General features: G+C 43.6%; 3 protein-coding genes across 4 annotated transcripts; all 3 read right to left on the reverse strand.

The window, feature by feature from the left end:
• Positions 1-6,880: 6,880 nt before the first annotated feature.
• Positions 6,881-42,756, reverse strand: LOC144598684 (uncharacterized). The gene is made up of 3 exons (XM_078408953.1): positions 42,504-42,756; positions 13,209-13,373; positions 6,881-8,871 (listed from the first exon to the last, which is right to left on the reverse strand). Exons 1-3 carry the CDS (start codon positions 42,721-42,723, stop codon positions 8,594-8,596), a joined length of 663 nt encoding a protein of 220 aa, XP_078265079.1. The 5' UTR covers positions 42,724-42,756; the 3' UTR covers positions 6,881-8,593.
• A 5,188-nt stretch (positions 42,757-47,944) lies between these two features.
• Positions 47,945-118,249, reverse strand: ddrgk1 (DDRGK domain containing 1). 2 transcript variants are annotated; one of them, XM_078408978.1, is made up of 9 exons: positions 118,114-118,217; positions 86,148-86,297; positions 81,182-81,294; positions 73,564-73,665; positions 56,945-57,067; positions 53,401-53,439; positions 49,384-49,440; positions 48,373-48,421; positions 47,945-48,155 (listed from the first exon to the last, which is right to left on the reverse strand). In XM_078408978.1, the coding sequence occupies exons 1-9, from the start codon at positions 118,199-118,201 to the stop codon at positions 47,983-47,985; spliced, it is 894 nt and encodes a 297-aa protein (XP_078265104.1). In that variant the 5' UTR covers positions 118,202-118,217; the 3' UTR covers positions 47,945-47,982. The 2 variants fall into 2 exon arrangements, with proteins under 2 accessions (XP_078265104.1, XP_078265095.1); XM_078408969.1 differs by having other exon boundaries at positions 47,946-48,155; positions 86,148-86,300; positions 118,114-118,249.
• A 19,393-nt stretch (positions 118,250-137,642) lies between these two features.
• On the reverse strand, positions 137,643-139,422 carry LOC144598694 (uncharacterized). The gene has a single exon (XM_078408993.1). It carries the CDS (start codon positions 139,360-139,362, stop codon positions 138,391-138,393), a length of 972 nt encoding a protein of 323 aa, XP_078265119.1. The 5' UTR covers positions 139,363-139,422; the 3' UTR covers positions 137,643-138,390.
• Positions 139,423-144,179: the final 4,757 nt, after the last annotated feature.

The raw sequence follows: 144,179 nt of genomic DNA on the forward strand, positions 1-144,179 counted from the left end.
CCATCAGTTTCTATATACTAAAACTCTAGTTTGTTTGTTTGTTTGTTCCTGAACAACAGCCAAAACGGTACACCTTACTCACCGTCGTCCCTTTGGTGCTAATGGAAGAAGTTTCATTGAAATCGGTGTTATATTTTTAACGTTATTCACATTTTAAAGTTTAAATCTATCTCCTCAGGAGGGAGAGGGGAAGGGAAGGGAGGGGGGAGGAGGGGGGATAATGGGGAGTTGTGGGGATGGGGCGTGGGGGAGGGGAAGGGGAGGGGAGGTGAGTGGGAGGGGAAGGGGGGGAAGGGGTGGAGGGAGGGAGGGGAGGGAGTGGGGGAGGGGGAGGGGAGAGGGGAGAGGAGGGAGAGGGGAGGGAGGAGGGCGAGGGAGGGGGGAATGGAGAGAGGGAGGATTTTGTTTTTAGATTTAGAGATACAGCGCGGAAACAGGCCCTTCGGCCCACCGAGTCCGCGCCGCCCAACGATCCCCGCACACTAACATTAGGGACAATTTTTACATATTACCCAGTCAATTAACCTACATACCTGTACGTCTTTGGAGTGTGGGAGGAAACCGAAGATCTCGGAGAAAACCCACGCAGGTCACGGGGAGAACGTACAAACTCCATACAGACGGCATCCGTAGTCAGGATCGAACCTGAGTCTCCGGCGCTGCATTCGCTGTAAGGCTGCAATTCTACCGCTGTGCCACCGTTCCGCTCTGAGTGGAGGGAGGGGGGAGGGGGGAGGGGGGGAGGGAGGGAGGGGGAGGGGGGGGAGGGAGGGAGGGGGGGAGAGGGGAGTGGGGGGGAGAGGGGAGGGGGGAGGGGAGGGGGGAGGGGTAGTGTGGGAGGAGAGGGTGCTGCACCAATGCAGGAGAGGTTTGGGCCCAACGGGTCCACTTGGTCTAGTATGAATTAAAATTCTCAAAGTGTTCTTTCTAAATAGATGTATCATCTCTTGCTCAATGGCCATCATCCTTCATTAGGAGAGAATAGAACCTCCCAGAGATGGGACTTTCATTTAGTTTCGTTTTTACATATACATGGAAACAGGCCCTTCGGCCCACTGTCCTCACCAACCATTGATCACCTGTTCACACAAGTTCCCATGTCAGCCCACTTTCTCATCCACTCCCTACCCACTAGGATCAATTTGCAGAGGCCAATTAACCTACAAACCCGTACATCTTTAGGATATGCAAGGAAATCGGAGCACTCAGAAAACCCATGGGAGAACGTGCAAACTCCACACAGAGTGCACCCAAGGTTAGGATCGAATCCAGGCAGTAACTCTACCAGCTGCGCCAATGGAATGGAATGGAATGGAATACTTTAATGTCACATGTGACAAGGAACAGTGAAATTCTCTGCTTGCGTACTCAAGGTCACCTATGGCTCTGACAAAGTTACAAAGTACGCCGGCTCCTCCATTGCTTTCCCCCTCAGCACCCCCCCCCCCCCCCCCCCCCCCCCCCACACGGCAGTCCCCCCACACCAGGTCCTCCATTGTCCATTTTTCTTCCCTCTCCCTCATGGCGATCGCCCCAAGCTGGGTCCTTTGTTCTTCCCCTCCCCCCCCCTACCCCATGCAGGGTCCTGTGTGCCTCCCTGAAGGGGAATGGGGATCTATCAGACCATTGACACAACGTGCGGTTCATAGAAACGTAGAAAATAGGTGCAGGCGTAGGCCATTCGGCCCTTCGAGCCAGCACCACCATTCAATGGGATCGTGGCTGATCATCCAAAATCAGTGCCCAGTTCCTTCTTTCTCCCCATATCCTTTGATTCCGTTGGCCCTAACGGATACTGCCGTACAGGGTGATCTTTGTCACTTTCACTCTCTTTCCCGTTCACCTTGAATGTGCCTTCCAAATTTCTCCATTCCCTCAGCTGGAGTGAGCAGAGAAACCAAACCAAAAGCAATCTGTCCTCTGTCGCCCTCTCCTGGGATGACCAGGAGTAAACGTGACTGATCGCTGCATGGAGACTGTACTTGGAAGGTTCAGATCCAACTCTTAATTCACTGTAAGCCCTCGTGCTGAGAGCAAGGTGCACCATTTTGTCCAGAAAATGTATTAAAAACTGCACTAAGCACTTCAACGCCAAGCCATTAATCGGCATTAGATTTTCACTGTGCTCTTGGCCCTGTGCTCAGCTCATTTTGCATCGCGTTTTTACCACAGATGGTGTATGAAGCTTAAGTGATGTCAACCTGTCTGCCACAGATGGTCCAACATCTCTCGAGAAGGTGAGGATTGAGTGACCGTGAAGTCAAGTGAAGTGATGTAGTCTCTACATCTATCTCTGTGACCTCTTCCTGTCCGACAAATCATACGATCATTAGAGGTAGAAGAATTAGGCCATTCGGCCCATCAAGTCTACTCCACCATTCAATCATGGCTGATCTATCTCTCCCTCCTAACCCCATTCTCCTGCCTTCTCCCCATAACCTCTGACACCTGTACTAATCAAAAATCTATCCATCTCTGCCTTAAAAATATCAACTGACTTGGCCTCTACAGCCTTCTGTGGCAAAGGATTCCACAGATTCACCACAGAAATTAAAGAAATTCCTCCTTGTTTCCTTCGTAAAGGAAAGTCCTTTAGTTCCAAGGCTGTGACCTCTGGTCCTAGACTCTCCCACTATCCTCCATTATCTACTCTCTTGGAATTCAAGTACAGCACAGGAACGGGCCCCTCAGCCCGCAATGTTTGTACCAAACACAATGCCAAGTTAAATTGATTTCATCTGCATGCACATGATCCATATCCTCCTATTCCCTGCACTTCCATGTCCCTATTTAAAAGCAAAGGGCACATGGATAGGACAGGTTTGGAGGGACATGGGCCAAAGCAGGTGGTGGGACTAGTGACTAGACTTTGGGCAGGCAGCGCAGCAGTGGTTTGTGGGCACATGATCTGTGTCTCCCTTTCTCTCTCCGCAATCCATCATTTGGCCTTGGTATTGGTTTATTATTGTAACGTACCGAGATACGGTTAAAATCTTTGTTTTGAGTGCTACCCTAGGAAATTATTTCATACACAAGTACAATCATACACAAGGGCGGCACGGTGGCGCAGCGGTAGAGTTGCTGCCTTACAGCGAATGCAGCGCCGGAGACTCAGGTTCGATCCCGACTACGGGCGCCGTCTGTACGGAGTTTGTACGTTCTCCCCGTGACCTGCGTGGGTTTTCTCCAAGATCTTCGGTTTCCTCCCACACTCCAAAGACCTACAGGTATGTAGGTTAATTGACTGGGTAAATGTAAAAATTGTCCCTAGTGTGTGTAGGATAGTGTTAATGTGCGGGGATCGCTGGGCGGCGCGGACTCAGTGGGCCGAAGGGCCTGTTTCCGCGCTGTATCTCTAAATCTAAATCTAAATCAAAATCTAAAAATCAAACTGTATACGAGTACATCAAGTTGTGCAGAGGGAAAATAAACCGAGTGCAGAATATAGTGTTATAGCCACAGAGAGACTTCGACCTGGGATGGAGATTGTAAAGAGTGGAACGATTGTAGTGAATGATCCAGGATCCAGCCTGTGGAGAGCTGCCACGCTCTGGTGCCATCTTGCTACAGATGTCATCTTCCAACACCAGGGGAATTCTAGACGATGACCTGCTCCATCCCCATCACTGCAGACAATCGGGCAGCACGGTGGCGCAGCAGTAGAGTTGCTGCCTTACAGCGCCAGAGACCCAGGTTCGATCCTGATTACGGGTGCTATCTGAATGGAGTTTGCACGTTCTCCTTGTGACCACGTGGATTTTCTCCGGGTGCTCTGATTTCCTCCCACACTCCAAAGAAGTACAGGTTTGAAACATATAAGGTTATTAAGGGATTGGACACGTTAGAGGCAGGAAACATGTTCCCAAAGTTGGGGGAGTCCAGAACCAGGGGCCACAGTTTAAGAATAAGGGGTAAGGCCATTTAGAACGGAGATGAGGAAAAACTTTTTCAGTCAGAGAGTTGTGAATCTGTGGAATTCTCTGCCTCAGAAGGCAGTGGAGGCCAATTCTCTGGATGCTTTCATGGGAGAGCTAGATAGAGCTCTTAAAGATAGCGGAGTCAGGGGGTATGGGGAGAAGGCAGGAACGGGGTACTGATTGTGAATGATCAGCCATGATCACATTGAATGGCGGTGCTGGCTTGAAGGGCCGAATGGCCTACTCCTGCCCCTGTTGTCTATAGTCTATTGTTAATTTGCTTCGGTAAAATTGTAAATTGTCTCTAGTGTATGTAGGGTGGTGTTAGTGCACATGGTGATCGCTGGTCGGCACGGACACGGTGGGTCGAAGGGCCTGTTTCCGTGCTGCATTTCTAAAACCTAAAGATTCCAAGTAGAAAGTAGCCCAATATCATTGAGTAATTTAATAATCCTAGCTGAGACTGCAGTAAGCGTCTTGGGGCTGGAAATGGGGTGAAAATCAACTAAGGCCTTGTGCAGGAGTGGGCCATTCAGCCCCTTGAGTCCACCCAGACATTCCAATCCTAACCCCTGGCATCCAGGAATTTCTCCAAGACGATCGTTCTGCACTCACTACCTGCAAGACAAGTACTTCTGTACAGGAAGGAACTACAGATGTTGATTTCAACTAGACAGACACAAAAAGCTGGACAGACAGCAAGTCAGACAGCTTCTCTGGAGAAAAGGAAACGGTCACGTTTCAGGTCGAGACCAGTCTTCAGTGCTTCTGTTAGTCCAAACATACATAAGGCTGCCACTGCTTGTGGCCTGAGTGAGATATCAGAGAGCATTGAACTGGGGTGAGATGGTGGGATTGAGACTCAGCAGATCATAAGGCCATCAATTCTACTCCGCCATGCAATCATGGCTGATCTCCGTCTCCCTCCTAACCCCATTCTCCTGCCTTCTCCCCGTAACCCCTGACAACCATACAGGTCAGCGGAGTGTAATTTCTTTAAATGGTGAATTTAACCCTGATCTTTTAAAATCCTATCTTCTGACGAGACATTGAACACTTGCCCGAAACTCACATTTACAATCCTTGTTTTAATTTTATTAAATAAAAAGAATGCAGTCTGAAAAACATTTACATGCAAACAATCCAAAGTGTGCACTATTGATGGTGGAAAGGCTGTTTGAGATAAGAACATTAAACAGATGGCTGCTAATCCCATCATATCCTTTACTGCAGAAAATGCAATTATATCCCAAAGCAATTTGCATATTCACGTTCCAGCACAGCGCGATGTTTTCTCATTAATCCAGCAATGAAGCCTCTTTCATTAGTTAGATCCCAGCAGGATGCTGCTGCTGGATGTCTCCTGGGTCCACCGAGGATCAGAGCAGTGGACTCCTTGCTGTGCACAATAACCCTGCCTCTGCAAAGCCAACCAGCCGGTCATTAACACCAACGACCTGAACGTTGTTCCCTCCCCTCCCAGATCTCCCCCCCCCTGCGTCAATCTGCCCATTTCCTCCCTCTGTCTCTCCGATGTTTTACCAGAAACAGTTCACCGACATCAACCTCTCATGTCTCCCCACCTTCCCTACCAAACCAGATAATAGACAATAGACAATAGGTGCAGGAGGAGGCCATTCAGCCCTTCGAGCCAGCACCGCCATTCAATGTGATCATGGCTGATGAAATTTATTTCAACACATTTGGTGTTCTTTGCAACTGCTTGGTTAATGCTTCTAGCCAATAGACAATAGACAATAGGTGCAGGAGGAGGCCATTCAGCCCTTCGAGCCAGCACCGCCATTCAATGTGATCATCGCTGATCATTCTCAATCAGTACCCTGTTCCTGCCTTCTCCCCATACCCCCTGACTCCGCTATCCTTAAGAGCTCTATCTAGCTCTCTCTTGAATGCATTCAGAGAATTGGCCTCCACTGCCTTCTGAGGCAGAGAATTCCACAGATTCACAATTCTCTGACTGAAAAAGTTTTTCCTCATCTCAGTTCTAAATGGCCTACCCCTTATTCTTAAACTGTGGCCCCTTGTTCTGGACTCCCCCAACATTGGGAACATGTTTCCTGCCTCTAACATATCCAACCCCTTAATAATCTTATACGTTTCGATAAGATCTCCTCTCATCCTTCTAAATTCCAATGTATCTCTGTTGATCATTTTCCTACTTTCCAGTTACATCGCATAGCACCCTCTTTTCCCGGGGATCAATATTAGTTTATGTTATTTTAGTTTAGTACTAGTTTATTGTCACATCACCTCGGTACAGTGAAAAGCTTTTGTTGCGTGCTAACCTGTCAATACATGGTTACAATGGAGCCATCCACAGTGTACAGATGCGTGATGAAGGGAATAACGAGAGTAATGTTTTGTGGAAGATAAAGTCCCAACTCGCCCATACCAACCAACATGCCACAACTACCCTCGTCCAACCTGCCTCCGTTTGGCCCATATCCCTCTAAACCAACCCTATCCATGTACCTGTCCAACAAATATTTTTTAAACGTGATAGTACCAACCTCAACTACCTCATTCCATACATCCACCACCCTTTGTGTACAAACGTTGCCCCTCAGGTTCCTAGTAAATCTCCCCTCCCCCCCCCCCACCTTAAGCCTGTCCTCTAGTTCTTGATTCTTCTAATCTGGGTAAAAGACTTTCCTCCATTTCAGTTACAGAACCCCTCTTTTCTCGGGGATCAACGTTATTGAGCACATATTATCAACCGCGATAATATGTCATAGTTTACCTAGGTGAGAATAGTGCAATCTCAATCTCTATTACGTTAAACAATAGGCACTGTATAGTCAATTCAGGTGCATTGTATGGTCAATTCACACACAGAATGTATCAGTTCATATATAGAAAGTAACCCTTTCCACTGAGGTATCCACAGCCTTGCACCACCAACGCAAGGGTTGCATTTATTGGTTAACTATGTTATAATAATCCCAATCTAATTCTTAAGTGAGTCAGAAGTATAAAAGGAGACTATGTCACGAGGGCAGCTGTCACAACTGACCTGGAGTGAGCTACAATTTCACACGAAAGAGATCGAGGTTGTGCATTTCAACCCTCCCACTGATTCCATCCCCTCACCCCTGGCACATGAAACACAAAGGGCTGAAGTGCAGGTACAAAAGATACTATAATGAGGAAGCGTTACAGAATGATAGGTTTTATTGCACAGATTGGAGTGAAAAGCACAGGATGTTGGTGAGATCTTGAATAGTGCATACATTTTTTTGGTCTCCATTTTAAAGAATGTAAAATAATTTGGTAGAATTTTAAAGAGGTAATGCAGGGAACATTGATTCCTGAGATATAGATCATAGAGTCATACAGTGTGGAACCAGGCCCTTCAGTGTGGACCGGGGGTCTTGCCTTCCGCTCCCACAAGATCGGCTGTGGGAGGTGCTCCCGGGGCACAAAGGCTGAAGGTGGCCGGGCGAGGAGATGCGGGTGGAGGCGACGGCTGCATACCTGGCGACTCTCGTATACAGACTCAGTGAGCTGCTTCTATACGTTCTGTATCTAATTGGCGATTGTACTTGTGTACAATCGCTCCTAATTTGTCAGGAGTGGATATGAAAGTGGGATAACATAGAACTTTATAAGACTATTAAGGGATTGGACACGCTAGATGCAGGAAACATGTTCCTCATGTTGGGGGAGTCCAGAACCAGGGGCCACAGTTTAAGAATAAGGGGCAGGCCCTTTTGACCTGAGATGAGGAATAATGTTTTCACCCAGAGAGTTGTAAATTTGTGGAATTCTCTGCCTATTCACTGGATGCATTCAAGAGAGAGCTAGATGGAGCTCTTATGGCCAGCGGAATCATGGGATACGGGGAGAAGGCAGGAATGGGGTACTGATTGTGGATGATCAGCCATGATCACATTGAATGGCGGTGCTGGTTTAAAGGGCAGAATGTCCTACTCCTGCACCTATTTTCTACATATCTGTGTAACTGTTGAGAGTGGGTGATCAATGGTCAGTCTGGAGTCAAGGGCCTCTTTCCATGCTGTAGCTCTAAACTGAACTGCATCAATAGTGGTTACACTCAGGCCATCGTGAGACAGACAATTGGAATGTGTCACAGGGAACCTTGTAGGTGAGGTTCAGATATTCTCCATCCGCCACTGCCCCGACATTGGGAAATTCTACGGTTCATGTTCAAAAGTTCGAGGAGCAGAATTAGTCCATTTGGCCCATCAAATCTACTCCACCATTCAATCATGTCTGATCTATCTTTCCCTCTCAACCCCATTCCCCTGCCTTCTCCCCATAACCCCTTGACACCTGTACTAATCAAGATTCATACCTGGTGAGTCAAACTCAGTGAGGTTTATTGATTATAAATCACCATTGTCAGAGCAGCTACTTCAGAAAATCTACACCACAAAATCTTACTACTTCAAGTGGTGGCGAATGTACAAAAAGTAAAAATATACATTGAAAAAATATATAAGGCAAACATTAAAGCATTTCCCCCTCACGCAGCCCAACATGTTGTTCCTGCTGCTCTGCAGCGAGCTGTCCATTGCAAACTGGGCTGCATTCTGACCCGGTGCTTTGACCCCATCCGTTAGCACCGCTGCACACAGGGCACTGGGTCAAACGCACAACTCCAAGGGAGTCCAGAGGGTTGTAGTGCAGAGAGTTTAGCCGCTCTCTTCATTGTTTTCACAGGGCAGTGGAGCCACCAGGGGCGACTGCTCTTCTGTCCTCCCGTCTGGCACGCTCACGTCCTTCAGAAGGATCTTGTGCAGACTCAAGGCCGAGGCGGTTACTGCAAACATGAGAGCAAACACGGCAATCACGTAGCTCTCTCCCAGGGTAGTCTGCAGGGTTATCTTCGCAAATGTCTTCCTCCTCAGCCTCGTCTTCACCTGGAAGAACAGGTAGGAGCACAGCGACAGTGACCCAATGTCCAGAATGGCTGAAAAACACAAGGACAAAACCATCCAAGGTGAGTTTAGTTTAGAGTTTAGTTTATAGTTTAGCTTAGCTTGAAGAAGGGTCTCGACCCAAAACGTCACCCATTCCTTCTCTCCAGAGATGCTGCCTGACCCGCTGAGTTACTCCAGCATTTTGTGATACTTTTGATTTGTACCAGCATCTGCAGTTATTTTCCTACATATCTTAGTCTGGCTTATAGTCTACATTAGTTTAGCTTATTGTCTACCTTAGTCGCACTTATAGTCTAGCTTAAGTCCTAGCTTACAGCCTAGCCTGAGTCATCGTCACCATCCAGTACAGCGAGCGATTTTGAGGGGCAAGCTATTGGTGTTGGTTTGTTAATCTCATGTGTACCAATGGCGCCCAAGCCAGGCGACTCTGTGTGCTGGTCACAGAGGTGGATCGGCAATCACGCAAAGGGCGGCACGGTGGCGCAGCGGTAGAGTTGCTGCCTTACAGCGAATGCAACGCCGGAGACGCAGGTTCGATCCTGACTACGGGTGCCGTCTGTACGGAGTTTGTACGTTCTCCCCGTGACCTGCGTGGGTTTTCTCCGAGATCTTCGGTTTCCTCCCACACTCCAAAGACTTACAGGTATGTAGGTTAATTGTCTGGGCAAATGTAAAAAAAAATTTTTTTAATTGTCCCTAGTGTGTGTAGGATAGTGTTAATGTGCGGGGATCGCTGGGCGGCGCGGACCCGGTGGGCCGAAGGGCCTGTTTCCGCGCTGTATCTCTAAATCTAAATCTAAAAATCACAATCGCTCTGCTTTTTAAAATCTCTACTCCAATAGCAGCATATCTGACTTTAACGATGCTTACTAAACGTATTCCTTTATCCTGTATTTGTACACTGTGAATGGCTCAATTGTAATCAAATATTGTCTTTCCGCTGTCTTTTAGATTGTAAAAAAAGCTTTTTGCTGTACCTTCTTCCCAGCTAACCCATTTGACCAAGATGCTCCATTCAACCTAGATCTATTTGTCTGCATTTGGCCGATATCCCTCTAAACATTTCCTATCCAAGAACCTGTCCAAGTGTCTTTTGAATGCTGTTATAGTACTGCACTAAAAGTTATTCGCGTTACTCCATCTGTACACTTTGGATGGCTCCATCGTTGTCATGTATTGTCTTACCACTGACTGGTCAGCACGCAACAAAAGCTTTTCACTGTACCTCGGTACACACGACAATAAACTCAACTCAACTCTGTGTGGAAAAAGTTGCCCCTCAGGTTCCTATTAAATCTTTACCTCTCATCTTAAACCTATGTCCCCTGGTTCTTGATTGTCCAAATGTCGGTGAGGGACTGTGCATTCACGCTCTCTATTCCCCTCATGATACCCTGCTGCTTCAGATGCTGAAAATTTGAAAGAAGAAATAGCAAATAGGTAATCAGGAGGTCAGGCAGCATGTGTGCAGAACGAGAAAGATTTACACCTTCAACTTTTTTAGTCAGAGGGTGGTGAATCTGTGGAATCCTTTGCCACAGAAGGCGGTGGAGGCCAAGGCAATGGATGTATTTAAGGCAAAGATAGATGGATTCTTGATCAGTACGGGTGTCAGAGTTTATGGGGAGAAGGCAGGAGAATGGGGTTAGGAGGGAAAGATAGATCAGCCATGATTGAATGGTGGAGTAGACTTGATGGGCCGAATGGCCTAATTCTGCTCCTATCACTTATGATCTTATGGTCAACTTGATGAACATTCATTAGATATTGGTTCGATGATGGAATAGACAAAAAGAAATCATGGCTAGGAATCAAAGGGAAGGTGTTGGTTAATAAATAATTATGCAGTTTATCTGTGTCCACTGTGAGATCTGCCTGCAACGTTTGATTATTTTGCTCTACACTGACGCAAAGCTAACTGCTATTATTATTTCTCAATACTTCCATTGACTGACTGACACCTGGTTCTGGATACACTGCTGCTGTGTTACAGAGATCCTCGAAACATTAATCTAAGCATGTTTCTTCCTCTCCCACTTCCCTGAGAACATTAAGCAAATGTTCCATCTGGCTGGGATATTCTGCAGACACTTGGGGAGTTCATTTGTTAAACGCATTGTTAAATATATTTGCATTAAGGATTCAAGTGTCATTTTGACGAGGTATTTCAAATGCTTAAAATAAGCGGCAAAATAGCATTTAAATGGTATTTTCATCAAGATAGCGACAAATGAAAATTAAGCCTGATTGTCTCAATTCTCTTGAGGTGTACATGAGTTAATTATTTTGAGACAGCATTGCCAAGTCTAGTCTGAAGATCAGTACAACACTTTGCAATCTCCCTGAATTAAATCCTAAAGGAAATATTTAGTCAGTAGTCACCTACTTCAGTTGACAGCAGAACTCTTGGTATGTATACTGAAGATTACATTCACTTGCTCCTTGTGTTCTCTCCTTCACCATATTTGACGCTGAAGTCACTTTTAGTTCCTTCCTACACATTTCGTCCGCTCCACGGCAAAATCTCCTCAAGGTATGTCTACTTTGAAGAAGTCCTCCTCCTCTCTCTGACGAGAGTTCTGCATCATCCTCTCTTGCTGCTCCCCCTCTGTGATTCCTCCTGCTCTGCAACCATATTTTAACCCAGACTCACTATCACGGGCTTTTTTTGCATATCTGTCCTTTATTTGTTCTACATCTCTCCACATCACTGTCTGTCTCACTCGTTCCCCCCTCCCCTGACTCTCAGTCAGAAGAAGGGTCTCAACCCGAAACATCACCTATTCCTTTTCTCCAGAGATTCTACCCGACCTGCTGAGTTACTCCAACTTTTTGTGTCTATCTTTGGTTTAAACCAGCTTCTGCAGTTCCATCCTACTCACTTTTAGTTTAGTTTAGTTACAGCATGGAAACAGGCCCTTTGGCCCACTGATTCCACGCCGACCAGCGATCACCCGGTATGCTAGCACTATCCCACACAGCAGGGACAATTTACAATATTTTGCCGAAGCCAATTAACCTACAAACCTGAACGTCTTTGGAGTGTGGGAGGAAACCAAAGCACCCGGCGAAAGCCCATGCAGGTCACGGGGAGAACATTCAAATTCCGCACAAATAGCATCCATAGTCAGAGACCTGGGATCCAAGGGAATACTGGGCAATGGAGACCTGGGTCTCTGGAGCTGTGAGGCAGCAACTCTACCGCTGCGCCACCGTGCCACTTTACTGCCTCCCTCACCATGATATTTATTCTTCACATTTTATAATGAATGAATAGTTATTCTTTATACTTTTTCATCACAGTCTTCCACGTGAATGACCACCACTCACCAGATTTCATTTTTATTTAGAAACAAAGAATTACAGATGCTGGTATAGACGCAAAGTGTTGGAGTCACTCAGCGGGTCAGGCAACCACATTTTCTGCAAATGGAGATGCTGCCAGACCCGCTGAGTTACTCTAGCACTGTGTGTCTATCTTTATTTTTATCAATCCTGTCACACCCATAGAATCACCAGCAATGGCTTCACTTTCCATTCCTTCAGTAACCTGCGATGTAGACAATAGACAATAGGTGCAGGAGTAGGCCATTCGGCCCTTCGAGCCAGCACCGCCATTCAATGTGATCATGGCTGGTCATTCTCAATCAGTACCCCGTTCCTGCTTTCTCCCCATACCCCCTGACTCCGCTATCCTTATAAGCTCTTACATGTGGCCCTCTTTATTTCTGTTCCAGATGCTGCCCAGGATGACATGGGTGATACGGTGGTGCAACCGTGGAGTTGTTGCCTTACAGCACCAGAGAACAGGGTTCGATCCTGACTGCGGGTGCTGTCAGTACGGAGATTGTACATTCTCCCCGTGACCGGAGGGTTTTCTCCGGGTGCTCCGGTTTCCTTCCACACTCCGAAGACGTTCAGGTTTCTGGGTTAATTGGCGTTCGTAAAAATTGTAAATTGTCCCTGGTGGGTAAGATAGTGCTAATGTACGGGCATCGCTGGTTGGCACGGACTCAATGGGCCAAATGGCCCAGTTTCCACGCTCTATCTATAAACTAAAGTGTTCAGATCAGGTATTCAAGCTTTCGAAATGGGACTCAAAAACATTTTGACTTTGAGATGAGTGTCAGAGTTAAACATTCCGCATGCCTACTTTAACAACCTATGCTACTTAGATGCTAGATGCTAATTTCAGAGATCTTTGGACTCGTATACCAACGTGCCTCCATTGCCCAGTATTCCCTTGGATCCCACTAATTAACAGTGCAAAAAACTCAGCTGCAACCAATGTCCCAAGACAAGGGGAGGATTGGAAGAAAAACAAAGGCAACTGAGACAATTAGAAGAAAAAGGAAGAGATGGTTACCCGTTATAAAATGTAACATAATTGGTATGTTAAACAACAGAGGATGCCTTGATCCCAAGAAGCTCATAATGAAGGCCCCAAAGCCAGTCAGTATTCCGATGTAGCTACAGGTGGCCATCACTATCAGGAGAGCGATTCCTTCATAATTCATGACAGTATTCGGATCTGCAGAAGACAGTGGAAGAAAAGAGGGTTAGTTTTATTCGATAATCAAAGAAAATTCTTTATTGAAGACAAAACAATGCACTACTTTTCACAATCTCCTGTTCCTCTTTGAATCAAGCGGTTAAGACTTCCATTGAGATCTTTGCAACATTTTGCATGGCGGCACAGTGGTGCAGCGGCAGAGTTGCTGCCTTACAGCGCTAGACTCCCAAGTTCAATCCTGACTATGGGTGCTGGCTGTACGGAGTTTGTGCGTTCTCCCTGGGACCTGAGTGGGTTTTCTCCAGGAGCTCCAGTTTCCTCCCACACTCCAAAGACATACAGATTTTTGGCTTTGGTAAAAATTGTAAATGATCCCAAGTGTACGTAGAACAGTGCTAGTGTGCAAGGATCGCTGTTCAGCGCGGACTCAGTGGGTCTATGCTGCATCTCTAAACTAAACTAAAACCACTCTTGGATTCTGCAATACCAGTCATTCACATGGTGGCCCTTGTGTTCACTATGGCGAGTCCACCTTTAATTACGAATACCTGGGAAACAACAGTAATGATAACATGCAATGGGGAAGCGGGAAAAATTCCAGGCAATTAACTAGACCATCAGTTTGCACCCTGTGAAGGGTGAATTTCCTCGGCTTCCAACCATTCCTCGAGTTTGAAGTCAGGTTATTCCAAAACTAAATTGATCCAACCTTTCTGTTGCTGCTGGCTGGGATTCCCATTCTCCGCTACCCCACTGAGGACATTAGACATTGTCTATGAAACTGATGCACTACAATGTTGAAAATGACATCCTACACTCTATCAGTCTGAAGAAGGGTCTCGGCCAAAAATGTCACCCATTCCTTCTCTCCAGAGATGCTGCCTGTCCCGCTGATTACTCCAGCATTTTGTGTCTACTCTCTGTCATCTGTTTGTTTTGCTCTTTCTCCGGTGCTTGAGTTTGGACTGATAGTGTCTATGGTCATACAGTACAGAAATAAGCTCTTCGTACTCACTTGCCCATGCCAACAAAGACGCCCTATCTACATTAATCCCACCCTCCCACGTTTGGCCCATATCCCTCTAAATCGTTTCTATTCATATAGAACTGTCCAAATGTCTTTTGAATGTTGTTATAGTACCTGCCTCAAACCCTCCCCTGGCAGCTCGTTCCATACACCCACCATCATCTGTGTGGAAAAGTTGCCCCTCAGGTTCCTATTAGATCTTTCCCCTCTCACCTTAAACCTGTGTCCTCTGGCTCTTGATTCCCCGACTGTGGGTAAAAGTGTGCATTCACCCTATTTATCTCCCCTTCCTCCCCCCCTCATGGTTTTAGACACTGTTTGTATTTAGAGAGACAGCATGGAATCCCGCCCTTTGACCCACAGAATCCACACCGACCATCGATCACCCGTTCACACTAGTTTTATGTTAATCCACTTTCTCATCTACTCCCTGCACAAAAGGGGCAATTAACCTACAAACCCGCATGTCTTTGGAATGTTAGAGCAAACCAGAGCACCTGGAGGAAACCCACACAGTCACAGGGAGAATGCGCAAACTCCACACAGACATCATCCGAGGTCAGGATTGAACCCAGGTCTCTGGAGTTATGAGGCAACAGCTTTCCCACTGCACCAGTGTGCCGATTTGATCTGATGTGTTTGGACAGCATGCACTGTACCTCAGTACACGTGACAATAATAAACCTAAACCTCTCTCATTATCTCAGGAGTGTGTTTATTCACAAAATGCTGGAGTAACTCAGCAGGTCAGGCAGCATCTCAGGAGAGAAGGAATGGGTGACGTTTCGGGTCGAGACCCTTCTTCAGACTGATGTCAGGGGGGCGGGACAAAGGAAGGACATAGGTGGAGACAGGAAGACAGTGGGAGATCTGGGCACCATTCCTTCTCTCCTGAGATACTGCCTGACCTGCTGAGTTACTCCAGCATTTTGTGAATAAATATCTTTGATTTGTACCAGCATCTGCAGTTATTTTCTTATTATATCTCAGGAGTGTGAGTCTGTAAGATGGTGGGAGCCCGGTAGATCACATTGCACCCCAAAAAGCTAAAAACAACCAAGACATCCGGACAGTCCATGGAAATGCAACATACCTCATGCACTGTATGGCAATAATCCTACTCAACCAGTGAGATTGAAGGCATTCACTGTTGATCAGATTGGGATATCAGAAAATGACTGCACGGATTTCCCATTTGGCAGAGTTATGGGAACATGCAGAATTACGTACAACGTATTAATAACTGACCAGCTTTGATTCCATCTGAACGACGAATTATCACCTCAAATTAGTTTCAGTTTAGTTAGTTTCAGTTTAATTTATTGTCACGTGTACCGAGGTACAGTGAAAAGCTTTTTGTTGCGCGCTAACCAGTCAGCTGAAAGACAATACATGATTACAATCGATCAATTTCCAACGAACATTATGTTGATTTAGACATTGGATTCTGATTTGGTTAAATCTCATGATAAAAAATTTTTTTAAACAACAGGTGCTGAAAATCTAACGTAAAATCAGAACAATCCGGAAATGCATAAGATCTGAGGCAGCATCTGTGGAGAGAGAGAGGAAGCAACTTCATCTTTCAGGTAAATGTTTTCTCACCAAAATATCCAGAATTGACCAGAAATTTGGTCTAAGCACAATGTCACACCATCCATTTTAGTCCTAATGAAGGGACTATTATTAGTTCATTAGTTTAGTTTATTGTCACACGTACCGAGGTACAGTGCTAACCAGTCAGCAGAAAGACAATACATGTTTACAATCGAGATATCCACAGTGTACAGATACATGATATAGGGAATAATGTGAAGAATGTTCAGTGCAGGATGGTTCAGTTTTAGATTTAGATTTTTGTTTTAGATTTAGAGATACAGCGCGGAAACAGGCCCTTCGGCCCACCGAGTCCGCGCCGCCCAGCGATCCCCGCACATTAACACTATCCTACACACACTAGGGACAATTTTTACATTTACCCAGTCAATTAACCTACATACCTGTACGTCTTTGGAGTGTGGGAGGAAACCAAAGATCTCGGAGAAAACCCACGCAGGTCACGGGGAGAATGTACAAACTCCGTACAGACGGCGCCCGAAGTCAGGATCGAACCTGAGTCTCCGGCGCTGCAGCATTCGCTGTAAGGCAGCAACTCTACCGCTGCGCTACCGTGCCGCCCGTTGCCTGATAAGAGGTGGGAAGAAACTGTCCCTGAATCTGGAGTTGTGTGTTTTCACACTTCTTGCCTAATGGGAGAATACCTCTTGCCCTATGGTTGGTTACTTCGTATAACAGATAATTTATTGTATATTTATTTATCGTGTTATTAGTTTAATGTGCCTGTAAAGCTACAACAAGAGTGTGGACAAGAAATAATTTCATTGTTCGGGTGCCAGGCCATTTTACAATTGACACTGACTCTTAGCTTTTGAAATATTAATTGCTTATGACTTTAGCATCTCACTCTGCCAGAAGTTTGTTGGCCAACAGAAAAAAAAGTACTATGTTTTGTTTACGGTTATTAAAACGTAATACTTAATTAGTTCAAAATGTCTCCATTTCTCATTTGCGGACTTGCACAAATTGCAAGGCTGTAGAACGTAGCCCAGTCCGTCAGAGAGACCAAACTCCCCACCACTGGCTCCATCTATACTTCATGCTGCCGCGGGAAAGCACCCAACATTTTAAACCCAACAACATTATCGACTTTCCCACCCCAAACATCCCTTCTCCTCTCCACTCATAGAAACATAGACAATAGGTGCAGGAGTAGGCCATTCGGCCCCTCGAGCCAACGCCGCCATTCAATATGATCATGGTTGATCATCCAAAATCAGTACCCCGTTCCTGCTTTTTTCCCATATCCCTTGATTCCGTTAGCCCTAAGAGCTAAATCTAACTCTCTTTCACAAACATTCAGTGAATTGGCCTCCACTGCCTTCTGTGGCAGAGAATTCCACAGATTCGCCACTCTCTGGGTGAAAAGGTTTTTCCTCATCTCAGTCCTAAATGGCCTACCCCTTATTCGTAAACTGTGACCCCTGGTTCCGGACTCCCCCAACATCGGGAACATTTTTCCTGCCTGTCCAATCCCTTAAGAATTTTATATGTTTCTATAAGATCCCCCCTCATCCTTCTAAATTCCAGTGAATATGTCCAGTCAACTCATTCTTTCATCATGTCATCCTGCCCGGGTGGTGAACTTATGCTGCACACCCTCAATAGCAAGAATGTCCTTCCTCAAATTAGGAAACCAAAAGTGCACACGAACTGTACTCCCACTGGGAAAGGATACAAAACACTTAAAAGCACGTGCACCAGACTCAGGATAGCCTCTTCCTCTCTGTTACCTGACTTCCGAGGACCTTCCATAAGCTAGGATACAACTTTCCGACCTACCTCATTGCAAACACTGGACTTTTTCTCTGGAACTGTTATGCTACAACGCTAAGAAACTATTTTCTGAACACTGATACTTTTCCCTTTGCTCTAGCTGTTGTACTTACAGCAGCACAGTGGCGCAGCAGGTAGAGTTGCTGCTTTACAGCTCCAGAGACCCGAGTTCAATCCTGATTATGGGTGCTGTGTGTACGGAGATTGTACGTTCTCCCTGTGACCGCCTGGGTTTTCTCCGCGTGCTCCGGTTTCCTCCCACACTCCACAATGCCGTACAGGTTTGCAGGTTAATTGGCTTTGGTAAAATTGTAAATAGTCCCTAGTGTGTAGGATAGTGTTAGTGTGTGGGGATCATTGGTCGGCGCGTGCTCGGTGGGCCGAAGGGCTTGTTCCACACAGTACCTCTAAAGTAAAGCCTAAAGTTGTTTAGTGAATGGCTTGATTGCACTCATGTATAGTATTATCCAACTCGATTGCATAGCACACAAACAAAAACTTTTGACTGTATCACAGTACAAGTGACAATAATAATAAACCAAACCAAAAGTTGCAAAATCTGGCTAGTTTCTCCCCGAAGGAAATGAGTTTGGACCAGTGAACAAGAATGAGCTTGTACATGATATCAGACAACACACTGTCTTGTATGAAGATACAAGGAAATACAGATGCTGGAACACAAAGTGCTGGAGAAACTCAATGGGTCAGTCAGCATCTGTGGAGGGATTGGATAGGCATGGTGGCGTAGCAGTAGAGTTGCTGCCTTACAGCGACAGAGACCTGGGTTCAAACTATGGGTGCAGTCTGTATGGAGTTCGTACGTTCTCCCACCTTCTCCCCCATTGCCTCCCACACTCCAGGTGACTTACAGGTTTACAGGTTTGTAGGTTAATTGGCTTTGGTAAAATTGTAAATTGTCCCTAGTGCGTGTGTAGGATATTGTTAGCGTACGGTATTGCTGGTCGGCACGGATTCGTTGGGCCGAAGGGCCTGCTACCATGTATCCCATATACCCACCACCCTTTGTGTGAAAAAGTTTTCCCTCAGGTTCTTATTAATTGTTTCCTCTCTCGCCCTAAACTTTTGTCCTCCGGCTCCTGATTCCCCTACGCTGGGTAAAAGTCTTTGTGCATTCATCTAAGTTGGCTCCTCAAATTAGTCCATGTGGTAAGAAATTTGTAAGGGAAAAGGGTGTAGCTGCTTTGATGGGTGTGTATTACAGACCTCCCAGCTGTCAGGAGGAGATAGTCACAGATATGTAGGCGGATATTAGGGAGATGTAAAACAAAATAGTGTGATTGTACTGAGGAATTTCAATTCCCCAAATACTAGCAGATTGAGTTATCATTAAAGGCTCAGAGGGGTGGATTTTTTTAGTTGTGTCTAGGAGAGCCTTTTCATGCAGTTTGTAGATAGGCCAACAAGGGAAAGAGCACTACGTGCGGCACGGTGGCGCAGCGGTAGAGTTGCTGCCTTACAGCAAATGCAGCGCCGGAGACCTGGGTTCGATCCCGACTACGGGTGCTGTCTGCACGGAGTTTGTACGTTCTCCCCGTGACCTGCGTGAGTTTTCACCGAGATAGACAATAGACAATAGGTGCAGGAGTAGGCCATTCGGCCCTTCGAGCCAGCACCGCCATTCACCGTGATCATGGCTGATCATCCACAATCAGTACCCCGTTCCTCTCTTCTCCCCATACCCCTTGACTCCGCTATCATTAAGAGCTCTATCTAACTCTCTCTTTAAAGCATCCAGAGAATTTGCCTCCACTGCCTTCTGAGGCAGAGAATTCCACAGCTCTGAGTGAGAAAAATTTTCCTCATCTCCAATCTAAATGACCCACCCCTTATTCTTAAACTGTGACCCCGGTTCGGGACTCCCCCAACATTGGGAACATGTTTCCTGCCTCTAGCGTGTCTATTCCCTTAATAATCTTATATGTTTCAATAAGATCCCCTCTCATCCTTCTAAATTCCAGAGTATACAAGCCCAGTCGCTCCAGTCTTTCAACGTAAGACAGTCCCGCCATTCCGGGAATTAACCTCATGAACCTACGCTGCACTCCCTCAATAGAAAGAATTTCCTTCCTCAAATTTGGAGACCAAAACTGCACACAGAGATCTTCAGTTTCCTCCCACACTCCAAAGATGTACAGGTATGTAGGTTAATTGGCTTGGTAAATGTAAAAATTGTCCCTAGTGGGTGTAGGATAGGTTAATGTGCAGGGATCGCTGGTCGGTGCGGACCCGGTGGGCCGCGCTGTATCTCTAAACTAAACTAAACTAAACTACTGGACTTAATCTTGGGGGTGTAGAGAGAGTAAACATGAAGACATTTGCCTCCATTTCGGAAGAGGATAAAAACTAGAGACAAAGGTTTAGGTAAAGGGGAATATGAGGAAATCCTTCTTCACCCAGAGAGTACCTGGAATACACAGCTGATAGAGTGCATGAAGCAGGTTTGTAGAGAGCATTTAAGAATTGTCTAGATGAGCACATTTAACCTACAGAAACCTATCTCCGTAGAATGCATTTTATCGGGATGTTTCACAGCATGGTTTGGGAACAGCTCCATCCAAGACCACAAGAAATCGTAGGGAATTGTGGACGCAGCCCAGACCATCACACAAACCAACCTCCCTTCCATTGACTCCATTTACACCTCACATTGCCTCGGCAAGGCCACCAACATAATCGAGGATGAGTCGATTATCCTGGCCACTCACATTTCTCCCCTCTCCCATCAGGCAAAAGGTATCGAAGTATGAAAACACACACCTCCAGATTCAGGGACAGTTTCTTCACAGCTGTAATCGGGCAACCGAATCATCCTACCACAACCAGAGAGCAGTGCTGAACTACTATCTACCTCTTTGGTGACCCTCGGATTATCCTTGATCAGACTTTGTTGGCTTTACCTTCTACTAAACATTATTCCCTTACCATGTATCTATATGCTGTAAATGGCCTGATTGTGTATTGTCTTTCTGCTGGCTGGATAGCAAGCAGAAAGACAACAAAAGCTTTTCACTGTATCTCGGGTACACGTGACAATAAACTAAACTGAAACTGAAAAAAGCGCCCACTTCCAGATTCAGGGACAGTTTTTTCCCAGCTGTTTTCAGGCAACTGAACGATCCGACCAACAACTAGAGAGCAGTCCTCAGCTACTATCTACCTCATTGGTGACCCTCCGACTATCTTTGATCGGACTTTACCTTGCACTATACGTTATTCATGTTACTCCCTTCATCATGTATCTGAATACTGTTGGCGGCTCAATTATAATCATGTATTATTTTTCCGCTGACTGGTCAGCACGCAACACAACTGTACCTTGGCACACGTGACAATAAACTAAGCTAAACAGAGAAGACGATGGACCAAGTGCTTAATATGTGTAGGAAAGAACTGCAGATGCTGATTTAAACTGAAGATAGACACAAAAAGCTGGAGTAACTCAGCGGGACAGGCAGCATCCCTGGAGAGAAGGAATGCGTGACGTTTTGGGTCGAGACCCTTCTTCCGACCTGAAACGTCTCGACCCAAAACGTCACCAATTCCTTCTCTCCATAAGTGCTTAATATGGATGGGTGACCACTGGTTGGTGTGGACATGTTGACTGGAATGGCCCGTTTCCATGCTGATTGATTCTATGATCTACTGACCGCTGATGACGCATCATCACAGTTGCCGGTTAGCCCACTCTTATCACAAATGAACCAAATGGGCTTTCTGAATATATCTATAACTCACCCCTTACAATCTAGACCAACGTACATAGGAATAGGAAAGAATGACTTTGAAACAAACCAAGCCGTATCAGCCTCATGCCCACAATAGGTGTTCCCGTGACAGATTTAGCAACACATTTTACACGTAGCTCATTTGACCCAGGATAAAAGGTGACGAGGAGCATCAAAGTACATTACATCGTATCCATCTCAGCTAAACTCACTTTTACTTTCACACCATCCTACTCAGCAGTGTTCATGGCTCCCTCTGATGTATGGTTAACCCAAGTGACCTTCCAGTTTCAGAGACTGAAATTTGATCTCAGAAGATCTTTGGAAAGTCCCTCCACACATTTCCAACCTAAAGCAAAGGGTTTGCAAATTAATGGAGACCCTGCTTAATTTATTGTGAAGATAGACACAAAATGCTGGAGTAAATTCTTAAGGGGTTGGACAGGCTAGATGCAGGAAGATTGTTCCCGATGTTGGGGAAGTCCAGAACAAGGGGTCACAGTTTAAGGATAAGGGGGAAGTCTTTTAGGACCGAGATGAGAAAGTTTTTTTTCACACAGAGTGGTGAATCTGTGGAATTCTCTGCCACAGAGGGTAGTTGAGGCCAGTTCATTGGCTATATTTAAGAGGGAGTTAGGTATGGCCCTTATGGCTAAAGGGAACAGGGGTATGGAAAGAAGGCAGGTACAGGATACTGAGTTGGATGATCAGCCATGATCATATTGAATGGCGGTGCAGGCTCGAAGGGCCGAATGGCCTACCCCTGCATCTATTTTCTATGTTTCTTTGTTTCTATGTAACTCGGCGGGACAGGCAATATCTCAGGGGAGAAGGAATGGGTGAAGTTTCTGGTCGAGACCCTTCTTCAGAATGATCTGGGTGACGTTTCGGGTCGAGACCCTTCTTCAGACTGATCTGGGTGGTGTTTCAGGTCGAAACCCTTCTTCAGACAGATCTGGGTGGTGTTTTGGGTCGAAACCCTTCTTCAGACTGATCTGGGTGGTGTTTTGGGTCGAGACCCTTCTTCAGACTGATAAATGTGATGAGTGAATTTAATGTGACTGAAGGCAGGAGAAGAATATGGTGATAGGCAGTGGCAAGACTTTGTTATTAGCGCAGTGGAACAGCGGTAGAGTTGCTGCCTTACAGAACCAGAGACCCGGGTTCAATCTAGATGTACTAGGGGACAGAGGACCTAGGGTGACGGAGGAACTGAAGGAAATTCACATTACTCAGGAAATGGTGTTGGGTAGACTGATGGGACTGAAGGCTGATAAATCCCCAGGGCCTGATGGTCTGCATCCCTGGGAACTCAGGCAAGTGCCTCTAGAAATCGTGGATGCATTGGTGATCATTTTCCAATGTTCTAGATCCAATGATCTAGATTTTGGATCAGTTCCTGTGGATTGGATGGTAGCTAATGTTATCCCACTTTTCATGAAAGAAGGGAGAGAATGTAGGGAATTATAGACCAGTTAGCCTGACATCAGTGGTGGGGAAGATGCTGGAGTCGATTATCAAAGATGTAATAGTGGCGCATTTGGATAGCAGTAACAGGATTAGTCCAAGTCAGCATGGATTTATGGATGGGAAATCATGCTTGACAAATTTTCTGGATTTTTTTTTGAGGATGTAACAAGTAAAATGGACAAGGGAGAGCCAGTGGACGTAGTGTACCAGGACATTCAGAAAGCCTTTGATCAGGTCCCACACAGGAGATTAGTGGGTAAAATTAGAGCACATGGTATTGGTAGGGTACTGACATGGATAGAGAATTGGTTGGCAGAAAGGAAACAAAGAGTAGGGATTAAAGGGTCACTTACAGAATGGCAGGCAGTGACTAATGGGGTACCGCAAAGCTCGGTGCTGGGACCGCAGCTATTTACAATATACATTAATGATTTAGATGAAGGAATTAAAAGTAACATTGGCAGATTTGCAGATGACACAGAGCTGGGTGGCAGTGTGAACTGTGAAGAGGATGCAATGAGGATGCAGATTGGACATGTTGGGTGAGTGGGCAGATGCATGGCAGATGCAGTATAATGTGGATAAATGTGAGGTTATCCACTTTGGAGGCAAGAATGGGAAAGCAGATTATTAACTGAATGGTGTCAAGTTAGGAAAAGGGGATAGACAATAGACAATAGGTGCAGGAGTAGGCCATTCGGCCCTTCGAGCCAGCACCGCCATTCAATGTACAACGAGACCTGAATGTCCTAGTCAATGAAAGTAAGCATGCAGGTACAGCAGGCAGTGAAGAAAGCTAATGGCATGTCGGCCTTCATAACGAGAGGAGTTGAGTATAGGAGCAAAGAGGTCCTTCTGCAGTTGTACAGGGTACTGGTGAGACCACACCTGGTGTATTGTGTGCAGTTTTGGTCTCCTAATTTGAGGAAGGACATTCTTGCTCTTGAATGAGTGCAGCGTAGGTCCACTAAGTTAATTCCCAGGATGGCGGGACTGTCATATGATGAAATAATGGAGCGACTGTGCTGGTATTCACTGGAATTTAAAAGGATGAGAGGGGATCTTATAGAAACATATATAAATATTAAGGGATTAGACACGCTAGATGCAGGAAACATGTTCCCGATGTTGGGGAAGTCCAGAACCAGGGGTCACAGTTTAAGAATAAGGGGTAGACCATTTAGAACTGAGATGAGGAAAAACTTTTTCACACAGAGTTGTGAATTTGTGGAATTCTCTGCCTCAGAAGGCAGTGGAGGCCAATTCGCTGGATGCATTCAAAAGAGAGCTCTTAGGGCTAGTGGAAACAAGGGATATGGGGAGAAGGCAGGAACGGGGTACTGATTGTGGATGATCAGCCATGATCACATTGAATGGCGGTGCTGGCTCGAAGGGCCGAATGGCCTACTCCTGCACATATTGTCTATGTATCTATGATCCTGACTGCGGGTGCTGTCTGTACGGAGTTTGTGTGTTCTTCCTGTGACCGCGTGGGTTTTCTCCGGTTTCATCCCACATTCCAAAGATGTGCAGGTTTGTAGGTTAATTAGCTTCTGTAACTTGTAAATTGTCCCTAGTGTGTAAGAGAGTGCTGGTTTATGGGATGATGGTCAGTTGGCAGAGACTAGGTGGGCCAAAGGGCCTGTTTCCACGCTGTATCTCTAAAAGTTAAATGCAGTGGAATATTCAAGCCCGGATACACAAGTTTGCAACGGGTGAGTGGGAACGCCCTTCCTCCGGAAGGAATGATTGATTTACTGAATGAGATTGTGTTTTATTCGACAGGTGCAATCTACAATGTTCGGAACAATCCGAATGGGAAAGAAAAGTTCCAAAGACTCTTAAACAGTCTAAGGAAACAACCTTTGCTTCATTTCTGTCTTAAATGAGTGACTTCATATGATCTTCTTTTAATTTCCCAACTCACTATTGTAAGGGTTAACATTAGGTATGCAGCTATGTGGGTGCTATTGCAGGAGTGTAAAAGATTCCAGCTTGGTTATATTGCTGAGGCCTCCTGTTTGTCAGCATGCCGCACAGTTTATGGCTAAGTGCATCCTTTGATAACAGCAACCTGCGTTTAATGCTTTGAAGTGTTAAGAAGAACATCTTGCCACATGGACTGCCCTTTGTTCCCACACGGAGGTCCCGAAGGAAACATAAAGATTTATAGGACATCGTAAACTTGCCATATAAGGCAGCAATGGAAAAGTACTGGCACATGTATTACGGGTATAAAATGTGTGTGAATCTGAGTTTTCTGAGAGGGAGAGGCTACACTGGCTGCCTGAGCGTTTCTGAACGCTCCAGTGTCTCGGCTCTCTCCCACCTGAGTGAGTAGAATAAAGAGGTTAAACGAATTCGGTTGTCTGACTGTTTCTGTTAATAGGTCACGAACTACAACACTATCTATAAATCAGCCAATTTAATGTTTCTTTAAAATATCTGTAGAGAAACTCCACTGTCACTTATTACATTTCTGGCCAGCTTTGCTTTGTACTCTAATGCTTCCTTCCTCATTCATCTTTTAGTCATTCTCTGCTCTTTTTATATCCTACCACGTTCTTTCCGCAATTCTTTGTGCGTTTTCTGTAAGACTGATATCGTCTTTAACTCATTTTGTAAATTACAAATAAGGGGTCCACCCCTTGGAATTTGCATTCTGCATTTTGAAAGACGCCCTTCGTTCAGTTTAGTTTATTGTCACGTGTACCACCGAGGTACAGTGAAAAGCTTTTGTTCCGTGCTATCCAGTCAGTGGAAAGACAATACATCATACACAATACATCGTGCCACCAAGCACGACATCCGGAGGCTGCAACGGATCGTTCGCACAGCTGAGAAGGTAGTTGGCTGCAACCTTCCCCCGCATTGACGAACTGTACACTGCAAGGGCCAGGAAGCGAGCGGGCAAGATCATCTCTGACACCTCTCACCCTGGCCATAAACTCTTTGAAGCACTTCCCTCTGGAAGGTGACTCCGGACTGTCAAAGCAGTCACAGCCAGACATAAAAACAGCTTTTTTTTCACAAGTGGTAGTTCTACTCAATAACCAAAGTCTGTAGTCTCTTTTTTGCTCTGGTTTATTTGCACCCACATGTTTAGACCGTAATGGTGTATCCTTATTGTTTTGATGTGTTTATGCTTTATTCTTAATTGTTAACTGTATGTTTGTGTTGTCATTTGTGAGCGGAGCACCAAGGCACATTCCTTGTATATGCATACTTGGCCAATAAACTTATTCATTCATTCATGATTACAATCGAGCCACTTACAGTGTCTAGATACATAAGGGAATAAATGACGTTTAGTGCAAGGTAAAGCCAGCAAAGTGCGATCAAGGATAGTCCAACGGTCATCAATGAGGTCGATAATAGTTCAGCACTGCTCTCTGGTTACAAAATGTGTTGACTGATCCCTAAAAAATAACTGCGTTTTCACACCTTACCCTTCCATATCCCTATGTCACCTTCTCCCCTGACTTTCAGTCTGAACCCGGTCTTAACCCGAAACGTCATCCATTCCTTTTCTCCAGAGATGCTGCCTGTCCCACTGAGTTACTCCAGCATTTTTGGTCTATCCCTAAAAATAACTGGCCAGTTCACTCAATCCACCTCTGCTTTCATGTCCTCATCATAAATTATAGGAGCAGAATTAGGCCATTCGGCCCATCAGGTCTGCTCTGCCATTCATTCAGGCTGATCTATCTTTTCCTATCAACCCCATTCTCCTGCCTTCTCCCCTGACACCCGTACTAATCAAGAATCTGTCAATCTCCGCCTTAAAAATATCCATTGACTTGGCCTCCACAGCCGACTGTGGCAATGAATTCAACAGATTTACCACACTCTGACAGAAGAAATTTCTCTTAAGGATAGCGGAGTCAGGGGGTATGGGGAGAAGGCAGGAACGGGGTACTGATTGAGAATGATCAGCCATGATCACATTGCTGGCTCGAAGGGCCGAATGGCCTCCTCCTGCACCTATTGTCTATTGTCCTCATATCCTTCCTAAATTATTATTCTTGATTTAAGTTTAAAATACTTGCCTCCCTCCCGCCCATTCTCTCAATTTGAGTTTAAAATTCAATTGTCTTATCATTGTCATCAACTACGGTTGCTTGCCAGATGAGGTCATTAATTAATTTAAGAAACTCAAAACATTTTTTAACCGATGCTGGTAATCTGAAATAAAAAATAGCAAGTGCTGGAAACGCAGCCGATGAGACGGCAGATGTGGAAATCAACAAAATAATTCACATTTCAGGTCGAAGGTCTTTAATCAGACATTATTGGACTTCAAATTTTATATCTTTGCAATAAAATGTTCAACCCTTTATCTTTATCTGTATCTGTGCATTGTGGATGGCTTGATTGTATTCATGTATAGTATTTCCTTTGACGCGATAAAAGCTTTTTTTCACTGTATCTCGGTATATGTGACTATAATAAACTAAACTACGAGGACCTGTATTCACTCACATCTCCAGTTTATGTCAAGCATTGAGTGTTGTGGAAGTCCACTCAACCCGTCAAGAGGTGGTGTCTCCTGAAGACCTCCTCCCCAGTTTACGAACACCACACTTATGGACATCCCTACATATGAACGAGCTCCTATAATGTCATTCAAATCTAATGTCCAACGAGGGTTCACGTTTGTTTGGCAGAACTAGTGTCCTCTCTCCCCTCTCTCCACTTTAAGTAATTGTGCGGTCTCGTTAGTCCTATGTACCTTTGATGCCATTTACTACAACACTGTGGTATATTAAGTGATTTTTGCGTATTTTCCAACCTACGGACAAAATCAACAGAGTCATTGAGTCACAGTCTGACAGCATGGAAACAGGCCCTTCAGCCCAACTTGCCCACACTGACCAACATGTTCCATCTACACTAGGCCTGCCTGTGATTGGCCCATATCCCTCGCATCCTGTCCTTTCCATGTACCTGTCTAAATGTTTCTTAAAAGTTGCGATAACGTAACATTTGTACGTGGAATCCTTTTTTCACGAGGACCTTCGGGAAACGTCTGTCCACAGCACAGGCTATGCTGGAGAAGGTTAAACACCAATGGATACACCCTTTAAACAGATACAAACCAAACTCTTGCAGTACCCCATCACGCTCTTGGGTATCTCACATCGTTCATTTTCAATAAAGAGGTTTCTTGGCAAGTATAGCACAACGCCTTTGAAATATTTCATAATGTCACTCAGGAAACAAAACTGCAGTTTCAGTTTCCTCTCATTGTGCTCAGAAATCCAGCTGGTAGATTTTTCCATTCTCAATTACTGTAACATTCAACCCTGGTGTCAGACTTCTGAAGTAAGTAGTTTCGCTGGCATGAAACGAGGTGGCTTTGGTTTAATTTAGAGATACAGCGCGGAAACAGACCCTTTCGGTCCACCGGGCCCATTCCGACCAGCAATCCCCGCACATCAACACTACCCTATACCCACTAGGGCCAATCTTTACATTTACCCAGCCAATTAACCTACAAACCTGTACGTCTTTGGAGTGTGGGAGGAAACCGAAGATCTCGGAGAAAACCCACGCAGGTCACGGGGAGAACGTACAAACTCCATACAGACAGCGCCCGTAGTCGGGATCGAACCCGGGTCTCCGGCGCTGCATTCGCTGTAAGGCAGCAACTCTACCGCTGCGCCACCGTGCCGTTCATGAATTACAACAGAATCTTTGGGTCAAGCCATCAATGCTGAAGAAGTCACATTGCTTCCCCTTTTATTTAAGGCAAGGAGGCTTTGGCTTCTGTTCAGGGCCCCCAAACATTATTCCCTTATCATGTATCTGTACACTGTGAATGGTTCGATTGTTATCATGTATTGTCTTTCAGCTGGCTGCCGAGCACGCAACAAAGGTTTTTCACTGTACCTCGGTACCATGCGACAATACAATGAACTAAGCAATGTACATATCAGTTCTGCTGGCCTTGACAGGTCCCTGTGTTTAGACAATAGACAATAGGTGCAGGAGAAGGCCATTAGGCCCTTCGAGCCAGCACCGCCATTCAATGTGATCATGGCTGATCATTCTCAATCAGTATCCCGTTCCTGCCTTCTCCTCATACCCCCTAACTCCGCTATCCTTAAGAGCTCTATCTAGCACTCTCTTGAATGCATTCAGAGAATTGACCTCCACTGCCTTCTGTGGCAGAGAATTCCACAGATTCACCACTCTCTGACTGAAAAAGTTTTTCCTCATCTCAGTTCTAAATGGCCTACCCCTTATTCTTAAACTGTGGCCCCTTGTTCTGGACTCCCCCAACATTGGGAACATGTTTCCTGCCTCTAACGTGTCCAACCCCTTAATAATCTTATACGTTTCGATAAGATCTCCTCTCATCCTTCTAAATTCCAGTGCTTACAAGCCTAGTCGCTCCAGTCTTTCAACATATGACAGCCCCGCCATTCCGGGAATTAACCTAGTAAACCTACGCTGCACGCCCTCAATAGCAAGAATATCCTTCCTCAAATTTGGAGACCAAAACTGCACGCAGTACTCCAGGTGCGGTCTCACTAGGGCCCTGTACAACTGCAGAAGGACCTCTTTGCTCCTATACTCAACTCCTCTTGTTATGAAGGCCAACATTCCATTGGCTTTCTTCACTGCCTGCTGTACCTGCATGCATGTTTAATAGGAGTCTGGAGTTATTTGTGGCTTCTTCCAAAATATTCCCTCTTCAACCATTCTAAACAGAGTAACTGCACGGAAACAGAACCAGAAGAGAAGCAGTCACTCGGGATCCCCAGAGACAGCCTCAGAAGAGCTGCTCATTGGTGCCTTAGGGACTGATACCAATATGGAGTCAACATTGATACCAATGTGGAGCCACGTCTGCCTCACCAGCCGTCACCTCATTCAACAACAAATCTCAGTGGGGAAACAAAGTGCTGGAGAAACTCAGTGGGTCAGGCAGCACCTCTGGAGGAAAAGGGCTGGTAACGCATCAGGTCGGGACCCTTCTTCAAACCGAAGAAGTCTCAAGAAGGGTCCCCAACTGAAAGGTGGTCAGTCTCAGCGGTGCAGTGGTAGAGTTGCAGCCTTATAGCACCAGAAACCTGGGCTTGATCCTGATACCGGGTGCTGTCTGTAGGGAGTTTGCACGTTCTCTCTGTGACCGCATGGGTTTTCGCCTGGTGCTCCGGTTTCCACCCACATTCCAAATATGTGCACATTGTAGGTTAATTGGCTTCTGTAAATTCTCCTTAGTAGGATAGAACTGGTGTCCGGGTGATGAATGGTCGGCGCGGACTCAGTGGGCCGAAGGGCCTGTTTCCACGACATATCTCTAAACTAAACTAAACTCAAGAAAGGTCCCGACCAGAAATATCGCAAGTCCATTTCCCTCCACAGATGCTGCCTGGCCTGCTGAGTTACTCTGGCACTTTCTTTGCTCAAGTTTCCAGCACCTGCACTTCCTTGTGTCCACAAACATTTATCACCCAGTCTGTAAACTTCCTTCTTTTTCTCAAAGCACCACCTCTTGGTGGTTTGGGGAGTCAGTGTCACTGGCAGAGTGCACTGGAGTCTAGTGACCTCTTGCTGACGTTGGCCGGTGCAGCGGGAGTCAGCAGGCAGTCATCCGCGAGAGATTGCACAGTTTACACACAGATTAGATCCTTTCCTTCGCTCCACCATTGTGAACTAAGTACACTGTGTACTCGCTGAAGTTTAGAAGAATGAGGGAGGACCTCATTGAAACATACAGAATAGTGAAAGGCTTGGATAGAGTGGATGTGGAGAGGATGTTTCCACTAGTGGGAGAGTCTAGGACTAGAGGCCATAGCCTCAGAATTAAAGGACATTCTTTTAGGAAGGAATGAATGAATGAATGAATGAATGAATGAATGAATGAATGAATGAATGAATGAATGAATGAATAAGTTTATTGGCCAAGTATGTGCATATACAAGGAATGTGCCTTGGTGCTCCGCTCACAAATGACAACACAAACGTACAGTTAACAATTAAGAATAAAGCATAAACACATCAAAACAATAAGGATACAACATTGCGGTGTAAAGGGGAAGAGGAAATCAGAGAGTGGTGAATCTGTGGAATTCTTTGCCACAGAAGGCTGTGGAGGCCAAGCCAGTGGATATTTTTAAGGCAGAGATAGATAGATTCTTGATTAGAACAGGTGTCAGAGGTTATACAAAGCTAGGTGGCAGTGTGAACTGTGAGGAAGATGCTGTGAGGTTGCAGGGTGACTTGGACAGGTTGTGTGAGTGGGCGGATGCATGGCAGATGCAGTTTAATGTGGATCAGTGTGAGGTTATCCACTTTGGTGGTAAGAATAGGAAGGCATATTATTATTTGAATGGTGTCAAGTTAGGAAAAGGGGACGTACAACGTGATCTGGGTGTCTTAGTGCATCAGTCACTGAAAGGAAGCATGCAGGTACAGCAGGCAGTGAAGAAAGCTAATGGAATGTTGGCATTTATAACAAGAGGAGTTGAGTATATGAGCAAAGAGGTCCTTCTGCAGTTGTACAGGGCCCTAGTGAGACCGCACCTGGAGTACTGTGTGCAGTTTTGGTCTCCAAATTTGAGGAAGGATATTCTTGCTATTGAGGCCGTGCAGCGTAGGTTTACTAGGTTAATTCCCGGAATGGCGGGACTGTCCTATGTTGAAAGACTGGAGCGACTAGGCTTGTATACACTGGAATTTAGAAGGATGAGAGGGGATCTTATCGAAACGTATAAGATTATTCAGGGGTTGGACATGTTAGAGGCAGGAAACATGTCCCCAATGTTGGGGGAGTCCAGAACCAGGGGCCACAGTTTAAGAATAAGGGGTAGGCCATTTAGAACAGAGATGAGGAAAAACTTTTTTAGTCAGAGAGTTGTGAATCTGTGGAATTCTCTGCCTCAGAGGGCAGTGGAGGCCAATTCTCTGAATACATTCAAGAGAGAGCTAGATAGAGCTCTTAAGGATAGCGGAGTCAGGGGGTATGGGGAGAAAGCAGGAACGGGGTACTGATTGAGAATGATCAGCCATGATCACATTGAATGGCGGTGCTGGCTCGAAGGGCCGAATGGCCTACTCCTGCACCTATTGTCTATTGTTATGGGGAGAAGGTGGGAGAATGGGGTTTGGAGGGAGAGAAATCAGCCATGATTGAATGGCGGAGTATACTTGATAGGCCAAATGGCCTAATTCTACTCCTATTCGTTATGACCTTATGAACTGGCTTCAAACACAAAGGAATGGATAAAGGTTTGAAGAAAGGTCTCAACTCGAAACTTCACCCATTTGTTCTATGCAGAGATGCTATTTGTTCCGCTGAGTTACTCCAGCATGTCTATCTTCGGAATGGATAAACATCAGGCTTGGGAAGCCTGGATGATTTACTTGTTACTTTAGACTTTAGAGGCACAAGCGTGGAATCAGGCCCTTTGGCCCACCGAGTCTGTGCCAACCAGCAAGCACCCCATACATTAGCACTATCCTACACACTATGGACAATTTTACAACTTACCAAAGCCAAGTAACCTACAAACCTGTACGCATTGGAGTGTGGGAGGAAACTAGAGCACCCAGAGAAAACCCACGCGGTCACAGGAACAACATAGAGCTAGCACCCGTAGTCAGGATCGAACCCGGGTTTCTGGCGCTGTAAGGCAGCAACTCTACCGCTGCGCCACCATGCCACCCTAAGCAGCCAAATCTTGTTCAGGGCCCCCCATTCCTTCATTTTTGTAAAATGTGAAATCTTAATACCAGAAGGACACAAAGCACAGGTCAGGCTGCATGTCTGGAAAACATCGATAGGTGACATTTCGAGGTGGGACCCTTCTTCAGAACGATTCATACTGAATGGTTCCGAATCCAACTGAATCCACTATCGCCTTGAGTACCGGCACACCACAGGGCTGTGTTTTGAGCCCCATGCTCTACTCCCTATTCACACACGACTGTGTTCCTGCATTCGACACCAACACCATTGTCAAGTTTGCAGACGGCACAACGGTGATCAGGCTGATCACCAAAGGTGATGAATCACACTACAGAGCGGAGGTGCAGAACCTGGCGGGCTGGTGCTCAGATAACAACCTGTCCCCAAACACCTCCAAGACCAAGGAGCTGATCATCAACTTCTGAAGGTCACATAATGGGGAATTCGCTCCGATCTTTATCAACGGGGACAGTGTGGAGAGAGTGTCCAGCTTCAAGGTTCTGGGCACTCACATTTCAGAGAACCTAACATGGTCCAATAACACTGCTGCGCTGGTCAAGAAGGCGCAGCGACTGTTCTACCTGAGAACACTGAAAAAGACTGGTCTGCCCCAACAGCTGCTGATGACCTTCTACCGCTGCATCATAGAGAGCATCCTAACGCATGGCATCCTTGTATGGTATTTCAGCTGCACGGAGGCAGAGAGGAGAGCTCTTCAGCAGGTAGTCCATAGAGCTCAGAAGATTATCGGAACACAGCTACCAGCCTTGGAGGGCATCTACAACACAAGATGTCTCAGGAAAGCCACCAGCATTCATAAAGACTCTTCACAACCCTGCAACAGTCTGTTCGAACTTCTACCATCTGGCAGACGCTACAAGGCCTTCTACGCCCGCACCTCCAGACTCAGGAACAGCTTCATCCCCAGGGCCACAGCTGCTATGAACCGGTCCTGCTGAGTCGGAGGTCATGTTGCACAGCGACCCGGCACAGACCTATTTGCACTTTATTCTGTTTTAAAACTGTTTCTAATTTTGTTTCTCTGGGTTGTCTAAATTTATGTTGATTAGCTGATTAATTTAGTGCATCGTATGGAAGTCGCATTCCCAATTTCGTTGTACCGCTGTACAATGACAATAAAGATATATTGTATTGTATTGTATTGTATTGAATCTTCATCCCATGCTGGTTTTATGAGACAATTCACTTCTGATTACCTTTTAGGGCGTGTGGTCCAAACCTATCTCATATTATTTTCGTTTGTTCTCAGGATGTGGTCGGCACACATTTATTTCCCATCCCCACTGCCCGAGAGAGCAGCAGAGAGACAAACACAGCCATGCAATTGAATAATTGGTGGCCGAACAATCCGCACCAAACAATTAACTACCACACGAAGCTGCAAGGCATCAACTGCCCAAGAAACACTCCGCAAGCAAGCCACAGTCCCACTGCAACCCTCCAACTGGAACCCTCCAACTGGCCTCCCAACATAGTCATAGAGTCATAAACCATAGAAACAGGCCCTTCAGCCCGCGCCAACCAACATGCCCCATCTACACTAGTCCCACCAAGTCCCTCCGAAGCTAAACAAGAACCCACTAAACCCTCCAAGCCCAGAACAAGATATGGCTGCTTAACAAAATGAATCAGAATTGTTGCTTTTAACTTTAAATAGACAATAGACAATAGACAATAGGTGCAGGAGTAGGCCATTCAGCCCTTCGAGCCAGCACCGCCATTCAATGCGATCATGGCTGATCACTCTCAATCAGTACCCCGTTCCTGCCTTCTCCCCATACCCCCTCACTCCGCTATCCTTAAGAGCTCTATCCAGCTCTCTCTTGAAAGCATCCAACGAACTGGCCTCCACTGCCTTCTGAGGCAGAGAATTCCACACCTTCACCACTCTCTGACTGAAAAAGTTCTTCCTCATCTCCGTTCTAAATGGCCTACCCCTTATTCTTAAACTGTGGCCCCTTGTTCTGGACTCCCCCAACATTGGGAACATGTTTCCTGCCTCTAATGTGTCCAATCCCCTAATTATCTTATATGTTTCAATAAGATCCCCCCTCATCCTTCTAAATTCCAGTGTATACAAGCCCAATCGCTCCAGCCTTTCAACATACGACAGTCCCGCCATTCCGGGAATTAACCTAGTGAACCTACGCTGCACGCCCTCCATAGCAAGAATATCCTTCCTCAAATTTGGAGACCAAAACTGCACACAGTACTCCAGGTGCGGTCTCACCAGGGCCCGGTACAACTGTAGAAGGACCTCTTTGCTCCTATACTCAACTCCTCTTGTTACGAAGGCCAACATTCCATTGGCTTTCTTCACTGCCTGCTGTACCTGCATGCTTCCTTTCATTGACTGATGCACTAGGACACCCAGATCTCGTTGAACTCCCCCTCCTCCTAACTTGACACCATTCAGATAATAATCTGCCTTTCTATTCTTACTTCCAAAGTGAATAACCTCACACTTATCTACATTAAACTGCATCTGCCATGTATCCGCCCACTCACACAACCTGTCCAAGTCACCCTGCAGCCTTATTGCATCTTCCTCACAATTCACACTACCCCCCAGCTTAGTATCATCTGCAAATTTGCTAATGGTACTTTTAATCCCTTCGTCTAAGTCATTAATGTATATCGTAAATAGCTGGGGTCCCACCACTGGTCACTGCCTCCCATTCCGAAATGGACCCATTTATCCCCACTCTTTGCTTTCTGTCTGTCAACCAATTTTCTATCCATGTCAGTACCCTACCCCCAATACCATGTGCCCTAATTTTGCCCACTAATCTCCTGTGTGGGACCTTGTCGAAGGCTTTCTGAAAGTCGAGGTACACCACATCCACTGACTCTCCCTTGTCAATTTTCCTAGTTACATCCTCAAAAAATTCCAGTAGATTTGTCAAGCATGGTTTCCCCTTCGTAAATCCATGCTGACTTGGAATGATCCCGTTACTGCTATCCAAATGCTCAGCAATTTCGTCTTTTATAATTGACTCCAGCATCTTCCCCACCACTGATGTCAGACTAACTGGTCTATAATTACCCGTTTTCTCTCTCCCTCCTTTCTTAAAAAGTGGGGTAACATTTGCTATCCTCCAATCCACCGGAACTGATCCTGAATCTATAGAACATTGAAAAATGATCTCCAATGCTTCCACTATTTCTAGAGCCACCTCCTTAAGTACCCTGGGATGCAGACCATCAGGCCCTGGGGATTTATTAGCCTTCAGTCCCATCAGTCTACCCAAAACCATTTCCTGCCTAATGTGGATTTCCTTCAGTTCCTCCATCACCCTAGGTTCTCCGACCCCTAGAACATTTGGGAGATTGTGTGTATCTTCCTCAGTGAAGACAGATCCAAAGTAACGGTTTAACTCGTCTGCCATTTCTTTGTTCCCCATAATAAATTCCCCTGTTTCTGTCTTCAAGGGACCCACATTTGCCTTGACTATTTTTTTCCTCTTCACGTACCTAAAAAAACTTTTGCTATCCTCCTTTATATTATTGGCTAGTTTACCCTCGTACCTCATCTTTTCTCCCCGTATTGCCTTTTTAGTTAACTTTTGTTGCTCTTTAAAAGAGTCCCAATCCTCTGTCTTCCCACTCTTCTTTGCCATGTTATACTTCCTCTCCTTAATTTTTATGCTGTCCCTGACTTCCCTCGTCAGCCACAGGTGTCTCTTACTCCCCTTAGAGTCTTTCCGCCTCTTTGGAATAAATTGATCCTGCAACCTCTGCATTATTCCCAGGAATACCTGCCATTGCTGTTCTACCGTCTTCCCTGCTAGGGCCTCCTTCCAGTCAATTTTGGCCAGCTCCTGCCTCATGCCTCCGTAATCCCCTTTGCTATACTGTAATACCGACACTTCCGATTTTCCCTTCTGCCTTTCCATTTGCAGAGTAAAACTTATCATGTTGTGATCACTGCCTCCTAATGGCTCTTTTACCTCTAGTCCCCTTATCAGATCAGGATCATTACACAACACTAAATCCAGAATTGCCTTCTCCCTGGTAGGCTCCAGTACAAGCTGTTCTAAGAATCCATCTCGAAGGCACTCTACAAACTCTCTTTCCTGGGGTCCATTTCCAACCTGATTTTCCCAGTCTACCTGCATGTTGAAATCTCCCATAACCACCGTAGCATTACATTTTTGACACGCCAATTTTATCTCCTGATTCAACTTGCACCCTATGTCGAGGCTACTGTTTGGGGGCCTATAGATAACTCCCATTAGGGTCTTTTTACCCTTACAATTTCTCATTTCTATCCATACTGATTCAACATCTCCTGATTCTATGTCACCCCTTGCTGCTGTTCTCAGGGTGGGAAAGGTTGCTAACTTTAGTGAGATTCAAAATCAAAGCAGTGGCTAAAAAGACAAAGGGAGAAGACAGAACATAGAACAGTACAGCACAGGAACAGGCTCTTCAGCTCACAATGTCTACACCAACCATGAGGCCAAATTAAAGTAAATCACTTCTGCCTTCCTGATAATTCATATCCCTCCATTTCCTGTCTATGTAAAAGCCTCTTAAATGCCACTATCGTATCGGACTCCAATAGACAATAGACAATAGGTGCAGGAGGAGGCCATTCGGCCCTTCGAGCCAGCACCACCATTCAATGTGATCATGGCTGATCATTCTGAATCCGCTATCCTTAAGAGCTGTATCTAGCTCTCTCTTGAATGCATTCAGAGAATTGGCCTCCACTGCCTTCTGAGGCAGAGAATTCCACCGCCACCCTGGGTGAAAAAGTGCAACATTTTGTTTTAAATGTTTTAATTGCTAATGGAAATTCATTGGAAGTGTTTAAATCTTGAGAGTCGAGTAAAATGTTTTAGAAAAATAGATTTTGATTTCTGAATTTTTTGCTCACGAAAGTGGCCACTAAGCAAAGAACACTGTCATAAACACATTGCAAGTACTTATATCTTACATAGATAGATAATAGATACAGGCGTAGGCCATTCAGCCCTTCGAGCCAGCACCGCGATTCACTGCGATCATGGCTGATCATCTTGCCTTCTCCCTATACCCCTTGATTCCGCTAGCCGAAGAGATCTATCTAACTCTCTTTTGAATGCATCCAGTGAATCGACCTCCACTGCCTTCTGAGGCAGATTATTCCACAAATTCACAACTCTCTGTGTGAAAAAGTTTCTCCTCATCTCAGTTCTAAATGGCCTACCCCTTATTCTTAAACTGCGGCCGCTGGTTTTGGACTCCCCCAACATCGGGAACATGTTTCCTGCATCTAGCCTGTCCAATCCCGTAATAATTTGATGTTTCTACAAGATCGCCTCTCATCCTTCTAAATTCCAGTGACTACAAGCCCAGTCGCCCCATTCTTTCATCATATGACAGTTCCGGCATCCTGTGAATTAACCTCGTGAACTTACGCTGCACTCCCTCAATAGCAAGAATGTCCTTCCTCAAATTAGGAGACCAAAACTGCACACAATACTCCAGGTGTGGTCTCACCAGGGCCCTGTACAACTGCAGAAGGACCTCTTTGCTCCTATACTCAACTCCTCTCGTTATGAAGGCCGTCATGCCATTAGCTTTCTTCACTGCCTGCTGTACCTGCATGCTTACTTTCATTGACTAGGACAACCAGGTCTCGTTGTACATTGAATGGCGGTGCTGGCTCGAAGGGCCGAATGGCCTACTCCTGCACCTATTGTCTATCCCCTTTTCCTAACTTGACACCATTCAGTTAATAATCTGCTTTCCCATTCTTGCCTCCAAAGTGGATAACCTCACATTTATCCACATTATACTGCATCTGCCATGCATCTGACCACTCACCCAACATGTCCAATCTGCATCCTCATTGCATCCTCTTCACAGTTCACACTGCCACCCAGCTCTGTGTCATCTGCAAATCTGCCAATGTTACTTTTAATTCCTTCATCTAAATCATTAATGTATATTGTAAATAGCTGCGGTCCCAGCACTGAGCTTTGCGGTACCCCATTAGTTCCGCTAGCCGAAGAGATCTATCTAACTCTCTTTTGAATGCATCCAGTGAATCGACCTCCACTGCCTTCTGAGGCAGATTATTCCACAAATTCACAACTCTCTGTGTGAAAAAGTTTCTCCTCATCTCAGTTCTAAATGGCCTACCCCTTATTCTTAAACTGTGGCCGCTGGTTTTGGACTCCCCCAACATCGGGAACATGTTTCCTGCATCTAGCCTGTCCAATCCCGTAATAATTTGATGTTTCTACAAGATCGCCTCTCATCCTTCTAAATTCCAGTGACTACAAGCCCAGTCGCCCCATTCTTTCATCATATGACAGTTCCGGCATCCTGTGAATTAACCTCGTGAACTTACGCTGCACTCCCTCAATAGCAAAACTGCACACAATACACCAGGTGTGGTCTCACCAGGGCCGTGTAAAACTGCAGAAGGACCTCTTTGCTCCTATACTCAACTCCTCTCGTTATGAAGGCCAACATGCCATTAGCTTTCTTCACTGCCAGTTGTACCTGTATGCTTACTTTCATCGACTGATGTACTAGGACACCCAGGCCTCATTGTACTTCCCCATTTCCTAAACTGACACCATTCAGATAATAATTTGCCTTCCCGTTCTTGCCTCCAAAGTGGATAACCTCACATTTATCCACATTATACTCCATCTGCCATGCATCTGCCCACTCACACAACCTGTCCAAGTCACCCTGCATCCTCATAGCATCTTCTTCACAGTTCACACTGCCACCCAGCTTTGTTGCATCTGCAAATTTGCTAATGTTACTTTTAATTCCTTCATCTAAATCATTAATGTATATTGTAAATAGCTGCGATCCCAGCACCGAGCGATCCTTGCGGCACCGCACTAGTCACTGCCTGCCATTCTGAAAGTGACCCGTTAATCCCTACTCTTTGCTTCCTGTCTGCCAATCAATTTTCTATCCATGTCAATACCCTACCCCCAATACAATGTGCTCTAATTTTGCCCACTAATCTCCTGTGTGGGACCTTATCAAAGGCTTTCTGATAGTCCAGGTACAGTACATCCACTGACTCTCCCTTGTCCATTTTACATGTTACATCCTCAAAGCGTTTGAATTCGATTCTGATTATGGGTCCCCCTGTACGGAGTTTGTACGTTTTGAATGTAACTGCACGGGGTTTTTTCACATTCTAAACACATGTGGGTTTGTAGGTTAATTGGCTTCTGTCCCGAGTGCGTAGGAAAGGACTAGTGTCGCCGGTCGACATAGACTCGGTGGGCCGAAGGGCCTGTTTCCACTCTGGATCTCTAAACATTTAAAAGATATCTGGAAGAGTATTTGTAGAGCAATGGCCTGACAATGGACAATAGGTGCAGGAGTAGGCCATTCGGCCCTTCGAGCCAGCACCACCATTCAATGTGATCATGGCTGATCACTCTCAATCAGTACCCCATTCCTGCCTTCTCCCCATACCCCCTGACTCCGCTATCCTTAAGAGCTCTATCTAGCTCTCTCTTGAATGCATTCAGAGAATTGGCCTCCACTGCCTTCTGAGGCAGAGAATTCCACAGATTCACAACTCTCTAACTGAAAACGTTTTTCCTCATCTCTGTTCTAAGTGGCCTACCTCTTATTCTTAAACTGTGGCCCCTTGTTCTGGACTCCCCCAACATTGGGAACATGTTTCCTGCCTCTAACGTGTCCAACCCCTTAATAATCTTACATGTTTCGATAAGATCCCCTCTCCTCCTTCTAAATTCCAGTGTATACAAGCCTAGTTGCTTCAGTCTTTCAACATATGACAGTCCCGCCATTCTGGGAATTAACCTAGTAAACCTACGCTGCACGCCCTCAATAGCAAGAATATCCTTCCTCAAATTTGGAGACTAAAACTGCACACAGTACTCCAGGTGCGGTCTCACTGGGGCCCTGTACAACTGCAGAAGGACCTCTTTGCTCCTATACTCAACTCCTCTTGTTATGAAGGCCAACATTCCATTGCCTGCAAGGCTAACAACCAAGAGCCGGGAAGGATGAGCTAAAGATTTGGTGACCTATTGAAAAAAGGAAGTGATTTGGGTTGGTCTCCAAGATTAGGCTGATGACTAAGACGCAAATACATACCACAAGGCCCAGCTACACTTTTCCAGTAACTTCCATAACATTTTACAATTATTAATTTAGTTTTTTAACAGCCGTAATGTAGCACATGCTTACACGAGTTTTATATTCGCAAAATCAGATTACATTCCATCTGTATCAGAATTCTGAAGAGTCCTTGTTTTGCAACACAAGCGACTGTTATGTTTAACAGTTGCATGTGACACAGAAAAGTCACAAGGGAGCATCATGACTTGTGAATAATTACTGGAAGACCAGATATTTTAAAACCAAAGTTCTTTTTTTCCCTTTTCTCCCATCTGTCCTGAGATTTCTGTTGGGCTGGCGCCAGTAAGAATTTCCTTGTTCCGTTTCGGGACATATGACAATAAATCATTCCTGGGTCCTGATCTGAGGATGATGAACAACGTCAGGTTCCAAGTGCGGCCATTTATGGTCATGCAACAAACCAGCCCTCAGTGTCATAGGTGTGTTTAAGGGGGTCTGGTCCCCCTCTGTATTACGGAGTGGTTTTGTTTCTAGTTAGGACAGAGAGAGAATCGCGAGCACTGTCCTGGTCACCACAATACAGAAAGAATATGCAGAGGAGAATGTGACCAGGACCCAAGATTTAGTTATGGGCTAGGCTGACATGGTCTTCTTTCAGACATAGGAGACCAAGTGAGGTGTGTGTGTTCACTGAGATAATAGAATTATGGTTTAAGTTTATGTTTATTAGTTTCACGTATACCGAGGTATAGTGAAAAGTTTAGTTTTGCATGTTATCCAAGCAGATCAGATAATACAACATCATTTTTTCCATTGGAAAGAAGATGAGGAGGAATTTCTTTAGTCAGAGGGTGGTGAATCTGTGGAATTCATTGCCCCAGATGGCGGTGGAGGCCAAGTCATTGGGTATTTTTAAGGTGGAGATTTTTGTTTGGTAAAGGTGTCAGTAAATGGAGAGAAGGCAGGAGAATGGGGTTGAGAGGGAAAGAAAGATCAGCCGTGATTGAATGGCAGAGTCGACTTGATGGGCCGAATGGCCTAATTCTGCTCCTACAACTTATGAACTAATCACCCTGTTATTTATCGACGTCCGACACGAGGTTCATTGCCGCACTCCCCAACCAGGAAACTGCACTTCAAAAAAAACTTTTCACTGGCGTGAACACGCTTTGGAACATCTTGAGATGTCCTGCAGAGAATTATATAAACAAGTCGGCAATTCTGGTGTGGAAGACTCAGCCTCGACAACATTGACGTCCTCAGTGTTGCAATGGAACCAGGAGTTATACGTTTTGCGTAGGAAAGAACTGCAGATGCTGGTTTAAATCGAAAATGGACACAAAATGCTGGAGTAACTCAGCGGGTCAGGCGGCATCTCTGGAGAGAAGGAATGGGTGACGCTTCGAGCTACACCAGCATTTTGTGTCTTTCTTCGTTATATATCTTGCTTTCTGCTCTGGAGGCAGCAGCGTGTGTGGGCGGTTGCAGAGAGAGAGAGAGAGAGAGAGTTTCAGAAGGAGTTGGGTTTCATTTGGTTTACAAGTGTTTGCAAGTCCCACACAGAGTTGGACCCAGTGCACCCAGAGGGGTGACCTGTGAATCAGCAAGGCGCCGCTACCTGGATGCAGAGAGAAGCAGGTGAAGGGCGGGTCATGTCACCTTGCACCAGACCTCAAGCACCCCCCCCCCCCCCCTCTCCCCCACCCCGTTACCTGCCGTGATGTTTCCCTGCAGCCGTACCACGTACGCCACCCCGTAGATCTGCGGGGAGGTGCCGTTCGGGACGACCTGGAACCAGTTGGGATCGGCCACCGCCGTGCACAGGGCGACCACCGAGAAGCACTGGGTGACAGCGGCGGGCAGGTTGCGATTGACCCGCAGCCTGCTTGCCATCGCCACTGCCACTGGCGGCGGGCGGGCTGTCCCCTGCATTCGGCCTGGGACACGGACACCGCCTGACGCCACGTCTGACGACACACAGAGCACTGTTAACCCCCTCCCTGCCTCCCTGACTGCATGCAAAGCCCAGCGCCGGCTGCATCCTCCCCACAGAACATCAATAGACAATAGGTGCAGGAGGAGGCCATTCGGCCCTTCGAGCCAGCACCGCCATTCAATGTGATCACGGCTGATCATTCTCAATCAGTACCCCGTTCCTGCCTTCTCCCCATACCCCCTGACTCCGCTATCCTTAAGAGCTCTATCCAGCTCTCTCTTCAACGCATTCAGAGAATTGGCCTCCACTGCCTTCTGAGGCAGAGAATTCCACAGATTCACAACTCTCTGACTGAAAAAGTTTTTCCTCATCTCAGTTCTAAATGGCCTACCCCTTATTCTTAAACTGTGGCCCCTGGTTCTGGACTCCCCCAACATTGGGAACATGTTTCCTGCCTCTAACGTGTCCAACCCCTTCAGAAGGCAGTGGAGGCCAATTCTCTGAATGCATTCAAGAGAGAGCTAGATAGAGCTCTTAAGGATAGCGGAGTCAGGGGGTATGGGGAGAAGGCAGGAACGGGGTACTGATTGAGAATGATCAGCCATGATCACATTGAATGGCGGTGCTGGCTCGAAAGGCTGAATGGCCTACTTCTGCACCTATTGTCTATTAAATATATCCACTGACTTTGCTTCCACTGCCTTCTGTGGCAAAGAATTCCACAGATTCACCTCCCTCTGACTAAAGAAATTCCTCCTCATCTTCTTCCTAAAAGAACGTCCTATATTTCTGGTGCTATGACCTCCAGTCCTAGACTCTCCCACTGGTGGAAACATCCTCTCCACATCCACTCTATCCAAACCTTTCACTATTCTGCACCTTTCAATGAGGTCCCCCTCTCATTCTTCTAAACATCCTCAAAGCGAAAGTATTGCTCCAGTTTGACAGGGTACTGTCCGATACAGTTATAGTGCACAGAAACAGACCTTTAGGCCCACCTTGTCTGTCCAAACCAATTTGCCTACCCGTGTTGGTCCAAGAGATGGTCCCTAGTGTCCTGTTGCCTGGTTAGGATTAGGGTTGTGTGTCGGTTCAAGAATCCAAGATCTGCAGGAAAGTAGCTGTTCCTGAACCTGGTGGTGTGCAACTTTGGGCTTCTGATGGGCAATGAGAAGAGGGCCTTATCCTGATGGCAGGGATCCTTGATGACTTTCTGGAAGCAGCCCCTCGTGTAGATGTTTTCGACGGTGGGGATTCCTGTGACCATCCATGGACCAGGCTGTCCACCACTCTCTACGGCCTTTTGCGTTCCAGTGTGTTGGATTTGCCACACCAGGCCGTGATGCAGTCAGGATATTTTCCACAGTGCATTTGTTGAAATTTGTTAGTGTTGGCGATCCAAGTCAGGATGGTGGCACCCTGACCACTCCCTTTTCTCCTCTCCGATCGGGCAAAACGTATAGAAGTGTGAAAACGCACACCTCCAGATTCAGGGAGTTTCTTCCCAGCTGTTATCAGGCAACTGAACCATCCTACCAACAGTTAGAGAGCAGTCCTGAACTACTATCTACCTCATTGGAGACCCTCATACTATCTTTGATCGAACTTTACTGGCTTTATCTTGTACTAAATGTTATTCACGCTATTCCCTTTATCATGTATCTGTGTACTATGAATGGCTCAATTGTAATCATGTATTGTATTTCTGCTGACTGGTTAGCACGCAACAAAAGCTTTTCACTGTACCTTGGTATATATGACAATAAACTAAACTGGAGGATGATTTCTAGGTTGTGCTATTCCTATGCCTTTGCTGCCCTTGTCCTTCTAGATAACACTCTTGGGATTGGAAGGTGCTGTAGAAAGTCTTGGTGAGTTGCTGCAGTGCATCCAGTCCATGGTACCAACTGTTGTCACTGTGCGTTGGTGCTACTATGTCCTGCAGCAGGTGTAAGCTTTTTGAGTGTTATTGAAGCTGCACTCATCTAAGCAAGTGGAGAGTATTCCATCACATTCCTGACTTGAAGCTTGCAGATGGTGGACAGGCTTCGAGGAGTTCGGAGGTGAGTTACTTACTGCAGGATTCCTAGCCTCTGTATACATGGCTACTAGTTGCTGGTCAATAGTAACCATCAGGAAATTGAGTGTTCAGTTTCTGGTCAATAGTAACCATCAGGAAATTGACAATGGGGAAATCCATAGATGGTACTGCCGTTGATGTCAGGGGTGATGTTGGATTGATATCATCATTGCCTGGAACTTAGGTGACAAGCAACATTCACACCACACATCAACCCAGGCCTAGATATTTTTCAGGTCTTGCTGCATTTGGTGGTGGATTGCTTCATTATCTGAGGAAATATGAATAGTGCAGAAGATTGTGCAATCATCAGTGAACAGCTTGCTCCCATCAACTGTCAGCCTCTTGCACAACCCTACCTCAGCACCAAACTTCTACGAACCTTGTACAAGATTGCACTATGTATTTTGGCATGCTCTGTCGTATTCTGGTTACCTAGTATAACATATAATTTATTGCATATTTATTTGTTACGTTGCTGCGCTTCATGTGGCTGTAAAGCTGAAGGTAAGAATTTCATTATTCTGGTCCTGGTACAAATGAAAATTCAACTCTTGATTCTTTCAACTTCCATCTAAAATATCCACCTCCACAAATTTCTGGAGTGTTCTCTCAAATCCATTTTAAATAGGTGACTTATTACCAAATCACACTCCTTCATTCCACATACCGCACCAGTGAAAAATTTGGGTATCCTTGTGTACGTTTCAATGAGATCCACTTCCATTCTTCCAAATCCCAATGCCTATAAGCCCAATCTGCTCAGCATTTCTTCATACCCAAAACTCTTCAAATGTCATTAAGCTAGAAGGAGTGGAGAGAAGATTTACAAGTAGGTTGCCAGAACTCAAGGGCCTGTGCTGTAGCAGTAGGTAGGCATGCTGGAACTTTATTCTTTGGTTCATATGAGGGGTGATCTTACAAAGGTGTATAAAATCATGAGGGGAATAGATAAGGTGAATGCACAGAATCTTTTATGAGCTGCCAGAGGAGATAATTGAAGCAGATACCGTAACAGCATTTAAAAGATATTTGGACAGGCACATGGATAAGAAAGGTTTAGAGTGATATATGGACCAAATGTGAACAAATGAGACGAAATTAGTTGGGGCATGATGGTCAGCATGGACGAGATGGCAGAAGGGTCCATTTCCATGTTCTATAACTCTACAGTCTTGTGAACCGAAGTTGGCAGAGCTTGATCTGATGCATTGGTTGCGGAATCACATCAATATTTTATGATAAGTTTACTGATATCATGCGTATAGTTTTGTGCAGTAGCTTAACCGAGTTAGCAAATTTTATTTTAAAGACTGAAACAGGGTACAGACCCAAAATGTTGTCTATCCATTCCTCTCCACTATGATGGGTTGTGCTTGATAGCACAGAATGTCAGCTGCAGTGGATTGAGAAGAGAAATTCTTTGGACTGTATGAATCTGATCTGTTGTCTCAACAATGTTTTAATGTTTTGCCAGTAGTAGTGTTTCTAGTTTGCATATGTTATATATGGGATATATTTTGTAACCAGTAAAGATTCTTCTAAGTAACTAGCAACAATAAAGCCATTTAGTTTAGCTTAGAGTGCAGCATGGAAACACATCCTTTCACACTAGTTCTGTTGTGCCAAGTTCTCATCCACTAGGGGCAATTTACACAGGCCAATTAACCTAGAAACCCGCACGTCTTTGTAATGTGGGAGGAAACCGGAGCGCTCAGAGGAAACCCACGTGATCACAGGGAGAACGTGCAAACTCCACATAGACAACACACGAGGTCAGGACCGAACCTGGGTCCCTGGCACTGTGAGGCAGCAGCCCTACCAGCTGCACCACTACAAATGGCAATTGATACATTTTTAATTATTTTGTAGCTCCAGCTAGCTTTTCAAAATAAACTTTGATAACTATTCATAATCAAATGTCATGAATGGTGTTCACTGTCCTTCAGAAGGTTAATCTTACTTTTCATATTAGTTGATATTTGGTGTAAAATATACTTTTGATACAAATATGGCCTGTATAGCTGAAAAGAATGCAAATTAAGATCCATAAGCTATAGATTGGCTATCCCAAAAATATATATATGCACTAGTGAAAGGTCACCATTTTATGCATAGCAATTTCAGATATTCAACCCACATCCCAGTTTCTCTGCAGAGCAGCGCTGTTATATCCCTGCAGTCAATTAAAACCATTAACTTCACGAAAACTCACAAATGTATATGACTACAGGTAAGAACAATAAGTCAAATTCCAAGAATTGTGGCACACAGTGGCTGATCATTTTAGAAGCAGCCTTCCATTCCTAAATGTTGCCAACCTGTTAGAGAATTCAAGTTTTGATCAGCCATTTACTTCTGGGAATGATAGTTTTCTGAGTTTTGTTAACACTGCAACGCTAATTTTAACAATCACTCTGAAGAAGAGTCCCGACCCGAACATCACCTGCCCATTCCCTCTCCAGATGCTGCCTGACCTGACGAGGCCCTCCAGCTCTTTGCATTTTGCTTTACTTTTAACAAGTCCACAATGGCCTGCCAGTTGCTGCTAAAAAAAATCACTACTTAGAATCATATACAGATTTGTAATAGCAAAAAAATCGCATGTGGTTAAAGTGCACATTGTCAGATTTTATTAAAGGCCATTTTTATACATTTTTGTTTCACTGCTGTAATTTCTACATGGTGAAACCAAAATGTATAAAATGGCCTTTATTAAAATCTGACAATGTGCACTTTAACCACATGTGATTTTCTTTCTATTACAAATCTCAAATTGTGGAGTACAGAGGCAAAGAAATAAATGACGGGTCTTTGTCCCAAACATTATGGAGGGCACTGTATCTAGGATCAGTTCTCAACAGCTTGTTTATCTATGCATGTAATGAATTGGCAGTTCTCATTTGTGGAGCAATGTTTCATGTAAAGTAAGAATGGTAAACGGATATTAAGTTAAGCTACAGGTCAGCAAAAGTAAATAAATGACACTGGAAAACCCCCCCTGCCCATTATCTAGAGAACAAATGACAGGCTTCTCTGAGACAGAGCTTGGACATGTAGCAAAATTGTTGCCTTGTAAACAAATAGGGAAGATACTAGTGAAAAATATTTGAACACAAAATTTGCAATAATTAAAAATATGTATTTTGCAACTTTATTTTTGCTTAAATAAGTGCTAGGCCACAGATTCAGGAATAGTTCTCGAGTCTGGATTAAGGTTAATGAGAGAGTTGCTGGCCTGTGCCAGGTCCACAATGGAAACACGGCCCTGCTGCTTAATAAATTGAGCCACAGCGGCAAGTTCCTGTTCAGTGATGTAGATGAACTTCCCACGATCATCGAGGACACCTAGAAGAAAAATAATCTGGCATGAGGCAAATAATGAATAACTCATTCTCAATATTACAGGCAGTTTACTTAGAGGAAAAAATTAACACCAGTGAACAATGAACGGTTGTTACTAAATGCCATGATCCCACTTGAGCCATGTACATGGGAGCATAATTGAAAATTAAATTGCAGGAATTTATCAGTAAGTTACATCTCAGTTGCACCAGCTGCTTACCTGTTAGAGATCCTTCGGCAATTAACTCTTGGAGCCTGCTAATAGCATCCTGAAAAGAAATTACAAATTAATAATCTGAAAATCTGTCTGAATAATGAACTGAATCGTAATGTAACCCTATAAATTCAGAATGTGTTATAATTAAGAATATTGGCAACAACGTAATCCCAGGAATGAGTGGGTTAGCATATGATGAGCATTTGACTGCACTTGGCCTATACATGCTGGAGTTTAAAAAGATAAAGGGGGACCTCATTGAAACTTACCGAATAGTGAAAGGCCTAGATAGAGTGGATGTGGAGAGGATGGTTTCACTAGTGGGAGTGTCTGCGACCAGAGAACATAGCCTCAGAATAAAGGAATGTACTTTTAGAAAGATGAGGAGGAATTTCGTCAGTCAGAGGGTGGTGAACCTATGGAATTCAGTGTCACAGAAGGCTGTGGAGGCCGACAATGAATATCTTTAAGGTGGAGATTGATAGATTCTTGATTAGTACGGGTATCAGGCATTATGGGGAGAAGGCAGGAGAATGGGGTTGAAAGGGAAAGATAGATCAGCCATGATTGAATGGTGGAGTCAACTTAATAGACCGAATGGCCTAATTCTGCTCTCTCACTTATGAATCTTTTGAAGGCATCACAGATGAACATAATCCTGTCTAATCATGAACAAAGAAGCCAATTTAAAGCAAAGCTCAGCATGTAGTGATTGGGACATAAAACAATATTCCCTTATCATGCATCTATACACTATAATGACTAAATTGTAAAAATGTATTGTCTTTCTGCTGACCGGACAACAAAAACTTTTCACTGTACGTTGGTACACGTGACAATAAACTAAACTGAACTACACTGAGGAAGATATGCAAAATGTCTGATCTACTGTTCATGTAATTGTGTTTACAGTTCAAAGTCCAGAACTAAACAATTTTGTATTAATTTGAGACCATGTTAGAAGCACTTTCCTTTAAATTCACTTCCAGAAAAGGAAACTATTAATCCACTTACCTGTGTCCTCAAGCCAAACTGAGAGGCGAGATCTTCCAAAAAAATGACTTTATTTTTCTGGGGAAAGGGGTAAGATAACTGTCATTCAGCATCACAATAATTACAATTCCAGACATTTAAAAAACTCTTTTAGAAAAGTCAATATGGAAGAAAATTCTACAGTGCTTACTCAAAAATGTAGCTTTAGAAAAAATAATCCCAAGGTGCTAACATTGAACTAACCTCCACATGTTGCCAAAATACAAACAAATATTTAATGATAAAGTTTCAAGGTGACTAAAATGGAATGACCCATTTTGAATGAAATACAACCTGTAACATGTGATAGAACTAGTGTTAATTTTTGGGAGAAAATTTATTAATTTTCTTGCTCGATTTTTATTCATTTCCATTGAAATTAATTTTATGTAAAAAGTACCATCTAACTGTATTAACACCACCTGGTGACAGTGGGTTTTTTAACCAATTAATAATCAGGTTATCACCAGTACTTCGGTTAGTGCTCAGGAAGTCGATCTGCGAAGAGTGTATTTGTGGAATTAGCACTAAAAGACATCGCTAGATGCATGAGAGATGCATGACTGATAGGCTGTAGAAACAAAGAACTGCAGATGATGGTTTACACCAAAGATAGACACAAAGTGTTGGAGTAACTTAGCAGGTCAGGCAGCATTTCTGGAGAAAAAGAGTGGGTGATGCTTCGGGTCGGGACCCTTCTTCAGACTGAATGTAGGGGGTGTGGGGGGGTGTGAAGAGGTGGAGGCGAGAAAAGACTAAGCTGCTTGTCTGTACGGAGTTTGTACGTTCTCCCCGTGACCTGCGTGGATTTTCCCCGGGAGCTCCAGTTTCTTCCCACACTGCAAAGACGTACAGGTTTGTACGCTAATCGGCTTGGTTTAATTGTAAATTGTCTCTAGTGTGTGTAGGATAGTGTTACTGTGTGGGGATCACTGATCAGTGCGGACTTGGTGGGCTGACGGACCTGTTTCTGTGCTGCATCTCTAAACTAAACTTTCCTATTGAATGCAATGGAAACTGTTGTTTCATCCTCTCTTTATTTGGCTGCACAACTCTCCTTAGCAGAGAGATTTCTCAATGACAATACATAAAGGCGGGCACTGGCCATTATGTTTGCATGCTGGATTCCATAATCAAAAGCACCGTAATAAATTAGCAGGGTTTTGAGTAAAGAGAGTACCAATGTCCAAGACTGAAAAACAATGCTGACTATACAAAATTCAATTTAAACATGAAAGAGTAAAAATCTTCAAAAAAGTCATGCAAAGAGGTAGAAATTCATTCCATTTAATTAAGGCCAAAGAAATGCTGAAGGACAAAGCAGCCAAGCCGGAGAACTGCTACTATGGACTGAGAAATAATGGAAACAACCAGCCCATGGAATTCAGTTCTCAGAGCCAGGAACTGCCAACATATCTCTTCTGTTCTTCTCTGGGGATGTGGAGAAAGGGTGGTTATTAGACAAATACATAGCAATACCATCCTCAAATGACCTAATTAATAGGTGACAGAAGAGACATAGGGGTCAACTTTTCAAAATTATAAAAATCAAAGATTGTAAAATTACAAGCATGAATACCTAGGGTAATTAAAAATATATATTTACATTCTTACTTGGTTTTACTTAGAAATTAGCATCTTTAACCTCCTTCGATATGCACATTTATTGTAGACATTAACTAATCTGATTTGATTGGATGGCATGCACACAAAGTCTTTGACTGTATCTCGGTACACGTGGCAATAATAAACCTAAACCTAAAAGCATATATTTGTTTTATATGCTTAATTTAAAAACAAACGTTTATCCAAAAAATCTTTATTTGTCTTGTATTCGACAAAATTATGGCTTCCTAAGATAACTGTTCAGTATTTTGTTACACAAACGAGTGGCTGCCTCACAGACTGTTGGCGAGGCAGCCACTGTGGTGGAGCTACCCTTCCAACAGTCTGTTTGTCCTTTCTACTGTTTTTATTATTTTAAGTATGTGTTAAAAGTATGTTTTAGTGTTCCTTGGTTTGTTTTATGTGGGGGCTGCTGAGGGGGGCATTGGGAGAATTTTTTCTTCAATTTCTTACTTTGACGGAGGTGCGATTTTTCTCCGTATCGTATCTCCGTCCCCTCTGTGGCCTAACATCAATGAGTTGGCGGCCTTTCCTGGAGACCGGCCCGGCGCTTCAAGCCGCGGGCGCGGTGCGGACTTTAACATCCTTTGCCGAGGATCCTTTGCCGAGGATCGACTGTGGAGAGCTCCAACTGCGGGGCCTGTGGACTTTAACATCGTGAAGCCCGCGGTCTCTGGTAAGAAGAGGCCGACTCGGCAGCTCCATGCTGCGGAGTGTTTCAACCGCCCCGACGCGGGGAGTTTCGATCATCCCAACGCGAGGGCTTCGGACATTGGACAGTCGGCTGCGGCGACTGCGGGCGGTTCAACAGCCCCGACCGCAGGTGAACAAAGAGGAAGATGCTTGAACTTTATTACCTTCCATCACAGTGAGGATTGATCCGCTGTGGTGGATGTTTATGTTAAATTTTACTTTATGTGGCTGTGTGTCTTGTTGCTTTTCTCTTAGTATGGCTGTATGGTAACTCAAATATCACTGTACCTTAATTGGTACATGTGACAATAAAATGATCTTAAAATCTCTTGAAATCTTGAAACAGTAAATTTGGTAAATTACAATATTTGCTCTAGTATATCACTCATTTGGAATCCAGTGATATCGCTGTAATATTAGAATCACAGATCATTTACTGCTTATTGGGTCCAATTGTGCCATGGAGTCCCTTGAATAATTATGTGGTGTGGATAAATAGGAATCAGGGGATGTACTAAATTTACATTTCTGCAAGACCTCAGATTAGTTGTTGAAAATAAAAGCTCACGGTGTAGGAGGGAACATATGTGGTTGAAAGAGGACAAGATGTAGATAAGTTGTGAATGGACAAAGATCTGGGAAGTTGTAAAGAACATTGATGAGGTCAAAATGTTGAAACACGGAACTGCAGATGTTGGTTCATACCAAAGATTTACACAAAGTCCTGGAGTAACTTAGCAGGTTAACCAGCATCTCAGGAGAAAAAGGATGGGTGACATTTCGGGCCTGAAGAAGGGTCCCGCCCCAAAATGTCACCCATCCTTTTTCTCCAAAGATGCTGCCTGACCCGCTGAGTTACTTCAGCATTTTGTCATGGCATCATATTCGGCACAGACATTTGGGCTGAAGGGCCTGTTCTTGTGCTGTACTGTTCAATGTTCCAAGACTCCACTCAACCCATCATGTCTAAGTGAGAACAATCCAGCTAGTCCCACTACCGCATCCTCTCACCATGGCTCAGCATATTTTTTTCTTTTCAAATACTTATTCTTTTCCTCTTTTAAATACCACACTTGAACCTGTCTCTCTACCTAACAATACTACATTCCAGATCTATTTAATTCCCTGTGCATAAAAAGGTTTCTTTCTCATTTATTTAAAACTTAAAACATTGTGTTTCAAAACATTTAAATTAACTATTTTCCTCAAAGGCGGAACACTGGCACAGTGGTAGAGCTGCTGCCTCACAGCCCCAGAGACACGGGTTCCATCCTGACCACGGGTGCCATCTATGTGGAGTTTGCTGAGTTCTCTCTCTGACTGCGTGGGTTCTCTCTGGGTGCTCTGGTTTCCTCCCACATCCCAAAGATGTGCAGGTTTGTAGGTTACTTGGCTTCTATAAATTGCCCCTAGTGTGTAGGATGTGAAAGTCGGATAACATAGAACTAGTGTACAGGTTTCACATCCTACACACTAGGGGCAATTTATAGAAGCGGTCAGACCAGGTCAGCGTGGACTCGGTGGGCCAAAGGGCCTGTTTCCACATGCTTCTCTAAACTGTACAAAAATAGTCCCAATAAAGCCAAAATATGACAGCAAAATAAGGATATATATATATTGGTACGCCTGCCTTTGTAACTTCACACTTATTTGTAAAATGAAACAAAATATAATCATTACCTTGATGTAGTTGATGAACAATTCCAAAAGGTTTTCAGACTAGGAAAGATAACAAGAACAATTAAATAAACAAAAAGAAAAATGAGAAACATCACTAACTAATACAATTTTGCAAGGGTAGTCTATTTTGGATGCTCTTCTTATATTAATGTATATCAATTTTGAAAAATAGCAATTAGTCTTAAGAGTCCTGACCCGAAACGCTGTCTGTCTATTTCCTCCACAGATGCTACCTAGCTCATTGGGTTCCTAGCTGCTTGGTCGAAAAATAGCTGATTCTCTTTAAGTGTAAGAAACAGCTTAAACTGCATATGAACTGCAAAAGCATTTTTTTATCCTTTAAAAAAATTATATTTAAATCATGCTGTTGAATCGTGTATGGAGTATTTTATCTTTGTAGCTATTATTTTTGTTCAATAAGCATTCATGGGTGCATTGCTCCAATCTTGAACCAATTTAGTTTGCAGAGCCCGCTGCAGAAACATTGCAGGTTTGGTTGTGAGACAGAATGGACAAACAAAAAGCTCTGGGATTATTGAGAAAGAGAGTTTATTGCAACGTCTAAGAAACAATTAGACGTTAATGGCTAGGACAGGTTTAGGGGGATGAATGAATGAATAAGTTTATTGGCCAAGTATGCATATACAAGGAATGTGCCTTGGTGCTCCGCTCACAAATGACAACACGAACATACAGTAAACAATTAAGAATAAAGCATAAACACATCAAAACAATAAGGATACAACATTACGGTCTAAACATGTGGGTGAAAATAAATCAGAGCAAACAAGAGACTTTGGTTATTGAGTAGAACTATCACTCGTGGAAAAAAAGCTGTTTTTATGTCTGGCTGTGGCTGCTTTGACAGTCTGGAGTCGCCTTCCAGAGGGAAGTGCTTCGAAGAGTTTGTGGCCAGGGTGAGAGGGGTCAGAGATGATCTTGCCCGCTCGCTTCCTGGCCCTTGCAGTGTACAGTTCGTCAATGGGGGGGGGGGGAGGTTGCAGCCAACAACCTTCTCAGCTGTGCGATCGATCCGTTGCAGCCTCCGGATATGGGTCAAACACAGACAGGTGGCTGGGATCTATTGGCTGGTGTGGGCATGTTGGGCCGAAGGGTCCGTTTCCATGCTGTATGACTCTATGAAAGTCAGAGCAGCTCAGACGTGATGCGGGGGGCGGGAGGAACAAGCCAGACACTGCGGCAGCGGCTGAATTTGCAATATCATAACTTAAGACAGCGCCTCACTCATAAATCTGGTCCTCCTTCAACTTAGACATGAAAGCACACAGGTTTCAGAACAAACCACGTTTCATACAAAATTGCAGTCAATAGACAATAGGTGCAGGAGTAGGCCATTCGGCCCTTCGAGCCAGCACCACCATTCAATGTGATCATGACTGTTCATTCTCAATCAGTACCCCTGATCGAATGTCATAAAATTCAGGTAAAGTTCACCACAAATCTTTTGGATCAGCCATTAAGTTTTGTTATAGTAACATTCACATATGCGATCCCTGCATATTAACACTATCCTACACACATTAGGGACAATTTTTACATTTACCAAGCCAATTAACCTACATACCTGTATGTCTTGAAGTGTGGGAGGAAACCGAAGATCTCGGAAAAAACCCACACAGGTCTCGGGGAGAACATATATATTCCGTACAGACAGCACCCGGAGTCAGGACCGAACCCGGGTCTCCAGCGCTGCATTCCCTGTAAGGTAGCAACTCTACCACTGCGCCACCGTGCTGCCCGTTTGATGTTCAATATAATGGTGCACCAGCAAGAAAAAACGTGGCAAGAGTTATTGAATACAAGAGATATCTAATAACAATGTGCGAACTGCACCTCAAGCATTCACGCATTGTTATGGCATGGAAGGCCATTTCATGCAAAGTCTGGTAGACTCTGGTAGAATCCTATTCCTCTGCTTTTTTTCCCCCCATAGTCCGTCAAATTATTATTTTTGGAGTGCCTATCTCGTTTTGTTTTGTCTGATTAATTCTGTTTCTATGATCCCAAAAGGCAGTCAATTCCAGATCATCACCACTCTCCAAATAACAATGTTTTTTCCCTCAAATCTCCCTTACATTTTTTGCCCAAAATGTTAAATTTGTGTCACCTGGTCCTTAAACTATGCAAAAAATTCCCTCTATTTATCTTACGAAACCAATCACCTCTTGTACATCTCTTGTAAATGTCTATAACGGTTAGGTCGTTCATTTAGTTAGCCCCACGGAAAAGACATCTCAATGATACTTTGGGTTTTATAAAGACTGAATGAATATATAAATAATATGCTCCCACAAAAGGCTTGTTTTATTGAAACATAAAAAATATCCAGCATCACCAAAGATTAGCAATGTTATTATATATCCTTAGATATAGATGAAAGCTATTCAACCCTTCAAGTCTATGTCGGCTCTCAGAGCGATTCCATCAGTCTCATTCCCTCTAATTACCCTGTACTCTATTATCTTATTTGCCTTATTAACACCAGCTATGGCCCCTCCAGCCTCATTCTTTTACACCTTTCTACACCAAGGACAGCTGGTGGCCAATTTAACTTAGTTTAGTTTAGTTTAGTTTAATTTAGAGGTACAGTGTAGAAACAGGCACTTCGGCCCACTGAGTCCCTGCCAACCAGCAATCCCAGCACACGAATACTATTCTACATACTAGGGACAATTTACAATTTTACCAAGCCAATTAGCCTACAAACATACGTCTTTGGAGTGTGGGGGGAAACTGGAACTCCCGAAGAAATCCCACGCAGGTCACGGGGAGAACGTACAAACTCCATACAGACAGCACCCATAGTCAGGATTGAACCCGGGATCCTGGCGCTGCAAGGTAGCAAGGCCACCGTGCCGCCCTGTAACAACCAACATGATGTGGGAGGAATCCAGAGCACTCAGGGGAGACCCCAATTTACAGGGAGAACGTGCAAACTCCACAAAGACAGCACTGGAAGTCAGACTTGAACCCAGACAGTTGAAAGCAGAGGCAGCTGCACTATCGGGAGGACCACTATGCAGCCCCACTTGGCAGAATAAATAAACTCAAAAGTCCGAATCTATAACTCAGAGGGAAAATAAATTGCAGTGCCACCGGGAAAGAGTTGAAGAATGGGGCCGTCAGACTGATCTTGCAATGAGCTACAAACAACAGTTCTACACTCCAAATATCCAGCCACAAAATGGTGTCAGCGTTAATAAGTTTAATAAGCATTATTCAGAATAGTTAGTCAAAGTCTTTTCCTCACAAAAATATGCAATGAGCTGTCAGTAAATGACAGGAATTCTTCTCATCACCCACTAAATTTAGGAATTATTCAAACTTTAAATGATGCAGAAATAATTTTCTATTAAATGTGAATATTATTCAATACTTTGCTACAATTTCACTGTAGTTTTACTTCTAAATCAGTAAATAAAACACCACATAATTATTTTCTAAGATTCTACCATCCAGCCGAGACTGCTGGCTAATGTGCACTGTCCACTTTGTTTTTTAATGGTTTTGTGTGACCAATTACCTCTTCCTCGGTTTCCTGGGCATCAATTCCTTCCTCTTCAATGACAAATGCTTCTTTCAACTTCAAGTATTCTTCGTGGTCTCTGCGCTGCTTTTCTTCCCATGCTTTTTTCAATTCTTCTTCCTTTTTTTAATGGCAGCAAAAGAAAATGAAATTGGCATCACAGATATTTCAATAAACTTCATTCTACACTTAAACTCGAATCAAATTTTTTTTAAATCTCATTTTCTGTGCACATTGTGTTATACATGTGCACAACTGAAATACATAACCCATGCAGGTGCATTGCATTTATGTGTTTATGAGGATATGCCACACTTATAAAGGAAGCAACATTGGCAATTTGCATAACTGCGTTTCCTAATTGGTGTTGGGAAGTCCCTTTACACCCCCAAAAGTTCAGTTTAGATGTCACGATGCCAAGTAATTTTTTCAAGGCAGAACATTCAAGACCCAAACGCTTAAAACTATACACAACACTGAGGGCATGCTATCTGATACAATTCTGATGTTGAGATATGTTACTGTCATTTTCTATTTTCACCAAAATCCTAAAACCTTTTCCTCAACCACTTCAAGGAAGTAACTTCAGGACCACTTGGTTGCGAGTTCTTTACAAGCTTCCCTGGGAAACTAGTAATCGGCAATACATGCCACCCTTAATAATGTCCACATCAGAGAACAATAAACAGAAGGTATGGGTGTTCTTACTGTCGAAACAAAGGAAGATGAAATGGCCAGGGCAAAAAGTGCTGGAGTAACTCAGCGGGTCAGGCAGCATCTCTGGAGAACATGGATAGGTGACATTTCAGGTTGGGACCCTGCTACAGAAGGGTCTGATGAAGGTTCCTGACTCAAAACACCACCTATCCATGTTCTCCAGAGATGCAGCCTGCCTGCTGAGTTATTCCTACACTTTGTGCCCTTTTTAGTAAACCAGCATCTGCTGTTCCTTGTTTCTACAAGATATACTGGCTATTTAATCGACTGGACCGGTTTTATCCTTCAGCGAGCGTATGAGTGATTTCTGACCCAGCCTCATCTACTCCTATCCCCCTTAACACTTCCAGTTAACAAAGAAACCATCCATCTCGGTATTAAGAATACAATTGACTCAGTAATCAATCATTGTGCATTTGGGCAACAGGGTTTCTGCTGTTTTGTTGACAGAGTTCTGACTGCAGATTGTTTCATTCTCAAAGGGACTGCATCATGAGCAGGAATTCTCAATCCCACAGCTACAGCATAGGACACAGGGCCTTAGCTAGAACCATTAAATTATCACGTAGAAAGGATTTTGGCAAAGGAAGTGCTACTATGTCAATTTGATGCAAGAGTAAAATCTGAAGAATATCTCAACGGAGGAAGATCTTTGTGTGGTCGGAGGGAATGGATAAGAGGAAAAGGATAGCACAGGGAATGTGGGTGTTTCAGCATAACAGAGAGTGATTTTCATAAGTTTCTTGAGAGATTATAATCAATTTACTATTCTGAATATGAATAGAATAATGTCACTTATTTTCTCCTTTAAGAGTGAAGGAGATTGGAGAGGACCGGCTCACTGCCCATCAAGTATGCTCCTCCATTTGGTAATGGCTGATCTGGCCTCAACTCCATTCCTCTGCCTGTTCACCAGAACCTCTCTACAACCCAACACGTTCCTTCGAAAAATAGTTCCTCTCATTCCAGAACCCCTATGACGGGAAACATCCTTTCAACAGCAATCCCTCTCAAAATAAGAACATCTCTCACCCTTTAAATGTGCATGGTCCAATACCAAATCTGATAATCGTTTTTTTTTTCACTGAGATATAAACCAAAGGTGAACATAAATAGTTTGGTCATAGTTCAGCCATGGTCTTGTTGGATTACAATATGAAGAACATGACTATGGGTGCTGTCTGTATGAGTTTATACGTTCTCCCTGTGACCGCGTGGGTTTTCCCCGCATGCTCAGTTTCCTCCAAAGACGTTCAGGTTTGTGGGTTAATTTGGCTGTGGTAAATATTGTCAATTGTCCCTAGTGTGTAGGATGGTGTCAGTGTATGGGGATCGCGGGTCGGCGCGGACTCGGTTGGCTGAAGGGCCTGTTTCTGCGCTGTATCTCTAAACTAAACTAGGCATTTTAGCTCTGTTGGGTAGCTCTGATGGTAAGGAATGATATTCACTCCCTTGCAAGGAGTGACAGAGAATCAGGAGATGTAGAATCAGTATGCATAGAGATGAGGAATTGTAAGGGTAAAAAGACCCTAATGGGAGTCATCTACAGGCCCCCAAACAGTAGCCTCGACATAGGGTGCAAGTTGAATCAGGAGCTAAAATTGGCATGTCGCAAATGTAATGCTACGGTGGTCATGGGAGATTTCAACATGCAGGTAGACTGGGAAAATCAGGTTGGTAATGGACCCCAGGAAAGAGAGTTTGTGGAGTGCCTCCGAGATGGATTCTTAGAACAGCTTGTACTGGAGCCTACCAGGGAGAAGGCAATTCTGGATTTAGTGTTATGTAATGAACCTGACCTGATAAGGGGACTTGAGGTAAATGAGCCATTAGGAGGCAGTGACCACAATATGATAAGTTTTACTCTACAAATTGAGAGGGAGAAGGGAAAATCGGATGTGTCAGTATTACAGTATAGCAAAGGGGATTACAGAGGCATGAGGCAGGGGCTGGCCAAAATTGACTGGAAGGAGGCCCTAGCAGGGAAGACTGTGGAACAGCAATGGCAGGTATTCCTGGGAATAATGCAGAAGTTGCAGGATCAATTTATCCCAAAGAGGAGGAAAGATTCTAAGGGGAGTAAGAGACACCCGTGGCTGACAAGGGAAGTCAAGGACAGCATAAAAATAAAAGGGAAGAAGTATAACATAGCAAAGAAGAGTGGGAAGCCAGAGGATTGGGACTCTTTTAAAGAGCAACAGAAGATAACTAAAAAGGCAATACGGGGAGAAAAGATGAGGTACGAGGGTAAACTAGCCAATAATATAAAGGAGGATAGCAAAAGCTTTTTTAGGTATGTGAAGAGGAAAAAAATAGTCAAGGCAAATGTGGGTCCCTTGAAGACAGAAGCAGGGGAATTTATTATGGGGAACAAGGAAATGGCAGACGAGTTGAACCGGTACTTTGAATCTGTCTTCACTAAGGAGGATACAAACAATCTCCCAGATGTTCTGGTGGCCAGAGATCCTAGGCTGACAGAGGAACTGGAGAAAATCCACATTAGGCAGGAAAAGGTTTTGGGTAGCCTGATGGGACTCAAGGCTGATAAATCCCCAGGGCCTGATGGTCTGCATCCCAGGGTGCTTAAGGAGGTGGCTCGAGAAATTGTGGACGCATTAGTAATTATTTTCCAATGTTCTATCGATTCCGGGTCAGTTCCTGTGGATTGGAGGGTAGCTAATGTTATCCCACTTTTCAAGAAAGGAGGGAGAGAGAAAACGGGAAATTATAGACCAGTTAGTCTGACATCAGTGGTGGGGAAGATGCTGGAGTCAATTATAAAAGACGAAATTGCGGAGCATTTGGATCGCAGTAACAGGATCGTTCCGAGTCAGCATGGATTTACGAAGGGGAAATCGTGCTTGACTAATCTACTGGAATTTTTTGAGGATGTAACTAGGAAAATTGACTGGGGAGAGCCGGTGGATGTGGTGTACCTCGACTTTCAGAAAGCCTTCGACATGGTCCCACATAGGAGATTGGTGGGCAAAATTAGAGCACATGGTATTGGAGGTAGGGTACTGACATGGATAGAAAGTTGGTTGACAGACAGAAAGCAAAGAGTGGGGATAAATGGGTCCCTTTCAGAATGGCAGGCAGTGACTAGTGGGGTACCGCAAGGCTCGGTGTTGGGACCGCAGCTATTTACAATATACATCAATGACTTGGATGAAGGGATTAAAAGTACCATTAGCAAATTTGCCGATGATACAAAGCTAGGTGGCAGTGTGAACTGTGAGGAAGATGCTATGAGGTTGCAGGGTGACTTGGACAGGTTGTGTGAGTGGGCGGCTGCATGGCAGATGCAGTTTAATGTAGATAAGTGTGAGGTTATCCACTTTGGAGGTAAGAATAGGAAGGCAGATTATTATCTGAATGGTGTCAAGTTCGGAAAAGGGGACGTACAACGTGATCTGGGTGTCTTAGTGCATCAGTCACTGAAAGGAAGCATGCAGGTACAGCAGGCAGTGAAGAAAGCCAATGGAATGTTGGCCTTCATAACAAGAGGAGTTGAGTATAGGAGCAAAGAGGTCCTTCTGCAGTTGTACAGGGCCCTAGTGAGACCGCACCTGGAGTACTGTGTGCAGTTTTGGTCTCCAATTTTCAGGAAGGATATTCTTGCTATTGAGGGCGTGCAGGGTAGGTTTACTAGGTTAATTCCCGGAATGGCGGGACTGTGATATGTTGAAAGACTGGAGCGACTAGGTTTGTATACACTGGAATTTAGAAGGATGAGAGGGGATCTTATCGAAACGTATAAGATTATTAAGGGGTTGGACACATTAGAGGCAGGAAACATGTTCCCAATGTTGGGGGAGTCCAGAACCAGGGGCCACAGTTTAAGAATAAGGGGTAGGCCATTTAGAACAGAGATGAGGAAAAACCTTTTTAGTCAGAGAGTTGTGAATCTGTGGAATTCTCTGCCTCAGAGGGCAGTGGAGGCCAATTCTCTGAAATACATTCAAGAGAGAGCTAGATAGAGCTCTTAAGGATAGCGGAGTCAGGGGGTATGGGGAGAAAGCAGAAACGGGGTACTGATTGAGAATGATCAGCCATGATCACATTGAATGGCGGTGCTGGCTCAAGGGGCCGAATGCCCTACTCCTGCACCTATTGTCTATTGTCTATTGTCTAAATGTAAAGTGAAAATTATGTTTCATTATAAACTGGAATGCGCCAATCCTTAATACATTCAGAATTCCTTTGGGGAATGTTCTGACTAACAAACTGGACTTTCTCAACTCTCAACAATGTCAATTAATATCATGACAGAATCACATGTTTAAGCATTTGCCAGTATAACATCCTGTAGAAAAAGACGAGTAACTCAAACTGCTTTTATCTTCCCATTTTGAATAAACCAGTTAACAACTGTGCTGAGATAGGGTCTTATGATTCAACACTGTAAAACTGCCTGAATCTTAAATCATACACAATTGATTAGTGGACGATAAGCAAAGCTTTAAAACAACCACAAGATCTCTTATCTTCAGGGCAGAATCAAGTTTCACATGACAATCGTACCATCAAACTTGATATGCAATTTCCTTGGGGCCCTCAGCGGTCGTTTGAATTATTACTGCACCAAAGATAGTCCTTTGGGGAATGTTCCGAGTTACAAATTGGACTTTCCGAACTCTCAACAATGTCAATTAATATGACAGAATCACATGTTTATGACCCTATAGTATATTAAAAGCAGACATGAGCACATTTACATTATAAGATAGCAACAAGTAATCTGCCGGAGGAACTCTGTGGGTCGAGCAGTATCTGTTGAGGGGTGGGGGGGAAAGATAAGGACTTGTCGACATTTTGGCGGAGCCCTGCGTGAGGACTCCTTTCCCCCCCACAGATGCTGCTCAGCCCAATGAGCTCCTCTCGCAGATTGTTTGTGGCTCCTGATTCCAGCACCTGCAGTCTCCTGTAACCAGCATCACACACAAGATGCCTAATTTTGAATTATGCCCAAATCAATCAGTAAACAAAGAAACAATGTCTGAGGAGGATCTCGACCCCAAATTTCACCTATTCCGTTTTCTCCAGAGATGCTGCCTGACCCACTGAGTTACTCCAGCACTTTTTGTGTCTATCATGCAGAAAATGAATTCTTTATAACCATAAAGAACATTAGTTTTGCCATTCTAGAATACTTTAAGGTTGAGCTTCAACCTCCATTATGTGGCCGAGCACTTCAACTCCCCCTCCCATTCCCAGTCTGACCTTTCATATGACAGTCCCGCCATTCCTGGAATTAACCTAGTGAACCTACGCTGCACGCCCTCAATAGCAAGAATATCCTTCCTCAAATTTGGAGACCAAAACTGCACACAGTACTCCAGGTGCGGTCTCACTAGGGCCCTGTACAACTGCAGAAGGACCCTTTTGCTCCTATACTCAACTCCTCTTGTTATGAAGGCCAACATTCCATTGGCTTTCTTCACTGCCTGCTGTACATGCATGCTTCCTATCAGTGACTGATGCACTAGGACACCCAGATCTCGTTGTACGTCCCCTTTTCCTAACTTGACACCACTCAGATAATAATCTGCCTTCCTATTCCTACCACCAAAGTGTATAACCTCACATTTATACACATTAAACTGCATCTGCCATGCATCTGCCCACTCACATAACCTGTCCAAGTCACCCTGCAACCTCATAGCATCTTCCTCACAGTTCACACTGCCACCCAGCTTTGTGTCATCTGCAAATTTGCTAATGTTACTTTTAATCCCTTCATCCAAGTCATTAATGTATATTGTAAATAGCTGCAGTCCCAGCACCGAGCTTTGCGGTACCCCACTAGTCACTGCCTGCCATTCTGAAAGGGACTCATTTATCCCCACTCTTTGCTTTTTGTCTCCTAACCAATTTTCTATCCATGTCAGTACCCTACCCCCAATACCATGTGCTCTAATTTTGCCCACTAATCTCCTATGTGGGACCTTGTCGAAGGCTTTCTGAAACTCAAGGTACACTACATCTACCGCCTCTCCCCTGTCCAATTTCCAAGTTAGTCAGAAGTTTAGTCAAGCATGATTTCCCCTTCGTAAATCCAAGCCGAATCGGAACGATCCTGTTACTGCTATCCAAATGCTCCACAATTTTGCCTTTTATAATTGACTCCAGCATCTTCCCCACCACTGATGTCAGACTAACTAGTCTATAATTTCCTGTTTTCTCTCTCCCTCCTTTCTTAAAAAATGGGATAACATTAGCTACCCTCCAATCCACAGGAACTGATCCTGAATCTATAGAACATTGGAAAATGATCACCAATGCGTCCACGATTTCCAGAGCCACCTCCTTAAGTACCCTATCAGAACAACATGATTAAGGAACAGAACGTTAGTGCTCATATTACTGTTTAATTTGGGTTCCATCCACCTAGGATTACAGTGGGCATGATCTTAATCATGTGCCAACTCTAGGAGTGATGGCGGGAACAGCATCAACTACTAGACCCAGCCCTTTTGACCTCACACAAGTCTTTGACTCAGTCATTCAGACGCTGAACTCCAAGACATCATCAACTTATTCGAGGCGTATAAGCGAATGGACTTTTCAGTAAACATCCGAAAATCAAGTGTCTTTTACCAAGTTTCCCATGCAGTTCAATACCAACACACCCCACAGCTCCACTATTAATTAAAGGCCCACAACAAAAACAGACCATCTTCCACACCCCAGGAGTCATCTCTTAACAGATTAATGGTACAATGGTGCTTTTATTGTCGTATGTGTGAAGTGCAAGCGCACAGTGAAATTATTTTCTTACAAACAGTCCAATAGAGTATTGCCATACCTAAGCATATCCCCGTTTAGTTAATTGTACAGAAATAGTCTACTGATCCTGCATGCAAGGGGCGCCATGTTTTGGCTCCATTTTCAGAGTCCAGTCCATGCTCTAGGTATTATGAGCGCTACTTCCAGGCGAGCCCCAGGCTGTTGCTGGCCTCCAGTGGTCATTTTCCCTTGGACGTGCGGGTCGACCTACAAACCGAAGTCCGTCTCCTCTCTCATTCACCTTTGTGCCCCAGGGGAGTCTCCTGCAGTTGATCTCAAGGGCGCGGTAGGCGTGACCCTGGTTCCCTCCCTTCTCCTACCGGCCTCGCTCCTCGCTGGTCGCGTCCGCTATCATCTCCATCCTCCCGGTCTCTGGTCTTTGGGGGGAGATTCAAAGGTAGGGGCCGGCTCTGTGGCTTCCCGTGCAGGCCACGGTCACCGAGCAGGGGCCGACTCGGCAGCTAACCCCACTTAAATGAATAAATGCTTCTTTGCCTCCACAGATCCAGCACAACCGTGGCTATCTAAGGAATAGAGTGTTTAAAAATCAAGACTTCAAACCCAGTGCAAATCTCAGTCTAGGGCCAGCCGAAATCCCTGCAATCCTGTATGATCCTGCGACATGGAGCATCTGAAACGGGCAGCTCAAAATGGTGGCAAGGTACTGTCAATGCTGCCACCGCGAAATCCTCCAAAAATCACTGTCGTGGTGGTGAACTAACGACACCTCCCTTTTCTGGACAAAACAACACTAGCATCAAGGTTCTAGTTACAGCTAGCTAACTCTGATGGGTAACCCAAATCATTCACATGTCAGATGCCAGACTCCCAAAACAAGTACTCTTTATCGTACTTTGTCACAGAAAAGAGAGGAAACTATTCAAGTATGTTCTGAAACTCTACTTAAAAATGTGCATTGCTGCACCAACTTGCAGAAATCCCTGACATATAATACTTTGTAATGAAGAGGTAGCGTGGCATTGTTGCTGACAACATAGTCCCATCGTAAGGGGAGAAAACAACAGAAGGAGCACACCAATTTCCACAGCGCCCAACCACTCGCGCAGCCAAGCACCTTCTGTTCCAGGAAGGATAAGAGGGGATCTTATAGAAACATATAAAATTATTAAGGGATTGGACATGCTAGATGCAGGAAACATGTTCCCGATGTTGGGGGAGTCCAGAACCAGGGGCCAGTCTAAGAGTAAGGGGTAGGCCATTTGGAACTGAGATGAGGAAAAACGTTTTCACACAGAGAGTTGTGAATTTGTGGAATTCTCTGCCACAGAAGGCAGTGGAGGCCAATTCACTGGATGCACTTAAAAGAGAGTTAGATAGAGCTACTAGAGCTAACGGAATCAAGTGATAGTGGGAGAAGGCAGGAACGGGGTACAGATTGTGGATGATCAGCCATGATCGCATTGAATGGCAGTGCTGGCTCGAAGGGCCGAATGGCCTATTCCTACACCTATTGCTTATGTATCTATGTATCTGTGGTAGAGTTTCTGGATTCAGCATTTTCCTCAGGACTGGAGAGGAAATAAGTTACCCTCACCCAGAGGGAATGCCCAAGATGAAATTAGCACTGAATCTTGTAAATTGAAATAATTGTTGTTTGTATCCTTCAGCTATTATTGGCACAGGATTGTCAAAAAACATTTAATTTCAATCAATGCCATATATCCAGAATAAGACTATACTTCAATCTAAATGAGTAGGATGATCTTATACCCCAGTACAAGGTAAAGCCAAACTGCATTTTAAGAAGTACAATCTTAATGTATATTTGGAACAAAGATAATGCTACTCTCCGTTGTAGATTCAATTAAGTAAACTTCCACAAAAATAACTGCCACAAGGTCCCAAAATGTGTTACAGCCAATTAAGTTATTTTTAGGCATCATTGGTGTAATGCAGCAAATGATTTGGATGAGAAGTGCCACCTTGAACTTGCAGATTAATCATGTGTTGGTATCGGTAGTGTTGCTGGTTGAGCAGCCAAGCAACTGAAAGAACAGCCCTTGATCTTTTTTTTGAATTATGACCTTTTATATTCACCAGAGAGGGAGCAGACAACATCTCATCAATACATATCAGGCAGAGAGGTGGGCCCTGAATACTACACCTCGGAGAAAGTCTAGGTTATTTGTTTAACTGTCTGGGATGAGGTTTAAATAATTCTTGCAATAAAGCTGAGGCAATTAAAAGATATTCTTTATAAAAAATAAACAAATCAAGGAACTAATTTCTATCGATATATTAATGTGGTACAATAAACAATAGACAATAGGTGCAGGAGTAGGCCATTCAGCCCTTCGAGCCAGCACCGCCATTCAATGCGATCATGGCTGATCACTATCAATCAGTACCCCGTTCCTGCCTTCTCCCCATACCCCCACTCCGCTATCCTTAAGAGCTCTATCCAGCTCTCTCTTGAAAGCATCCAACGAACTGGCCTCCACTGCCTTCTGAGGCAGAGAATTCCACACCTTCACCACTCTCTGACTGAAAAAGTTCTTCCTCATCTCCGTTCTAAATGGCCTACCCCTTATTCGTAAACTGTGGCCCCTTGTTCTGGACTCCCCCAACATTGGGAACATGTTTCCTGCCTCTAATGTGTCCAATCCCCTAATTATCTTATATGTTTCAATAAGATACATAAGGTACAATATCTCCAAAGTTGATGTTAGGTCATTAGAGTACTTGAAAACATGGTTGCTGACCTAAGTATAATAACCTAGGTGCTCAAAGCACCACCTACTCAAAATCATACCACTAGTGGCAGTTGCAAAACTGTGGGTCTTGTCCGCCTCCACTAACAGATGTACAAGAGCAACAACCGTACTTAAAAATATGTAGTTTGCCGTTCTTTACTGGAGCATTCAAATTTTAATATTAAATTGATTATAAACTTTAAAAAACATATATTTGAAGCATTTAAAGAACAGTACGACAAAATCAATATCTCTAAATAGATGATTGGCATAGATCTGGCATGTTTTAAAGTTTACAATCTAAACAAAAATCTGAAAAAAATCAAAAGCATTATCCTTCAACAACAGTGCACCTTCAACCATGAACTGGACAAGTTTACAGAAATGCACCAGAAAGATAACTAACAATGTGAATGTGGAGAGGATGTTTCCACTGGTGGGAGAGTCTAGGAACAGAGGCCGTAGCCTCGGAATTAAAGGATGTACCTTAAGAAAGAAGATGAGGAGGAATTTCTTTAGTCAGAGAGTGGAATTCATTGCCACAGACGGCTGTGGAGGCCAAGTCAATGGCTATTTTTAAGGCAGTAAAACGTTTTTCGCATCTGCATCAGTTCCCAGGTTGCCCGCTGATGAAGATTGGTCCAGAAGTCCAACAACTTCTCCTTTGACTCCTCCCACTTCAAGTCCAAGGCGTAGCTATGGACACCCGCATGGGCCCTAGCTTTGTAGGGTACGTTGAACAATCCCTGTTTCAGGCGTACACTGGCCCTATCCCAAACTCTATCTCCGTTACATTGATGACTTAATCAGTGCTACCTCCTGCACGCATGCAGAACTCATGGATTTCATCAACTTCAAGTTTCATCTTGCACTCAAATTTACTTGGACCATCTCCAACATCTCCCTCCCCTTTCTTGATTTCAGTTTCCATCACAAGAAATACACCGATCAGCCAAAACATTATGATCACCTGTCGACTATGCTGTTGGTCCTCTATGTGCCGCCAAAACAGAGCCGACCCTCCGAGGCATGGACTCTACAAGACCCCTGAAGGTGTCCTGTGGTATCTGGCACCAAAACATTAGCAGCAGATCCTTCAAGTCCTGTAAGTTGCACATTCCACATGTCCTGTAAGTTGCGTGGAGCCGCCGTAGATTAGACTTGTCGATCAAGCACATCCCACAGATGCTCAATCGGATTGAGATCTGGAGAATTTGGAGGCCAGGGCAACACGGTGCACACTTCATCATGTTCCTCAAACTATTCCCAAACAATGTGTGCAGTGTGGCAGGGCGCATTATCCTGCTGAAAGAGGCCACTGCCATCAGGGAATACCAATGCCTGGTCTGCAACGGTTTAGATAGATAACACGTGTCAAATTGATGTCCACATAAATATACGGACCCAGGGTTTCCCAGCAGTACATTGTCCAGAGCATCACACTCCCTCCCAGGGCTTGTCGTCTTCCCACAGTCGGTTCGGACCAGACGGGATAGCCTTCGTTGTTCTCGCGCATTGATGAGCCTTGGGCGCCCAACACCCTGTCGCCGGTTTGTGGTATGTCCCTCCTCGTACCACTGTCGATAGGTACTCACCACTGCTGACCGGGAGCACCCCAAAAGCCTTGCTGTTTCAGAGATGCTCTGACCCAGTTGTCTGCCCTTGTCAAAGTCGCTCAGGTCTTTACTCATGCCCATTTCTCCTGCATCCAACACATCAACTTCAAGAACTGATTGTTCACTTGCTGCCAAATATATCTCACCCCTTGACAAGTGCCATTGTAACAAGATAACCAATGTTATTCACTTCACCTGTCAGTGGTCATAATGTTTTGGCTGATCGGTGTAGACTATTGACTGACGTCTATTACAAACTCACTGACTCCCACAACTATCTTGACTAGACTTCTTCCCACCCTGCAAAGACTCCATCCCCTACTCCCAATTCCTCTGTCTATGCCGTATCTGCGCCCAAGATGAGGTGTTCCATATTAGAATATCCGAGATGACCTCATTCTTTAGGGAATGGGTGTTCCCCTCTCCCATCATAGATGAGACCCTCACTTGTATCTCCTCGTACCCCGCAGCTCCGCCCTTGCTCCCCTTCCCCCTATTCGCAACAGAGACAGTCCCTCTAGTCCTTACCTTCCACCCCATCAGCCCTCGCATTCAACACATAATCCTCCGAAATTTCTACCACCTCCAACAGGATCCTTCCACGAGCCACATTTTTCCATCTCCACCTCTTTCTGCCTTCCGCAGAGACTGTTCCCTCTACAACTACCTGGTTAACTCATCCTTTCCCATCCAAACCTCGCCCTCCCAAGGTACCTTCCCCTGCAACCGCAGAAGATGAAACACCTGTCGCTATACCCCCTCCCTCAACTCTGCCTAGGTCCTTTCAGGTTAGGCAGAGGTTTGCGTGCACCTCCTCCAATTTCATCTACTTTATATGTTATTCAAGATGTGGACTCTTATATAAGAAAATAACTGCAGATGCTGGTACAAATCGAAGGTATTTATTCACAAAGTGCTGGAGTAACTCAGCAGGTCGGGCAGCATCTCGGGAGAGAAGGAATGGGTGACGTTTCGGGTCTGAAGAAGGGTCTCGACCCGAAACGTCACCCATTCCTTCTCTCCCGAGATGCTGCCCGACCTGCTGAGTTACTCCAGAACTTTGTGAATAAATGTGGACTCTTATACATTGGCGAGACCAAACGCAGACTGGGCGATTGTTTCAACTTTAAAGATAGCTCACAAATGTATCTGAAAATGCAGTTTTGTCATTGTAGCGCTATCATCTTCCTTAAAATTCCACATGCCCTGTAATGCAATTACTCTTGCAAGATACTCGTACATATTAAGACACACTGCAAAATATTGCAAACTAAAAAAAATATTTGATTAAATTGAGAATCTATACAAGAGTTTATTCCTGCCATCCAAGGACTTAACTGTAGGTAAATAGATTGCTGATACTAGAAAACTAAATTAAAAACAAACTGCTGTAAATACTTGGAAGGTCAAGCAGTGTTTATGACAAAGCAAAATTAACATTCCAAATTGATCGACGGTCCTTAACCTTAATCTCCCTAAGATTTCCTTGTTCGTATTATTTCCCCAAAAGACTGGGTCAATGGTGTTTGAGATAACTTGCAGAAGAAGTGAGAGGACATTCAACATCTTCCCCATTTTAGAAAAGCATCTGTGTTCATTTCAAACTATGGCCATCTGATTGATAAACAAATGTTTGGAGTAATTATAGGTGGTCATGTCTAGAATTTCACAATGAAGATAGTCAATATACCTGCAATGCCTGACCATTTCCTGAGATCATTACAGAACTTGCTAAATTATTCACCCCTTCCAATTAAATGTGAAGCAGCTTAAAGTGTAAGCATCTTGCTCTCAGGCCATTGCCCATCCCATTCCCTCACTAGAGTTAAACTGCAATCATAAGGTGCCAATTGTCCATCTGTGCAACAAAACATACAAATTGATGCTAGACACAAATTGATGTAATATATTTTTGCTCTAGCCTATCAATAATCCAAATTTAACCCTTTTAGCGGCTTTGCAGTGGCTCGAGCCAGCACCGCCATTCAATGCGATCATGGCTGATCACTCGCAATCAGTACCTCGTTCCTGCCTTCTCCCCATACCCCCTCACTCCGCTATCCTTAAGAGCTCTATCCAGCTCTCTCTTGAAAGCATCCAACGAACTGGCCTCCACTGCCTTCTGAGGCAGAGAATTCCACACTTTCACCACTCTCTGACTGAAAATGTTCTTCCTCATCTCCGTTCTAAATGGCCTACCCCTTATTCTTAAACTGTGGCCCCTTGTTCTGGACTCCCCCAACATTGGGAACATGTTTCCTGCCTCTAATGTGTCCAATCCCCTAATTATCTTATATGTTTCAATAAGATCCCCCCTCATCCTTCTAAATTCCAGTGTATACAAGCCCAATCGCTCCAGCCTTTCAACATACGACAGTCCCGCCATTCCGGGAATTAACCTAGTGAACCTACGCTGCACGCCCTCCATAGCAAGAATATCCTTCCTCAAATTTGGAGACCAAAACTGCACACAGTACTCCAGGTGCGGTCTCACCAGGGCCCGGTACAACTGTAGAAGGACCTCTTTGCTCCTATACTCAACTCCTGTTGTTATGAAGGCCAACATTCCATTGGCTTTCTTCACTGCCTGCTGTACCTGCATGCTTCCTTTCATTGACTGATGCACTAGGACACCCAGATCTCGTTGAACTCCCCCGCCTCCTAACTTGACACCATTCAGATAATAATCTGCCTTTCTATTCTTACTTCCAAAGTGAATAACCTCACACTTATCTACATTAAACTGCATCTGCCATGTATCCGCCCACTCACAACCTGTCCAAGTCACCCTGCAGCCTTATTGAATCTTCCTCACAATTCACACTACCCCCCAGCTTAGTATCATCTGCAAATTTGCTAATGGTACTTTTAATCCCTTCGTCTTAAGTCATTAATGTATATCGTAAATAGCTGGGGTCCCAGCACCGAACCTTGCGGTACCCCACTGGTCACTGCCTGCCATTCCGAAAGGGACCCATTTATCCCCACTCTTTGCTTTCTGTCTGTCAACCAATTTTCTATCCATGTCAGTACCCTACCCCCAATACCATGTGCCCTAATTTTGCCCACTAATCTCCTATGTGGGACCTTGTCGAAGGCTTTCTGCTAGGGCTTCCTTCCAGTCAATTTTGGCCAGCTCCCGCCTCATGCCTCTGTAATCCCCTTTGCTATACTGTAATACTGACACTTCCGATTTTCCCTTCTGCCTTTCCATTTGCAGAGTAAAACTTATCATGTTGTGATCACTGCCTCCTAATGGCTCTTTTACCTCTAGTCCCCTTATCAGATCAGGATCATTACACAACACTAAATCCAGAATTGCCTTCTCCCTGGTAGGCTCCAGTACAAGCTGTTCTAAGAATCCATCTCGAAGGCACTCTACAAACTCTCTTTCCTGGGGTCCATTTCCAACCTGATTTTCCCAGTCTACCTGCATGTTGAAATCTCCCATAACCACCGTAGCATTACATTTGTGACACGCCAATTTTATCTCCTGATTCAACTTGCACCCTATGTCGAGGCTACTGTTTGGGGGCCTATAGATAACTCCCATTAGGGTCTTTTTACCCTTACAGTTCCTCATTTCTATCCATACTGATTCAACAATTTTTCTCCTGATTCTATGTCACCCCTTGCAAGGGAATGAATATCATTCCTTACCAGCAGAGCAACCCCACCCCCTCTGCCCACCTGTCTGTCTTTTCTAAATGTACAAAATGTCTTTTCTATACGTTGTGTACCCCTGAATATTCAGTTCCCAGCCCTGGTCCTCTTGTAGCCATGTCTCAGTGATCCCTACAACATCATACTTGCCCATGACTAACTGAGCCTCAAGCTCATCCACTTTATTTTTTATACTACGCGCATTTAAGTACAACACTTTAACTTCTGTATTTACCTCCCCTCTCACATCGGTCACAAATGGCCCTGCCCTTAATCTCTTTTCCCCTCTAGAACTTCTGTTCCCATTCTTCCGAGAGTCTTCTGCAATATCTCCTGTATTCCCTTTAACCTCATCTTCATATTCCCAATTTGTTAACCCCTCCCCCCCCACTACTTAGTTTAAAGCCACAGGTGTCGCACTAGCAAACCCGCCTGCCAGAATGTTTGTCCCCCTGCTGTTAAGATGTAACCCGTCCCTTTTGTACAAGTCACCCCTAGCCCAGAAGAGATCCCAGTGGTCCAGAAATCTAAATCCCTGCTCTCTGCACCAGCCCCATAGCCATAAATTCATACCCTCTATCTCTCTGTTCCTGGCCTCACCAGCACGAGGTAGCAGTCCAGAGATAACCACCTTCGACATCCTACTTCTCAGTCTTTTTCCTAACTCTCTAAACTCCCGCTGTAGCACCTCCTTCCTCTTCCGCCCGACGTCATTCGTGCCCACGTGCACAACGACTTCAGGTTGATCGCCTTCCCTCACTAAGATTTTCTGAAGCCGGTCCGTGATGTGCTGAACCCTGGCACCAGGGAGGCAACAGACCATCCTCAAGTCCCTCCTGCTGCCACAGAATCTTCTGTCCGTCCCTCGGACGATGGAGTCACCCACCACTACGGCTCTTCCTGACTTCGGTCTCCCCTGTCGAGTATCCTTGCCAACAGGTCCGCCACTCGGACTGGAAACTTTGTCTCTCTGCACAGCAGCAAACTATTTCAAACAGCAGAATATTTTCTATGTCCAACTACATGTGTTGCATCAGCTTTACACACTAATCTGTGAAATGGGCAGTTAGCTGAACCAACTAAAATAAATTTTAAAAAAGCAAAACAGTATCTCTACCTTCCTCTGCTCTTCAAGTCGAAGCCGTTCCTCATCTTTCTTCCTGTCTTCATCTCTCTGATGCTGCAATTTTCGGCGTTCACCTCTGTCTGCTTCTTCAGCCTTAGTATGAAGTAACACAAAAACAGTGAATTCAATTCAAAATCAAATTACTTCTCAGTACATTCTAGCCCAATAAAATTGAAAGTTTAATTACTTTTCTTGTACAATGCATCGTAAATACATGTTTGATAATTCAGTTACTTTTACGTGTTATATTTTAAATCAGATGCATAATCTAAAGATTACTGCAGAATTCAAAAGTTTTCAAAATGGAATTTCACTTTTATTTGTATAAAGGAAAATATTCTGTCCAGCTCATTAAACCAGCAACTAAATCCTGTGGCTGACATTTTAATCCACGCATAGTTTTATTAAAATATCTATCATAATGCAGGCAGATAGCATTTGGTTTTCCATTTTGCTCGTCTATTAATTTTATTCCAGCAAGAATACATTTTTTTGTTTGGAGTTTAGTGCTATAGCCTTGGAAACAGGCCCTTCGGCCCACTTAATTCATGTCGACTATCCATTGCTCATTCACACTAATTCTCTGTCATTCCACTTTCCCAACCACTCCCTACACAATAGGGGCAATTTACAGAGACCAATTAACCTACAAATCAGGACGTCTTTAGGATGTGGGCAGAATCCGGAACAACTGGAGGAAGCCCACAAGGTCACAGGGAGAACGTGCAAACTCAACACAGACAGCACCCGATATCAGGATCGAACCCGGGTCCCTGGCGCCATGAGGCAGCAACTCAACCAGCTGCACCACTATGCTGCCCTAAATTAGTTTTCAGAAAAGTGGGATAGAAGTGTACATTTAGTGTTATACACTGGGATATCACACAGGTTAGCAAAGAAGCAAATAGAATAAAAAGTAAAAGCATTCTCACAAACATTCTTGAGTTGAGTCAATTGTTTAATCAATACTAATTTTGCATAATTTTTTTAAAATGCTTGAAGGGGCCTAAGGGACCAAAAAATCCAAAATTACGATTGGGGGGGTTTCCAAAATAGATTACAACTTTGGACAAAGAATCAAATTTCCGAGTAAGTAGTTAACAAACTAGTCACCCTGCCACACGCATCCCCACTTCCTATTCTTCAACATAATAATGCAGTTGAGATATGAACGTTTTACTTAGAAGTTGGATTCCACTTTTCTTGACGAACTAAGTACGCTGCATATGACGATGGTGCCAACTTGGTTTCCCCATCAAACTTTATGAAATCTGCGTCTACGTACAAAATCATGGACCAAATAATGACCTGCATTGTTCCCAATGGGCCATCATCCAATTTAGCAAAGAACACATTGGTGTGCACCTATCTCAGAAGTGTGTAAACTTTTTAAAGCATATTCCTCATGGTAGACACACTGCAGCGTCAAGAACACAAGAAGCAGGAATAGACCACCCGGCACCTCGAGTCTGCTTCTACATTCATTAAGATCATGCCTTTTCCCCAGAGATGCTGCCTGACCTGCTGAGTTATCCCAGCATTTTATGATGCTATCAAGATCTATGCCTGACCTAAACTTGGCCTTAACACCTTTTTCCGATTCTCACCCTATGCGCCCACACACTCATGTACTTCAAAGGTCTGTTAATTTCTGCCTTGTCTATATTCAATGATCCACTCCCTCAGCCCTGAGTAATCTAAAATATATATCCCCTTATTCTGATAGTAATCCCCCCCAACACCCAAGTTCTAATATTGTAGCTTGAGAAAACATCCTCTCAACTTTCATCCCATCAATTTCCCTCAGAATCGTATTTACCATTGGGATTAATTTCTCATTCCTCTGAGCTCCAATGATTCAGGTCCAATCTGATAAACCTTTCTCCGTGTGAACCTCTTCATCCTACAAATCAAGCTAGTGTATCTGCTCCAATGCAAGTATATCTTTCCTTAAATATGGAGACCAAAACAGTATCTAGAAATAAAGGCCAACATTCCAACAGTCTTCCTAATTATTTGTTATATTTTGTTTGCCTCAAAGAGAAAGATTTTCAGAAAAGGATAATGGAGTCCTACTGAGCGAAATAAATGCCAGAAGAGGTCCCGTGTTCAAAAGGAATCGGGCAGTGCTCTCGGGCCATTATATTTAGGAGGTGACTGTTGTGGTTTTGGCCAAGAATGTGAATCCTTGGGCTTAATGCTAAAAGAAATGTCATGATCCAAGATAGTGTAGCGATATTTATACAAATATGAAGACTCTTCTCTCAAGCTCTGTCATTCGGTCAGACAAATACACAAACTACAGCTTGGACAGACCCTATCCTTCAAAATAGCCCTCATGTTCACACCACCAGAAATGTTTATTTTGATTTTCTATTGTTATAAGGTTGTGCCATGGTACTAGCACTGGTGCAATGCATTCACATGCATTTCATAGCCAACTATGGTGTTGTAGCAGCTGCTTGCTGTGCACACTGTCCAGCTTCACCTTGAAAGGTTGCAGATAGCGTGCTCAAACTATATCTTGATTGTCCATACTTTGAGTGATGTTTTTCCCTTACAAAAAAAATAGCAGTAAATTAAAGATTTTTTTTTAATTTGTGCTGCAGCGGCAATGTTGTTCAGGTACAGATAGCATCTAGCACCTATTGAGAAGTTGATTATTATCATGCAATACATATTTCTTTGTCTCACTAGTTTTCACTACATGTTTCCACTAGTAGGAGAGTCTAGGACTAGAGGTCACAGCCTCAGAATTAAAGGTCACTCTTTTAAGAAGATGAGGAGGATTTTTTTTTAGTCAGAGGGTGGTGCATCTGTGGAACTCTTTGCCACAGAAGGCTGTGGAGGCCAAGTCAGTGTATATTTTTAAGGCAGAGATAGATTTTTGGTTGGTACAGGTGTCAGAGGTTATGGGGAGAAAGCAAGAGAATGGGGTTAGGAGGGAGAGATAGATCAGCTATGATTGAATGGCAGAGTAAACTTGATGGGCCGAATGGCCTAATTCTACAACAATCACCTTATGACCTTACTTCTGCTTGATTTGCTCCGAGTAGTTATTATGGGATGTCATTTGTAACTGGTGTCATGTTGAGATGACAGATTTGCGCAACTTTTTTCCCAGAAACTCACCCTTCACCCCACCGGTATTGCAGGGAATTGAAAAGGACAGATTGCACAAGAGAGCATGATCAGCTGCATAAGAGAGTGAACTGGTCCATTTGTTTCAAGCAGTGATTCTCCTAATAAGTTCTTACGGTCTAGGAGCAGAATTAGACCATTCGAGTCTACTCCGCCATTCTATCATGGCCGATTTGTCTTTCCCTCTCAACCCCATTCTCCTGCCTTCGCCCCATAACCCCTGACATCCTTACAAATCAAATGATGATGCATCATTGGTTGTACCATATTGTGTTCCTTGATAAGGTCAATTGGTGCAGAGCTAACAATCAACTTCAGCTGCAGTCTCATGTTGCTGAATAATCGTACACTTCACTGTTTTGAATGTCAGCCTCTCAATGCACCAACCTAACAACTGAATGGCAGTCTGATCATTTGGTTGTTATGTGCATTACTTTCAGCTGCTGCAAACTACAATACTGCCTGACCACAAACAACGTTAAACTGCAGTCCAAAGAGCTCAATAGCTCAAACACAGTTTACACTTGCAGAGTTGAGTCACCAAAAATAAATTTTGTGGAGAGGCCACAGTTGTTTAAACCAATGCCACATCAGGAATTATGAATTATTGGTCTCAGGATAGACAGAAGCAGAGTATCTTTGAAGTGGCGAGACTGAAAAATTTTGGTATTCAAAAGGGCCTGGGTGAATTGATACACAAATCACTGAAAGTTAATGCACAAGTTTTTGGAGTACATGTGCTCCTCAACTTACAATGGGGTTACGTTCTGAGAAACCCATCGGAAACTGAAAATATCGTAAGTCGAAATGCACTTAATACACCTGATCACGTGGCCGGAAGCGAGCTGCGGCTCGCAACGGGTCGCTGCCGTTTGCACCATCGCAAAGTCGAAATATCGTAAGGCGAAGCATCGTAAGCCGGGGAGCATCTGGTATTGTGAGCAATTTTGGGGCCCATATCTGAGGAAGTATGTGCTGGCGCTGGAGAGGATGCAGAGGAGGTTTACGAGAATGATCCCAGGAATCAGGGGGTTAACATGTAATGAACGTTTGACGGCACTGGCCTCCACTCGCTGGAGTTCAGAAGGATGAGGGGGGGACCTCATTAAAACTTACCGAATAGCAAAAGGCCTGGATAGAGTGGATGTGGAGAGGATGTTTCCACCAGCGGGAGAGTCTAGGACCAGAGGTCAGCCTCAGAATTAAACAACGTTATGTTAGGAAGGAGATGAGGAGGAATTCTTTAGTCAGAGGGTAGTGAATCTGTGGAATTCAATGCCGCAGAAGGTTGTGGAGGCCATCAATGGATATTTTTATGGCAGAGATAGTTAGATTCTTGATTAGTACGGGTATCAAGGTTATGGGGAGAAGGCAGGAGAATGGGGTTAAGAGGGAAAGATAGATCAGCCAGGATTGAATGGAGGAGTAGACTTGATGGGCCATATGGCCCAATTCTGCTCCTATCGCTTATGAATTTATGGTCCAACAAGGTATTAGGAAGGCAAACAGGATTTTAGTCTACAGTGCCCTCCATAATGTTTGCAACATCATTTATTTATTTGCCTCTGTACTCCACAATTTGACATTTGTAATAGAAAAAAAAGTGGCTAAAGTGCACATTGTCAGATTTTAATAAAGGCCATTTTTATACATTTCGGTTTCACCATGTAGAAATTACAGCAGTGTTTGTACATAGTTCCCCCATTTCAGGGCACCATAATGTTTGGGACACAGCAAGGTCATGTAAATGAAAGTACTCATGTTTAGTATTTTGTTGCATATCCTTTGGGTGCAATGACTGCTTGAGGTCTGCGATTCATGGACATCACCAGTTGCTGGGTGTCTTCTCTGGTGATGCTCTGCCAGGCCTGTATTGCAGCCATCTTTAGCTTATGCTTGTTTTGAGGTCTAGTGCCCTTCAGTTTTCTCTTCAGCATACAAAAGGCACGCTCAATTGAGTTCAGATCGGGTGATTGACTTGGCCACTCAAGAATTGACCATTTTTTAGCTTTGAAGAACTTCTTTGTTGCTTTAGCAGTATGTTTGGGATCATTGTCTTGCTGTACAATGAACAGCTGGCCAATGAGTTTTGAGGCATTTGTTTGAACTTGAACAGATAGGATGTGTCGATACAAGATGTGTCGGTGCGGCTAGGCCGCGGGACGGTTCAGCGCCAGGTGCGGCTAGGCCGCGGGACGGTTCAGCGCCAGGTGCGGCTCGTCCGCGGGACTTTACATCGCTGGTGCGGCTCGGCCGCGGGACCTAACATCGCCCGGTGCGGCTAGGCCGCGGGACGGTTCAGCGCCAGGTGCGGCTCGGCCGCGGGACGGTTCAGCGCCAGGTGCGGCTCGGCCGCGGGACTTTACATCGCCCGGTGCGGCTCGGCCGCGGGACTTAGCAGCGCACGGTACGGCCGCGGGGCCTTCCATCGCCCGGCTCGGTCACGGGACGTTTCAGCACCCGGTACAGCTCGGCCGCGATGCCTTCAATCGCCCGGCTCGGCCGCGGGACTTTTCAGCGCCCGGTGCGGCTCGGCCGCGGGGACTTCCATCCCCTTGCGGGGACTGTGCGGGTCGGTCTGGGACGAGCTGTCTGTCCGTGGGCGTGGGGAAGAGAGTGGAAGTTTTGTTGCCTCCATCACAGTGAGGTCATGTGGTTGCACTTTTAAGTACTTCTTGGCAAACTGTAATCTGGCCATCCTATTTTTTGCAGCTAACCAGTGGTTTGCATCTTGCAGTGTAGCCTCTGTGTTTCTGTTCATGAAGTCTTCTGCGGACAGTGGTCATTGACAAATCCACACCTGACTCCTGAAGAGTGTTTCTGATCTGTCGGACAGGTGTTTGGGGATTTTTCTTTATTATAGAGAGAATTCTTTTGTCATCAGCTGTGGAGGTCTTCCTTGGCCTGCCAGTCCGTTTGCGATTAGTAAGCTCACCAGTGCTCTCTTCTTAATGATGTTCCAAACAGTTGATTTTGGTGAGCCTAAGGTTTGGCTGATGTCTCTTACAGTTTTATTCTTGTTTCTCAGTCTCATAATGGCTTCTTTGACTTTTGGAGTCACTGTGATGGATGTTTGTGTTGGGGTCATGTGTCTTGTGTTCTTTTTTTTTGGTGTGTGACTGCAATGTAATTTCGTTCGGTACCTCGGTACCGAATGACAAATAAAGCTCTGTATCCCTGTATTCCTGTATTCCTGTACACTTCAGAATTCATTATGCTCCTACCATCAGCAGTTGTATCATCAATGAAGATAGGTGAGCCAGTACATTTAGCAGCCATAAATGCCCAGGCCATAACACCCTCAACACCGCGTTTCACAGATGAGGTGGTTGGCTTTGGATCTAGGGCAGTTCCTTCTCTCCTCCATACTTTGTTCTTGCCATCACTCTGATATGTTAATCTTTGTCTCATCTGTCCACAAGACCTTTTTCCAGAACTGTGGTTGCACTTTTAAGTACTTCTTGGCAAACTGTAATCTGGCCATCCTATTTTTTGCAGCTAACCAGTGGTTTGCATCTTGCAGTGTAGCCTCTGTGTTTCTGTTCATGAAGTCTTCTGCGGACAGTGGTCATTGACAAATCCACACCTGACTCCTGAAGAGTGTTTCTGATCTGTCGGACAGGTGTTTGGGGATTTTTCTTTATTATAGAGAGAATTCTTTTGTCATCAGCTGTGGAGGTCTTCCTTGGCCTGCCAGTCCGTTTGCGATTAGTAAGCTCACCAGTGCTCTCTTCTTAATGATGTTCCAAACAGTTGATTTTGGTGAGCCTAAGGTTTGGCTGATGTCTCTTACAGTTTTATTCTTGTTTCTCAGTCTCATAATGGCTTCTTTGACTTTCATTGGCACAACTTTGGTCCTCATGTTGAAAAACAGCAATAAAAGTTTCCAAAGGTGATGGAAGGAGTGGAGGAAAGACGAGGTGCTGAGACCTCTCTTATACCTGCATTAAGGAGGCAATTAAACACACCTGAGCAATTACAAACACCTGTGAAGCCATGTGTCTCAAACATTATGGTGCCATGAAATGGGGGGATTATGTATAAACACAGCTGTAATTTCTACATGGTGAAACCAAAATGCATGAAAAATACCCTTTAATAAAATCTGCCAATGTGCACTTTAACCACATGTGATTTTTTTTCTATTACAAATCGTAAATTGTGGAGTACAGAGGCAAATAAATAAATGATGGGTCTTTGTCCCAAACATTATGGAGGGCACTACAGCCCAAAAATACTAAGATTGAATTTAGCCGTACCAAGGTCAAAAACTACTGACAGAATCAGACGATCTTTGTTGTTTCCATGACCCTCCTTTAGGCCAAGCAATGAGGTTATCAACAGATCACTTATAGGAGCAACCTGTGAAAACTGCTGAATTTACCTTTTGTTGTACCAGCATTCGAGTCACGTAGAAATGAGAACCAAATTTTTTCTGTGTTATCCTTTATTAAAAATATTTTCTTACCTCTCTTTGTGCTTTGCGTTGTTCCTTTTCTTCCAATTTCCGCTGCTTCTTCGCTCCAACTTTGCCCTGTGTATGGAATTCCGAATCGACTTTTTCTGCATCCCCTTCATCAACTGTTCAGCAAAGTCAAAATAAATACTCATGATCTAATTGTCAAACTAGAAATAAAATAAACTTTCAAACATCCAAACGTTCGCTACCATGGTTCAAGACAAATGAGTACTTGACTAACGTTTTTTAAGCACTTAAAAACAAAAGACTTTAAATGTGACCTTAGGACAATAGAAGTAAACTCATTAAAAATATTTCAATGTAAAGAACATGATTTTGGAAGATTTAGCAAAATATTATTCATTTCAATTGGATGTGCAGCATTTCCAGATTATAATCAGTAATAACACGGCTCATTAGAAACTATTGATAGTGTAAAATTATCCCTATGCTTCATTTAGGTATTGCCTCAGACAATCTGAAAGGGCTTAATTTGAAACTATCTGCACAAAAAAACAAAAAAAAGGATTTCTCATTTCCATGTATAAATACACTTTGTTAATAGCTGTTGACGCCTCCCCTTTCAATTTGTCATTTGGGAAGATTGAACTATGCATAAAAGTATGATCACTTCTACTTTATACCAAGCTCACAGCAGTAGCCTTTCGAATTTACTTTAGTCAAATGCTTTACACTAATTACCTGCCTGGCTTCGTGTTTGCTGTTTATTTTTAGATATATTTGATAACATATACAGTGTCCTCCATAATGTTTGAAACAAAGACCCATCGTTTATTTATTTGCCTCTGTACTTCACAATTGGAGATTTGTAATGGAAAAAAAATCACATGTGGTTAAAGTGCACATTGTCAGATTTTATTCAAGGGTATTTTTATACATTTTGGTGTCACCGTGTAGAAATTACAGCTGTGTTTATACATAGTCCCCCCATTTCAGGGCACCATAATGTTTGGGACACATGGCTTCACAGGTGTTTGGAATTGCTCAGGTGTGTTTAATTGCCTCCTTAATGCAGGTATAAGAGAGCTCTCAGCACCTAGTCTTTCCTCCAGTCTTTCCATCACCGTTGGAAACTTTTATTACTGTTTATGAACATGACGACCAAAGTTGTGCCAATGAAAGTCAAAGAGGCCATTATGAGACTGAGAAACAATAAAACTATTAAGAGACATCAGCCAAACCTTAGGCTTACCAAAATCAACTGTATGGAACATCATTAAGAAGAAAGAGAGCACTGGTGAGCTTACTAATCGCAAAGGGACTGGCAGACCAAGGAAGACCTACACAGCTGATGACCGAAGAATTCTCTCTAAAATAAAGAAAAATCCCCAAACACCTGTCCGACAGATCAGAAAAACTCTTCAGGAGTCGGGGTGGATTTGTCAATGACCACTGTCTGCAGAAGACATCATGAACAGAAATACAGAGGCCACACTGCAAGATGCAAACCACTAGTTAGCCGCAAAAATAGGATGGCCGGGTTACAGTTTGCCAAGAAGTACTTAAAAGAGCAACCACAGTTCAGGAAAAAGGTCTTGTGGACAGACGAGAGATGAAGATTAACTTATATCAGAGTGATGGCAAGAGCAAAGTATGGAGGAGAGAAGGAACTGCCCAAGATTCAAAGCACACTACCTTATCTGTGAAACACGGTGGTGGAGGTGTTATGGCCTGGGTTTGTATGGCTGCTGAAGGTACTGGCTCACCTATCTTCATTGATGATACAACTGCTGATGGTAGTAACAAAATGAATTCTGAAGTGTATAGACACATCCTATCTGCTCAAGTTCAAACAAGTGCCTCAAAACTCATTGGCTGGCGGTTCATTCTACAGCAAGACAATGATCCTTAACATACTGCTAAAGCAACAAAGGAGTTTTTCAAAGCTAAAAAATGGTAAATTCTTGGGTGGCCAAATCAATCACCTGATCTGAACCCAATTGAGCATACCTTTTATATGCTGAAGAGAAAACTGAAGGGGACTAGCTCCCAAAACAAGCATAAGCTAAAGATGGCTGCAATACAGGCCTGGCAGAGCATCACCAGAGAAGACACCCAGCAACTGTCCACGAATCATAGACTTCAAGCAGTCATTGCATGCAAAGGATATGCAACAAAATACTAAACATGACTACTTTCATTTACATGACATTGCCGTGTCCAAAACATCATGGTGCCCTGAAATAAGGGGAATATGTATAAACACTGCTGTAATTTCTACATGGTGAAACCAAAATGTATAAAAATGGCCTTTTACATCTGACAATGTACTCTTTAACCACATATGATTTTTTTCTATTACAAATCTCAAATTGTGGAGTACAGAGGCAAATAAATAAATGATCGGGTCTTTGTCCCAAACATTATGGTGGGCACTGTATGTATGTAAACATATATGTACGTAAACATATAAATGTAAACCAGCAGATGCTGGTTTATACCATATAAAGACACAAAATGCTGGAGTGATTCAGCATCTCTGGAGCAATGAGAAAGGGTCCCGACCCGAAACATCACCTATCCAATTTACTCTAGAGATGCCGCCTGACCAACTGAGCTACTCCAGCATTTTGTCTCTTTATTATATATATATATTGTAATTTGCATAGAATGCAATTTACTGACATGAGTCAGGCTTAAAGTGCATTGTCCTGGGAGACTCAATAATAGACAATAGACAATAGGTGCAGGAGGAGGCCATTCGGCCCTTCGAGCCAGCACCGCCATTCAATGTGATCATGGCTGATCATTCTCAATCAGTACCCCATTCCTGCCTTCTCCCCATACCCCCTGACTCCGCTATCCTAAAGAGCTCTATCCAGCTCTCTCTTGAATGCATTCAGAGAATTGGCCTCCACTGCCTTCTGAGGCAGAGAATTCCACAGATTCACAACTCTCTGACTGAAAAAGTTTTTCCTCATCTCAGTTCTAAATGGCCTACCCCTTATTCTTAAACTGTGGCCCCTTGTTCTGGACTCCCCCAACATTGGGAACATGTTTCCTGCCTCTAACGTGTCCAACCCCTTAATAATCTTATACGTCTCGATAAGATCTGCTCTCATCCTTCTAACTTCCACAGTAAGACCTTTTGATCAGTAAAATACTTAAGATTACCCATCCATGGTGATTTTACATTGGTGTGTGTAAAATAGGATACAACAAGTATGCATTAACAAGATTAGCAACACTTCAGGGGTCGCCAGGTTTTTGAAACTGTTGTCAATACCATGTATTAGAAATTATCATCTAACTGCCAGTTACCAACTTATTAAACCAATTATAACATGCTAAACAATGAGATTGGATGTTCATTAATTTTCTACAAAATTAATAGTAAATGTAACCAACTGTGACAAGTGGAAAAGAAACAATTATCAGTACCTACAACTGCAGAATGTGCAAAATCCAATAAACTAAAACGTCATGAGGAATGCATTCAGCGTTTATAACTAACCTAAGTAAAAGAGCTCAAAGAGTCAGTGGGCATTTAGCATGAAACACAAGGCTGAGAAGCTGACATTAGGTCCCACCTTTACAAATGGTTTCAAAACCCACAGTTAGCCCACAGCTGTGTGAGAATGGGTGGGTTGCAAATGAAGGCAACTATTGCAGTCATTTTATCAAAACAAGTAAATGAAAATCCTCGTGCGACATGGACTGGAAGCTGGCTTACTAGTAATTCATCCAAAAATATAGCATGGGCCCATAGCTTGTACAAATTTCAGTAAACATTTCCTTAGCTAAGAACTACCCACTGCTGTTTCCAGTTGGTGGAATAAAAAGGCAACATAAGAATTCAGTCAATTTGCGTGACCTTGTTTTACAATCAACAGCCAATAATTACTCAGAAGTACCGCCTGTAAACATCATATTCATATAATGAAAATGCATCAGTGGAGATTCTTTACTCAGCAGTTCCACATGCTCATTTGGCAAGCCTACAATCTCATCTATCATCACCTGGAAAATGTGTGTTGAAGTAGCTGTGAGAAGCACAGGACATCCTCTAGATGTTGACCATTAACACTGTATAGTATCACATCAGCTGGCAGCTCTAATTCATTCACCATTGTCTTAGTTACTGAAATATGGCCATTTGCAACTTGGACTTTGAAAATGGTGCCAGAAAATTGACTCTGGTATAAGGTCTCAGCCGGCTATTTCTATACACTTTGTACTTACTCTGAGATTGTGCCTATGTGTAGTAATAATTTAGTGAACTGTGCAAAAAAACAATTTCACTGTGCCTCTGTACGTGATAATGTGACAACTAATCTCCTTTAGCCCGTGGATTATGAATGGCCCGTGGACAAATGTCTATCCACCCTATTATTCCAAATCCACTGTTAGTGTCAGGTATTTGTTCCATAATGTGAGACAAAGTTTGTTTAAACTCTGACCTTGCTTGAGACATGTTTTAATACTTTTCTTATATTTGATACAAATTTGATAGAATAAAGATTATTCTAATTACAATCAAGGTTGTTTCAATTGCCCTAAAGGCATAACAATTATCCACATAATGCAGGGAATCAACAAGTAGCCCTAGATTAAGTATGAAAGCAAGATATCCTCCAGGGAGGAGGGGAGGAGGGGAGGCGGAACGGACCATTGGGGCAAAAAAAAGGGGTACTTTGTAACTTTGTCGGCGACTAAATCTGGAGAAGGGTCTCGACCCGAAACGTCACCCATTCATTTTCTCCAGAGATTTTGCCTGTCCCGCTGAGATACTCCAGCGTTTTGTGTCGATCTTCGGAGTAAATTAGCATCTGCAATTCCTTCCAACACTTAGCACCTTTCCTGTTTCATAATGTTTCACAGAAAAGATTTTACCCTTCCAAATGACTTAAGCATAAAAATAGTCAGGATTTCCTGCTAACATTTGAGGTGGGTGAAAAAAAATAGTTAATTTTTAAATGGGAGAACACCCAACGTTTCTAATTTAGTAAGTCACCTTCAGCTTCCTGTTCAGCTTCTTGCAATCTCCGAGCCATCACCCTGTACCTAAGGTTGCGCCGTATCCTGGGAGCACCCGCTGCCCGATCTTCATTAACAGGCTGTGGTCTTCCAACAGCAGCTGCCACATTTTGCTGTTGATTCCGATCTGCTGAGGTGGCAAAACGAGAGAATTTTTAAAAAAAAATTATAAATCACATTAAACGATAGACGTGCGATAAAACAAAACAGAGCCAGAGCTGAATGTTATCGAGATTCCTAAATTCCTCAAGGGATCAGTCACTTGTATGTCAGCTTGAATTATTCTACCTACTTTTAAATGTTTGTTGGAGCCAGACTCCACCTGATTCATCAAAATGTCTCCTCCTGTCGCAATGAGCATGTTAGCGAACAAACAGGCATTTTCAGATTGAAGGGTGAAAAGTAACCAAAATGTTCTGCAACTGAAATCTTCAGGTATAGTTTATTTCATCAATATCGACATGAGGTTTGCATGTTTGGTTTTTAAAGAACAGTTAAAGCACAGAAATACATTTTAGACTAGCATAATCATATCAGCTTTCCATCAGAGCAAAACACGATGGGTTGGAGTAACACAGGACATAGGACTCAGGAGTAACTTAGGGGCGGCACTGTGGCATTGGGGCAGAACAGTGGCGTAGCAGTAGATCTGCTGCCTTACAGCGCCGAAGATCCGGGTTCGATCCTGATTATGGGTGCTATCTGTATGGAGTTTGTATGTTCTCTCTGTTTTCTCTGGGTGTTCGGTTTCCTCCCATATTCCAAAGACGTGCAGGTTTATTTATTGGTTAATTGGCTAAGGTAAAATTGTAAATTGTCTCTAGTGCGTAGGAAAGAACTAATGTACAGGGTGATCACTGGTCGGTGCGGACTCAGTGGGCCGAACAGCCTGTTTCCGCACTGTATCTCTAAAGTCTAAAGACATCAGTCTCAAGACGTATGCTGCCTGACCTGCCGAGTTACTCCGGCCTTTTGAGTTTTGATGAAGATTCCAGGATCTGCAGTCCCTTGCGTCTCTAACTGGTTGCTAAACACTTTAATTCCCCTTCCCATTCCCACACTGACCATTCTGTCCTAGGCCTCCTCCATTGTCAGAGTGAGGCTAAACGCAAATTGGAGGAACAGCATCTCATATTTCGCTTGGGCAGCTTACAACCCAGGATATGAACATTGATTTCTCTAACTTCAAGTAACCCCTGCATTCCCTCTCTCCGTCCCTCCCCCACCCAAGTCGTTCGTTGTTACCTAGCTGCAGCTAACAATGACCTGTTTCCTTTCTCATTGTTACTTGTTTGCATATCTTTCATTCATTTGTTCTATATCTCTCTACATTAGCATCTATATCTCTCGTTCCCCTTTCCAGTGACATTCATTCTGAAGAATTCACTCGAAATTTGAAGGATGAGAGGGGATCTTATATTATATCTTATAAATTATTAAGGGATTAGACATACTAGATGCAGGAAACATGTTTCCGATGTTGGGGGAGTCCACAACCAGGAGCCACAGTTTAAGGATAAGGGGTATGCCATTTAGAACTGAGATGGGGAAAAACCTTTTCACTCGGATGGTTGTGGAATTCTCTGCCTCAGAAGGCAGTGGAGGCGGATTGATTGTGGATGATCAGCAATGATCACATTGAATGGCAGTGCTGGCTCGAAGGGCCAAAGGGCCTAATGGCCTACTCCTGCACCTATTGTCTCTGTATCTAAACATAGCACAAAAAGTAAAGAAATTTGTGTTTGGTAGATTATTTCTTTATTGTAACAATGCTTCTTGGCAATAAATCTTATACCGTTGGAAAGCCTGATTATTTCCCTTTTAAATGGTGCCACATTTGTAAGGAACATGCATTTGTGGGATGAGCAGCAGAGCTGAGTATATGGGTTGCGCCCATGAAAAATTTGCCAAATCTTCTCTGCCAATGCCAAACAGCTTATTCTGCTGTTGCTATTGACTCTTGTTTTGAGCTTCTGGTACCCCCAGGTGCTGACAATCAGGTGCCTGATTGGCACCTGATTGGCAGCATCTGTGAGCATGGGCCCTGCTACAGTGGTCAGTAGGTGTCTGCTCCAAGAATCGGCATGCCACGTTTGACTGATCTGGATAGGGCCCGTGCGATAGGGCAACTTCAAGCTGGTGTTCCGCAAAACCAAGTTGCGGCATTATTTGGAGTGAGCCCTAGTACCATCTCCAAAGTGAAGGCCAAGTTCCATATAACGGGGGATGTCAGAGACAGGCCGCGAAGTGGGCGTCCCAAGAAGACGACACCCGAAGAAGACCGTTTCCTCACCCTGTCAGCACTTAGGAACCGTAGGCTGTCTTCTACAGATCTGCAGTCAAGGTTTGCAGGACGATATGGCCGACGGCTCTCTGCCCAGACAATTCGGAACAGACTGCACGCAGCCGATCTCCGGTCTCATAGGGCTGCCAGGAGGCCTGCCATGACTGCCCTTCACCGTCAGGTCCGTTTGCGCTGGTGTCGGCAACACGTGCACTGGAACCTGAACATGTGGAGGAACGTTATGTTCAGCGATGAGTCCAGATTCTGCCTACGGCAGTTGGATCATAGGGTCAAAGTGTGGAGAAGACGCGGAGAACGCTATGCTGATTGCTGCACCGATAGAGTAACATCTTTTGGTGGAGGCAGTGTGATGGTGTGGGGCGGCATCTCCCTCACTGGAAAAACGAGGCTTGTCATCATTGGAGGCAATCTCAATGCAGAGAGATATCGAAATGAGATTCTGCAACCAGTGGCAATCCCATATCTCCACAGTCTGGGACCGAACTCTATCCTCCAAGATGACAATGCTCGCCCCCACAGAGCAGGGTTTCTCAGAGACTACCTCCAGAATTTGGGAGTGGAGAGGATGGAATGGCCTGCCAGCAGTCCTGACCTCAACCCCATTGAACACTTGTGGGATCAGCTTGGGCGTGCTGTTCGTGCCAGAGTGACCAACACAACCACGTTGGCTGACTTGCGACAAATGCTGGTTGAAGAATGGGATGCCATCCCACAACAGTGTGTGACCAGGCTGGTGACCAGCATGAGGAGGAGGTGCCAGGCTGTTGTGGCTGTGTATGGTTCTTCCACAAGCTACTGAGGCTCCTGTTTATTAAATGAATAAATTGTTAAATTGCCAATATGTCTTGTTTCTTCAGACTTCAATCATCCAATCCACCAAACAACACCGAATAAGAGTCAATGGCAGAATAAGCTGTTTGGCATTGGCAGAGAAGATTTGGCAGATTTTTCATGGGCGCAACCCACATACTCAGCTCTGCTGCTCATCCCACAAATGCATGTTCCTTACAAATGTGGCACCATTTAAAAGGGAAATAAACAGGCTTTCCAACGGTATAAGATTTATTGCCAAGAAGCATTGTTACAACAAAGAAATAATCTACCAAATACAAATTTCCTTACTTTTTGTGCTATGTTTATGTCTATGTATCTATGTAAGAATGGTCTCGACCCGAAACATCACCTATTCCTTCACTCCAGAGATGCTGCCTGTCTCGCTGAGTTACTCCAGCATTTTGTGTCTATTTTGGATTAAACTGATATTCATTGTCATTTGCTGGTGGATAATTTACATTTTCAATATTTTACAAATTGAAACGTTACTTTTGCCCTCTTCTAAATTTCTAATTTAAGTTAAATTTCTGTAGTGATCCCCAAAACAAGGCATTAAAACAAAATTGCACCATGTGGATTTTGTTCCTTCATTTGGTGTTTCCTACATTTTGCAGCCTGGTGTTTGTCTGCAAAGGTATGGTTGGCAGCACGTCAATTCCACTAATTAAATGAGCACTCTGAAGTTACTGGTTTAGTTATTCATAAGAAACTAGAGCCACATTGTATAGGAAAGAACCGCAGGTGCTAGTTTATACTGAAGAGAGACACAAAAAGATGGAGTAACTCAGCGGGTCAGGCTACATCTCTGGAGAACAGGAATAGGTGACGTTTCAGGTCAGAACAAGGGTCTGACCTTCACATCCTTGCGGGTCTGAAGAAGGGTTCTGACCCAAAACATCACCTATTCCTTTTTCCAGAGGTGCTGCCTGACCCACTGAGTTACTCCAACTTTTAGAGCCACATTGTACTGATCAATGTGAAATCGTTCAGTAGGATTGAATGCAACTTCTTGAAAATTTCACGTCTTATCCTTCCCTCCTTCTGTAATCTGCTCCTTAAAAAATCAACTCCCCGAATTTCCAAGTTTCAGTTTCAATTTCAGCACCATTTTCAAGACCCTCCAGAAAATCACTTCAGCTAAGCTTTTCTTTAGCTCAAACGTCCTTTTTTTCTTTCCAGTTTTGTTCCTGAGTATCTTGGCAGCTTTCAACATAAAACAGAAGTAGATGTAACAAAAGATTAAAACATGTTCCCAATGTTGTGGGAGTCCAGAACAAGGGGCCACAGTTTAAGAATAAGGGGTAGGCCATTTAGAACTGAGATGAGGAAAAACGTTTTCAGTCAGAGAGTTGTGAATCTGTGGAATTCTCTGCCTCAGAAGGCAGTGGAGGCCAATTCTCTGAATGCATTCAAGAGAGAGCTAGATAGAGCGCTTAAGGACAGTGGAGTCAGGGGGTATGGGGAGAAGGCAGGAACGGGGTACTGATTGAGAATGATCAGCCATGATCACATTGAATGGCGGTGCTGGCTCGAAGGGCCGAATGGCCTGCTCCTGCACCTATTGTCTATTGTCTATTGGCCCATGGTATATGTCTGTACTAATAAATGATTAGCATGAGTTTTGTTGTTGAAAAGTTGACACAAATAGATCATTCTTAAAATAATAAAGTTATGAAACAAGAATGCAAATTTCCACTAGATAAAATTAACACCACATATAACTAATACGTTAATAATAAACTACAGCAAAGGAAACCATCAGGAACTAAGCAAGTCCAAAACATTCAGAACATTTACATGCTGCAAACTATTGCTCTACACACTAGGCTCTAAAAATCCCTTTTAGTCAGCAAATTTTCAAGTTCAAGCAATGACTTTTTAAAATAGTCTGCAAATTCAGCAGCACCCTAGTTGGCACTCTGCACATTTTGCCACACAATCTAGGTGATCAGGACATTGACACAATTACAAAATATCTCACCAACACCTCGACTTCCTCAGAAATTTTAGAAGATTCAGCATTTCGCTGAATACTCTATCGAGCTTCTCCAGGTGTACCAAGGAGAACATATATACTGGTTGCATCACGGCCTGGTTTGTATGCTCGTGAATGAAGGAGACTGCAGAAAACCCAGACCATCATAAGTACTGACCTCCCCACCATCAATGGGTTCTACAGGAAATGCTGTCTCAAGAAAGCAGCTAACATCAATAAAGCACATCACACTGGTTGCTCTCTCTCTTGCTTTTACTATCGGAAAAAGGTACAGGCGCCTGAGAACTGCTAACTCCAGGCTCAAGAACAGCTTCCCCCCATTGACCATCGGGGTTGACCATCTTCCCGAAAGTAGCAGCAAGAGACAAAACTCTAACCACAACCCTACCTCAACCCTACCGAACCACTATGGTTGCTCTATGTCCGTTGGTTTTACACTATCATGATCTAGTTAACTTCGAATAACATAACATTGCATTTTCTTTGTTGAAACTGATATGCCTGTGAGGCTGCAGCAAGTAAGAATTTAATTGTTCTGGTTCATATCCGATGCATGTCAAATAAACACACTCAAACACTCTTGAAATTCAATTGTATTTACTTTCCAAACTCACACCTAGCTAAGGGAGAGAAAAGGGAATTCTTTAGTGCTTAAAAAGACAAGATAACGTGCAACTCGAACACTGAAAGTCTAATCTAAGGCTCTTTAGCAACTATATACTATCATATAGCTATATACTATCATACAGGGTGGTGAATCTATGGAATTCTTTGCCACAGGTGGCTGTGGAGGCAAAGTCAGTGGATATATTTAAGGCAGAGATAGATAGATTCTTGATTAGTACAGGTGTCAGTGGTTATGGGGAGAAGGCAGGAGAATGGAGGGAGAGATAGATCAGCCATGGTAGAGTAGAGTTAATGGGCCGAATGGCCTAATTATACTATCACTTATGATCTTATGATATACAAGACACAAGGCAAATTCCACAATAAAATCATCCTTACATGTGAAAACATGGACAAAAACCCTTCCTGCAAGAAATTAACGTAGACTGTAGATTACAGGGGTAAGATTTTGAGAGGGGACTGGGCCAACTCAAGCAAGTGGAACTAGTGCAGACGCGACATGTTGGTCGGTGTGGGCAAGTTGGTCCATGGGGCCTGTTTCCACGCTCTACAACGATCAATTCCCTTTTGTTTCTTTTACCTGCACTCGGGGCAATTTTCAAACACCAATTAACCTTTCGGACGTGGAAAGAGACAAGAGCATTCCAAGGAGAAACTCAGATGGGTCATAGGGAGAACAAGCAAACCCACACTTACAGCATCCAAGGCACAATCATACTCAGATCGCTGGAACAAGGTGGCAGCAGCCACCTACTTTTTCTTTGCTCACCACATCAATTTTAGTCAGATTAGAACTGCTTAAAGAGCAGTATTCAGAAACACTGTCATTCTAGTAAAAAGATAGAAACATAGAAAATAGGTGCAGGAGTAGGCCATTCAGCCCTTTGAGCCAGCACCGCCATTCAATATGATCAAGGCTGATCGTCCAAAATTAGTGCCCCATTCTTGCTTTCTCCCCATATCCCTTAATTCCATTAGCCGAAGAGCTACATCTCTTCTCAAAAACATCCAGTACCTACTCAGAAGATCAAGATACTGACTTTTTGAAAACTGTTTTTATCGGAAGATAGAATATAAGGTATAAGGAAGAGAGGAAAATATATGAAATCATTTCATTTAGTTTAGTTTTAGTTTAGAGATACAGCGCGGAAACAGGCCCTTCGGCCCACTAGGTCCGTGCCGACCAGCGATCCCTGCATATTAACACTATCCTACACCCACTAGGGACAATTTTTACATTTACCAAGGCAATTAACCTACAAACCTATACGTCTTTGGAGTGTGGGAGGAAAGCGAAGATTTCTGAGAAAACCCACGCAGGTCACGAGGAGAACGTACAAACTCCGTACAGACAGCTCCCGTAGTCAAGATCGAACCCAGGTCTCCATTTGCTGTAAGGCAGTAACTCTACCGCTGTGCCATCGTGACCGTCCTTTCACAATTAAAAAGCAGTTTGCACACAACAGAACTGAAGATTATTTTTTAATTGTGATAGATTAGTTAGTATGGATATTTAAAGGGATCTTTGTGTAATTGCCAGATGTTACGGAAGAGCAACATGCAAAGCAAGTGATTATGAGCATAAATAGTACATTAGCCTTTCTTATGAGAGAGTTTAATTGCCGAAGTACGGTATCATCTCAGGCCTTGGTTTGTTTAGGTTTATTATTGATGTATTCGCGTGTAGAGGTACAGTTAGAAAGTTTGTTTTGTATGCCATCCAATCAAATTATATAATACCATACATAAATACAATCAAGCCAAACTCAAGTACAATCGGTAGTTGCAGAATATAGTTCTCAGCATTGTGTCAGTTCCATCGACAAAGTCCAATGTCCACAATGGGGTAGAGGTGAATCAGATAGTACCCTAGCTTATGGAAGGAGCTTAAGGATGGTGAGATCGCACCTGAAGTACAGTACAGGTTTCTTTCTTCTCCTTATCAAAGAAAAAATGAACTTGCCATGGACAGAGTTCGATGAAGATTTTTTAGACTGGTTCAGAGATGGTAGGTTTGCCATATGAGGCGAGATTGGACTAGGATTGGATTTTTTAGTTTAGAAGTCAGAGATCTTATTAAAATGTGCAAAATTAGTAAAGGGCTTGAAAGGCGAAATGGAGGGAGGATGCTTCCTTCTACCGAGGAAAGTAGGACCAGAGAACACAGATCGAGGAGAAATGTTATTATTCAGAGATGGTGAACGTTTGGAATTCTCTATCCTGGATGGCTGTAGAAGACCCAGTCATTATGTTCATTCAAAACAGAGATTGATGGTGATCCCCTGGCATTAAGGGAATCAAGGGATGTCGGGATAGTGTAGGAAAATGATGCTGAAGTTGAAGATAACCCATGAGCTTGATGAATGGCAGAGCAGCTTCAAAGAGCCAGAGAGCCTCCTCCTGTTCCTACTTCTTGCAAGGCAGCACAATGGCGCAGCAGTAGCGTTGATGCCTTACAGTGCCAAAGACCCGGGTTCGATCCTGACTATGGGTGCTATTTGTACAGTTTGTACATTCTCGCCAAAACCACGTGGACTTTCCCTGGGTGCTCCTGTTTCCTCCCACACTCCAAAGACGTACAGTTTTGTAGGTTAATTGGCTTTGGTAAAAATTGTAAATTGTCCCTAGTGTGCAGGATAGTGCTATAGTACGGGGATCGCTGGTCGGCGTGGACTCAGTGGGCCGAAGGGCTTGTTTCCGCGTTGTATTTCAAAACTAAACTTAATTTTTATTTTTTTATTTTGTTAGTTCACACACAATTACATACAATGGCTGACATGACTGATGGGAGCCATGAGTGTTCTCATTTTGGTAACATCTGCAAAACAGTTTACCAGTTAGCTGTGCACCAAGATATGCAAGATTGCAGCATCTTGACATTTAAACAGCTTGCAGAAGTTCAGCTTCAGCAAATGCCAAAGCTAGCCTATTGTGCACACTAATGGTCACCAAGAAACCAAAGCAAAACTTTTTACCCATAATTTGGAAACAAATGCTTTTATAAAAGGACCAATAAGGCAGAGGATTCTATTCTGAAATAACTAATGTCTTTAATAGGATTTGGAATTATTTTACTAACTAATAATGCATAGATTTTGTTTTGCTACTTTCACGGAGCTGCAAGAAGAGTTTGCAATGGGTCTTTGGTTAGACCACATTTGGACAACTGAATGCAGTTCTGATTGCCCCATTACACGTCGGATGTGAAGGCTTTGGAGAGGGTGCATGAGAGGGCTGTCTGCATTAGAGAGTATTGGCTCTGGAGGATGGACAAATTTGAATTGCATTCCCTAGAGTGTCAGAGTGTGACCTGATGGAGATTTACAAAAATTATGAGAGGCAAAAATAAGGATGACAAAACTTTTCTTCCCCAGGATGGAAATGTCAAAGACTAGAGGGCAGAGCTTTAAGGTGACAGAAGCAAAGTTTCAAGGAGATGTGTGCAGCATCCTTTTTTACCCTAAGAATGGTGGGTGCATGGAACTCGCAGTCAGGATGCGGGGGCAAATATGATGGTCGCATTTAAAACACTTTTACATAGGCACACGAATATGTTGTTGTTCGTCCTTTGGGTTCGAAGATGACCATGACTTCACTTTCAGTTGGAGGATTGGTGACTGTGGGTCCTGAAGTGACTGGTGAGGCCAATCCGGGCCCGGAAGGCACGCCCACACGTAGGACACAAGTGGATGGCTGCTGCAGTGGAAGTGGAGGTAGCCCGGGCCTTGCGCGCGGTGCGTTTCCTCTGGGCCTCTGCAGTGCGTCTGTTCTCTGCTGCACGAGCTCCTGTGCTGAGCTTGCTACGCCTGGTTGGACGGTCCAGAGCAAGAGACTCCTAAGTGCTGAGGTTGATGTCCAAGTCTTTGGAATATGTAGGGAATGGAAGGATGTAGATCATGTGCAGGAAGATGAAATTAATTTAACTGAGCATCATGATCGGTATGGACATTGTTGAACCAATTAGGTGCTGATTGGCCTTCACTTGGAACATTCTTCAGCAAGATCATATCATGATAAGTGGCTAGAGACTGAAGATTATTAATGGAAATAAGCGTAGTGTAGATTCTCCTTCTTGGTCTTCTTAAGCACACCCTTGGGATCGGCGTTTTGCCAAAGACTGGGAAAGGTAATCGGAGGACCGCCGAGAACAATGGGGGGACCCGGTGTGGGGGAGGGGGGACTGAGAAGAGGGGGTCCCGGAGTGGGGGGAGGTACTGAGAACAAAGGGGGAAATTGCAAGACAGGACGGGGGGGGGGGGGGGGGGGGGGACTGCTGCCACCGGAGGCTGCAGGCGGTAGACAAGACTGTTTGGTACATTTGTAACTTTGTCGGTGCCAACACGTGGCAACATTTATGTACTGCCTAGTTTGTATGCAAGAACAAATAATTGCACTGTACCAAGGAACATGTGACAATAAAGTATGAGGAAAAACCTTTTCAGTCAGAGAGTTGTGAATCTGTGGAATTCTCTGCCTCAGAAGGCAGTGGAGGCCAATTCTCTGAATGCATTCAAGAGAGAGCTGGATAGAGCTCTTAAGGATAGCGGAGTCAGGGGGTATGGGGAGAAGGCAGGAACGGGGTACTGATTGAGAATGATCAGCCATGATCACATTGAATGGCGGTGCTGGCTCGAAGGGCCGAATGGTCTCCTCCTGCACCTATTGTCTATTGTCTATTGTCTATTGTATCATTCAATCATTCATCCAAAATGTCAATGCGATCAAGTCCGAAGTCATGATAAGGCACAGATGTATATCAACATTTCAGACTTTAAGGGTGATGAATCCCAGGTCGCTCAGGAGGCCGAAACAGTACCAGATCACTTCAAAGCCCTGAAACCACAAATGAAAGTGGCAGGTTGCAATTTCATATGGTTTTCCCCATTTTGCTCAAAGAACTGTGTGCTACATAAGCAGTGTTTAAGAGGTCTGGCTTAGAATTTTAAAACTACCTTATATACCTCATGCCCATGGAATTCAGTTTTGTTTTCTTGAAACTATATTTCAATGGCCCATTCTAACCATGTATTGTATCCTTTGAAACACATCAGTGGCTGGTGGCCACAACTTGAATTAATATGCAAGATTAACATCACCACAATATAAAGTGTGATAACTCTACGGCAAAGGCATTTTAAAGCTACAGATCCCAGTTTATACATAATCATTTTCTGAACTTGATGTGGGTTATGAAAATGATGAGTAAATGGAACGAGCTGCCAGAGGAAGTAGTTGAGGCAGGTTACATTTAAAAGAGTGTATGGAAAGGAACTGCAGATGCTGGCTTAAACCGAAGAGACTCAGAACATCACCTATTCCTTTTGTCCAGAGATGACGTGTGACCCGCTGAGTTACTCTAGTTTTTTGTGGCCATCTTTGACATTTAAAAGACATTTAGGCAGGTACATGGATAGGCAAGGTTTGGAGGGATGTGAGGCAAATGCGAGCAAGTGGGACTAATATAGATGGGGCATCTTGGTTAGCATGGGTAAGTTGGGCTGAAGGGCCCGTTTCCATGCTCTATGACTCTGATTGAACTCTGCTCAAGTGGAGGATCAGATCATCAAACTGTCCCTCCATGGCTATTTACGGGGCAACACCAGAAAGGGCTTAAAATCACGATACCAGTTCTCTGGATATCACTCTATGCCATTTAGAAACAATGCAGTAGATGGAGCTGGGAAACTGATGACTTTCAGCTCCTGAATATTGCACACATTATGTACTGTATGACCTACACTTAGAACACACACTTCAACAAAGTGATTGTATTCCAGTGCTCGACTGCAGTAAGAATGAAATGCTTTATTTCAGGAAAGAATTGTATAATTCTTTGAATAATCTATTTTATCGCCTCATTGACGAAAAATATTGCAATTCACCTAATGCTCTTCAGTTAAGTCGTCAAGTAGACATTATTCAAATGAGGAGCCAGTGTCAAGAGACTATTCAACCATCAGAGACATCGCAAGAGATATAACTCTAAACTGACATGACATTCACACCCACATATGGAGTTCCCCAAACAAAGAATTGTTAGACTGCAATCAAGAATACACTAAGGATCTATTTTAATTCTTGTGGCGCTGACTGGATATTAAGTCTGGGGTCATGTTGCAATTAGTGATTGAGACACTAATTATGTCCACTTGGTATCAATGGGACAGGGAAAGTAACTGCCATTTCCAATGCCGGGCCTCTTAAAACAGTCACATTATTCCAATATAGAAACAGTAAATGCTGAAAATACTCAACAGGTCAAGCCGCATCTGCGGAAAACGAAACAGAGTTGTGTTTCAGGTCGAAGAGTGTTTATCAGGATGTTTCATCGGGCTGACTGCTACAAATTCCAGCATTTTCGATTTATTTTTTAGATTTCCAGCTTCATAAGTTCAAGGAGCAGAATAAGGCCATTTGGTCCATCAGGTCTACTCTGCCATGCAATCATGGCTGATCTATCTTTCCCTCTCAACCCCATTCTCCTGCCTTTGCCCCGTAAAGGAACCGCTTGGAGGTAGTGATCATAATATGATTAGTTTTAATCTGCAATTTGAGAAGGAGAAGGTTAAATCGGAAGTGTCAGTGTTGCAAATTGAACAAAGGGGAAAGATGCTGGAGTCAATTATTAAAGAGGTAATAACGGTGCATTTGGAGAGCAGTAAAGGGATAAGTCCAAGTCAGCATGGATTTATGAAAGGGAAATCATGCTTAACTTTTAATTCCATTATCTAAATCATTTATATTGTAAATAGTTGCCACCCCAGCACCAAGCCTTGGGGCACTCCACTCGTCACTGCCTGCCATTCTGACAGTGACCCTTTTATCCCTACTCATTGTTTCCTGTCTAACAACCAATTCTCTATCCATGTCAATACCCTACCCCCAATACCATGTGCTCTAATTTTGCCCACTAATCTCCTGTGTGGGACCTTATCAAAGGCTTTCTGAAAGTCCAGATACACTACATCCACTGGCTCTCCTTCATCCATTTTACTTGTTACATCCTCAAAAAATTCCAGAAGATTAGTCAAGCAGGAATTCTTCTTCATAAATCCATGCTGACTTGGATCAATCCTTTTACTGCTATCCAAATGCGCCATTATTACTTCTTCAATAATTGACTCCAGCATCTTCCTCACCACCGATGTCAGGCTAACTGGTCTATAATTCTCCGTTTTCACTCTCGCTCCTTTCTTGAAAAGTGGGATAACATTAGCTACCCTCCAATCCACAGAAAATGATCCTGAATCTATAGAACATTGGAAAATGATCACCAATGCGTCCACGATTTCTAGAGCCACCTCCTTGTGTACCCTGGGATGCAGACCATCAGGCCCTGTGGATTTACCAGCCTTCAGTCCCATCAGTCTGCCCTAGATCCTCTGTCCTCTAGTACATCTGGGAGGTTGTGTCTTCCTTGGTGAAGGCTGAACCAAAGTACCTATTCAACTCTTCTGCCATTTCGTTGTTCCCCATAATAATTGAACCTGTTTCTTCCTTCAAGGGACCCACATTTGTCTTTACTCATCTTTTTTTCTTAACATACCTTAAGAAGTTTTTACTATCCTTCTTTATATTCTTGGCCAGCTTACCCTCGTACTTCATCTTTTCACTCCTTATTGCCCTTTTTGTTACCTTCTGTTGTCCTTTGAAAGTTTCCCAATCTTCTGGCTTCCCGCTACTCTTTGCTATGTTGTACACCTTTTCTTTTAGTTTTGGGCGGCACGGTAGCGCAGCGGTAGAGTTGCTGCTTTACAGCGAATGCAGCGCCGGAGACACAGGTTCGATCCTGACTACGGGTGCTGCACTGTAAGGAGTTTGTACGTTCTCCCCGTGACCTGCGTGGGTTTTCTCCGAGATCTTCGGTTTCCTCCCACACTCCAAAGACGTACAGGTATGTAGGTTAATTGGCTGGGTAAATGTAAAAATTGTCCCTAGTGGGTGTAGGATAGTGTTAATGTACGGGGATCGCTGGGCGGCACGGACTTGGAGGGCCGAAAAGGCCTGTTTCCGGCTGTAGATATATGATATGATGATATGATATGATATGATATTCCATCCCAAACTTCCCTTGTCAGCCACCGTTGCCTCTTACTCCCCTGTCCCTTCCCTACAGTTCGCTGTTGAAAGGTGAGAAGTTGGAAAATTGGGCAGCACAAGGGTACTACAGGCGGTCCAACTGTCTCTCCTCTCAGCTCAATTCTGACTTCTGGTGCAGTCCTCACAGAGCTTGCACATCCCTGTGACTGAAGATAGACACAAAATGCTGGAGTAACTCAGCGGGTCAGGCAGCATCTCTGGTGAAACGGAATACGTGACGTTTCGGGACGAGACCCTTTTTCAGACTGAAGAAGGGTCTCAACCCAAAATGTCCTATTCCTTTTCTCCAGAGATGCTGTCTGACCCGCTGAGTTACTCCAGCATTTTGTGTCTATCTTCGGCATTAACCAGTATCTGCTATTCCTTCCTACACATCCCTGTGACTGCAATTCTCTCCCACATTCAAAAGACTTGCAAGGCTGGTCAATTCACAACAAGAAATTGCCGCTAGTGTGGGTGGTTGATAGGAGAATTGGTGCAGGGTGTGTAAAAGAATAGATTTAAGGGAAATATGTGGGGGAATGGGATTAATGTGATTGTTTTGAGTGTCAGCATAGATTCAATAGGCTGAGTTGCACTTTCTAAGGAAACATGAACTGACGTGTCATTACGCAATGTAATGGTGCCCAATGGAAATGATTACATGTCGATGTCAATTGAATAACTAGTAGGTTTGAATTAACTTAGATTGGATAACAATTTTTTTTTGTACAATTTGAATATACTTTACTTATCGTACTGTTTTGATTACCTTACACAGAGCTATCAGATACATAGTTACCAAATACATGGCAACCCTGAAACAACCTGTCTACTTCATTATTTTATTTCATCCAATATAGACACTGCAGCCCAGGAAAAAGATAAAATCTGAATGAAACTGCTGGAAACAGACATGCATGGATACTTAGTAAGACCAGAATAGCTCAGCAATGATGCACTATAAAAACAAGCTAACAACACTCATTTGTGCACCTCCCATATCTTTCTGCCTCTCTGTACACCTGCCACTTTCACACTGTGCGTTTGAGTGCATGTGCAACTGCTTTGATTAGCAAATCTAACGCTTCTCTAATTGCAGATATCAATGTTATTCCTTAGTCAAATTATTGTATTTCTTAAAGAAATGTTGGCAAACCTGACTTTTAAGTACTTTCTTGCCTGGTATATCTAGAGAAAATAATATAATATGCCAACAGTAGCTAGCCTAAACATAAATAGCTCCCACACCTGAAGTGCCATTTTAGTTGGCCTGCATTATTCAGTCATGATTGACATCGATGGCAAGGACAATGTCAGCATGAAGCTCTATTATACATGGAAATAGCGAATACAAATTAAGAAGACAAAATGCTGGAATAACTCAGTGGATCAGGTAGCATCTCTGCAGAACAAGGTAGGGGACGGTTTGGGTCAGGACGCTTCTTCCTGGAGAACTTCTTCAAAGTAAGCATACCTTGAGGATATTTTGCAGTGGAGCAGTCAAAATGTACAAACAAAGAAGTGTCTTTGAAGGGTCCCGACCCGAACCATCACCCCTCCATGTTTTCCAGAGATGCAGCCTAACCCACTGAGTTACTCCAAAACTTTGTGTCCATTGTTGTAAACCCACATCTGCAGTTCAGTTTAATTTTAGTCTAGTTTAGTTTATTGTCACATGTACTGAGGTACAGTGAAAAGCCTTTGTTCTTTGTTTCAACGAATAAAGATTAAGATCTGATCTGGTTAATATTTCTGAAGTCAGAAAACTATTTCACCAAAAATTGGAGCAACTCATTTATCGCTGCATCACTTGTTAGATGATTAAAATTAAAATTCACACCAATTCTAAAACCAAATTGTGCATTTTCACAATCTGTGTGCAAAATTATCAATCATCTCAATCTCAAACGAAAGCTAGATAATAAGCCTACTGCCTACGACATCTGTAACTACAAGCTAGGTTTAGGTATAAGAAGACTTTTTTAAGTACTCCCACTATAGAGATAAAATTCACAAAATGTCACTAAATGTCACCAGAACTAAAAGTAGAAAATTCATCATAACACAAGTGGTGTGCAACCAAGTGTTGCAAAGCACTGCATTCATAAAGACATCTTTAACACAGGAATGCAATCAAACAACATTTAGCACCAAACTACTCAAGGATGTATTGTAGCCAAATAGTTGGTCAGAAATAGGTTTTAAGAAGTATCTTAAAATGATAGAGAAATCAAGAAATGTTTATGAAGAGAAAATAGTGACATCAGTTTTCAATGACCGCCTGAGATGAAAACAGTGAAAAGCTAAGTGTTATCACTGTTATTGAATAAAAAAAGGCAACAATAATATATCCTATAATTCAAAGGAGCAGAATTAGGCCATTTGGCCCATCAAGTCTGCTCCTCCATTTGAACATGGCTGATCTATTTTTCCATCTCAACCCCATTCTCCAGCTTTCTCTCCATAACTTTGATGCCCTAACTAATCAAGAACCTATCAATCTCTGCTTTAAAATTACCCAATGACTTGGCCTCCACGGCGTCTGTGGCAATGAATTCAACAAATTTGCCATCCTCTGGCTAAAGATATCCTCATCTCCATTCTAAAGCCACACCCTTTTATTCTGACATTGTGCCCTCTGGTCCTAGACTCTCACTCTACTGGAAACATTCTCTCCACATCTAATTTATCTAGGCCTTTCATGAGCTCCAGCCAACATTCTTTGTGCAGGGTAGGACTCCGACCACTCGAGTGTTTTTGCCTTGACGCGTGGCATGGACAGGCCGAGGCAAAGAACTGTACTTTATAATTTTTTGATGATCAAGAATAATGATTGGACACTAATTAGCTCCAATTAATTTGTCGTGTTTCTTGTGAACAGGATAATTTTCAACATGGTCGGGTAGATATCTGTTGTAACTGTGCTGGAGCAGTTTGACTTGAGGCACAACAAGCTCTGCAGCATATGTATTTAGTACAACAGCTGGTGGTTGGTACCATAACCTTTGCTGCATCCTATGCTTTCAGCCGTTTCTTGATATTATATGGAATGAATGATATTGGCTGAAGACTGGCTTCTGTGAGGGTGGGGAATCTCACGAGAAAGCAAGATGGATACATCTGACTGAACATGGTTCTGAATGTTTTAGCCTTATACCTGGAAATCACATGCTAGACATTATTATTATTGGGGTTAGGGGTATTCAAGGAGCCTCCTCTTCCCATTAAGTAATTAATGCTGTAACACTATATTCTACACTCTAGTATTTTTTTCTATTTACGCTACTTGTTGTACTTGCATGGCTCGATTGTATTCAAGTCTCACCCCGATCACTCCCTCTCCCATCATGCAAGTGCAGGTGTCAAAACGCACACCTCCAGGTTTAGGGACAATTTCTTCCCAGCTGTTTATCTGAGCCAATCTATCAACAACTAGTGAGCGGTCCTAAGCTACTATCTACCTCATTGGAGACCCTCGGGTTATCTTTAATTGGACTTTGCTGGACTTTATCTTGCACTAAACGGTATTCCCTTTATAATGTACATGCATACTGGTAGATGGCTCGACCGTAATCATGTATAGTCTTTCCGCTGACTGGTTAGCACACAACAATAAGCTTTTCAAAGTACTTCAGTGCACGTGACAATAAACTAAAAAATTGTTTGTGTGCTGTCCAATCAAGTTTAGACAGCACACAAACAAAGTTTTCACTGTACCTCAGTGCCTGTCACAATAATAAAGCAATACCAATAATTGTCCCCCATCTTTCTAGATTAGGTGTATTTTTTTGTTGTTTCTCAAGTAATTACATTTTTATTTTTAAACCATTTTTGCACATAACATTTTTATATTCAGCATTGCGTTTGGCAACTTTCCAAAATGCTGGATGTCTCCCAGAGACTGTTTGATATTGACATTTGATGCAAAATTAATTTCTTATTTCTTAACATTCTTGCTGCAGTTTCACACAGTATTTCAAGCACATTGGAAAGAGTTGGTCTTGCCATGATGTTCGGCACAGACATTGTGGGCTGAAGGGCTTGTTTCTGTGCTTCTATGATCACAACTATACAACAGGTATATACAATGCGTCAGAAGAGAAATATTGCTCATTTAATAACCAGAAATGGCAGGATTTAAATTCTTGCATCAAAGAAACAAGAAATTAAATCAAATCTATATTGAGTAGATTTTAAGATAACTAGTATTTGGCTTGAGTTTTCATTATTAGCTAAAGGCTTATTCAATAAATTTGAATTGCATACGTCTATTTAACCACATAGATTTTAAAAATATTTGACGATAAAAACATGAAATAAAGATAGAGAATGATGAAACATAGAAACATAGAAAAATAGCAGGATTCGGCCATTCAGCCTTTCGAGCCAGCACTGCCATTCAATATGATCATGGCCGATCATCTAAAATCAGTACTCCGTTCCTGCTTTTTCCCCATATCCCTTGATTTCTTTACCCCCAAGAGCTAAATCTTACTCTTTCTTGAAAGCAACCAGTGAATTGGCCTCCACTTCCTTCTGTGACAGAGAATTCCAGATTCACAACTCTCTGGGTGAAGAAGTTTTTCTTCATCTCAGTCGTAAATAGCCTACTCCTTATTCTTAAACTGTGACCCCTGGTACTGGACTCCCCCAACATTGGGAACATTTTTCCTGCATGTAGACTGTCCAATCCGATAAGAATTTTATATGTTTCTATAAGATCCCATCTCATCCTTCTAAATTCCAGTGAATACAACCCAGTTGACCCATTCTTTCATTGTATGTCAGTCCCACCATCCTGGGAATTAACCTGGTGAACCTACACTGCACTCCATCAATAGCAATAATGTCCTTCCTCAAATTAGACCAAAATTGCACACAATACTCCAGGTGCGGTCCCACCAGGACCCTGAACAACTGCAGTAGGACCTCCTTGCTCCTAAACTCAAATCCTCTCGCAATGAAGGTTAACATGCCATTAGCTTTCTTCACTGCCTGCTATACCTGCATGCTTACTTTCAGCGACTGATGTACATGCACACCCAGGTCTCGTTGCACCTCCCCTTTACCTAATCTGACACCATTCAGATAATAATCTGCCGTTCTGTTCTTGCCACCAAAGTGGATAACCTCACATTTATCCACATTATACTGCATCGGCCGTGCATCTGCCCACTCATTCAAACTATCCAAGTCACCCTGCCGCCTATAGCACCCTCATCGCTGCTCACACTGCCACCCAGCTTTGTGTCATCCGCAAACTTGGAGATGTCACTTTTAATTCCCTCGTCTAAATCGTTAATATATATTGTAAATAACTGAGATCCCAGCACCGAGCCTTGCAGCACCCCACTAGTCACTGCCTGGTATTCTGAAAAAGACCCGTTAATTCCTACTCTTTGCTTCCAGTCTGCAACCAGTTCTCCATCCATGTCAATACCCTACCACCAAATTACTATTGCTTTAATTTTGCACACTAATCTCTTGTGTGGGACTTTGTCAAAGGCTTTTTGAAAGTCCGGAAACACCACATCCACTGGCTCTCCCTTACCCATTTTACTTGTTACATCCTCAAAAAATTCCAGAAAATTAGACAAGCATGATTTCCCTTCATAAATCCATGCTAACTTTGACCAATCCTGTCACTGCTTTCCAAATACGCCGCTGTAACATCTTTACTTCGTTGTTCAAAGAAAATGCATTGTTTTGGGTATTAATTTACGGCATGCCGACTTCTAATTAAATATTATGCACGGCGCTCTTACAAGTCAAAGATAAAATATCTACTGCAATTATTAAGAAATACACCATAACAAAATTCATTTTCCTGTGTGAAACTTGTAATTCTCGATGTGGGTTACATTAGTAAATTCAGTAATACAATAATCTCATAGAGGTTTCATTTGCTTTTTCTCAATTAATTTTGATGTATTACTTATGCGTCACCTCTTGGTATTGCTTGTTTCATAGGTAACTTAAACTTACAACAAAAGCTGAATCAAAATATCGAATTTTCTGAAATGGCCTGAATAACCCATCATGATTGCTTCTTCTCCCACCTCCCCAATCTCGATACTCCCAGAAGCAAATTCGAGGCTCCAAACATTTAACGCTCAGAAAAGATCTGTACATGAGTACAGTTGAGCCATTCACAGAGTACAGATACATGTGTCCCTGGGAGCCACGCGTGCGGCGGGAGTGTCCCGAGGTGCCATGCGGGCCTGATCTACCCGCTGAACAACCGCGGCGCCGACCGGAACAAACCCCTGTAGGCCTGACTCGCCCCACAGACATCACAGGAGACTGCGGAGGTCTGCCTGGGCCGAAGCGGGAGCTTCGGCGGCAGCAGGAGCCTCGGCGGCGGTGGAGCGTGGGGGGGGGGGGCGGGGAAGACAATGGGGACCCGGGCATGGGGGGATTGCCGTGAGGGACGGTGGAAGAACAGACGGGGACCCAGTGTGGAGAAGCGGGGGCGGGGGGGGGGGGAACTCTAGTTTTAGAATCCTATTCCCAGGGGATAAGTCTGCATTTGTTTGTTTGTTCATTCTGATGAAGGCGCTGTGCACACGGCAGCCAACCAACAGTCACTTATCCTTTTCTTTTTCTTTCACCTTTAATTTCAAGTTTTTGTGTACCTTGTTGTGTGTTGTGACTGTTGGCAGACCAATTTCCCTCCGGGGATGAATAAAGTGTTATTGTATCGTATCGTATCATATGATAAGGGAAGAATAATGTTTTGTGCAAGATCAAGCCAGTAAAGTCTGATCAAGATGGATACATCTGGTTAAACATGTTTGTGAATGCTTCAGCTTTGTGTCTAGCCCTCGCATGCTAATCTCTGTCATTATATGGATTAAGTATCATTGTTGGGAGAAAACAAAGTATTTAACTGCAGATGGGTGGTTCCTGATAATATGCTTGAAAAAAACCACAAGTCTACCACCAACTATGCAGCAGCGAAATGTAAAGGTCATCCATCCACTTTGCATTAACCATACGAAAAAACACGTGAATCTAATCCAGAGTTTTGTTATACTTCAATTTTTTAAGAGCTGTAGCAGTTGCTAAATGATTGGATATTGACATCAAATGGGCCCTGCGCTATATTCGTGAAATTCATTCAGAAGAGCATTTGACTTAGAGGTTAAAATGTGAATGAACAATGCAGCCAAACTTCTTTGATGGCAAATCCCAATGGAAGTGCATATTTGGCAATAGGATACAGCTGAACAACAGGCTACTCGAACCATGAAGAATGCCATGGAGATGAAATTCAGGAATGTCAGAGACATAGTCAAAAGATCGCCTTCCTCTTTAGAAGAATTTAAAGGAGTAAAAAGATATGGATTTACTCCTCCATTCTATAGATCAACCTAGCAGCTATTTATATGCAGTACCGTCAATGCCTTAGCTTCTGTTTTCCTTATTTCCTGCAAATTGCATGCCCTCGTGTTTTATACAAATTCCGCACACACGTGAAAAGAAAATTAATGCAAATTTGAAATCTCCCAAGAAAGGCACATTGCTTTCATACAATACATACATGTTAATTTCAAATACAATACATTGCATTCAAACTTCATGTGTGGACATATGGCTCAAAATTCAATTACAGTGTACACATATAGCTACACTATATATGATACACTATATGTGATATACAGCGCCCTCCATAATGTTTGGGACAAAGACCCATCATTTATTTATTTGCCTCTATGCTCCACAATTTGAGATTTGGAATAGAAAAAATCACATGTGGTTAAAGTGCACATTGTTAAGATTTTATTAAAGGGTATTTTTATACATTTTGATTTCACCATGTAGAAATTACAGCTGTGTTTATACATGGTCCCTCCATTACAGGGCACCATAATGTTTGGGACACATGGCTTCACAGGCATTTGTAATTGCTCAGGTGTGTTTAATTGCCTCCTTAATACACGTATAAGAGAGCTCTCAGCACCAAGCCTTTCCTCCAGTCTTTCCATCACCCTTGGAAACTTTTATTGCTGTTTGTCAACATGGGAACCAAAGTTGAGCCAATGAAAGTCAAAGAAGTCATTATGAGACTGAGAAACAAGAATAAAATAAAATAATTAAAAAAGCCAAACCTTAAGCTTACCAAAATCAACTGTTTGGAACATCATTAAGAAGAGAGCACTGGTGAGCTTACTAATAGCAAAGGGACTGGCAGACCAAGAAGACCTCCACAGCTGATGACAGCAGAATCTATAATGAAGGAAAATCCCCAAACTCCTGCCGACAGATCAGAAACACTCGTCGGGAGTGGATTTGTCAATGACCACTGTCCGCAGAAGACTTCATGAAATACAGAGGCCACACTGCAAGATGCAAACCACTGGTTAGCCATAAAAATAGGATGGCCAGGTTACAGTTTGCCAAGAAGTACTTAAAAGAGCAACTACAGTTCTGGAAAAAGGTCTTGTGGGCAGACGGGAGATAAAGATGAACTTATATCAGAGTGATGGCAAGAGCAAAGTATGGAGGAGAGAAGGAACTGCCCAAGATCCAAAGCATACCACATCATCTGTGAAACACGGTGGTGGGGGTGTTATGGCCTGGGCATGTATGGCTGCTGAAGGTCCTGGCTCACTTATCGTCATTGATGATACAACTGCTGATGGTAGTAGCATAATAAATTCTGATGTGTATAGACACATCCTTTCTGCTCAAGTTCAAACAAATGCCTCAAAACTCATTGGCTGGCGGTTCATTCAACAGCTAGACAATGATCCCAAACAAAAGCAGCAAAGGAGATTTTCAAAGCTAAAAAATGATCAATTCTTGAGTGGCCAAGTCAATCACCCAATCTGAACCCAATTGACAATAAACAATAGACAATAGGTGCAGGAGGAAGCCATTCGGCCCTTCGAGCCAGCACCGCCATTCAATGTGATCATGGCTGATTATTCTCAATCAGTACCCCGTTCCTGCCTTCTCCCCATACCCCCTGACTCCGCTATCCTTAAGAGCTCTATCTAGCTCTCTCTTGAATGCATTCAGAGAATTGGCCTCCACTGCCTTCTGAGGCAGAGAATTCCACAGATTCACAACTCTCTGACTGAAAAAGTTTTTCCTCATCTCAGTTCTAAATGGCCTACCCCTTATTCTTAAACTGTGGCCCCTTGTTCTGGACTCCCCCAACATTGGGAACATGTTTCCTGCCTCTAACGTGTCCAACCCCTTAATAATCTTATACGTTTCGATAAGATCTCCTCTCATCCTTCTAAATTCCAGTGTATACAAACCTAGTCGCTCCAGTCTTTCAACATATGACAGTCCCGCCATTCCGGGAATTAACCTAGTAATTGAGCATGCCTTTTATATGCTGAAGAGAAAACTGAAGGGAACTAGCCCCCAAAACAAGCATAAGCATAAGACTTCAAGTATGCAAAGGGTATGCAACAAAATACTAAACATGACTTCTTTCATTTATATGACATTGCTGTGTCCCAAACATTATGGTGCCCTGAAATGGGGGGACTATGTATAAACATTGCTGTAATTTCGACATGATGAAACCAAAATGTATAAAAATCTGACAATGTGCACTTTAACCATGTGTGATTTTTTTCTATAACAAATCTCAAATTATGGAGTACAGAGGCAAATAAATAAATGATGGGTCTTTGTGCCAAACATTATGGAGGGCACTGTAGCTACACTGTTGTGATCTTTTCTTGTAAGTACTTGAAAAATACATGTTAGATATATTTTTTGCTTCCTCAACAAACATCAACTAAACAAGAGCCCATGTTATTTATAATCACAAAAAAAATGTTCACTGTAGAAAAAAAATTCATTGCAAAAAGCATTTAAAGTACTTTGTGGTTCATGTGATCGGTTTTCTGAATGTGGGACAGTTTGACAACCCAAGGGAATGGTCACAATTGTCAATGTAAACCCAATCTAAAAATAACAAGAAGGAAAAAGGGTTGGTCCACGTGCTCTCATTCTAAATGCCTGCCAACATGTGTTTATTAGATAATTAAGGGAAGGATGATTAAATGAGAATTTCAGAAAAGGAAGGTACACAAAATGCTGGAGTAACTTAGCGGGTCAGGCAGCATCTCAGGATAGGAATGGGTGACATTTCGGGTCGAGGCCCTTCTTTAGACTCATCAGTCTGAAGAAGGGTCTCGACCCGAAACGTCACCCATTCCTTCTCTCCTGAGATGCCACCTGACCCGCTGAGTTACTCCGGCATTTTGTGTCTACCTTCGATTTAAAGCAGCATCTGCAGTTATTTTCCTACTCCAGAAAAAGGATATCAATCCTGGCATACTACAATCCACCATTCTTCATTAATATCTCACCCCAGTTCTTGCAACACCTTTCATCTGCTCCTCCTTGCCCGTCCTCATCTGCACGTCTACATTTTTCTCTTTTGCCTCTCAGATCTGGGTCCAGTTAAATCCCTACTTTCCAAATCAACATGACATGAAAATTATTCTTGATCTTGGCTCACTGCGTGGAGTGCTGTGAGGGAAGGGTTTTATCTGAATGCTTCAGTACACAGCTCTATTTTCCAAAGTTTTTAATCATTTAATCTTAGCAAAGTCTCCCAGATAAAATTACTTCAGTTTCTCCCTCATTAAGTGGCTTCATCCTTAATTATTTAATCTTACATTTATCAGTAATGCAGGTATCGTCTACCCGGAGGAACGTACAAACTCCCTACGGACAATCTCTGGAGCTGTAAGGCAGCAATTCTACCGCTGCGCCACCGTGCCGCCCCGACCTTTCTTAGATTTAAATTTATTATTGTCAGTGAAAAGCTTGTTAGATTTATTATTTACGGTGAAAAGCTTGTTTTGCATGCTATCTAATCAGATCAGGTAATACTATACACAAATACAATCAAGCCAAAAAGCAAGAGATTATTTTAAACTAATAACAATAATCAGTTCTGAAACCACGGATGAGAATTGATACCTAAAATTATATAACGCATTGACAGCCAAGAAAACAGTTGGCAGGAACGTACTGTATGAAAACAGAATTCAGTAGAAAATATGTATCAGAATTAGTGACAAGAAGGCAAAAGTTCCAGTGAAGAGACTTAATAACATTAATTAGTTATTAATTTCTTAATTAGTAATTATGATTTAACAGCTTTCATATCATATCATATCATATATATACAGCCGGAAACAGGCCTTTTCGGCCCTCCAAGTCCGTGCCGCCCAGCGATCCCCGTGCATTAACACTATCCTACACCCACTAGGGACAATTTTTACATTTACCCAGCCAATTAACCTACATACCTGTACGTCTTTGGAGTGTGGGAGGAAACCGAAGATCTCGGAGAAAACCCACGCAGGTCTCGGGGAGAACGTACAAACTCCTTACAGTGCAGCACTCGTAGTCAGGATCGAACCTGAGTCTCCGGCGCTGCATTCGCTGTAAAGCAGCAACTCTACCGCTGCGCTACCGTGCCGCCCTAACTTTCATGATAACTTTGCGAATTACAATAACAATGATATAATTATGCACAAATTAAACAGATGCAACAACTCAACCAACAATTAAAAAAAAGAATGATGCTCTAGTTTCCAGGATGTAACTGAAATGGATTCTGAAGGATCACGACCCGAAACATCCCCCGTCCATTTTCTCCAGAGATGCTGCCTGACCCTGCTGAGTTACTCCAGCACTTTGTGTCTATCTTTGGTATAAACCAGCATCTGCAGTTCCTTGTTTCTACATGGATTCTGTAGTTATGTTCAACTCATGCGGCGGCTATTACAATATTTTTGGTTGATTTATAGAATTTTTCCATATCTCACATTTCATTGGGTTTCTCATATAAAGAATGAATACATTAAAATCAGATAGGTTAATTGATCCAGTTCAGCTTTTTAAGAGGCAACTTTTTCACACAGAGGGTGTTGCATAAATGGAACAAGCTGCCAGAGACAGGTAAAATTACAACATTTGAAAGGCACTTGGACTGATATATGGATAAGAAAGATTTGGAAGGATATGGCCCAGGCACAGGAAGTCTGTTAAGCAATTTGGTCGGCATGGATAAGTTTGGCCAATAGTCCTGTTTTCGTGCTGTATAGCTCTAGTCATTTGATTACCCAAGCTGAATGAAACTTTTTGCCTAACCAGCAATGTAGTTTCAATCATGATTAGTCTATAGGGACATTACATGTTCCATTACATGGTTTCTTTTTAACCATCCTGTGCAGTAAAATGTCCCCTCATTTTGGTGTGCCGGTATCATTGCAACTTACCTATATTTAGGTGGTGACTCAAGAATACGAATTTCCAAGAAAGCCTGGCTAATTAGACATCAGCCTTAAAACAAAGCTCACCATAGATTTATTTTTCCTTTTCCCCTTGATTTATCAAAGACAAGGTGAAGCTAAATAAGTTTCCACGGCCATTGTGGGGCAACACGGAGCGTCATTCTTAACAATGGTACAATGTAATCACCCTCCCCCATAACCAAGGAATTACAGCTTTTTCCCCCTCATGGTTTCAAAATGATTTTGGTTGTGCTAAGAGTTATCTACAAGTTTTTTTAAAATTCTTTGAAGGCTATTTTTAAAATCTGTAATTGACATAGTACTGGGTACAATTATTACTAACGATTAAAACAACCTGTGCACTTTACAGAATGAGAAGCAAAACATCCATGGTAGCTCCTGATTTATTTTTGGAAATTATCTTAACCAAAGTATTTTCTATAAGCACTGGATGTGAATACCATTTTAAAATAAGACTACAAAAATACATAGATGTCATTTGGCTGGGTATTCAAGTTCTTACCCTGAAATCAATACATTTTATAAGTGATGAGAACTTATACTGAAATTGAAAATCAATTTGGTAAAAAGATCAAATAAGTATTGGAGAGACAGCCATTGCCCACAGAAAACACCCGTGTCAATTTCTACTTTCCTACATAACTTTTCAGTATTTGAGCACCTATACATAAAAAGAGTGAAACTATAAAATGTTGCGGTCGGTACAAGAGGAGTTGAAGTTGCAAGTACATGAAGCCCATAAAAAACATTCAAGTGTGACAAGTGATTCAGAATGCTTTGTTACTAGGATAAAAGTAGGGACGTTTTGATGCAATTTTACAGAATGGTGGCAAGGCCACACCTGGAGTACTGCCTACAGTTTGGCCCCATAATCAAGGGATATTACACTTGTATCAGATTCCTGGGTTCAGCAAAACGAGCCTGTACGCATTGGAATTTATAAGAACGAGAGATAATCTTACTTAAGCATGCAAGATTCTCTTGCAAGATGTTAATAGGATGGATGCTGAGACATTGGTTCTTCTGGTGTTAGAAGTAGTTTGTAGTTGTCCCCACTTTCAGCCTTTGGTTATCTATTATTCATTGATGTTTTAATTATTATTTATAATGAAAATCAATCCAAAATAACTATTTAGAATCTCTGCCATTTCTCTTTCTCACATTATTAATTCCCCAGTCTCACTCTCAAAGCGACCAACATTTACTTTAGCTACTTTCTTCCCAAGCACCTATAGTCCATTTTTTTAAATGTCACTTGTTACTCTGTCTTCCAGAAATGGGGAGCATACCTTTAAAATAAAGGCTGTTCAAAAAAAAGTAATGAGAGCCATGAATCTGTTAAATTCTTTCTCTCTGAGGGTCATGAATCTTTGGAATTCTCTGCCATAAAAATCTGTGGACGTAAAGTCATTGAATATGCGCAACAAGATTAACAGACATCTGAACTACAAGGGAGTCATGAGCAGAATGTTGGAAAATAGTGCTAAAGACAAAATTATTATATAATGAAGCGGGCTTGAGAGGCCATTTCTTTTATTCCTGTTTCTCAAATGATACTTATTGCAATTTGGCCTCTCATAGACATTGACCAAACTTTACATGCAACTTAAAAATGCTAACAAGATGTTAAAGTTAACTTTGCTGACTGCTGTGAGGTATCATCCAAGTTGTTTTTCCACAGATAGGAAAGTCCGAGAAAGAGCCAGTATAACCAGCAGATTGGGCAGAACATCTTCATTCAACTCAGTATTGGGAGGCATACACTAATTAACTAAAAGAATCACAAAAAAACAATTTTAACTATAAACTTTGAATAAATGGTAGTGGTAGTGCAGTAGTGAGTCAGGTGAGCGCAAGTTACATTTGCAGAAGTAAATGACAGCAAGTTCATTGGAGAAGAGAATGGGAGGAAGTGAGGAAAGACCCTTGGATTCAATTGTATTTATTGAAGAATCATCCAGTGAGATTATATGGGTGGAGCTGAAAATTTAAAAAGTGATGATAAGACAATAGACAATAGACAATAGGTGCAGGAGTAGGCCATTCAGCCCTTCGAGCCAGCACCGCCATTCAATGCGATCATGGCTGATCACTCTCAATCAGTACCCCGTTCCTGCCTTCTCCCCATACCCCCTCACTCCGCTATCCTTAAGAGCTCTATCCAGCTCTCTCTTGAAAGCATCCAACGAACTGGCCTCCACTGCCTTCTGAGGCAGAGAATTCCACACCTTCACCACTCTCTGACTGAAAAAGTTCTTCCTCATCTCCTTCCTGATCACCTTGTTGGGATTGTATTATAGGCCCCCAAACAATCAACAGAGATTTGGGGAACAAATATGCTGGGATATTGCGGGCAGCTTCAAGACTGTTAAGGTTGTATTAGTTACAGTGCAAGGGGAAGGTTTAAAGGGATATGGGCCAAACATGGGCCAATGTGACTATCAAACAGGGCATCTGGGTCGGCATCGACAAGTGGTGACAAAGTGCCTGTTTCCATGCTGAATGACTATGACTAAAAAGTTATCACTTTCAGGTATATTTACTTCAATTTCAGAAAAGAAGCTTAATGAGGCTGATCACATCACTATTATAATGGCCTCCTAAGCAGCCAGCACAACATTGGTATCACAATACATGATATGGTTCAATATTTACAAAATTAAACAAATACTCTTCCTGAATTCACCTTTTCCCTATTATGGCCAAATCAAAAGCCATAATAGAGGATTATGTATGGCAAACCAACCATTTACAAGAGCAAAAAAAGAAATGTACAAATGCCACAATTAGCCCTACTGTCAAAGTGGGGAATTCACCCCTGACATTGTTTTTCTTCAACAAAACAATGTATTTCTCCTGATATCTTAAATAAAGAATAAAGGTTTATGATACAGGTAATATATTATGATATTTAAAGAAATAGTTGTAATAAATAGGTCATTTTCAGGTTTGTTGGCTATCATTAACAGATTCCTGGAGTATGGGAGTCGGTTCTTTACAATCTACGTTGATGCCTTAGATAAAAGGACCAATGTAAAGTATCAGAAGGGCAAATCTAAAGCTAAGCTGCAAAGAGAACGCAAAGGTAAGAAATTCCTCTGTACCATTTTCCAGCACTGGAAAATCATAAAAATTATTGTTAAACGTTAACACTATTTTTTTAAACTGCTAAATGTGTGGTGCCTATTGCAACCTTTGTTCTTTCAAAAACTATGGGGCTGAGGTGTTGAATTTCCTGCACCTTCTCTCACAACTCTGACTTGAAGAATTAGCCCTTAATGAGTTGCAGTGACTAGTCGGGTACCGCAAGACTCAGTGCTGGGACCCCAGTTATTTACAATATATATTAACGATTTAGACGAGGGAATTAAATAACTGGTGCTCAGATAACAACCTGTCCCTAAACACCTCTAAAACCAAGGAGCTGATCATCAACTTCAGAAGGTCAAGTCAAGTCAAGTCAAGTCAATTTTATTTGTATAGCACATTTAAAAACAACCCACGTTGACCAAAGTGCTGCACATCTGATTAGGAAAAAAAAAAAGTCACATAATGGGGAATACGCTCTGATCTTTATCAACGGGGACAGTGTGGAGTGTCCAGCTTCAGGTTTCTGGGCACACACATCTCGGAGGACCTCACATGGTCCACTAACACCGCTGCGCTGGTCAAGAAGGCACAGCAACGACTGTTTTTCCTGAGGACACTGAAAAAGACTGGTCTGCCCCAACAGCTGCTGATGACCTTCTACCCCTGCACCACAGAGAGCATCCTAACGTGTGGTATCTCAGTTGCACGGAGGCGGAGAGGAGAGCTCTTCAACGGGTAGTCTACAGAGCTCAGATTATCGGAACACAGCTACCAGACTTGGAGGGCATCTACAATACACGATGCCTCAGGAAAGCCACCAGCATTCATAAAGACTCCTCACACCCCTGCAATAGTATGTTCGAACTTCTACCGCCAAATGACCACCAAATAATGAAAGGCCTAGATAGGGTTGACATAGAAAGGATGAGATATAAAAGGATGTACCTTTAAAATGGAGATGAGGAGAAATTTCTTTAGCCAAAGGGCGGTAAATCAGTGGAGGCCATGTCATTCGATATTTTTAAAGTGGAGATTGATAGATTTTTGATTAGCAAGTGTCAAAGGTTACGGGGAGAAAGCAGGAGAATGGGGTTGAGAGGGAAAAATAGATCAGCCATGATTAAATGGCGGAGCACACCCAATGGGCCGAATGGCCTAATTCTGTTCTTATGTGTTACGGTCTTACAAGAGGATCATGACGACTTAAAAGAGCAGCATTAGCAATCATGGCATTTGCACTCCGAATGACTGACCAATTTACTCCATTATATTTCTGAAGATTACTCCACTGCTGACAAATTATATAGTACAAAATAAAACTCGCTGTTGGCTACCTTTTGCTTATACATTCCCATGACATATGTAGAATCATAGGAAAAAAATGGCACAAAGTGCTAGAGAAACCTAGTGTGTCAGGCATCTCTGGAGAACATGGATAAGTGACATTTCGGGCCAGGACCCTTCTTCAGAAAAGTAAATGTCTACAAAATTGGGATCATTTTAATTCACAGGATACTTATTCAAATTGAGCTTCACATGGTTGTTCAACTTAAAACGTTACATTAACCACTACACTTTCCAAATAAAACTGCCTGACTGTTTCCATCATGTTGTGTTTTGTGTTGGAGGAACCCAGCACTTTGTGCTTTACTTCGAGTTTTACTCAATATTCCAATATCTTTACATTGGAATGTGACCCAGCAGGTCAGATAGCATTTTGTGGAGGGGATCTGTGGAATGGACTGATAATCAGACTGAAAAGCATCCTAACCAGAAATGTTGCCTGTCTCCAGATCCAGTGACAGTTTCTTCCGAAATATTATCAGGCAACTAAATCATCCTATCAATAACTAAACCATCCTATCAACAGAGCAGTCCTGAGCTACTATCTACCCAATTGCAGACCTTTGGACTATCTTTAATTGGACTGTATCTTGAATTAAACTTTATTCCCTTTATCCTGTATCTGTACACTGTGGACGGCTCGATTGTAATCATGTATATTCTTTCCGCTTCTAAGAAGGGACTTCTCAGAAGGGTCTCAACCCACACCTTCACACACAACTAAAGAAGGGTCCTGACCCGAAACATCACCTATTCCTTTTCTCCAGAGGTGCTGCCTGACCTGCTGAGTTACTCCACCTTATTGTGTCTAATTGCATTGCATGGCATTCCCTCCAAATGTTGCCTGACCTGCTGAGTTACTCCAGCTTTTTGTGTCTATTTTCATTTCATATCATTGCATTGCATTCCCTCCACAGATGTTGCCTAACCTGCTGAATTACTCCAGCTTATTGTGTCTATCATCATTTCATTGCATTGCATGGCACAGCATTCCCTCCACACACGTTGCCTGATCTGCTGAGTTGCTCCAGCTTATTGTGTCTATCTTCATTTCATGGCAATGGCAATAATGGCATTCCCTCCACATATGCTGCCTGACCCTCAGAGTTTCTCCAGCACTTTGTGTTTTGTTGGGAGGTAATTCTGTCCACGTGGGGGATGGACGGCCGTCACCGAGCACGCTGGTCCAATGAGGGACGCGGGGGCGCTGAGGTCAGAGGCCGGGGAGCGGCGGCCATTTCCTTCAGGCAGCCGGCGGCCGCCTGTTGCTGCTGCTGCTGAAGCCGCCTGGTGGCGCCGCCGCCTGGTGGCCGCCCACTCCTTCACCTCAACCCAACATCCCTGTCAATGGGCGCGGAGCTCGTACCTTTCTTCACCTGCCGTCTGAACTGCGAGACGAAGAAGATTACGACGCTGATGATGACGGCGGCCAGTACGTACAGCACGGGATCCATGTTTACCTGGCGCCGGCCCCGCCCCCTCTGACGTCAGCCACCCCTGGGCCAAGCCATCCGCCTGACCCGGGGGGGGAGGAGGAGTAGGGCGAAAAACCCATGTGGCAAAAAAACACCAGCCCCAGCTATTGATAAACCCGACTCCTGTATGCGTTTAGTCTAAATTATCTATCTGCCTTATGACGTATTTTCTTTGGGTACATAAAGCTGTAAGTATTTTTAAGCAAAATCAATACCCCCCCCCCCCTCAGGCTGCGTGGATCCAACCTGGACCGGGCAGAAACCCGGATGTCACTCATAGCGCCATCGCTCGGCTGGAAGGGTGAACTGTCACCATTGCTGGCTCTGGCAAAGACTCACCTGTCAATGTGTGAGTGTGTACCTGAAGCAGTATCAATGGCTCAATAGTACCATATTGCCACATGTACCCAAGTACAGCGAAATTCTTTTTTTTTTGCACACAGACAATAGGCAGGAGTAGGCCATTCGGCCTTTCGAGCCATTCAATGTGATCAAGGCTGATCATCCACATTCAGTACCCCGTTCCTGCCCTCTCCCCATACCCCCTGACTCCGCTATCATAAAGAGCTCTATCTTACTCTCTCTTGAAAGCATCCAGAGAATTGACCTCTACTGCCTTCTGAGGCAGAGAATTCCACAGATTTACAACACTGAGTGAAAAAGTTTTTCCTCTTCTCCGTTCTAAATAGCCTACCCCTTATTTTTAAACTGTGGCCCCTGGTTCTGGACTCCCCCAACATTGGGAACATGTTTCCTGCCTCTAGCGTGTCCAATCCCTTAATAATCTTATAGGCAGTTATTCCTCTGCTCCAGCTAGCCTCTCCTGCGGAGTTCCACAAGGCTCCATCCTAGGCCCCATTCTCTGCCCCATTCTCTTCTCTCTATACATGCTCCCCCTTGGCAAAATCATTCAAAGGCACGGCATTTCTTTCCACTGCTATGCCGATGACACTCAGCTTTACCTCCCCCTGAAACCCAACAACCAGTCAAATTTAAACAGCCTCTTACACTGCCTTGAGGACATAAAATGTTGGATGGCACAGAACTTCCTCCAATTAAACGAGAGCAAGTCTGAGGTCATCCTATTCGGCCCCCCCGACTCCATCAAATCGATAACAGGCAGTCTTGGAAGCCTATCCTGCCTAGTCAAACCGCATGTCAAAAACCTCGGCGTGATATTTGATTCTGCATTAAAATTTGACAAGCAAGTCAACACTGTGGTAAAAGCCAGCTTCTTCCAACTTCGTACAATAGCTAAAATCAAACCTTTCCTTCAATTCGACGACACTGAAAAAATCATTCACGCTTTCATTTCCTCCCGCCTAGACTACTGCAACTCCCTATACACTGGGATCAGCCAATCTTCCCTGTCCCGCCTGCAACTGGTCCAAAACGCCGCAGCGAGACTCCTGACGGGTACCCGTAAAAGGGACCACATCACGCCGATTCTGGCCTCTCTCCACTGGCTCCTTGTATGGTACAGAATCAACTTCAAGCTCCTCCTATTCACGTATAAAGCCCTAAATGGACATTCCCCCCCCACATCAAAAATCTTCTAACCCACCTCTCTAACTCCAGGTCCCTCAGGTCGGCCGACTTGGGGCTACTCACTATCCCGCGGTCTAGGCTTAAGCTCAGGGGTGACCACGCTTTTGCGGTTGCAGCTCCTAGACTGTGGAACAGCATCCCTCTCCCCATCAGAACTGCCCCCTCCATCGACTCCTTTAAGTCCAGGCTCAAAACCTATTTCTACTCCCTAGCGTTTGAGGCTCATTGAGGAGGCGCTGTGAACTGTTTTGTATGTGCTGTTATGTTTGCGTGCTACTGTATGTTTCATTTTTTTCCTTAGTACCTAATCAGATGTACAGCACTTTGGTCAATGTGGGTTGTTTTTAAATGTGCTATACAAATAAAATTGACTTGACTTGACTTGACTTATATGTTTCAATAAGATCCCCTCTCATCCTTCTAAATTCCAGTGTATACAACCCATTCGCTCCAGTCTTTCAACATACGACAGTCCCGTCATTCCGGGAAGTAACCTAGTGAACCTATGCTGCACTCCCTCAATTGCAAGAATGTCCTTCCTGAAATTTGGAGACAAAAACTACACACAGTACTCCAGGTGTGGTCTCACTAGGGCCATGTACAACTGTACATCAGATCAGTGACAATCCTGCTATACAATCATTTTAACAGGTGCATGGATTGTGTGTAAGAAGGAACTGCAGATGCTGGTTTAAACTGAAGATAGACACAAAAAGCTGGAGCAACACAGCGGGACAGGCAGCATCTCTGGAGATAAGGAATGGGTGATGTTTCGGGTCGAGCCCCTTCTTCAGACATGGATAGGATAGGTTTAGAGGGATATGGGCGAAACACAGGCAGATGGGATGAGACATATCGGTCAGTATAGGCAAGTTGGGCCTGTTTCCAAGCTGTATGTCTATGAATCATACCAAGAAAGATAGTGCCTAAGTCCGTATGCAGTTTTGTTGGTTTATTGGCTTCTGCAAATTGTCCAATTTATTCTACAAATAGTATGTAAGATAGAACTAGTGTGTGGGGATTGCTGGTCAGGGTGGACGGTGGGCCAAAGTGCCTGTTTCCATGCTACATCTCTAAACTAAACAAAAGAGTCGCCATGTTTTAGGTACCATCTTATACCCTTCAAGTCTGAATTTTTTGTTTAAGCATTGGAGTCGTAGCTTGGCCATAAAGGTCCATTGTCCTAGCCCAATGCCAGTTTGTTGGAGATGCCCTCTGACACTTTGTGTTTTCCTCAAGCAACTTTAGCTTTTGCATAGGTAAAGATTATTAAGGGATTGGACACGCTAGAGGCAGGAAACATGTTCCCAATGTTGGGGGAGTCCAGAACCAGGAGCCACAGTTTAAAAATAAGGGGTAGGCTATTTAGAACGGAGAATAGAAAAAACTTTTTCACTGTCACCATCAACTCCACTTTGAAGAACTGTCACCCAACTTGCAAATTAACCTTTTTCAGAATCCTACACCAGCACTCATGTCCCTTTGCACCTCAGATTTCTTAATTCTATCCCCATTCAGAAAATAATCTTTATTCCTACTACCAAAATGCATGACTCCACACAATGGCTATGCTCTATTCCATCTGCCACATCTTTTCCCACTCTCCCAACCTGCCCAAGTCCTTCTGCAGACTCCCTGCTTCCTCTACTCTATCTGCCCCTCCACCTATCTTCGAATGATGCGCTAACATAGAAACATAGAAAAATAGGTGCAGGAGTAGGCCATTCGGTCCTTCGAGCCTGCACCGCCATTCAATATGATCATGGCTGATCATCCAACTCAGTATCCCGTACCTGCCTTCTCTCCATACCCCCTGATCCCTTTAGCCACAAGGGCCACATCTAACTCCCTCTTAAATATAGCCAATGAACTGGCCTCAACTACCTTCTGTGGCAGAGAATTCTACAGATTCACCACTCTGTGTGAAAAAAAAGTTCTCATCTCGGTCCTAAAAGACTTCCCTCTTATCCTTAAACTGTGACCCCTTGTTCTGGACTTCCCCAACATCGGGAACAATCTTCCTGCATCTAGCCTGTCCAACCCCTTAAGAATTTTGTAAGTTTCTATAAGATCCCCCCTCAATCTTCTAAATTCCAGCGAGTACAAGCCGAATCTATCCAGTCTTTCTTCATATGAAAGTCCTGCCATCCCAGGAATCAATCTGGTGAACCTTCTCTGTACTCCCTCTATGGCAAGAATGCCTTTTCTCAGATTAGGAGACCAAAACTGTACGCAATACTCCAGGTGTGGTCTCACCAATGCCCTGTACAACTGCAGCAGAACCTCCCTGCTCCTATACTCAAATCCCCTCGCTATGAATGCCAACATACCATTCGCTTTCTTCACTGCCTGCTGCACCTGCATGCCTACTTTCAATGACTGGTGTACCACGACACCCAGGTCTCGTTGCATCTCCCCTTCTCCTAATCGGCCACCATTCAGGTAATAGTCTGCTTTCCTGTTCTTGCCACCAAAGTGGATAACCTCACATTTATCCACATTATACTGCATCTGCCATGCATTTGCCCACTCACCTAACCTATCCAAGTCACGTTGCAGCCTCCTAGCATCCTCCTCACAGCTAACACTGCCCCCCAGCTTCGTGTCATCCGCAAACTTGGAGATGTTGCATTCAATTCCCTCGTCCAAATCATTAATATATATTGTAAATAGCTGGGGTCCCAGCACCGAGCCTTGCGGTACCCCACTAGTCACTGCCTGCCATTCTGAAAAGGACCCGTTTATTCCTACTCTTTGCTTCCTGTCTGCCAGCCAGTTCTCTATCCACATCAATACTGAACCCACAAATACCGTGTGCTTTAAGTTTGCATACTAATCTCTTATGTGGGACCTTGTCGAAAGCCTTCTGGAAGTCCAGATATAACACATCCACTGGTTCTCCCTTATCCGCTCTACTAGTTACATCCTCAAAAAATTCTATAAGATTCGTCAGACATGATTTACTTTTCATAAATCCATGCTGACTTTGTCCAATGATTTCACCTGGCTACAAGCCTTCAATTCCATCATCCAAATCATTGATATGCATCATGGCAGCCAACCAGAATAAAACTCCTTTATTCCCGCTCTTTGCCTTCTGCCATTCTGCTCTCATCTTGTTTGGTGGTGAATATGTGAAATTCTTTGCCACAGAAGGCTGTGGAGGCAGTCAGTGGATATATTTAAGGCCGAGATATATAGATTCTTGATTAGTACGGATGTCAGAGGCTGATCAAGTCTACTCCCCCATTCAATCATAGCTGATCTATCTCCCCCTCCTAACCCCATTCTCCTGTCTTCTCCCCATAACCTCTGACACCTGTACTAATCAAAAATCTATCTATCTCTGCCTTAAAAATATCCACTGATGGCCTCTACAGCCTTCTGTGGTAAAGAATTCCACAGATTTACCACCCTCTGACTAAAGAAATTTCTCTTCATCTCCTTCCTAAAATAACGTCCTTTAATTCTAAGGCTATGACCTCTAGTTCTAGACTCTCCTACTTGTGGAAACATCCTCTCCACATCCACTCAATACAAGCCTTTCACTATTCTGTATGTTTCAATGAGGTACCCTCCTCAGTCTTCTAAACTCCAGCGAGTACAGACAGGCCCAGTGCTGACAAACGTTCATCATTGGTTAACCTACTCATTCCTGGGATCATTCGTGTAAACCTGACCTATATGAGACTACAGATATCTGTCATTTAATTGCCTGTTTCGGACTAACTAGGAACGGGCAATGACTGCTGGCATGCAAACTACATTCATATCACTTGAATGAATTAAGTTTAAAAATCCTGTTTTAAATTACGTTTAAGAATCAACATGAGATTTTTTATTCTGGGTGTTCTTCCATTGTTGGCACTGCCTGTGGGTCAAAAAGTGGCATATAGGAAGAGACTTTTGAGATTGTTTCCATAGCTTGTACAGTGAACTATTGACAAATTGAGTCAGAATGTAGGTGAAAGGATTACTCAAGTGTGGTTATGATGTTTTATATTGCCTACGTAAAAATCCACCATATCGGTTAACCAAGCATAAATGCACTCATATAGGCTACATAAGGGAAATTCCAGATCAGAAAATGCTGGTTCCTTCTTGGGAAATATGGATAAGCGTATGTCAGAGATGTGTTCTCTGGGTCTGTGCCAGCAGTTAACTGCCTATCTATACTTCATTCCATTTTCCAGCTCTTGGCCCCTTAAGGTTTAAGTTTATTATTGTAACGTGCTTGCTAACCAAACAGGTCAGATGTACATTCATAAATCCAATCAATTCAAACTCGTGTGCAATAGATAGAGCGAAGTAATGCATTGCAGCGCATCAGTTAAATAGACAAAGTCCAATGTCCACAATGGGTTACTCAAGTGTGGTAGAGGTGAATCGGACAGTATCCTAGCTCTTGGAAGGACAATTCAGAAGCCTGATAACAGAGGGGAAGAAACTGTTCCTGAGTCTGATGGTGCAGTAACTCAGGCTGAGTTAGAGACAGGCAAAAATTTAATATTTGCTCATTGCCAGGTTGATTTTAGTGTGAGCTTATTTCTTTGATTATAACTGTGACAACTTATTGTGAACTTCATTGCTTGTACAGTGCTTTAAAACATCCTGAAAGGTGCAATACCAACGTAAGCATTTATTATTCAATTCTAGTTATTATGACACAGAAGGAGGTCATTTGCCCCTTTAGTAGTGATATTGATTATTATTGTCGTGTACAGAAATACAGTGAAAAAGAAGGGTGCCCAATACGAAACGTTGCCTGTCAATTACCTCCACAGATGCTGTCTGACCCATCAAGTTGCTACAGTTCTTTGTGTTTTGCTCAAGATTCCAGCATCTACAGTTCCTTGTGTCCCTGAAAAACTTTGTTTTGTGTACAATCCAGGAAAGTCATATTATGCATCAGATGGTGCAAAAGAGAAAATAAATAGAGTCCAAAATATGGTGTAGAGAAAACAGGGATTTTTTTTAAAGTGCAAGAGTTGCAACAAGATAGATTAGAAGATTGGGAAATTAAAACATAGTGTAATGGGTCTATGCTGGCTCCAAGGGGAGTAATTGGTTAGTTCTGTTTTCCCTTTCCTCATTTCCCAATACCTCTGCAACTTATAACCTCTCACATATGCATCAATTCCCCTTTGGTTCCTTTGCCATTAACTGACACTAAGGGGTAATTTATGGTGGCCCATTAACCTACAGCACATTACGGTTTGTGGGAAGAAACCAGAACACACAGAGGAAACCCACAAGGTCACAAAGAGAATGTCCAGACTCCACACAGGCAGCATACGTTCAGGATCGAACCAGGTCTAAGGCAGCAGCACTAAGTGCTGCACAACTGTGCTGTCCCATCGCCTTTTCAAAGTTAATTTTTTAACCACGTCTCCATTCTTACAAGCAGAATATTCAATTTCATCATAAACATGGCATGTAAAATGTTCTCTAATCTCCCTTTTGATTCCAAATTTGAGGAAGGATATTCTTGCTATTGAGGGCGTGCAGCGTAGGTTCACTAGGTTAATTCCCGGAATGGCGGGACTGTCGTATGTTGAAAGGCTGGAGCAATTAGGCTTGTATACACTGGAATTTAGAAGGATGAGGGGGGATCTTATTGAAACATATAAGATAATTAGGGGATTGGACACATTAGAGGCAGGAAACATGTTCCCAATGTTGGGGGAGTCCAGAACAAGGGGCCACAGTTTAAGAATAAGGGGTAGGCCATTTAGAACGGAGATGAGGAAGAACTTTTTCAGTCAGAGAGTGGTGAAGGTGTGCAATTCTCTGCCTCAGAAGGCAGTGGAGGCCAGTTCGTTGGATGCTTTCAAGAGAGAGCTGGATAGAGCTCTTAAGGATAGCGGAGTGAGGGGGTATGGGGAGAAGGGAGGAACGGGGTACTGATTGAGAGTGATCAGCCTTGATCGCATTGAATGGCGGTGCTGGCTTGAAGGGCTGAATGGCTTACTCCTGCACCTATTGTCTATTGTCTATTGTCTATTCCTTTGCCAATTATCTCCAGTCTGTATTTTCTGGTTACTGACAACTGTCAGTAGAGGCTGAGGCTAACAGGCTGGTGCTCAGAAACCAACTTGGCACTCAACACCAAAAAAAAACAAAAGAGCTCATCATCGACCTCATGAAGAAGCAGGGTGACCATCCCCCACTGCACATAAACGGAGAAAGAGTGGATAGAGTCTCCAGTTTCAGTGTTCCTGGGCACCCACATCTCAGAAGATCTCACGTGGTCAACCAAGATAAACTCTGGTTAAGAAGGCGTAACAGCGGCTTCACTTCCTAAGAACACTCAGGAAAGTCAACCTGCCACAACAGCTGCTAGTGTCCTACTGCTGCTCCATTGAAAGTGTCCTGACACATGGGATCCTGGTGTGGTATGGCAACAGTTCTGCTGCTGACAAGAAGGCTCTGCAGAGAATCATCAACACAGCCCAGAAGATCACCAACACACATCTGCCTGTCCTGGAAGACATCTATGCCTGCAGAAGGCATCCCTTATCCTAAAGAACCCATCTCACCCCGCCCATCACTTGTTTGCCCTTCAAAGCACACACCACAAGACTAACAAACAGTTGGTCCATCAAAGCGCACACCACAAGACTAACAAACAGTTTCTACTCTAAGGCCATCACCACACTGAACTCTACACTGAAAGCGCACCCCCCCCCCCCCCCCCATAGACAATATTTATACTGTACAATACCTACCTTTGTGCAATACTGATATATTCATTTATAATATTGATTTTTATACTATTCTGTGCAATATCTTATATTCTGACAATATGACCTTCTGAGAGCAATATCTTATATTCTGATGAGGGTGCATATGTAGGCATAATGTGTGTACGTGTGTGAATCTGTGCATATGTGTCACAGTATGTGCACGTGAGTGTATGAACTATTTTTATTTTTCTCACATTTTTACTGTTATTTTATTGTTATTTTTAAATCTTGGACATTTGAGCTCCGCTCAGGCAGTGCGCCTGAATTTCGTTATATGCACCACTGAAATAATAATAAAGTAAAGTATGTAAGTAAGTAAATATTTTCCCCCTATTTAGACAAAAGCAGAGTTTTCACTGCTTTGTAGAGAACGTGCAGGTTCGTGAAAACTTATCCTATGTGTGTGTTTGACGTTTAATCATTGGAAAAAGAGCTGGGTGGATTACAGACATGACTGCCAAATTAACACAGGAACAGGAACATCAAGAAGGATATAATAATACGACTGGAAAACTTACAGCAAGATTTGTTATAATGTGCGTTGTGGCTCCCTCTGGTGGTTTCTATACGTATAGGTGGCGAATAAACTTGAAGATCAGGGAAAACAAGCTGTTTAATTTCAGGTGAGCTATCTAGATATAGTCAATGTAGGGACCTCTGGTATTGGTATTAGTTTATTATTGTCAAATGTACTGAGATACAGTGAAAAGCTTTTATTTGCATCTCATCCAGTCAAATTTCTGGGTATGCATATTTCCAAAGATCTTTCCTGGACCCAGCACACTGATGCAATTATAAATAAAGCACATCAAAACCTCTACTTCATGACAAGATTACAGAGATTCGGTATGTCAGAGAGGATTCTCTTGAACTTCTACAGGTGTGCAGTAGATAGCATATTGATTGGTTGCATCATGGCCTGGTTCGGCTACTTGAACGCCCTAGAGCGGAAAAGACTGCAAAAAGTTGTGAACACAACCCAGTCCATCACCAGCTCTGACCTCCCCACCATCGAAGGGATTTATCGGAGTCGCTGCCTCAAAATGGCAGCCAGCATCATCAAAGACCCACACCATCCTGGCCACACACTCATTTCACCCCTGCCAACGGGAAAAAGGTACAGGAGCCTGAAAACTGTAACGTCCAGATTCAGGAACAGCTTCTTCCCTACAGCCATCAGGCTATTCAACACTACAACCTCAAATAAGCTCTGAACTACAATAGACTATTAGTATTATTATTATTATTGCACTACTATTGTTTGTTTTTTGCGTGTACGTATGTGTGCATGTGTGTTTGGGTCCACGGCTCGCTCTGGCTGCAGCGCTGGCGCCACGGCGCCCAGATCAGTGACACCCTCTCCCTTTCCCTGTCCCTCGTCTACGAGGAATGGGTCCACTTGGTCTAGTGTATTTTTATGTATAGATATATATATATATACGTGTATACATATAGATATATATATATATATATGTGTGTGTACTTGTGAGTATGAGCATGTATATACACTGAACATTTTTTTCTTGTTTATTATATTGTTTACAGTGCACTATGTTTACGTATTCTGCTGTGCTGCAGCAAGTAAGAATTTCATTGTTCTATCTGGGACACATGACAATAAAACACTCTTGATTCCTGACTCTTGGCTACTACACATGAGGACAATCAAGCCATACACAAGTACAACAGGTAGTGCAAATAAAAGAATACCAAAGTGCAGCATTTTGTGTTACAAAATAATAGCATTACAGTTGCAGAGAAAAGGTCCAAGGTCCACAATGATAGTAGGTTGGAAGATTGGGATTATACCCAATCTTATGGGAGGATGTTCAGTAATCTGATAACAGAATGGAAGAATCTATGTAGTTTAGTTTATTATTGTCAAGTGTACCAATGTACAGTGAAAAGGGAACTCTTGGCGAGCGCTGTGCCAGTGCAGATAGGACGTCCCAACGAGCATTGTGCAGCCGTGCTGGATCAGGCCCAGCTACCACCAACAGGACGAGAAGAGACCGCACGGCGGGAGTACCCAGGGAGGGCCGCGACCCGTAGAACGAGGACCCACCCGCAAGGCCCGGCATGGCCACCGCAGACCAGGGACTGGCCTGGTTTGACCGACTCACCCTCCACAGCCGTGGACCCACGTCACAGAGCAGAACCCGCACTGTAGGCCCAGCCCGCCCGCCACAGACCGGGGACTCACCCGCCAAGGGCAGAGGTCCCGCGCCGTGGACCGGAACCCGCCCTGAAGGCCCTGCTCACCTGCTGCAGATCGAGGACCCACAGGAACCCACCTGGAGGGCCGGTAAGCAGTCCAGCTGCGGGAGAGAGCGCACGGCCTTGACGGGGGAGTGGGCCACTGGAGGCCCTGCAGCAGCCTGGGGCTCGCCTGGACCGGGCGCTGCTCCAAGAGGCCAAGCAGATGGATCGGAGGCGGCCTACAGTGGTGGAGCTGTGGTGGAGGACATCACGGCTACGCTTGGCCAGGCCGACCCTGCGACGCCGCCAGGACAACAGACCTTAATGGTCATACCAAAGGTTCAAAGGTCAGTTTATTGTCACGTGTACCAATTAAGGTACAGTGAAACTTGAATTACCATACAGCCATACAAAAAAAACCAACAAGACACACAACTGCATAAAAGTTAACATAAACATCTACCACTGTGGATTGCCCACATTCATTACTGTGATGGAAGGCAATAAAGTCTAAACTTCCCCTTTATTCTCCCGCAATCGGGGCAGTCGAACCATCCGCAGTCAGGGCGATCGAAGCTCCTGCAGCTAGCGATCGAAGCCCCCATGTTGGGCCGATCGCAGCTCCCGCATCAAGGCGATCTAAGCCCCCGCGTCGGGGAGGTTGAAGTTCCTGTGGCTTGGAGCTCCCGAAGTCGGTCTCTACCCAGGGACCACGAGCTCCACGATGTTAAAGTCCGCGGTTGGAGCACCAAGGTTGATCCCCGACAGGGATCACCAGCTCCACGGTGTTGTCCGCAGGCTCCCGTGGTTGGAGCTCCCGAAGTCGGTCTCCAGCAGAGACCACCAGATCCACGATGTTAGGCTGCAAGATCTTTCTAAATATTAAGGCTACTGATGGTCTTGCCATTAACTGTATACTTCCCCTTGCATTGGATCTTACAAAGTGCAACCTCACATTTGCTCGGATTCAACTCCATCTGCCATTTCTCTGCCTATTTCTACAGCTGATTCACATTCCACTGTATACCTTGACAGCCTTCCTCACAGTCTGCAACCCCAGCAACTTTGGTGTCATCTGCAGAGTTACTAACCAATACATCTACATTTATGGCCAAGTCATTTATATATATCGCAAACAGGCTAGATGCAGGAAAAATGTTCCTGATGTTGGGGGAGTCCAGAACCAGGGGTCACAGTTTAAGAATAAGGGGTAGGCCATTTAGGATTGAGATGAGGAAAAACTTCTTCACCTAAAGAGTTGTGATTCTGTGGAATTCTCTGCTACAGAAGGCAGTGGAGGCCAATTCACTGGATGTTTTCATGAGAGAGTTAGATTTAGCTCTTAGGGCTAAAGGAATCAAGGGATATGGGGAAAAAGCAGGAACGGGGTACTGATTTTAGATGATCAGCCATGATCATATTGTATTGAATTGAAGGGCCGAATGGCCTACTCCTGCACCTATTTTTCTATGTTTCTATGATTTGTGTAAATAGTACTTGATGGTCCAGGTCTCCCTTTCTACCACACATTTCAAATGTGGTCCATTTAGCTTGTATTTCCTCTCCTAATTTTTGCCAAAATGGCAGGAATTTTAATGAATAATCAGGAAAATTGAATGACTACATAATGTCCAGTCTGCTGCAAACCAATAGACCAGGTCACAAACCATGTGCCTGTAGCATGTTATATGTTCAAAAATACTTCACAATGCGAGAGCATGTTTTTACAGGTTAACTTATTTCTCACTGTTTCTCAGACAGTTTTCACATCAAGGTACTTGACACCACATTCATCGTCCCAGGATTTCTTGGTAAAAACTGCTGCTGCAACATGTCCACAATCAGCAACACAGAGTCAGATTTCATCGGAATAAAATTAAAAATGAATGAAAGGTTGTACAAACAAGTACACACAAGGGCAAGAGCGATTTATGAAAGATGATGTGTTATGGTTCGCTCAACCATGCAGTGCCTGGGAGTTAATGCAATCTGTATCATTTGGAAGTTTATTTTGCATAAGCCACTGCTCACTAATGTGTTTACTTTTTCAGCATCTGACAATTTATGACCTCCTCAATTGGATTAGTTCCTTGTACAACTCGCTGCATCCATTATTCAATATTTGCTGGTCTTTACTCTTTGCTGCATAATTCCTGTGTTTATTATATTATATTGTTTCTCAATCACTAACAATGATGGACTGCACTACACATATCATTAAAGATACTGAATCACATTTTAAACATGAATTATGGTTTGGCAAGCAACTATGAGCAATCCTGGTTTAAAATGTGGCATCATAATAAACACAGGAATTATGCAGCAAAGAGTTAAAACCAACAAATATTGAATAATGGATAATAAAGGGGAAGAGTGACATGAGATTTAGGTTAAAGTTTATTACTATCACCTGTACTGAGGTACAGTGAAAAGCTTTGTTTCTCATGCTATCCAATCAAATCAGATAATACTATCTTAGCCCCCCCTCGGTCATGGCTGACCATGGGTGATGCATCATAGTTGGCTGCTTGCTCCAAACCTCGGCTAGAGCAGCGTCACGCAGGTGAGTGAATGTGTGGTCGGATGCAAGCCTGGGCGATGTCATATGAAGGACAGGCTGTTGCCCATGCAGCCCCCCCCTCTCCACATCGCTGATTGATCCAAAGGAACAGCAGAGCCATTACAGTTTGGCACCAGCACCGTCGCAGGAGCTGCCAGAACGAGGTTGTAGACAACGACGAACTGCCTTAGGGACTCCGACTCCGGATTTTTCTTGAGGTTTACTCCCGGAGCCTTTTCCATGATTGGATATGTCCACAAGGCAGTGGAGTTTTTAGATCAGAGTTTTCCCTCTCCTAGATGGACTGCCTTCCCAGGCTGACGAGCCTCATCTACCCGAGACTCGTGGGGGCGGGAGCGCCTACCTTCCCGTGTTATCTAAAAGGTAGTCTATAGCACCTGCCCACTGCTACATAAATGCAATCAACCCAAACTCAAGCACAATAGGGATTTAATGGAGTGGAGTATTATGTCGGATGATAGTATATCCTCCTTCTGGGACCAGCAGGCAAGGAGTCACCATGCTCTGGCACCATCTTGCCAGGGTTGGAAACAACTTATTTTCTTTACATAGCATGTGTTGGCATCTGGAATAGACTTCAGGGACCTGTATGAAGGTGGATACTATTATGACCTTCAAGAGGGAATTGGATAAATATACAGTGAAGAAAAATGTGGAAAGCCCACAATGTCTGTGCTGAACATAATGCTGAGACCAATTCTTATCTGCCTGCACAAAATCCTTATCCTTCCATTCCCTGCATATACATATGGGAAGGCACGGTGGCACAGCAGTAGAGTTGCTGCCTTACAGCGCCAGAGACCCGGGTCCGATCCTGACTATAGGTGCTGTCTATACGGAGTTTGTACATTCTCCCGTGGGTTTTCTCCGGGTGCTCCGATTTCCTCCCACACGCCAAAGACGTGCAGGTTTGTAGGTTAATTGGCTTGGTATAATTGTAAATTGGCCCTAGTGTGCAGGATAGCGTCAGTGTGCAGGGATCACTGGCCAGCACAGACTCGGTGGGCCGAAGGGCCTGTTCCCTTGCTGTACCTCGAACCTAAACTAAACTAAACTAATAGCTTCTGAGCAATTGGAAACAGAGGATGATGGTAAAGGACTGTTTTCATTTGCAATTGGGGGCCTGTGACTAGTGGTGTCTTACAAAGATCGATGCCGGGACCCTTGCAGTTTGGAATGTACATAGAAACATAGACAATAGGTGCAGGAGGAGGCCATTCGGCCCTTCGAGCCAGCACTGCCATTCATTGTGATCATGGCTGATCGTCCCCAATCAATAACCTGTGCCTGCCTTCTCCCCATATCCCTTGATTCCACTAGCCCCTGGAGCTCTATCTAACTCTCTTAAATCCATACAGTGATTTGGCTTCCACTGCCCTCCGTGGCAGAGAATTCCACAAATTCACAACTCTCTGGGTGAAAACGTTTTTTCTCACCTCAGTTTTAAATGGCCTCCCCTTTAATCTAAGACTGTGGCCCCTGGTTCTGGACTCGCCCAACATTGGAAACGTTTTTCCTGCATCTAGCTTGTCCAGTCCTTTTATAATTTTATATGTTTCTATAAGATCCCCTCTCATCCTTCTAAACTCCAGTGAATACAAGCCTAGTCTTTTCAATCTTTCCTCATATGTCAGTCTCGCCATTCCAGGAATCAATCTCGTGAACCTAGACTGCACTGCCTCAATTACAAGGATGTCCTTCCTAAAATTAGGAGAACAAAACTGTACACAATACTCCAGATGTGGTCTAACCAGGGCCCTATACAACTGCAGAAGAACCTTTTTACCCCTTGATTAGCACAAGTGTCAGAGGTTACGGGGTGAAGGCAGGAGAATGGAGTTAGGAGGGAGAGATAGATCAGCCATGATTGAATGGCGGAGTAGACATGATGGTCCGAATGGCCTAATTCTATTCCTATTCCTTATGACCTTATGATCAACTGAAAAAAATAATCATTTACTTTTTTTGACAAGAGGAATTTTGTATGAGTCAGTTTTAGTGTTCTCAGACAAAGCTTTATATAATTTGTATTTTTAGATAACTCTTTTGATCAGATCTATATTTTCCTGAGTTAAATCATGAATATTTCATGAAATGTTAAGATACATTTTTATTGCCTTAAAAATGTGTAAAAGGTCTTGTGTTGCATTGATCTCATATCAACAATCGTTTTGTAATACCATTTCACAGAGTTGAATATATAAAAAACAACTTCTGCACTGTAACAATATCACTGTAGTAGGCATAAAAAACTAACAACTGAGGATTTGATCCAATGGCTGATAAGGTTATTTTTACATGAATGCACAAGCATATAGTTTGATTGGCACAGTGAAGGTTTGTCGGTTTTACAGTACTTGTGTACATTTCAAACAAATCTCACCCGGTCAAAAAACCAAGGTAAAGTAATTGTACAATGCAATTCTACAATATAATCTCTAAGTCTAAAGCATTAAAATCAGAGTGTTATGACATACATAATGCAAAATAAATATTTCCATTTAAAAGCTGACTGCAGCCCTTGTGCAACTATATAATTCCAGTGCAAAAAATAAACTGCCGGAAGAATTCAGCAAATCAAGCAGCGTCTGTGGAGGGAAATGGACAGGCGGCATTTTGATTGGGACCCTACTTCAGGCAGTTTAGAGAAGGTTATGGTGCAAAGTGTCATCTGTCCATTTCCCGCTACAGAAGCTGCCTGACCTGCTGAGTTCCTCCATCAATATTTTTCTCCCTCAAAGTTTCCAGCCTCTGGTATCTCTTGTGTCTCTCTTATTTATAATCCCAGAGGTCCTTACATAATCCCCAAAGACAATAGATCAATGAATTTTAAACTAAAGGGCGGTGCTGTTGAGATTGCCTTATTAAGCATGAAATGGTGGTGCTGGCTCGAAGAGCCGAATGGCCTACTCCTGCACCTATTGTCTATTGAAATTAAGTCTCCAAAAATTGGATAAATTTTAAACAAACGTGAAACTGTATCTTTCGGATGTACCACAATTTTCAGTGGTAGATCAACAGCTACAATTCCATAATTTGGAGAATTATAACCGGAAAAAAACCCGATATATCAGTACATGGACTTCAACAGAGAAAAATAACAAAAAAGCAGCAAATACATAATGGCAGTTTTATATACACGTAAGTAAAGCCATAGAATCATACAGTACAGAAACAGGCCCTTCAGCCCAAACTACCCATGCCGTCCAAGATGCCCCCATCTACATTGGTCCCACCTGCCTGCGATTGGCCCATATCCCTCTAAACCTTTCCTATCTATATACCTGTCCAAATATTTTATAAATGTTGGCTCCTCTGGCAGCTCGTTCCATATACCCATCACCCTCTGTGGGAAAAGGTTGCCCCTCAGGTTCTTATTAAATCTTTCCCTCTCACCTCAAACCTATGACCTGTGGTTCTTGATTCCCCTATTCTGGGTAAAAGACTGTGCATTTACCCTATCTATTCCTCTCATTATCTTATACACCTCTATAAGATCACCCCTCAGCCTCCTGTGCTCCAAGGAATAAAGTACTTGCCTGCCTAGCCTCTCCCTATAGCTGAGGCCCTCAAATCCTGGCAACAGCCTTGTAAATGTCATGATACCTTTTTTTAAATGAACAATAAGAAGGCAGTGAATTCAACAGTAATTGAAAAACAAGGAGCAACGGGGTGCCTCAGAGTTATTAAGCAAGCATGGTCACTCTTAAACAATCACAACGATTGAAAATTAAATGATAAAACAAAAGAAACCCATAACTTAAATAATAAGATTCCTGGCCTGAGCTCCTTAACAATTCAATCCCTGAACTACTTATTGGCATGGAAGGCTTATATTGTGCCACCAGATGGCACGATCTTAGAGCAAAGACACCCACCAGTATCCCAGCTTCTCCTGTGTGGGCGAGTCAATGTGAGAAAGGAAGACTGGTCAGAACATATAATCCTCTCGGTGCATGGCCGTCTTAGCCAGGGTCACAATGGCACGCGATTAACACAGATTAGCATGTTTATAATTTAGTTGCAAATATTTATTATGGCAGATCTGGTCTTTTGCCTATTTCCTTCCTGATTGCTTGCTGAACCAGTCTGTTAATCTTCAGTGATTCGTGCACTTGGACACCCAAAGACTCTCTGAAGTTCATAAGTTCGTAAGAGCAGAATTAGGCCATTCGGCCCATCAAGTCAATCATGGCTGATCTATTTTTCTTTCAACCCTATTGTCCTGCCTTCTCCCCATAACCCCTGACACCTATTCTAATCACCAACACTTTGCAATCATTTATCATTTAATAAACCTCTGACTTTCTATTTTTAATACCAAAGTGAATGATCGATCTCACTGAGGCACGAGATTCTGCTGATGCTGGAATCTGGTGCAACAAACAATCTGCTGGAGGAACTCTTTGTCTGAACAGATGAATAGTCTCGACCAGAAATATCCCTCCATTGTGCATTTCCCTCCACGGATGTTGCCTGACCTGTTGATTGTTCCTGACCATTCAACAGATTGTTTATTGCACGATCTCACATTTCTCCACATTATATTACATTTACCATGTCCTTGACCACACCATTAAAATTTTGTACTGAAAGGGACAAACAGCAACTTTTGGTGATCTTTTTAACATATTTTCCGTGTAAATTTTTAATTAATCATTTTGGGAACATGGACTAAAAAGACTATTGTTTAATACACATCCTTATTGGCTTTCTCATAGTGGCGGTGGTCAACTTCATCAACGTCACCCATATCCATACACTCACAGGGAGCTACGAGCATCGCACAACCTGCATAGACAGCAGGTCAGTCTTCACCTGACATTGTCAGTCCATTTCCCTCCACAGAGGCTGCCTGACCCACTGAGTTCCTCCAGGACTTTGCTTTTTGGTGTATGCCAACGATTGTATTTCAAGATCTAAGTAATCTCACAGCCAATTAAGAAAAAATCTTGAGTTGATTTTTTTTTCAGTGACAAAGAATGCTGACAATCTGAATTTGAATCTGAATACAACACTGTCTGACAGAACCATATGGAACTCTCTGGATCTTTATTCTCAGGACTCGCTCAGAGCTGCATCCATATCTCAAACCCTATCAAACCAACAGTAAATGTATAGTGTCTATCCAGCGCCATTTAAAACTGTTTTAACAACCTCTTGTTTGGTACCATCCATATGATGAATCAAATTGGTTTGACAATAGACAATAGACAATAGACAATAGGTGCAGGAGTAGGCCATTCAGCCTTTTGAGCCAGCACCGCCATTCAATGCGATCATGGCTGATCACTCTCAATCAGTACCCCGTTCCTGCCTTCTCCCCATACCCCCTCACTCCGCTATCCTTAAGAGCTCTATCCAGCTCTCTCTTGAAAGCATCCAACGAACTGGCCTCCACTGCCTTCTGAGGCAGAGAATTCCACACCTTCACCACTCTCTGACTGAAAAAGTTCTTCCTCATCTCCGTTCTAAATGGCCTACCCCTTATTCTTAAACTGTGGCCCCTTGTTCTGGACTCCCCCAACATTGGGTACATGTTTCCTGCCTCTAATGTGTCCAATCCCCTAATTATCTTATATGTTTCAATAAGATCCCCCCTCATCCTTCTAAATTCCAGTGTATACAAGCCCAATCGCTCCAGCCTTTCATGTGGGTGTGTACATGGGGGCTGATGGAGGAGAATGTTGAGGGGGTCTCACGAATAACCAGAATTTCTAATTTACAAAGCGTAATTCTATCAGCCTCCCATTTCAGCCATCTAGCCTTCGAGTCTGGTTGGAAAACATGAACTGCAAAATCAGGTTATTCTGTAAATTTTATCCTCGATGAATGGTTCAGAATCAATCGGGTGTACTTTTCCTGCAATCCATCTATTACAAGCATATCTTTCCGAGCTCAGTACCATCACTTTGCAGTAACATAAAATTGACTGTTTAACAATTATCATAATCCAATAAAATATATTTTCTCTTTGCTCTACCTTGGGTAAGGAATTAATTCATCGGGTCTTTTTCAGAAAGTATTGTTAATGGTATACCATAAGGGTGACAAAGTTTCCAGGCATGAAACTGAGGAATGAAGTAAGTAGTAAGGTGAACAGCAACATACTTCAGGAGGATGTCAAATGGGCATTCACATAGTGGATGAAACTTAATATGATATATTTTCGAGAATAACGAGGTGAGCAATCTGAGCATTTTAAAGGGATTCAGCAACAGAGATGATATTTACAATGTTGCTAAAGGTGACAGAAACGATTGAGAAGTTTATGTTAAAAATAAATGGAATCTTGGCTTTATTAACAGAAATATTGAGAACGTAAGCAATAAAAGTAATACCGAACCTTCACAAACCTCCGTTGAGCCTCAGTTGAATACTGGATTGGATCAGGTTTAACCCAGCCTGCACCTTGTGTTCACCTTCTGCATGATTTCATGTTTATATGATAGGAGCAGAATTAGGCCATTTGGCCCACCAAGTCTACTTCATCATTCTGATCAATCATGGCTGATTGATCATGGCTGATCTATCTTTCCCTCTCAAGCCCATTCTCCTGCCTTCTCCCCATAACCACTGACAACCGTACTAATCAAGAATCTATCTATCTCTGCCATAAAAATATCAATTGACTTGGCCTCCACAGCCTTCTGTGACAATGAATTCCATTGATTCACCACCCAGGTGATGCCCCTGGTTGGATTTACCTGTGGTGACCAGGGAGCTCCCAAAGTCCCGGAGGCCTCATTGCCATGGTTGCAAGAGCAGTGGCCAGGCCTCATGTGGCTCAGGCTGAGTTCGTACCTCCAGACCACCCTGATAGCCTTCTGCTACTGATGGGATTAATGGGGTAAATACACCAAAGCACATACCCCAATGCTCACCTTCTGTTCTATATCAATCTGTCCTTCTAATGTTATTCTTCCTTTCTACTGTATAATTACAAATGACCATTTCTAGTTAGTCTGTTAGTGATTCAATACTGGTGATACATTGATATCCATGCTTATCCATTGAGTAAACGAGTCAGATGTTAACATTCTCTTGCCTTGGACTCGTTATTTTGCTGTTTTATTTTAAACGCTAACAGTATACTATATCTCCACATCTTGAAACTGCGTGGTCTTCCTCTGTTTCAAACGTTTGCAGACAGGATTGAACACATCTTTAACGTTCCTGTGGCCAAAAACTAGGACGTATGAGCTGGCGGAGTAGTAGAGAGAGGAGAGGAAACTGGAAGTGTATTTTAGCGTCCGGCTCCGATCTTGTCCGGGCGCTATTTTCGCAATCAACATAATCCAGACGATATCGTTGGAGATCCAGCAAGCCACGTAGATGCAGAGCAAGGAGACGAGGATGCGGGTGGCCTGGAGGGGGAGCTTGTTGGCGGAATTTAATTCCTGACCCGCTGCCGCCACTCGCCGGTGGTGTTTGCACAGAAGCTGGATGATCAACCCGTTCAGAACCACCACCCAGAGGATGGCGATGATATCCAGGCTGACCGAGATGTAGGTGACGATGTCAGAAGCTGAGCTGGTGGACAGGCCATTGCAACTGGAGCTGGGCATGTACTTCACCGGGTTGGACTCGTTCTCCTGCGACATGTGGATGATCTTGTCCAGGGTGTAGGGGATATAGAAGATGAAGCTGGTGAGCCACAGGGCGCTGATGGTCACGTTGACATAGCTGCTCTGGTGGCTGCTGATGTAACTGGCCAGGGCGCAGCGAGGTCGGTTGATCTTGATCAAGTGAAGGAAGCTGAGGTTGGAGACGGTCCAGATGCTGATGGACCTGAGCGAGGAGCTGAGGTAGACCAGGATAATGCAGACCGTCTCCTCGAACAGTTCCATCCCGTAGAACATCAGCACTCGCGGGACGCCCTGGTAGAAGCAGAGCAACAGGTTGACGAAGGTCTGGTTGACGATCACTCTGTCCAGCGGCGGGAAGCGCCTGTGTTTCACCGCGTTGCTGATGAACGCGAAAAGGACGATGACATTCCCCGTGGTGCCCAGTAAAATCGTCGCCACAAACACCATCATGAAAGGGATCCCTTCCCCGTCTAACATCTTTGTCTTTCCTCCTTCGGAGACAAACAAAACCTTCCTCTCTTTTGTTTCCAGTCGGTGTTTCCAGGTTACTTTATATCCCGTGGCTAAATGACGGAGGATCACTCTCTTAGCCGCATTGCCATAGAAACAGTAAACCTGTGTGTGTGTGTGTGGGGGGGGGGGGGGGGGGGGGGTCGAGGCTTCCCTTTGATTTTAATGGAACGGGAACCAGCAACGTTTGAGTGGATGGCAGGAGATCAGAAGTTCACGCCAAACTAACAACCCTTGGGACGGCTGAGGAAGAATTATTCCTTTGCTGGACGGATCTACATGTCCACTGCGGGTGCCGCCACACCTGCTTCCAGCCTTGCGCTTCCAATCCAGCACCCGCAGTATATTTACTTTCGATCCAGTGAAGTTGACGTTTGCTGGAGACTTTGCCAACGAAAAGCCTTTTCAGGCGCTTCAGATGTTAAGGACGTGGTGTCTCTATATATCGCCTCTCTCGGCTTCAGGTCGTTCCCGCTAGCTTCCACAGTTTATCCGTGGGGGATTCGAGGAAATGTATCAATCCTCGAATCTCCTTAAGATTATTAAGGGGTTGGACACGTTAGAGGAAGGAATCATGTTCCCAATGTTGGGGTAGTCCAGAACAAGGGGCAACAGTTTAAGAATAAGGGGTAGGCCATTTAGAACTGAGATGAGGAAAAACCTTTTCAGTCAGAGAGTTGTGAATCTGTGGAATTCTCTGCCTCAGAGGGCAGTGGAGGTCAATTCTCTGAATGCATTCAAGAGAGAGCTAGATATAGCTCTTAAGGATACCGGAGTCAGGGGGTATGGGGAGAAGGCAGGAACGGGGTACTGATTGAGAATGATCAGCCATGATCACATTGAATGGCGGCGCTGGCTCGAAGGGCCGAATGGCCTCCTCCTGCACCTATTGTCTGTTGTCTAATCCCTCGTGCGCAGCTAGATTCCAGGAACAGCGATGGGATCATCTCCGGATGATGCCACAGAGGTCGAGAAGAAATTATTGATCCATTTGCTCACCGGAAAAATAAATAGGTTGAGAAATGTGAAATGAAGGCCAATGTTAACAAATGCTGCAAAGGCGTGGGTGGGGCTGTTTTGTTTTCAGACAGCGTGAAACCATCCTCCCGCTTCAGCATAAATAGTCAATTCCGATCTCTTCAGTGATGCTTGTATTTACTAACCATACATACATTATTCTCATGTTGATTTACCACGAAGAAGGAGAGCAGTTCGCACAGTAAGCATTCCAATCAGACCCACTCTCCACATTTCCCGTGATTTATTCTATCTTACACAGGAAACAGGCCTTTCGGCGCAACGCGTTCATGCCGACCAAGATACCCCATCTAAGTTAGTCCCAATTGTCTGCTCCTAGCCCACATCCCTCCAAACCTTTCCTATCCATGTACCTGTCCAAATCTTTTAAATGTTACTAGACCAAGTTGAACCCATTGAGCCCAAATCTCTCCTGCATTGGTGCAGCACCCTCTCCTCCCCCTCCCCTCTCTCCCCTCCACTCCCCATCACTCCATCCCCATCAAACCCCCTTTTCCTCCCTCCTCCCCCCTTCCTCCCTCCACCCCTCCCTCCCTCCCCTCTCCCTGCCTAGGAGATAGATTTAAACTTTAAAATGTGAATAACTTTAAAAATATAACACCGATTTCAATGAAACTTCTTCCATTCGCACCAAAGAGATGACGGTGAGTAAGGTGGGCCTAAAATTGTCGTGCTATCGTGTACCATTTTGGCTGTAGTGCAGGAACAAACAAACAAACAAATGAGAGTTTTAGCATATAGATTGTACCTGCCTCAACCACCCCCTCTGGCAAGTTAGTTCCATATACCCACATTCTGTGTGAAAAAGCAGTCACATTGGGAGTATTGTGTTCAGTTTGGAAAAGTTGCCCTTCGGGTTCTTATTAAATTTTTCACCTCGCACTTTAAACCTAACCTGCATTGGTGCAGCACCCTCTCCTCCCCCACCCCTCTCCCCCTCCCCTCTCCTCTCCCCTCTCCTCTCCCCCCTCCCCTCCCCCCTCCCCCACTCCCAGGTCCTCTCATTTTTTATTCCCTGACGCTGGGTAAAAGACTCTCAGCATTCACTCTATCAATTCTCCTCATAATATTATATACCTCTACAAGATCACCCCTCAGCCTCTTGTGCTCCAAGGAATAATGTCCTAGCCTACCCTATAGTTTACGCTCTTGAGTTCTGGCAACATTCTCATAAATCTTCTCTGCACTCTTTTTGAAGATTAATGGCATCTTTGCCAGAGCAGGGCGACCAAAACTGAACACATGACTAAAGAAATTCCTCCTATGTGTGCCAAGTATCAAGACTTTATTCTGAACCTAAGCCACCCAGTTCTGGACAGTCCCATTGGAGGAAGCACCATCATAGCACCCACCTTAAGTCAGAGGGTGGTGAATCTGTGGAGGCCAAGTCAGTGGATATTGTTAAGGCAGAGATTGATAGATTCTTGTTTAGTACAGGTGTCAGAGGTTATGGGGAGAAGGCAGGAGAATGGGGTTGGGAAGGAGAGATAGATCAACCATGATTGAATGGCAGGGTAGATGATGGGCTGAATGGATTAATTCTACTCCTATTCCTTCTGACCTTATGACGCTGTTGGCCCCTCTATGAATAATATATTGTATGTTTCATTCAGATCACCTCTCATTCTTCTAAATTCCAATGGGCATAGGCCCAAACTTCTCAACCTTTTCTTAAATGACAATCCTTTTCATCTCAGAAATCAATTAAGTCATCTACACATGGTGTATCATCAGTCAACATGCCCAGGATGTGCTGGAACTCATATTAAAGGCAATTTGACAGCTATTTTACATCTCTGTCAATTTTTCTTTCTGTTGACATTTAAGCTTTTTTCATGTCAGTTGAAACAACGGTACTAAAACTCAATGCCTTCTGGTCTATCCTCAAGGGCCAGGATGAGGATTAGAATTTAACCATTTAGTCTTTTCTTCTTACTCTGAAGAAGGATCCCAAGCAGAAATGTCACCTATCCATTCCCACCACAGCTGCTGCCTGACCCACTAAGTTACTCCAGAACTTTGTGTTTTGCTCAAAATTCCAGCAGTTGCAATTCCTTGTGTCTCCCTTGTCTTTTCTTTCATTACTCTTTCCTCCAATCGTTATTACATTGAAAGCTGCACACATTGCATCAAATTTTAATACGATCAACTGATCTGAGGTCGGTATAGGAATGTGAAGCTGAAGTAAAATATCCTATCGAATGAAAGAACAGTAAGCTGGGGCAAAATGGCTGAATCCTGCTATTTTCTCATTCCTTATGTTCTCAATGTTTGGATGCTTAAATTATTACTAAATCAACATTCTGCTCTGGTCATTTACCTTCCTCTTCCATGTATGTACGGTCTACATTTAAAAAAACTTTTGGCATTCCATTCCTTTGTGCATACCTACAATCCACTTCAGAATAAATTGAAATGCAATAGTTTAATTTAGTTTTGAGATACAGCGCAGAAACAGGCCTTGAGACCCACCAAATCCGTGCCGACCAGTGATCCCGTACACCAGCACTATCCTACACACTAGGGAGAATTTTGCCGAAGCCAATTAACCTACAAACCTGTACATCTTTAGAATGTGGGAGGAAATGAGCACTTGGAGAATACCCACAGGGTCACGGAGAGAATGTACAAACTCCGTACAGACAGCACCCATAGTCAGGATCGAACCCTGATCTCTGGCGCTGTAAGGCAGCAACTCTACCGCTGCGCTATCATGCCACCCAATAAGTTCATAAGTTCATGTTCATAAGTTGTAGGAGCAGACTTAGACCATTCGGCCCATCCAGTCTACTCTGCCATTCAATCATGGCTGATCTATCTTTCCCTCTCACCAGCATTCCCCTTCCTTCACCCCATAACCCTTGACACCCTTACTAATCAAGCACCTATCAATCTCCACCTTAAAAATATCCATTGACTTGCTCTCCACAGCCTTCAGTGTATTCCGATGTATTCCATCGGTTCACCACGGTCTGACTAAAGAAATTCCCGATCTCATTTCTAAAGGCACTTCCTTTCATTCTGAGGCTTTGGTCTCTGTCCTAGACTCTCCCATTGGTGGAAATTTCCTCTCCACATCCACTCTATCCAGGCCTTTCACTATTCGGTAAGCTTCAATGAGGTCCCAATCACTCCTGGGATCATTCTCATAAACCACCTCTGGACCCTCTCCAATGCCAGCACATCCTTCCTCAGATATGGAGCCCAAAACTGCTCACAATATTCCAAATGTGGTCTTACTAGTGCCTTGGACACAGAACTGCAGATACTGGTTTATACCAAAGATAGACACAAAGTGCTGGAGTAACTCAGAGGGTCAGGCAGTATCCCTGGAGATCATAGATAGGTGATGTTTCAGATCAGACCCCTCCTGCCCTGTACCTCTGCTCTCACAGTGCCTACTTTCAATGACTGGTGTACCACGACACCCAGGTCTCGTTGCATCTCCCCTTTTCCTAATCGGCCACCATTCAGATAATAGTCTGCTTTCCTGTTCTTGCCACCAAAGTGGATAACCTCACATTTATCCACATTATACTGCATCTGCCATGCATTTGCCCACTCACCTAACCTATCCAAGTCACCTTGCAGCCTCCTAGCATCCTCCTCACAGCTAACACTGCCCCCCAGCTTCGTGTCATCCGCAAACTTGGAGATGTTGCATTCAATTCCCTCAACCAAATCATTAATATATATTGTAAATAGCTGGGGTCCCAGCACTGAGCCTTGCGGTACCCCACTAGTCA

Source organism: Rhinoraja longicauda, chromosome 1 (genome assembly GCF_053455715.1).
Source record: "Rhinoraja longicauda isolate Sanriku21f chromosome 1, sRhiLon1.1, whole genome shotgun sequence".
Taxonomy (NCBI): Eukaryota; Metazoa; Chordata; class Chondrichthyes; order Rajiformes; family Arhynchobatidae; genus Rhinoraja; species Rhinoraja longicauda.

Coding starts and splice junctions, on each gene's coding strand:
- LOC144598684 (XM_078408953.1), bottom strand. CDS start 42,723: ATGCAGGGGACAGCCCGCCCGCCGCCAGTGGCAGTGGCGATGGCAAGC. Junction 13,374..42,503: donor GCAGGGAAACATCACGGCAG/GTAACGGGGTGG, acceptor TGTCTTCTGCAG/ATCCGAATACTGTCATGAAT. Junction 8,872..13,208: donor TATGTTACATTTTATAACGG/GTAACCATCTCT, acceptor TGTGTTTTTCAG/CCATTCTGGACATTGGGTCA.
- ddrgk1 (XM_078408969.1), bottom strand. CDS start 118,201: ATGGATCCCGTGCTGTACGTACTGGCCGCCGTCATCATCAGCGTCGTA. Junction 86,301..118,113: donor CAGACGGCAGGTGAAGAAAG/GTACGAGCTCCG, acceptor TTGCCACCTCAG/CAGATCGGAATCAACAGCAA. Junction 48,422..49,383: donor AGTTTGGCTTGAGGACACAG/GTAAGTGGATTA, acceptor ATTTCTTTTCAG/GATGCTATTAGCAGGCTCCA.
- LOC144598694 (XM_078408993.1), bottom strand. CDS start 139,362: ATGTTAGACGGGGAAGGGATCCCTTTCATGATGGTGTTTGTGGCGACG.